The sequence below is a fragment of the Oncorhynchus mykiss genome, chromosome 12 (genome assembly GCF_057628025.1).
Source record: "Oncorhynchus mykiss isolate SJ-2025 chromosome 12, ASM5762802v1, whole genome shotgun sequence".
Classification (NCBI taxonomy): Eukaryota; Metazoa; Chordata; class Actinopteri; order Salmoniformes; family Salmonidae; genus Oncorhynchus; species Oncorhynchus mykiss.
This window is the reverse complement of record NC_143033.1, coordinates 81,411,513-81,533,024: the sequence shown is the minus strand read 5'-3', so window position 1 is coordinate 81,533,024 and position 121,512 is coordinate 81,411,513. Positions and strand designations below refer to the sequence as shown.

The window sequence follows — 121,512 nt, the reverse complement described above, 5'->3', positions numbered from 1 at the left end:
TAAAATGATGGCCAAAACATGTCCTATATAGGACATCTATATCATGTCCTATACAATCGTATTTTAAACCTTACCGTTGCGTTAACCCTAACCTTAACCACACTACTGTTATACCTTACCCTAACCTTAAAATAAGACCAAAAAGCAAATGTTTGTTTTCATGAATTTTTAAGAGATAGACAATTTTGACTTTGTGGCTGTGCTATCTTGTGGACACCCACTATGCTGTTAATTTTCTGCATCTACTTCATATGTCGTGTTGCTGGGTATAACTTTAAGGCTTCAAAGATGTTTTACAGTTTCAGTTGACCAGAAGTTGTTAATGTTATGCCATTTTTCAGACATTATAATCTGTCCGATACTTAGTTAGAAGTAGGCCTACTTAATTACTTTGACAAGCTGTCAATCTCTTGACAATATGTCAAATGAGGTAAATTAATTTGAAATGCCCTGCCCTCATACCCCCACAATGCCAACTACCTCCTCAACATGACTTTCATTCAGTTCCTGTTTAGCTACACATGCTCACTTGACTTTGAATTTGGATCATCTATTTTCGTTGGGCTGTGGCAGCACACACAGTGAAGGATGTGGTCACTGTATTCGTGTCCCTTCCACTGGTGAGCCACAGCTGGATGGAAAAAAATCGCTGGGATATAAAGCACTGCTGAATGACACATACCCTTCAGGACAGCTGCAGGTAAGATTTAACAATCTTCACCCAGTGTCTGGTCTACTGCTTTGATGAAATGTCAACAGGTCCTTTCTCCTAGAATAATTTAGACATTGTGTAAGAAGTTGATGGTGTATGTCTTGACTCAAGGAAGGAAAATAATTGAGACTCAAGTTTTGAGTTTAAGCTGCAGTTGAGTGTGTGTGCAGTGTTGCTACCCTCTGTACCCAACAACAACACTGATCTCACTTATGGTGCAAACCAAGATCAGTCGCTTAGATTTCTTAGAAAATGGGCCCATTTTGCAGAGGTGTGAAATTTCTAAAACTTCCAAAAAACGTTGCTGCAAAAGCAAAGTGTTGCTAAAGCCTTCGTTTCCTGTTCCTCTTTCAACATATCATCCACACAATCTGTCAACAACAGTCTTAACCAAGTCACAAAATGATCGTCGCGGTGTTGCTTCATGTACTCCAACACACTCAGTTATTTGTTGCTCCCAGTACAGTGTTGTTGTCCCTGTGTTATGTGGGAGTCCTCCGACCGGCACCATGGATCACAGGAACAGTGTCACAGGGTGACACCTGCTTCCTCTGCTGAGGTTGGAATTCTGGCCAGAGCCAGTACAGTAATGTCAAGTAGAAAATTGTCAGTAGAAGGACCTTATGGAAGAGCTCAGAGACTTTCAATGTGGCACCGTCAGAAGATGCCACCTTTCCAACAAGTAGGTTAGTCAAATATCTGCCCAGCTAGAGCTGCCCCGGTCAAATGTAAGTGTTGTTATTGTGAAGTGGAAACGTCTAGGCGCAACAACGGCCCAGCCGCTAAGTGGTAAGCCACACAAGCTCATAGAATGGGACCGTTGAGTGCCGAAGCGCGTAGCATGTAAAAATCATCTGTCCTCGGTTGAAACACTCACTACTGAGTTCCAAACTGCCTCTAGAAGCAATGTGTTCGTCGGGAGCTTCATGAAATGGGTTTCCATGGCCGAGCAGCCGCAAACAAGCCTAAGATCACCATGTGTAATGCCAAGCGTTGGCTGGAGTGGTGTAAAGCTCACTGCCATTGGACTCTGGAGCAGTGGAAACGCGTTCTCTGGCGTTATGAATCATGCTTCACCATCTGGCAGTCCGACGGACTAATCTGGCTTGGCGGATGGCAGGAGAACGCTACCTGCCCTAATGCACAGTGCAAACTGTAACGTTTGGTGGAGGAGGAACAATGGTCTGGGGCTGTTTTTCTTGGTTCAGGCTAGGCCCCTTAGTTCCAGTGAAGAGATATCTTAATACTACAACATATAATTACATTCTAGATTATTCTTTGCTTCCAACTTTGTGGCAACAGTTTGGGGAAGGCCCTTTCCTGTTTCAGCATGACATTTCCCTCATGCACAAAGTGAGGTCCATGCAGAAATGGTTTGTCGAGATCGGTGTGGAAGAACTTGACTGGCCTGCACAGAGCCCTGACCTCAACCCTATCAACCACCTTTGGGATGAATTGAAATTCTGGCTGCGTGCCAGGCCTAATCGCCCAATATCAGTGCCTGACCTCATTAATGCTCTTGTGGCTGAATGGAAGAAAGTCCCCGCAGCAATGTTCCAACATCTAGTGGAAAGCCTTCCCAGAAGAGTGGAGGCTGTTATAGCAGCATAGGGGGACCAACTCTATATTAATGCCCATGATTTTGGAATGAGATGTTCGATGAGCAGGTGTCCACATACTTTTGGTCATGTAGCATACGTGAAAAGCTACCATCAAGTTCACACAACAGAACTATAAATATGGTATGTGTGCACAGGAAAGGTTTCAGTGAGTAGGGCAATGTAATTTTATTATTCCATGTCATCACATTCCTGACTTAAAGATAAATTCCCAGGATCTTCAGCACAACAAATATGTAACATATTGCACAAATTGGATTTGTAACATATCACACAAATTGCTACATTTGTATAATACTGCATCATACAAATTGCACAATTCCTAACATCACACGAAATAGATGATGCCGTACACAATTGGATGACATAGTACACAAAAAACAGGGACTCGTTTTGGCTCGTGAGCATCACTTTCAAAACTACTGGCCGAAATGATATAAAGTTTCAGAGTGATCTTGAACTGCCATTACATCTAAATATCTCCTCATCTCATGTAGGGTATGAACTTTACCCTCTGAGTTCTTCCTTAGTCACGTTCCAAGTAATCATAATAGGGAGGCTCTTTTCCTGTTTGTTCTGCCACAGTTGACCCTCAGTTTCCTATTGACATCTCAGTCCCTGTTGCATGGCAACAGTGGCAGGGCTGCCTTTGGACCCCAGCTGTACTTCACAATGACATCTTCCTGTCTGCACACATGAAGCAAGAGACCCTGCAGGTTAAATATAGGGCCCCATGGGGACCCAGGTCTGTGTGGGAGGTCACAGCAGCTTTACTCTGGGCCTAAGGCTCTTATTTAATATATGCCCAATCTGATCATCAGTCTGTGGATTAACAAAGAGCCAGGGGAGTTCACACTGCTGAAACATGGTAGTGTTCTTTTCTGATAGACTTCTCCATCACCATTTATTTATTACAGCTTTTAGCCATCCACAGATCAAACACTTGTGGTTGCAAGTAATTAAGTAATTAAGAAAAAACGGCAATGTTGTTCAACCACTGAAAATCCTGTGATGCTTTTGCAGGAGATGATCTAAGATGGAGCACACCTCGTGCACAGAGGACCGTATCCACCACGCCCTGGACATGTGCCTTTATGGCCTGGGCCACAGCTCTCCCAACACACAGCCCTGGAACGGTAAGCCTCATCACTTAGATTTACTGATCTAATGTTCTTTGAAAAGCAAATCTCTTAAGAAGGAAGTTCAATCATCTCAAAATCCAAATGTAATATCCGGATATGATTAATCAGTGTGAAATTTCACCACTTTCACATCTGAATGTTAAGGAATGTGGTACATCGGTTATGCAGTCAATCATGTGTGTTTTCATTCATAAAAAATACTCCCATTGTTGTGAAACAGTGTTAAAATGTTGGGTCATCTAGTTTCGCCATGAGTCAAAGGGGAAATGAAAGAGGTGACACATGGGGGAGGAGGGGGTGAGGACATAGCTCACATGTCAAATAGGAAATTGAGATAATTTCTAGGGAATTTCTAGGGCCTAAATGACTCAAAAGAACAAATGGTATATAAAGCATCAGGCTGTAACACAGCACTCCAGAGTGACAATCAAGCAATAAGGCACAAGGGTGTGTGGTATATGGCCAAGGGCTGTTCTTACGTACGACGCATCGCAGAGTGCCTGGATACTACAATATACCTGGTATATTGGCCATATACCACAAACCCCCGAGGTGCCTTATTGCTATTATAAACTGGTTACCAACGTAATTAGAACAGTAAAAATAAGTGTTTTGTCATACCCATGGTATATGATCTCATATACCACGGCTGTCAGCCAATCAGCATTCAGGGCTGGAACCACCCAGTTTGTAATGCGATATAAGTACTTTACATTTGTCCACACCCACTTAAATAAACTCGTATTAAATATGGACAGCACAGTGTCAATTTTATGTACACAGTATGATTGTTTGGATTTGACCACCATTCCTACTGAAAGGGGAAGTAAGAAAGTATATTTGTCCTACATCGTGTGTTTGTCTGTGTGTTTAGCTGGCCTGTGCATAAACCGCTGGAGTTTAGAGGAACTAGTGAAGCGAGATCCACAAAACTTCATCATCCTACTGCAGCAGATTCTGAGGAAAACTAGGGAGGTATGGCTCTCCATGTAATGAACTGTTCTACATCTGTGTAATTTACTGTAGCTGTAATGTAGCTGTAATGTAACTGTAATGTAGCTGTAATGTAACTGTAATGTAGCTGTAATGTAGCTGTAATGTAACTGTAATGTAGCTGTAATGTAGCTGTAATGGAGCTGTAATGTAACTGTAATGTAGCTGTAATGTAACTGTAATGTAGCTGTAATGTAGCTGTAATGGAGCTGTAATGGAGCTGTAATGTATTTCTATTTTCTGTAGGTTCTAGAGCAGTCCCAGGATGAGCTGGTGGTTCCACTGGCTCTCCTGTTCTCTTCTACTCTTCTGCAGGTGAGCCCAGATACAGTAGACCGCCACACCACAGAAACTCATCATCACCAACCATGACCAGAAACCCACGTGTGGACAGTCTCAGACCAGTCCAATGTAGCGTAGTTCTCCGATGATCCAGTAAATATCTCTCCTCTGTTTCAGACCCCTCACTTCTCCCCTGACTCTGGGGTGCTGCAGGATGCCTGTGAGGTGTTCCACTGTTTCCTGTCCTGGCCGGAGCCCTGCTGCAGCGCCAGCCGACACCTGCTCTCCCTCATCCAGCAGGAGCTCAGGGCACCAGGTATTGAACCCTTGACTCTATACAGCCTCCCTGTTGGTCTGGGTCTCATCTCATCCTTCACTTGTCACTGTCCTGATTCAAGTTCCATTTTCTTCCACATGGTGGCACTATTGTTTAAACCAGGGCTCTCCAACCCTACCATCCTGTAGGTTTTTGCTCCAACCCTAATCTAGCACACCTGATTCTAACAATTAGCTGGTTGATAAACTGAATCAGGCTAGTTAAAACTGGGGTTGGATCGAAAACCTACAGGAGGATAGTTCTCCAGGTACAGAGTTGGAGAGCCCTAGTTTAAACAATACAATACAAACAATACCATCACTTATACTGTATTTCCACCAGGTATCTCATTTCAAAGACTATTGAGAGAAGAACAGGGCTTGACCACCACCACCAGCACCAATCACTCCAAAACTATGTAAGTCAACACAGACCATCCGTGATTAAGTCATTCAACATCGCTCCAACTTGAAACATTTAAACACAAACCACTGTTCTCCTCTTTGTTCTGTGTGTGTGTGTGATCATAACTTGTGTGTGTGACTGTATTAGGACAGTATTGTTAATGAGCCCAGGCGAGGATGTCCCTCCCGAGCTCCTGTCTGTCTCTGAGCAGCTGAGTGGTGTCTGTCACTCCCAGAGGGACACCTCCATCACCCTGATCAAACATGCCTTCCAGGCTGCCCTGGGGACCAAGTACCCCCTCCAGATACTGCATCATGCACTGCAGGTATGTCCTATTATATGTGATTCCTAAATGATGTGTTCACAGTTCAGTTACTTCACCTACTGTCACATAGGCATTTCTAAATGATTATCTGTACTCCAGGGTCATAAATTACATTTTTACATTCACCATTTTCTAGCTCCATAATTTAACATATTTTTGGTTGTTCATTTTGGATTTATGCATATATGCATTATGCATGGTGCACCAACACTACTGCATATAATCTGTATCATACATATACTGCTAGCAAGCAGGTTATACAATATCTGTATTTGTCAAACAGTCAAAAGGGGCAGAGGATCTGGAGCAGCTTGTGACTGCAGTAACAGAGGCCCTGGAGACAGCAGCCTCTACACAGGACCCAGACGCAGCCAGAGAGAGTCTATTGCAGAGCCTAAAGGGGCTGGTGGAGAGCATGGGCATACCCCCTCCAGACTGCCATACAAGCCCTGGTGAGAGAACTTTACGACATGCTTCATCATAGTCTCACCATCTGAGGTGTTCCTGGAACAGATAAACTGGTCTACTTTGGGCAAACAGGACGGACTGGGGATGATTAGAGATAGACAGATGAGGAAGTCAAATGAGTAATGACTCTGAGAAACTCACAGTGTCACATACAATGCTTGATCATACTTGATCTGATTAGTCTTGGATCTTTCTCTTATTATTAGGAAATGTCCATACACTGACGCTGCCCTTAGCCAAATGTCACATGTACTCCTGGGATAAGGACAACTTCGGTAATGAGCTTTTTTCCCATTGCTTCTTTCTCCATATTCAAGACAGTATATTTCAACACCATACTGTAAAATCTGTATAGCCTTTGTGTCTGTGGACTGTTAATGATGTAATTATGTGTATTCGTTCAGACATTTTAAATGACCTTCTTCAGAGTGAGCTGGACCAGCTCCCAGTCTTTAACCTTCCCACAGACAAGGGAGAGGAGGATGATGAAGATGAGGAAACAGAGGATGAAACAATAAAGAACCGATACACAGACCACCGGATCTCCACTGTGTCCATCTGCTCCAAAGACTCTATGTTCTCCAGCTACTCCCTGTCCTCCAGCTTGTCTGTGCCCTCCACCCTGTCTGAGTCTTCTGGGGTGGACAGTGACTTCAGCGAGGACTTGGAGACAGATGACGGTCAACCAGAGACCAGGAGGAGACCAAAGTCAAAAGTCCACCTCAGCCAGCGTTTCTCCATGCTCTTCAAGTCCCAACGCAGCTCGTCCCTCTGCCGACGCGCACAGAGCATGGGCTCCCGTGGTGATGTCATTAGAGACGGCCCATCTGGGGCGCTGTTCAAGCGCTCCAAGTCATTGCCTAGACAGGTCCGCCTGCCCCGCTTGCCCCGCAGTTCAGGGGTGCCTGCCCCCACCTCAGATGGACCGTTTCCCCAGAGTCACCACGTGTGTGTCCGGAAGAGGCCCATTCTGAGTTGTGAGGAGGGGGATGGGGTGGAGATGTCCACCCTGGTCAGGGTGGTAGTGTTTGGGGGGGACCGGGAGGCAGGGAGGCTGGCCAGGGCCTACACTGACCTACAGCAGAGGGAGAGCAGGTGTCCTCGCCTCACCAGGGCCTACAGGCTGCAGTTCTACTTTGTCCCTGTGAAGAGAGGGAACCTGGGAGGTCCAGGAGGAGTGTCCATAGGGCCTGAGGGGCACCTAGGGAGTCTACTGAAATGCCCAACATCTACGGTGAGAATACCCAGCTTCTTGATTCTTCCAGAAGAGGAGAAGAGCATTATCTACAGCTGACTTCATAGTTGTGTACAGAAGACTAAAACATTAGATATGACAATGAGAGCTTATAATCTCTTCCTAACTCTAACATTGTACAACTTATCTTATCTTTGCTGTCACATCCAGAAGTCAAATGCAGTTATACTTGAGGACAGCACCACTGACATCGCCCAGTTGATAGGCATGACTGACCCCTGGTACAAACAGAGCGTGCTCAGTCTCCTCAGCCTGTCCTCTGATGTCCTGTGCCAGGTACCACAATTACAACTTCACCTGGGTTCCTTTTCAAACAGACCATCATGTGCCCTTTAATTATCCTAACTGGGGATTGTATTTCTATATGAATGTAATTTCCCAGACAACTTCTAAAGTGGATTGTGACTCAGATAGCAGCTCCTCTGAGCGGGTTCTGCTCCTGGCAGACCTGGTGCTGTATTACTGTCGAAATGCAGCACAGCCTGTTCTGTTACAACTCTACCAGGCTGAGGTGAGCCCGGTCCTACTTTAACTAATACATACAGTACCAGTCAAAAGTTTGGACACCTACTCATTCAACGGTTTTTCTTTATTTTTACTATTTTCTACATTGTATTATAATAGTGAAGACATCAAAACTATGAAATAACACATATGGAATCATGTAGTAACCAAAGAAGTGTTAAACAAATCAACAAATGTTTTATATTTGAGATTCTTCAAAATAGCCACCCTTTGCCTTAATGACAGCCTTGCACACTCTTGGCATTCTCTCAATCAGCTTCATGAGGTAGTCACCTGGAATACTTTTCAATTGACAGGTGTGCCTATTTAAAACTTAATTTGTGGAATTACTTTCCTTAATGTGTTTGAGCCAATCAGTTGTGTCGTGACAAGGTAGGGGTGGTATACAGAAGATAGCCCTATTTGTTAAAATACCAAGCCCATATTATGGCAAGAGCTGAAGGTCAGTCATTGCAGAAAATGTCAAGAACTTTGAAAGTTTCTTCAAGAGCAGTCGCAAAAACCATCAAGTGCTATGATGAAACTGGCTCTCATGAGAACCACCACAGGAAATGAAGACCCAGAGTTACCTCTGCTGCAGAGGATAGAAATTGCAGCCCAAATAAATGCTTCACAGAGTAAAGTAATAGACACATCTCAACATCAACTGTTCAGAGGAGACTACGTGGATCAGGCCGTCCGACCGTGAAGCATGCATGGAGGAGGAGGTGTGATGGTGTGGGGGTGCTTTGCTGGTGACACTGTCGGTGATTTATTTAGAATTCTAAACACACTTAACCAGCATGGCTACCACAGCATTCTGCAGCGATACGCCATCCCATATGGTTTGCACTTAGTGGGAATATAATTTGTTTTTCAACAGGACAATGACTCAACACACCTCCAGGCTGTGTAAGGGCTATTTGACCAAGAAGGAGAGTGATGGATTGCTGCATCAGATGACCTGGCCTCCACAATCACCCGACCTCAACCCAGTTGAGATGGTTTGGGGTGAGTTAGACTGCAGAATATAGGAAAAGCAGCCAACAAGTGCTCAGCGTATGTGGGAACTCTTTCAAGATTGTTGGAAAAGCATTACAGGTGAAGCTGGTTGAGAGAATGCAAAGAGTGTGCAAATCTGTCATCAAGGCAAAGGGTGGGAATCTAAAACAGAATATATATTTTTATTTGTTTAATACTTTTTGTGTCACGACTTCTGCCGAAGTCAGTCCCTCTCCTTGTTTGGGCGGCGTTCGGCGGTCGACATCACCGACCTTCTAGCCATCGCCAATCATTTTACATTTGTTTTGTCTTTGTTTTACACACCTGGTTTCAATTCCCCAATTACATGTTCATTATTTAACCCTCTGTTTTCCCCATAGGTTTTGTGCGTGATTGTTTTATGTATGTTCGGTCCGTTATTGTGGGCTCGGTATTACGACATGTTATTGGAATATTTGAGTAAAGTTACTTGTGTTACTCATCTCTGCTGTCCTGCGCCTGACTCCTCTGCACCAGCTACAACCAGACCATTACATTTTGGTTACTACATGATTCAATATGTGTTATTTCATAGTTTTGATGTCTTCACTATTATTCTACAATGTATGAAATAGCAAAAATAAAAACCCTTGAATGAGTAGGTGTGTCCAAACTTTTGACTGGCACTGTATTTCAAAACTGTATTCAGATACACTGTGAAACATTGTAGGATACAAGGAAATTCTATACAGGCGTTTCTGTCTACACCAGTAAATGGATGCTTGAGTCCACATGACTGATGTTTTTCACACAAACACGTGCATGCCATTCAAAGTACTTTCAATTATGTGTGACATAGCTGACCCTGGCTGGGGGAGAGAAGAGAAGAGAGGTGTTTATCCATTCCTTGGAGCTTGGACACACAGCAGGGACACGAGCCGTCAAGGCCATGGGTGAGTTTGCCCACCTCGAACACGCACACATAGGCACACTTATGCATGCACTTGCACAAAAACACACACACCACTCGCAAAGGTTATTTAACAAAACACGCCTGTGTTTTATTCTAGAATATATATGTGTGTCTGTCCTTCTACTGTAATATCTAGTCATGACTGCCTCTGTGTTACAGGTGCAGCTAGTAAAAGGTTTGGGATTGATGGAGATCGCGAGGCCCTGCCATTAGCACTATATATTGTTTATAACAAGGTATTATTTAGCACTTTTTCAAAAACACAATTACAAAATTACTTGAGAGACATTATTTTCCAACCCTTCCATCATTCTATTTTAGGTTTTTGTAAGTGGGAGGAGTCAAAGGACAGAAACAGACATGGTTTGCACCTCAATAAACTTGAGGAAAGCCTGCAAGAGACCTCAGCAGCTAGGTATATGGCTTACCGCAAGCTTTAAAGAAGATAAATTGAGAAAGATGATTACAAAAATAGATGTAATATTTTACACATATTTAGTCATATTTTTCTCTTGACATAACTCCCATGAAATGTTATTTTAATCTTGGTAGTTCCTGTGCAATTGTTAGAAAATAAGACATGAACTACTCAAGATAATGTGTTTGTATCTAGATTCTAAAATGGAGAGTCTTCACTTGACAATGACAGAGGTGTTGAAGATACAGAGCTCCAAATCCAAGAAAAACTACAATCAGGTGAAATAGAGACACAACCGCTTAGGGCCCCGCGGCCGCCTGGGGGCCCCCAACCCACAAAAACAATATATATACAATATATATATATATATATATATATATATATATATATATATATATACACCAAATAGGGCTATATTCTATGTATATATATATATATATATATATATACATATATATATATATATATATATATACAGTACCAGTCAAACGTTTGGACACACCTACTCATTCAAGGGTTTTTCTTTGTTTTTACTATTTTCTACATTGTAGAATAATAATGAAGACATCAAAACTATGAAATAACACATGAAATCATGTAGTAACCAAAAAAGTGTTAAACAAATCAAAATATATTTCATAATTGAGATTCTTCAAAGGAGCCACCCTTTGCCTTGTTGACAGCTTTGCACACTCTTGGCAAGCTTCATGAGGTAGTCACCTGGAATGCCTTTCAATTAAAAGGTATGTCTTGTTAAAGTCATGGGTCATGGGTGCACCTCAGCCACGCTCAAGGTCCTAAACGATATCTTAACCGCCATCGATAAGAAACATTACTGTGCAGCCGTATTCATTGATTTGGCCAAGGCTTTCGACTCTGTCAATCACCACATCCTCATCGGCAGACTCAACAGCCTTGGTTTCTCAAATGATTGCCTCGCCTGGTTCACCAACTACTTCTCTGATAGAGTTCAGTGTGTCAAATCGGAGGGTCTGTTGTCCGGACCTCTGGCAGTCTCTATGGGGGTGCCACAGGGTTCAATTCTTGGACCGACTCTCTTCTCTGTATACATCAATGAGGTCGCTCTTGCTGCTGGTGAGTCTCTGATCCACCTCTACGCAGACGACACCATTCTGCATACTTCCGGTCCTTCTTTGGACACTGTGTTAACAACCCTCCAGGCAAGCTTCAATGCCATACAACTCTCCTTCCGTGGCCTCCAATTGCTCTTAAATACAAGTAAAACTAAATGCAAGCTCTTCAAACGATCGCTACCTGCACCTACCCGCCTGTCCAACATCACTACTCTAGACGGCTCTGACTTAGAATACGTGGACAACTACAAATACTTAGGTGTCTGGTTAGACTGTAAACTCTCCTTCCAGACCCATATCAAACATCTCCAATCCAAAGTTAAATCTAGAATTGGCTTCCTATTTCGCAACAAAGCATCCTTCACTCATGCTGCCAAACATACCCTTGTAAAACTGACCATCCTACCAATCCTCGACTTTGGCGATGTAATTTACAAAATAGCCTCCAATACCCTACTCAACAAATTGGATGCAGTCTATCACAGTGCAATCCGTTTTGTCACCAAAGCCCCATATACTACCCACCATTGGGACCTGTACGCTCTCGTTGGCTGGCCCTCGCTTCATACTCGTCGCCAAACCCACTGGCTCCATGTCATCTACAAGACCCTGCTAGGTAAAGTCCCCCCTTATCTCAGCTCGCTGGTCACCATAGCATCTCCCACCTGTAGCACACGCTCCAGCAGGTATATCTCTCTAGTCACCCCCAAAACCAATTCTTTCTTTGGCCGCCTCTCTTTCCAGTTCTCTGCTGCCAATGACTGGAACGAACTACAAAAATCTCTGAAGCTGGAAACACTTATCTCCCTCACTAGCTTTAAGCACCAACTGTCAGAGCAGCTCACAGATTACTGCACCTGTACATAGCCCACCTATAATTTAGCCCAAACAACTACCTCTTTCCCAACTGTATTTCATTTATTTATTTATTTTGCTCCTTTGCACCCCATTATTTTTATTTCTACTTTGCACATTCTTCCATTGCAAAACTACCATTCCAGTGTTTTACTTGCTATATTGTATTTACCATGCCACCATGGCCTTTTTTGCCTTTACCTCCCTTCTCACCTCATTTTCTCACATTGTATATAGACTTGTTCATACTGTATTATTGACTGTATGTTTGTTTTACTCCATGTGTAACTCTGTGTCGTTGTATCTGTCGAACTGCTTTGCTTTATCTTGGCCAGGTCGCAATTGTAAATGAGAACTTGTTCTCAACTTGCCTACCTGGTTAAAAAAAAGAAAAAAAAAAAAGTTCATTTGTGGAATTTCTTTCCTTCTTAATGTGTTTGAGCCAATCAGTTGTGTTGTACCAAGGTAGGGGTGGTATATGGAAGATAGCCCTATTTGGTAAAATACCAAGTCCATATTATGGCAAGAACAGCTCAAATAAGCGAAAATAAACTACAGTCCATCATTACTTTAAGGAATGAAGGTCAGTCAATGCGGAACATTTCAAGAATTTTAAACGTTTCTTAAAGTGCAGTTGCAAAACCCATCAAGTGCTATGATGAAACTGGCTCTCATGAGGATCGCCATAGGAAAGGAAGGCCCAGAGTTACCTCTGCTGCAGAGGATAAATTCATTAGAGTTACCAGCCTCAGAAAATGCAGCCCAGATAAATGCTTCAAAGAGTTCAGGTAACAGAAACATCTCTCTGAAACTGTTCAGACGAGACTGTGTGAATCAGGCCTTTATGGTCAAATTACTGCAAAGACACTACTACTAAAGGACACCAATAATAAGAAGAGACTTGCTTTGGGCCAAGAAACACGAGCAAAGAACATTAGACTGATGGAAATCTGTCCTTTGGTCTGATGAATCCAAATTTGAGATTTTTGGTTCCAACCGCCATGTCTTTGTGAGATGCAGAGTAGGCGAACGGATCATTTCTGCATGTTTGGTTCCCACCATGAAGCATGGAGGAGGAGGTGGTGCTTTGCTGGTGACACCTTCAATGATTTATTTAAAATGCAAGACACACTTAACCAGCATGGCTACCACAGCATTCTGCAGCGATACGCCATCCCATCTGGTTTGCGCTTAGTCCCACTATCATTTGTTTTTCAACAGGACAATGACCCAACACACCTTCAGGCTGTTTTAGTGCCACGCCCTGACCATAGAGGGCTGTTTATTCTCTATGGTGGTTGGGGCATGACAGTGACTAGGGTGGGTTATCTAGGGGAATTATAATTCTATGATGGCCTGATATGGTTCCCAATCAGAGGCAGCTGATTATCGTTGTCTCTGATTGGGGATCATATTTAGGCAGCCATTTTCCCCATTATGTTTGTGGGATCTTGTGTTTGTGTAGCTGCCTGTGAGCAGCCCAGAACGTCATGTTTCGTTTGTGCTTGTTTGTTTTTGTTTGGTGAGTTTCGATTTATTAAAATATGTTGAACTCTACGCACGCTGCACCTTGGTCCATTCATTAGGACGAATGTGACAGAAGATCCCACCACCAAAGGACCAAGCAGCATGGCCAGGAGGAGCAGGGATCCTGGGCCCGGGAGAAAAGGGAGTGGAGGACATCATGGACATTGGGAGGAGGTTATGGCAGGGGACAAGACCCTGCCATAGAAGCAGACGGAGGCAGCGAAGGAGGATCAACGACGACTCCGGGGTTCACAACCAAGACGCAAGCACGAGAGGCAACCCCGGTGTGGTTGGCGGAGCCAGGTTTTAGACCAGAGCCAACTCCCCCCGCACTTGCTTTAAGGAGCGTGTGACCGTTCAGACACCATGTTATGCTGTGATATGCACTGTGTCTTCACTGCACATCCACAGCCCGGTGCGCTCAGTGCCAGCTCTCTGCACTTGCCGAGCATCCAGCCAGGACAGGTTGTGCCGGCTCAGTGCTCCTGGTCTCCAGTACGCCTCCTCGGACCAGGATATCCTGCGCCGGCTCTGCCTTCACAGCCCAGTGCGTCCTGTGCGAGCGCCCCGCAATTGCCAGGCTAAAGTGAGCATCCAGCAAGGACAGGTTGTGCCAGCTCTACGCTCTAGACCTAGACAGTGCGCCGCCACAATCCAGTACGTCCTGTGCCTCCTCCCCGCACTCGCCCTGAGGTGCGTGTCATCAGCCCGGTGCCACCTGTACCGGTCCCACGCATCAGGCCTCTAATGTGGCTCCACAGGCCAGAGCTTCCGGCGACAGTTCCCAGTCCAGAGCTTCCGGCGACAGTTCCCAGTCCAGAGCTTCCGGCGACAGTTCCCAGTTCAGAGCTTCCGGCGACAGTTCCCAGTTCAGAGCTTCCGGCGACAGGTCCCAGAGCTTTCGGCGACAGGTCCCAGTCCAGAGCGTACGGCGACGTTTCACAGTCCGGAACCTCCTGAGGCGGTCCGGAACCTCCGGAGACGGTCCGCGGTCCGGAGAGTTTTCTCTTAGTACTGTTTATCAGTCACTAACAGTCACTCAATCGTCTAGCCAGCAACTTGCAGTAATCATTGTCGAATTCCGACCCTTTACCCATTGGCCACATTGATATTTGTTAGTCACTCTGACTCAGATATCATATTAACATGGCATAATTCATGGCAAGATGTGTAGAAATGCAGGAAATTTGCTTAAGAAAATTACAAAAATGTTTCCCCACCCTATGGGGAAATGTGTAGAATTACAGGAAATTAGATCTAAAACTGGCAATTTTTCTCTCCACCACATGAAACAATTTGTAGAATTGCATGAAATTACAGATATAGGATCTTAATTTGATGACTTGTTTGTTGCTGAGAATTGTCCAAACAGCACAGTTCATGGAAATTGTCATGAAAAGTAATGTGTAGTGGCTTACTTTGACTAACTCGTGTCCCTTGCATCCTTGACCTCTCCCCTCAGCAGATCTCCAGGTCAGAGGTGAAGGTGGACAAGGTCCAGGTGAGTGGTGGCAGTGGGATCACCTTCCCTGTGTGTCTGGACCAGGATGAGAAGAAGATCATCCAAAGCGTCATCAGGTACAGTATCAATTAAACCAACCACAGGCCTGATCATGTGCTGCCAATATACAGTATATTACAGAATGATTTTACATGACATGTTGCTGACCCAATAATTATTCTGTTGTGTGTAGGTGTGAGGTGTCGTTGTGCTGTAAACCAGGCAGCGGTTCTGACTGGAGGTCTCACAGGAGCCGGCCTGGTCAGGTCCAGCCACTGCACCCCTCCTTCTGCTCCCTGCTCTGCCTGCCCATCACCTCCTTCTGTGGCTCTCAACCATCATAAAACACTGGACTAGGCTACAACATCCCTCTCCTAAACCACTCAGACATAAACACCCACATGATGTTCTGATAATAATGTATTCCATTTAGCATGAAGCTTTTATCCAAAGCAACATACAGTCATGTGTACATACATTTTATGTATGGTCCCCGGAATCAAACCCACTACCCTGGTGTTACAAGTGCCATGCTCTACCAACTGAGCTACAGAGGAAGTTGTATTATTTTGCACATCTGGTGTTCTGTGTACTGTAATAGTCAACTCAGTCAAAAATATTTTGGCTGCATGATCTTTTCTCCTGTTTTATTCTTTGACAACCTTGAGTGCATGCCTTGTGATGCATTGTACTTGTGTGAGGATGTCTAGACTAGACAAAGGGGAGTTTACTGTTGTGGTGCTATGAGAAAATGTGTTTCACTCAAGATATTGTACAGTCCCCATGGGCTTCCATGGGCATTGCTAGCAGTGCACTGTACATTTTCTGTCATTCTTATCATGTCTGAATATTCATTCATTCATTGAAATGTTCTCTATGCTATAATGTCAACATTTCATTTTTCAACTATGAATGACCCTGAGTACTCCTCAGTTCTCATTGACAAGTGTATAACATGAATAAATACATATATTTATTGAAATAAAGAAAACATATTTAACAGGATTCCACACTGTTGAATTTATTTCAGCTAAGCAATAATATAAAGGAAGTGAACATTGGGTCGCACGTCAGCCTGCCTACATATTACAAAGAAGGTGTGGCCAAATATACTGTTTTAGATTCTGTAGCCTACTAGATTAGCCGGGAGGGCTGACGCGCGACTCACGTACCTAGAGAGGCTACATGATAGAATGTGGGTAATGAATTGTCTTTTTTACCAAACTTCCATCTACGAAAGCAACGGTTTACCGTGTAGCTGCAGCTGCTCATCAGTCAATTCGTCCACGTCCAGTGTCAGCGTACTGTGGCAAAATGCAAGGCAGGTGAATCTCTGTAGGATGACTACTGTATAATTATATTACAGGCTATACTGTAATAGTAAAGTGTATTTGCACCACCTGTAAAGCAGACTTTTGCGATAGTGTTGTAATATTGATTGCTGCAATGTAGAGTTTTCTGTTTTTACATCTAGAACTCTAACACATATATGTTATTTTTAATGATCTCAGTCATAGATCACTGCACATTGATATCAATTTCACTGTTGCTTATGACAATTTTTTTTGTAAATAGCCTAGGTCAGCAATAGTTTACATGTAGGCTTATGCTGAGCCAGTCAACTGGGTTCCCTAAGGAGTTTTTCACCCTAGGCTTGCACTTTTAAAGTTCACTTCAGTGACAAATTACTAAAAAGGTATATACAATTAGACTAGGATTGATTTGATTGATTGATCTGTGTAGTTAATACATATTTTCATTATTGGTCTTTCTGCCTTTCAGTTTGTCAGAGAGTACTTCTCAGTTTATAACTAGTCGTCATGCTCTCTACACCCACACATTTCTGTAGACAGGAAACAAGTTAATTCTGGCCTCAAAGTGTGATCTGAGGAGGCTTACTGTACTGTATGCTATGTGTTGATATGGAACAGCAGCATTAGACCGTTTGAGTTTGTATGAATGTAATAGGGTTTTCATGTATGTTTGTAAATGACATAAATTCTTCAATTATATTTTGTCAAAATAATTTCTCAGTTTCTCTGTATGTATCAACTTTGGTGTCTGGTAGGCTAGGTGTCTCTTATCAAGTGAATGATCAGAAAGTCTTCATGTTTTTATGAGTTGCGGAGATGTGCCCCCCACCTTCTGTTTCTTGGTTGTCTTAGAGTGCATTTGGAAGATATTCAGACCCTTTGACTTTTTCCACATTTTGGTACATTACAGCCTTATTCTAAAATGTATTAAATACATTTTCCCCTCATCAATCTACACACAATATCCCAGAATGACAAAGCTAAATAGGTTTTTAAAAACATTTGCAAAAAATAAGACTCTTTACTCAGTCATTTGTTGAAGCACCTTTGGCAGCGATGACAGTATCATGTCTCCTTGGGTGTGACACTACAAGCTTTGCAACCCTGTATTTGGGGAGTTTCTCCCATTCTTCTCTGCAGATACTCTCAAGCTCTGTCAGGTTGGATGGGAGTGTTGCTGCACAGCTATTTTCAGGTCTTTACAGAGATGCTCAATCGAGTTCAAGTCCGGGCTCTGGCTGGGCCACTCAAGACATTCAGAGACTTGTCCCGAAGCCACTCCTGCATTGACTTGGCTGTGTGCTTAGGGTCATTGTCCTGCTGGAAGGTGAACCTTCACCCCAGTCTGAGGTCCTGAGCGCTCTGGAGCAGATTTATGTCAAGGGTCTCTCTGTACTTTGCTCCGTTAATCTTTCCCTCCATCCTGACTAGTATCCCAGTCACTGCCACTGAAAAACATCCCCACAGCATGATGCTGCCACCACCATGCTTCACCGCTGGGATGGCGCTAGGTGACGCTTCGCATTCAGGCCAAAGAGTTCAATCTTGGTTTCACCAGACCAGAGAATCTTGTTTTTCATGGTCTGATAGTCTTTAGGTGCCTTTTGTTGAACTCCAAGTGGGCTGTCATGTGCCTTTTATTGAGGAGTGGCTTCCGTCTGGCGACTCTACCAAAAAGGCCTGATTGGTGGAGTGCTGCAGAGATGATTGTCTTTCTGGAAGGTTCTCCCATCTCAACAGAGGAACTCTGTAGCTCTTTCAGAGTGACCATTGGGTTCTTGGTCACCTCCCTGACCAAGGCCCTTCTCCCCCTTATTGCTCAATTTGGCCGGATGGTCAGCTCTAGGAAGCTTCTTGGTGGTTCCAAACTTCTTCCATTTAAGAATGATGGAGGCCACTGTGTTCTTAGGGACCGTCAATGCTGCAGAAATGTTTTGGTACCCTTCCCCAGATCTGTGCCTCGACACAATCCTGTCTCTGAGCTCTACGGACAATTCCTTCGACCTCATTGCTTGGTTTTTGCTCTGACATGCACTGTTAACTGTGGGACCTTATATAGACAGGCATGTTGAATTTACCACAGGTTCATTCCAATCAAGTTGTAGAAACATCTCAAGGATGATCAATGGAAACAGGAAACAGGACCTGAGCTCAATTTTGAGTCTCAAAGCAAAGGGTCTGAATACTTATGTAAATAATGTTTTATATTTTTAATAAATAAGCTTTGTCATTATGGACTATTGTGTGTAGATTGAGGGGGGGGGGGGTAAATTATGGAATCAATTTCAGAATAAGGCTGTAACATAACAAATGTGGATAAAGTCAAGGGGTCTGAATACTTTCCGAAAGCACTCTAAATCCACTATGTACAGTACATGTGGTGTCAAGCCCTGCTACTTTATCTAGGTGGGAGCCCATGATGCTAAAATGTGATGTTTGACCTTCTCTTGGGATGAATAAGGAAACAACCCCATGGAACCCTCCAGTAGGTAATCGTTCACTTACTCAGTCTTTGAACTCATACAGTATTTAAAGGATTCATATATACTTTGCTCTTTACTGTTTGTCCCTTTTAATTACTTTGGTAGACTGACATCTAGTAGTAAGAATCCCCACACATAGGACCACTGTGTTTTTAAAGAGCTGCTATCTTGTCTAAATATGACATTTGATGTTTATAACTCTATTATTGTAGCTGACAGTATGTCGTCAGCAGTGGAGGCCAGTATGTACAACAGTATTCAGGCCATCCTCAGACAGGCTGCCTCCTCATGCAACAAAGGTACATTATCAGTGCATACAACAATAAAACGTCAACGATTATCACATTCATCATTATGTGGCATAATTATCTATTTTACAATATTAATAGTATTACAAATGTAATAGACTTGAGGACATTATGTGGTCAATTCAGCAGCCTTGTATGACTTCCTGAAGGTATGCTGAGGTGGACTCTTCATAAGAAGGTGGAGACCCATCCATCTAACAGTGTCTCACTGGTCAGGGTTCTGGTCAAAGAGCTAGAGAAGGTTGGTCTGACACTACTAGAGTATTCTGTTCTTGCAGAATGACACATGGCATGCCCTTTGTCTTCAGAAGTATATGTGGCCATTTTAATTGTCAGTTTTATGATGAAAGCTTCCTTCATTTCAGGTGGAGAGGCTTGACTATAAGATGCATGTCATTCCATTGCTTCACACTCTCAACTATGTTATTATTCAGGTCAGATTAATTTACCATACCTTCATCTGAAATAACCTTGATCAGAGAGTAGAAGGTCCTGTATTACTGATGTCTAGTTTACTGTGTTATTTCCACGTATCATATTTCTTGTGTTGATTTCCTATCTTTATCCTGCTTAGAATAATTATATTGTTCCTTGTTTGTTTTAGTTTGGGATGCCCTATTCAAGCTATGTGATTGTTTTGTGTTTGTGATTGTTTTTACTTTCCAATCAGCTTGGATGTATGTATCTGATTGGGAAGGCTGCTCTTTTTATTCCGTTGTATCGGCAGCAGTCTAGCCACATTCCATGTAACCTGTTTCAGAGAGTGTATGAGTGCTTCAAACGGCTCCTAACACTTCCAGAGCCCTACTGTACTATCGCACTGAGATACATCAGAAGCATAAAGATGGAGCAGATCACACCAGGTACTCATCACTAGCACTTTACACTTTACACAGTGGCATATACTGTGGCACAAGCACATTTGAATCATATGAATACAAATATACAGTTCTCCAAACATGTATTTACCTTACTCCATTTGTTCTGCTAAAGCTCCCTCCCCGACAATAACTTCCTCCACAGGAGCTTTGTATCAGAGAAGGGTGATTGCTGAGCAGAGCCTAAGGAACAAACATTTCCCCCAGCAGGAAAGGTGAGTTTAAAACACCCACAAACACATCTGCCATCAGAAGATATTTTACACTTCACACTGAAGTCAGTTTGTAGGCACTAGCAACAGCTGACTAATTTAGTCATGGTCATTTCTCATAAGGTGAGGGTGGGGGGTTGTTTGCTATGTGTGAGCTGTCGTGTCACTTTCCCTTTCACAAACTGATGCTTGTAAATTAGGACTTTCCCGTCAGCTACTCAGAGGTTGTGCTGTATCCACAATAGCTGTGCTTACTGGCTGCCCCTCTGACTGTGTCCCCTGTAGGGTATTTGTGTTTGCAGACCCGGCTGTGTTCTCAGGGCCCCTGTGGCAGGCGGTGAGGGCAGACCTGGTGCTGGCCAGACCCCAAAGTGACACACTGGCAAGACGGGTGTTACTGCACACTCTGCAGGCTGGACTGGTGAAAGCCTGTCATGGTCCCATACTGACTCAAGCTCTGGAGGTAAGGCAGGTCAATGGGCTGTGATGATATGAGACGTTTGGATTAATTGATTTCATATCTTGGTATTTGTGTGTATCAGATGAATAATGAAATCACGTGTGTGCCTGCGTGTGTGCGGGCGTGCATGTGTGTGTGTGCCGCAGGATCTAGGAGAAGATGTGGAGCAGTACTTCCAGGAGGTGGTGTTAGCTGTAGAGCAGAGTATACAGAACGGCGAGGCAGGCCGTGACCAGTACCTAACCAGGCTACAGCACATCTACAGAGACATCCTGACCTCTGCTAACCAAGGTGTGTGTAAAGCAGGATAGGGTTGGGCGGTATCCAGATTTTCCTATTGGCATACCGTCCTTGCGGTATTACAGGTTTAGTACACAAGGGGGCACCAGAAAACCCATTGGGCATCAATTTCCATAATGCTAACTAAATTAGCACAAGTCATAGCACATTTCCATGAAGGCTGCTATCTAAATGTGCTAACAAGCGCAAACGAAAATAAACTAATTGCAAAGACAGGCAATCCAGCTCATGAAGTTATACATACAGTACCAGTCAAAAGTTTGGACACCTACTTATTCCAGGGTTTTTCTTTATTTTGACTATTTTCTACATTGTAGAATAATAGTGAAGACATCAGAACTATGAAATAACACGTGTGGAATCATGTGTTAAAAAAGTGTTTAAAAAGTGTTAAGCAAATCTAAATATATTTTCAATTTTAGATTCTTCAACGTAGCCACCCTTTGCCTTGATGACAGCTTTGCACACTTTTGGAATTCTCTCAACCAGCTTCATGAGGTCGTCACCTGGAATGCATTTCAATTAACAGGTGTGCCTTGTTAAAAGTTCATTTGTGGACTTTCTTTCCTTCTTAATGCATTTGAGCCAATAAGTTGTGTTATGGCAAGGTAGGCTTGGTTCAGAGAAATACCAAATACCAAATATGGCAAGAACAGCTCAAATAAGCAAAGACAAACGACAGTCCATCATTACTTTAAGACATGAAGGTCAGTCAATCCAGAAAATGTCAATAACTTTGAAAGTTTCTTCAAGTGCAGTTGCAAAACCCATCAAGCGCTATGATGAAACTGGCTCTCATGAGGACTGCCACAGGAAAGGAAGACCCAGAGTTACCTCTGCTGCGGAGGATAAGCCCAACAAAAATTATTCACAGAGTTCAAGTAACAGACACATCTCAACATCAACTGTTCAGAGGAGACTGCGTGGATCAGGCCTTCATGGTCAAATGCCTGCAAAGAAACCACTACTAAAGGACACCAATAATAAGAAGAGACTTGCTTGGTCCAAGAAACACAAGCAATGGACATTAGACCGGTGGAAATCTGTCCTTTGGTCTGATTAGTCTAAATTTGAGAGTTTTGGTTCCAACCGCCGTGTCTTAGTGAGACGCAGAGTAGGTGAACGGATGATCTCTGCATGTGTGGTTAACACCGTGAAGCACGGAGGAGGAGGTGTGATGGTGTGGGGGTGCTTTGCTGGTGACACTGTCAATGATTTATTTAGAATTCAAGGCACACTTAACCAGCATGGCTACCACAGCATTCTGCAGCAATACGCAATCCCATCTGGTTTGCACTTAGTGGGACTATCATTTGTTTTTCTACAGGTCAATGACCCAACTCACGTCCAAGCTGTGTAAGGCCTATTTGACTAAGAAGGAGAGTGATGGAGTGCTGCATCAGATGACCTGGCCTCCACAATCACCCAACCTCAACCCAATTGAATTGAAACCGCATAGTGAAGGAAAAGCAGCCAACAAGTGCTTAGCATAGGGTGGCTACTTCGAAGAATCTCAAATATAAAATGTATACCGATTTGTTTAACACTTCTTTGGTTACTACATGATTCCATATGTGTTATTTCATAGTTTTGATGTCTTCACTATTATAATACAATGTAGAAAATAGTAAAAATAAAGAAAAACCGTTGAATGAGTAGGTGTGTCCAAACATTTGACTGGTACTGTATATAGGTAGGAGCTACCGAATGTCATTTTCGTGAGTTTGGACATTTTACAAGTGAATGAGAGACATTGTGCAAAGGAACAAAGGTTTGGCAGGAAGAACAGTTCTGGCTCTGGAGCATGTGTACACACTGTGTCTGTGTGGAGCCTGGAGTCGCTAGGGCAATGGGCCTGCCTGCTCTGCTTGGAGAAGAGGGACGGAGTAGTAGACAGCCAAGAACGTAGAGGAGAAAAAAACGCAAGGAAATCAAGATAGCATTGGCAGCTGTACAGGTCTGTCAAACACGGCAGAAAGCTAACACCATATGATGCCATGTTATCTATTTATTTCAGCCACTTACTTAGATAACTAGCAAGTTAAACTTAGGGGTTGTGTTAACAAAGAATTCTGCGTTTTTCACAAAGAAAAGACAAAACGCATAAGAAATACCTTGATGTGTTTTATAAACGCTGATCTAAAATGTTTCTTCATGTAATTTCTGCCCGGCATCAGACTAATTTTGTGCTTCAGTTGCACTTCTCCACTTGGATGAGAATTCACAAAAGGGCATTCTATCAGCAGACAGCCTAATGTGTAGCTACATTTCTTTGGTAATTTTCATTTTTAGCCTACTTTTCTCCTGTAAAATGCTAGATTAACTTTAAGCAAAACATTAGGAAATGTAGTTGGCTACATTCTTTCTATGATAGACATTAGAAATATGTTTTAAAAGACCTTGATTTTTCATTTAGTTGTATGGCTGCCAGCCAAATGGTGTTGCACTTCCTTTGTCATTTGATAAAAATGCACCTATTTTCTTACACTAATGTATTTTCTGTGAAGGAAAACTATAGTTGCACACCCCTGCTCACTCTTTTGAAGCAAAACACTGTTGCCTTTCAAAGTGAAATATAATACCCTTGTCAATACACAGATGGACTCACCTCTTTCACCCGTTGTGCTATTTACAAACAACCACGTGACTGGCTTAACTGTTCTGGGGAACTACTTTAAGCTTCATAATGTAAAATAGTGTGACAAATGAAATGAAGAACGCGATCTGCTTTATCTCCTAAGGTATTGCAGAAGTTTACTGCAGGTATTTACTTAAAGAGTAGCTACAAATACTAAAATGTATTGAAAAACTTCAAAGAAATCATTTCAACAGTATTGACGGTATTGAAAAACCATCCCGTGGCCATTTCTAAATACCCCGGCATACGGTGTTTATTGTATACCACCAGGCTAAAGGAGAATAATGAAAGAGATTTGCTGACTGTGACAAACAAGATATTCACTGTTAATTGTGTTATGTTCACTCTCTCTCTGTTCAGACCCAAAGGCCCGTGGCTCTCTTTCTAACACTCCATTGCCCTCGCCAGAGATTCACTTCCACCTGTGGACAAACGAAGAGGAGCTGTGTGAGTCAACATAAGAGAACCTTAGTTTCTAGGCCATTATAAAGACTTGAAAATTCTGTCAAATCAGACTAATAGTGTGGCAATCTTGAATCTTTCATATTTTTCTATAGGGAATGAGCTGGTAAACTTCACCCTAAATGTTTCCACCTCTGAGCGGAACTCTATGTACCAGGAGGAGGAAGAGGAGGATGTTTCTAAGAGGGTTTCCCACCTGTCTGTTGATAGTGGAATAGAGAAGGACCTGTCTGACATGGGGGAGCGGGAACAAATGAATCCATTCACTCGGTCACGGTCACCGTGTTTCAGAGGGAGAATGAAGCCAGAAGACAAAATGGCTCTGGTACAGGAAAACATCAAGGGGCCCACCAGTAGCACCCCTCTCCCTAAAGAGGAGGGGAACCATACCGCACGCATAGTGATGATGGGAGACAACAGGGTGCTGGGGAGACTGGCCAAGGTGTATCACTCCATCCGGTAGGATGTACTTCTACTTTCCCTTAATGTCCCTTAATACCTAGTTCCATCCTCATACATTCAGTTTTTATCCAAAGTGACTTACAGTCATGCGTGCATACATTTTTATGTATAGGTAGTGCTGGAAGTTGAACCCATTATCCTGGCGTTGCAAACACCATGCTCTACCAACTGAGAGACAGAGGACTACTGTACACTGTAATTACACTGTAATTCTGTCATTTAGAAATGTGTGTGAACTATTTTACAAATTGCATTACTTTTGTGTGCAGAAAACGGGAGGCAAAACATCTCATCTTGACCAAAAGAGTGAACCTACAGATATACTACATCCCTGTCACTGATGAGCCTATTGTCAACTCACCTGTGAGCAATAATCCAGTTCCAAAATCCAATGATCAAATCAAAGTTTATTTGTCACGTGGCCGAATACAACAGGTATTACAGTGAAATGCTTACTTACAGGCTCTAACCAATAGTGCAAAAAAGGTATTAGGTGAACAATAGGTAAGTAAAGAAATAAAACAACAGTAAAAAGACAGGCTATATACAGTAGCGAGGCTATAAAAGTAGCGAGGTTATAAAAGTAGCGAGGCTATAAAAGTAGCGAGACTATAAAAGTAGCGAGGTTATAAAAGTAGCGAGGTTATAAAAGTAGCGAGGCTATAAAAGTAGCGAGGCTATAAAAGTAGCGAGGTTATAAAAGTAGCGAGGTTATAAAAGTAGCGAGGTTATAAAAGTAGCGAGGCTATAAAAGTCGCAAGGTTATAAAAGTAGCGAGGCTATAAAAGTAGCGAGGTTATAAAAGTAGCGAGGTTATAAAAGTAGCGAGGCTATAAAAGTAGCAAGGCTATAAAAGTAGCGAGGTTACATACAGACACCGGTTAGTCAGGCTGATTGAGGTAGTATGTACATGTAGATATGGTTAAAGTGACTATGCATATATGATGAACAGAGAATAGCAGTAGCGTAAAATAAGGGTTGGCGGGTGGCGGGACACAATGCAGATAGCCCGGTTAGCCAATGTGTGGGAGCACTGGTTGGTCGGGCCAATTGAGGTAGTATGTACATGAATGTATACTTAGAGTGATTATGCATATATGATCAACAGAGAATAGCATCAGCAATGTAAAAGAGGAGGTGGGGTTGGGGGGGGCACACAGTGGAAATAGTCCGGGTAGCCATTTGATTACCTGTTCAGGAGTCTATGGCTTTGGGGTAAAAACTGTTGTGAAGCATTTTTGTCCTAGACTTGGCACTCCGGTACAGCTTGCCATGAGGTAGTAGAGAGAACAGTCTATGACTGGGGTGGCTGGGGTCTTTGACAATTTTTAGGGCCTTCCTCTGACACTGCCTGGTGTAGAGGTCCTGGATTGCAGGCAGGTTAGCCCCAGTGATGTACTGGGCCATACGCACTACCCTCTGTAGTGCCTTGCGGTCGGAGGCCGAGCAATTGCCGTACCAGGCAGTGATGCAACCAGTCAGGATGCTCTCGATGTTGCAGCTGTAGAACATTTTGAGGATCTCAGGACCCATGCCAAATCTTTTTAGTTTCCTGAGGGAAAACAACAATAATACCAATAATGTAAAATAAACATCCATCTCATGCTGCATATGTACAGTAACCGGTATGATTTGCTAGGTTATGGAACCAGTCTTTTCTCTTTTTCAGGAAAGCACATCACAAGTTGGAGACAGGTTGTCTCTAGCCTCGTTCTTAGGAAGGGTCGATCCCTGGTACGAAAGCAACATTATCAGTTTGGGAGCCATGATTCCAAAGCTGGCAGGAACGGTAATGAGTCCTAATACATGCATTGTTTTATAAAGTAATCTAATTCTGATCATGATTGCCCAGAAAGATCCATCAAATGGGTTCAAGGCTACCTAAATGGAAAGGATTTTTAAAGATAGAAATAGACATCCAGTCATGTCACAGTGAGACCTAATACTGTGTCTACTATATGCCATTGCAGCAGTCCAGTCACAGCAGGTCATCAGAACCCAACCACTTCCTTGTGGACGTCCTCTCCTACTACCTTCGCTGTGGCCTACAGCCTGTCCACTTCACACTCTACTCTGTCAAGGTCAGCTCCCTGAGATACATCCACATGTCATAGTCACCTGTGTGCATGTGTGTTATCAGCAGGATGTAACACCAACCAATGGCAGCCCATGAATAGTTCATACATAGTTCATAGCTCAGTTTAACATAATGATTACAGTTATCATCCGGGGTTAAATTGGGAATTTGGAGGTTGGAAAGCCCTATTTGGAGGGGGGGGGGCTAGGATTGGAGTTGTAGTTAGGGTTAGGGCAGGAGCTAGGGATAAGTTTGTGATTGGGGCCAGGGTTAGGGTTGAACCAGATTGTGGATGTAAAGCTAGGCTTAGGGTTGTCGTTGAGTCTAGGTTTAGGGTTGAACCGGGATGTGGACATGAAGCTAGCATTTTGGTTAGAGTTGAGGCTAGGTTTAGGGTTGAACTGGGATGTGGGCATGGGGCTAGGAATAAGGTTGTGGTTGAGGTTAAGGGTTAAACTGGGATGTAGACATGAATCTAGGGTTAGGGTTGTAGATGATGGTTAGGGTTTAATAAGGATGTGGACATGAAGCTAGATTTATGGTTGCTCTCAGCCTAGGGTACCGTAGCCTTAATCTTAACCTTGGTTTATCATATGTTTTATCCTTCTTTCTTCTTTGGACCCGTAGATTGCTGGAGCTTGGCTTTCCCTTTGACCCAAGGTGCAGGAGCCCTGCTTTGAGTAGCTCCGGCTCAATTTAACCACTTGTTATCATGAAGAGAAAAAAAAACACAATTTGTCCCTAATTTGAGCATGTTCTTGTTGCCCTGTTGTGTTTTTAGATCTCTGTCTCTGGCCAGACTGGCAGCCCTGTGGATGATGTGTTTGTGTCCCACCTGGATGCTGAGTTCCCGGAGTCTAAAACACTCAGAGAAAATCTGAGACAAGGTACTGTTGTCACAACTGTGAATGCAGCATGAACCGTGTTGTCAGGACAGGGACAGAAACTAGATCGTCCTGTTACTGCCTCTGTTGGTGATTGCATAATGTCTCTATGCAGAGAGATCTAGTAGGCGACGAACAAGGAAGACACTTGGAACCTGTGGAGTGGTGGTTTCTGTGAATTACAGTAAGGTACTTTCTGAAGGCTTTCTTCCCTATTTGTGTTATAGAGTATTTGATTAGTGGTTAGTGGATGTGTTCATGCTTGGTTAGTGTAGTACAGTATCATTGTAATAATTTAGGAACAAGTAGTACACTTTTAAATGAAAAGTAACAACTAAGGAAATATCTAGATATCCTTTTAATCCATATGGCATAATGTCTTAACTACAGTACCAAATGTGTGTGTGTCTCAAATGCTTTCTGCAGGTCTCCTTGAGCAAACAAGAGGTTGTCCAGGGAATGTCAGTCATGACATGTGGAGTGGGCATTAGTGCAATATCACCCAATGAAACAGAAGGTTTGCATTAAAACATATACATGTAGTAACTACCTAGCGGTTCTCAATGTCAACTTGGTTTCATTACCTCAAATCAACAATTTGTCATCCCTACTTTCCCTAGGTCTTGATTTCCTCACTGTCAATTTTGACAGTACAAATCCAAGATGCTGCACGGTAAGGATATTTCGGAATGTGTGATAATAAATCATTGAGACCCCAGTAACACCATATTAAAAAGTACTAAAACTGTCAGTTAGGCAACACAGTGCCAGATGTGGTTTCTTGATTGTATCCTCATGTCTCACCTCCAAAGTAGATTATTGATTAAGGCAATTATATATAATGGTAGAGGTTTGATTTGAGCCCATAAATGCAAAGAGGGTAGGCATACAGTACTGCAGTTTGGAGTCACATCCCACAATGATTTTTGCTCCTAACCTATCAGGATATTTAATTTGACCATGCTGTGTTGACAGGAGATCAGAACCCAAAACATTAAAATCAGAATCCTGGAGGATAAGACCTTCACTGTCTGTCTGGACAAAGACTGTCGCAGGAAATACACACATGTGCAAAGGTCAGAGATCATACTCATCAGCAATAGAATGCCACAATGCTCTACCATCTCTATTGATGAATACTATACAGTAGTTATTTGGTTGTCTTTTACAGAGAATTTCCCTGGGCTCAAACTGAAATAACTAAGTAACTAACACTATTTTACAGCATTGAGATCTCTCCATGTTTGGATCCAGGGTATTGCCTCCAGACAAGTTCCAAGTCCAAGTTTAGTGTGGGAGAGGAGAGGGAGTCGGGGCTGAGCAAATACATGTGCAAGATCCTGCCTCTGCCAATCAATACCTTCACTGGCATCAACCACTGAAGGGATTTGATTATTTGGCCCGGGCTCCATCCCAGGCGTGAGCCAGGTGCCCCGCTCTGGCCAACGGCGAAGTAAGCTAAAAACAAAAGTGACATTGGTTATGCACATGGAGTAATGAGTAAGATTATGTGTTTTCACATGCAAAAGGGATTTATTTTGATAACAAAAAGTGTTTTATCTGCCTTCCCAATGAAATCTAGTTTTAAAATCCTAACATATGTTTTATGAAAAAGATGCATAAGGAAAAAAAACATACAAGAGATGTTGTATGTATTTTTATTTTATTAGGATCCCCATTAGCTGTTGAGAAAGCAGCAGCTGCTTTTCCTGGGTTCCACACAAAACATGAAACATGACATAATACAGAACATTAATAGACAAGAACAGCTCAAGCACAGAACCACATCAAATTATGTATTTTTTAACGCACATGTAGCCTACATATCAATACATACACGCAAACTATCTAGGCCAAATAGGGGAGAGGTGTTGTTTTATCTGTTTTCTTAAACCAGGTTTGCTGTTCATTTGAGCAATATAAGATAAGGGCTCTATATAATACTTTATGCTTTCTTAAATTTGTTTTGGATTTGGGGACTGTGAAAAGACTGGTGGCATGTCTGGTGGGGTACGTGTGTGTGTAAGTTGACTATGCATACAATTTGGGATTTTCAACACGTTAATGTTTCTTATAAACAGAAGAAGTGATGCAGTCGGTCTCTTTTATATCAGCCCTGTGAGTCACGCCTGCTCCCGCTCTTCCTCCCTGGTGCTCGAGGGCGCCAGGCTTCCCAGTATTGAGCACTCCTGCCATCATCATTACACACACCTGCCCCGTCACACGCATCAGTGATTATTGGACTCACCTGGACTCAATCACCTCTGTCATTACCTTCCCTATATCTATCTGGTTCCCCGCTCTGTTCCCTGCTTCTGCATTCATTTTTGTTTGTCTTTGTTTACCTGTTCCTGTTCTGTTACCTGTCTGTTCCTGTTTAAATGTTTGACTCCCCGTACCTGCTTCTCATCTCCAGCGTCGATCATTACACTCTGACTACAATGAAGAGGAAGACATGTCGCTCTGTTCTGGCATATGTTTTGACCATGACAGTTTACAACCAAAGTAACTCCAAGTAATTTAGTCTCCTCAACGTGTTCAAAAGCCACACCATTCATTACCAGATTCAGCTGAGGTTTAGAACTTAGGGAATGATATGTACCAAATACAATGCTCTTAGTTTTAGAGATGTTCAGGACCAGTTTATTACTGGCCACTCAAGACTGCAATTCTTTGTTTAGGGTTTCAGTGACTTCATTAGCTGTGGTTGCTAATGTGTATATGGTTGAATCAACTTTGTTTAATGCCAGTGGCAGGTTAATGGTAAAAATAGTAAAGAGTGGAGGCCCTAGAGAGCTGTCCTGCGGTACAACACACTTTACATATTTGACATTAGAGAAGCTTCCATTAAAGAAACCTCTTTTAGTTATATTAGATAGATAGCTCTGAATTCACAATATGGCAGAGGTTGAAAAGCCATAACACATTTTTTCAACAACAGGTTATGGTCAATTATATCAAAGGATACACTGAAATCTAACAGTACAGCTCCCACAATCTTCTTATTATCAATTTCTTTCAACCAATCATCTGTAATTTGTGTTAGTGTAGTACATGTTGAGTGCCCTTCTCTATAAGCATGCTGAAAGTCTATTGTTAATTTGTTTACAGAGAAATAGCATTGTATTTGGTCAAACACATATTTTCCCCAACAGTTTGCTAAGAGCTGGCAGCAAGTTTATAAGTCTGCTGTTAGAACCAGTAAAGGCCGCTTTACCACTCTTTGGTAGCTGAATTACCTTGGCTTCCCTCCAAGCTTGAGGACAAAGACTTTCCTCTAGGCTCAGATTAAAGATATGAAAGATTGGAGACACTATAGAGTCTGCTACCATCCTCAGTAGCTTTCAATCTAAGTTGTCATTGCCAGGAGGTTTGTCATTATTGATCGATAACAATAATTTTTCCACCTCTCCCACACTAACTTTACAAAATTCAAACTTCCAATGCTTTTCTTTCATTATTTTTTATGCATGAATATGATGGCTCACTGTTCATTGTTGACATTTCCTGCCTAAGTTTGCCCACTTTGCCAATGAAGTAATCATTAAAATAATTGCCAACATCGAATGGTATTGTGCTGAATAAGCCATCTGATTTGATGAAAGATGGAGTTGAATTTGTCTTTCTGCCCATAACTTCATTTAAAGTACTCCAGTGTTTTATATAATTTATCTTGGCTTCATAATACAGTTTCTTCTCCTTTTTGTTGCATTTAGTCACATCATTTCTCAGTTTGCTTTAAGTCAGCCAGTCAGATGTGCAGCCAGACTTATTAGCCACTCCTTTTGCCTCATCTCTTTCAACCATACTGTTTTTCAATTCCTCATCAATCCATGGAGCCTTGACAGTTCTTACAGTCAGTTTCTTAACAGGTACATGTTAATCAATAATTGGAAGAAGCAATTTCATAAATTAATTAAGTGCAGCGTCATTAATCATGTAAGACCAACATGTTTTTTTTTTTTTTACATCATCCACACAATATTTTGCCGTGACTTTTATATCATCTCTTGTACACTATTTTAGGCCCAGCTTTTGGAACTTTGGCTTTCCTGGATATAGCCACTATATTGTGATCACTACATCCAATGGGTACGGATATAGCTTTAGAACAAAGTTCTACAGTATTAGTAGAAATGTGATCAATACATGTGGATGATCTTGTGTCTGTAAACACCCTGGTTATTTGTTTCTGAGTGATGCAACATGTGCCTAGTAGACAACATGACGGAGCATGACGGACTCCCTTTCGGCACCGACAGAGATGGCCGCCTCGCTTCGCGTTCCTAGGAAATTATGCACCCGATGTCACAGGAAGGCCATAAAGATCATCAAGGACAACAACCACCCGAGCCTGTTCACCCCGCTATCATCCAGAAGGCGAGGTCAGTACAGGTGCATCAAAGCAGGGACTGAGAGACTGAAAAACAGCTTCTATCTCAAGGCCATCAGACTGTTAAACAGCCACCACTAACATTGAGTGGCTGCTGCCATACATGTAAAAAATGTATCACTAGCCACTTTAAACAATGCCACTTAATATAATGTTTAATATAATTACTCATCTCATATGTATATACTGTACTCGATACCATCTACTGCATCTTGCCTATGCCGTTCTGTACCATCACTCATTCATATATCTTCATGTAAATATTCTTCATCCCTTTACACTTGTGTGTACAAGGTAGCTGTTGTGAAATTGTTAGGTTAGATTACTCATTGGTTATTACTGCATTGTCGGAACTAGAAGCACAAGCATTTTACTACACTCGCATTAACATCTGCTAACCATGTGTATGTGACAAATACAATTTGATTTGATTTGATTTACTGTTCAATTTGAGAATTGCTCTCATTCCCTCACCACATTTGCCCATTCACGTCATGGGCCATAGACAGGTGCACTGTGGTTCAGCTTAATCGATGCCAATGCCTAGTAGTGTGGGTGGGGTTCAACAGGCACAGTACATTTTTTAGAGCTGTCACTCCTGTCCACAAAAGTGCAGAGATATTCATGAAACACAACAAACTTTTGTAATCTTCTGTAACACAGCATACTGACTGTATAAAGACATATATATCAGTTGTATATTTCCATGCAAATTCCTGATGGACAGTCCAGTGAATTGTTGATGTTTTGAATGTATTTAATTTGGATCGCTTTCTACAGTGCTTGTTTGCAATAAATGTTCTGTTTACACTATGCTATTAAAGGAAGGCACAGTGTTAGTAAACACAGAGGAAATTACTTCTTATATCTTACCCGATTTAAATGTTTTGAATGAATATCATAGTTTGACTGTGTGGATATTTTGTATGAATAAACTGAGTTAATTTAATCATGTAGGGCTGGACAAACTCACTACCTGAACTGTTTTTTTTATTTTACCTGTCTCGCGTAGTTGTCATCCTCGCGCCCTGAGGGCGCTGCAGACAAACAGCTTAATGTGTGCAAGGTGTACAACTGCTTTTTCAACTACAGAGAGGTGATATCAAGTGGTATGCGCTCGTGACAACTGCCAAGAACGAAATAAGAGACGTAAAAAGTCAGAGACAAAATCACCGAGCACAAAGAATAACCATACGCTAATTAAAGTACTTTCAAAAAGCATATGTTGTGTTAAACAGTTTACCGTAAAAGATGACGTGGACATGGACGGAGTGGACATGCTTCGGTTGAAACAGGTGCATTGACTAGCCTCAAACACACCAGCTGCGCTGAAAAATGTATTCATCGTTTTGACGGTAAGCCATTGTATCCTACTGATGTTAGTGGTTGTTTTTGGCTCTATTGAATTAGCTTACAGTTTTTTTTATTGAAGGTTTGATTAGGGACATATGGCCCATTATCTTTATTTTCAGTGATTTTAGTAATTCTTCTAATAGGCATTCGTTAAATAAAGTTAAATAAAAACATGATTACATTCTCAATGTTAAATATGATTGCTATGTACCTATACTTGATTTTAAGCTATATTGCATTATTAAATAGTTAGCTACTGTTTTGAAAAATGTTTATGGGTTTCTATACATATTATTTGTGTTTATTCACAGTGCGTGCTCTGTATGAAGATAGTCTGTGAGACAGCGAGTTCACTTGGCTGGCAGCCATGAAGAGGAACAAGCAAATCGACATTAAGGGTGCTCTAGTCCTCTCCAGCACCTTCCACTTCCTGTATTCTTGTGCCAGAGCCTGCATCCTCCCCTTCCTCACCCTGTACCTCAGATACCTGGGCCTCACTCCCTCCATGACGGGCCTTCTCATGAGCACCAAACATCTCATCTCCCTGGTCTGGAGCCCTCTGGCTAGCTTTCTGTCCAAACACTACGACAAGAGGAGGGCAGTGATTACAGGGTCTCTGGTCTGTTCAGCAGGGGCAGCCCTCATCCTCCTGCTCATCCCATCCACAGGCGTTGAGACGCTGACCAGTCACTGCAACATCTCTCACCTCAATGTGAGCCCCACTGAAGAGCTGATTGACTATGTGCGTGTTGTTGGCAGTGTAATGCCTACCACCCACACTACCATTGTGTCCCAGTCAGCAGCACATGAATCTTCACCTACAGAGACAACCAGTGACACTGTGTCTTCCGCTGTTTCAATGAGCAAAGCCACAACCTACACACTCCAGCTGCAACATTCCAACAATGTGACTACTCAATGGACACAAGTGAATGTATCTGTGGCCAACCACAGTATAGGAGGGGAGAGAAATAGCTCAGAGTCCCACCACGGCGCCTCCAACAATTCCCCCACAGTGTGGAGGGTTAGCAGGTCAGCAGAAAAGGAGAAGCAGCAGCAGAGGGAGAAGGATGAGGCCCGCTTAGAGTTCCTGGGCAACCTCAAAGTTATGGACGTCCAGCACCAGCTCTTCTTCATGCTCCTCATCGTGGTGTCGATATGGGAGCTGATGGCCGCCCCTCTGGAATGGACAGTGGACGATGGGCTGTATGAGTATTTGGATTTTGTGGATGCCTCTGATCGCTATGGTAGCACAGGAGTGTGGGGGCTGCTTGGGGCAGTGTGTGGGGTGAGTGGTGCAGGACTGCTGGTGAGCCACCTGGACTGCCTCATTGGCTCACACGCACCCAGGAGCGCTGTCCACTTCTACTCCTATGCAGCTGTGACAACCCTGGCTGTGCCTGTGGTGGCCTTCCTGCCCCTCTACCTAAACAAGAAGCGTAGTCGCTCCACTGGGCTCTTCAAAGCTTTACAGCTAGTGCGAGGGGACCTCCGTGCCCTGCTGTGTGCAGCTACTGCCTTCCTAATGGGGCTGGCGGGGTCTGCAGTGGATGACTTCCTGCTGTGGCAGATGCAGGACCATGGGAGCAGCGAGCTGCACATGGGCCTCTCTTTAGCCGTAGCGTTGCTCTCCCGGGCCGCCTTCCCTCTGCTGAGTGGCCGGGTGTCGAAGCTCCTGAGCCCAGGCAGGGTGCTGCTGGTGGGGACGGCCTGCCTGGCCCTGCAGTGCCTCTACTACTCCTTCCTGTGGGGCCCCTGGGCTGCAATACCTGTCCAGGTGCTGAGCTGCTTCAGCAGTGGCGCCCTCTGGTGGGCAGTGCAGGTGCAGTGCGAGGACGTGGCCACGCCGGGCACGGAGAGGAGCGTGAGGAGGGTCTACCAGGCCCTCTCTCTGGACCTGGGGGCTGGGCTGGGCAGCATGGCCGGGGGGTTTGTTGTCCACAGGTTTGGGGTATCTGTGCTTTTCAGAGGTGTGGCGGTGATTCTGCTCCTGTGGTGCCTGTTTCTACCCCTGCTCCAGTGGAAAGCCCCACGCCAACGCAGGATCAACTACTCCCGCCTCCTCGCTGCTGACACCAGTGAAGTGAGCGAATCAGAGTCGGAGCAGGAGACCGACTGGCTGGAGAAAGCCATGGAGGATGACGAGCAATAATGACATGGGCAGGAGTATAAATCATTAGACCTAAGGAACAATATGCAACACAATGGAAGGATGACAGTATCAATTCTGCTCCTGGAGGATTCCACCACCACTTACAGACATGCCACTCTTAATTTAGTCTGCCTTCTTGCTGCTCCACAAACTGCTAAGTGAATCCGTCCCTGGCTGGTTTAATTGAAAACCACGTATTGCTTTTTAATTCTCCATTACTGCAGCTTTATTCATTTAGTGCTAATGCTCTAGCATTCCCCACCTGCCCAGAAGGCGTTTAGCATTCTTCAGTTAATCTAAACACAAACTAAACACAATAGTGAGGACTGCAAGCCTCACTATTGCACTGGAGGTGGATCCATTGTGAATGCAGAGTGATGATAAACTGTCATTTGCATAAGTTATCAAGAAACTCTGGATAGCAAATAACGGAGAAGAATTAAGTGTGAGCAGGTGACTGTGCGAGTGCTTATGAGTGTTAGTACAGTCCACGTTAGGCAGCTTTACTGTCTAACATAAGGCCACTTGAGTGCAGGTGTGGTCTTTGGGCGAGACAAAACCCTGGACTAACAGACTCATCCTGTATATGTGGTTTAGCCTGCTCACATGACAGATGACTCTCTTGAGTCCACTGTGAAAATGTTATGTATTGTTCAACTGTAGTAGAAATCACCCCTTGGGTCAATTTCCTAACTAAACATTAAGTGCCTCTTGTGTGGGGGAAGTATTAGAAGCTATCTGTGGTTGGTTGCTGTACTTGTAGGTTATATGGTGTTTGCTAAACCTGTATTTCAAAGGATGTTTGCCAAACTTGCCACAGTTTGGCACATTTTGACCTGTCTGTTATTTCAGCATATCCGCCAGAGACACTAATATAGTTTAGCACCTCTCCCTGAAACCTTTGTCTACTTTACAGTGCTTGGAGTGGATATAACAGTACATTACATACAGTGGTTGATATACATGTCCAATGACTAGTAGTAAATCAATAAAAATATTAGTATTATTGTGCCTTGAAGACATTCTCAAATATTGATGACTGGCATTACAATACATTTTGTTTATCTGATGTTTATAGTATATTTATTGATACATTGTAAGTCAATGCAGTGGACAGTATATGTCAATACCTCACAACAGTGTAGTGTCAAATGTCTTGTAGTGTTTTTAAAGAACACAAGCGGGAAACCCAATGCTTCTTGTGTCAATACGCCTCAATACGCCTCTTAATGTAACAAAGCAAAGGTCAGCAGTATGTGGAACTCCTCTTGAATCTTTGTATTTGGCCTTGTCTGTCATGACTCATGCCTGTAGAAAACAGTCAGTTGAGTGATAAGGCGCTATCAGCCTGAGCAGGCGCCACAAGTAAAATATTTGTTTTCCAACCGGACCAGTCGGTCTCAGACGGGGGTCCTTCTGTTTACGTCCACCTCATACTGTTGACTTATTCACGCACTATCCTGACCTGAGATTATTTTTTTTTTAAATTGGGTGGGGGGGGTGAATTGTCACCTCATGAAATTGACTGAACTCTTTTATATTTGTATCTGTCTGTGTACTGTAGGCCTATAGGATACTGCTCTTTACTGAGGACTTTAGTCTGAAGTCCCTGTGTGCACACAGTTGCTGGATCAGTTTATATGGTAAGTGACTCTGCCCTGGGTTTGGAGTGCTTCCACCTACTGGCCAGAGGCAGCACCTGCTGCCAGCCCAGTCTAGCCAGACCAGACAGAGCTGGCTGGCAGCCCCATTCAGTGAACACAGATGATGCTTCCTATACAGCAGCACCATCTGCTCCCTCAGCAGTCAGTCCTCAAAGGCCCTGCAGGATGAAATCATGTCAGCTCCTGCATTAACTCAATCAGGCATGATGGAAAATGAATGGTGGAAGTTGATATCACATGTGAATGTTATTCATTCTTAAAAAATGTTGAGGTGGTAGAATATTAATCCCCCTCCAAACATTACCTTTGCAAGTCACACGGTGGCGCTTCACGTTATACTTCAGTCATTTGACTCGAGTTGTGTCCGTGGTGCTGAAATCACACTATTCTGCAATTACACAGCCGACGTTCAACATGTATTCTCCACGTGGTGATGGTGTTTCGTTGTGGCCACGTAAATAAATAGGCTGCGCCGTGTAATTTCATTTTCAAATAGCCTAAAGTAGGCTAAGGGTATTTATCTGCTACTGATTTATCATTATCAAGCCTGAAGTCGTTCAAACCGAAGAAATGGAAAAGGAGCGAAAATCCTCCAAACAATATGGGTCTTTGGAACGAACAAAATTGGATCGAAAAGCCGATAAGAAGGGTGAGCCTTTGCAAAATGCTTAATTATATACAGTACATGGCATAGAAAGTTGTATATATGCGGGCTGCCTTTTTATCTATTCTACTGTGAGTTTGTTTTGCATGAGGAAAAATTGAGTTTGATAGAACGTGGTGCTGAAATCCTAACGTTTTAGTCTATTTTCTTTACAAAAATCCAATATGTTTTGTGATTTGGAGACTTTATGGAGATTTATATGATACTCAAACTGAGCTCCACCTATACATTGAATACTTGCAGTAATTCAGATTACATCAAAGTGTTGTCATATTCTTCATGGCTATAAGGCTCGATGTTACTCTGGTCCATGTGCTGATCATAAAATGAACAACACTTGACTGGGTTAAGGACACTCATTGGTGAGTGGAATGGAGTAGTGATCTGATATTCTTGTGTAATATCTGTTTTCTTCTTCTGTACTAGTAGAATCATTACATGAACATGGATAATGTTACTGTATTTAGGAGTAAAAGCCAGGACGGGAAGACTCGTGATGAAAGATAGATAGATTAGATCTGAGAGTGAGAATTATTTTCTGAAAAGAGAACTTGGTGCAACAAGGCATAGAACAGAGCGAACGTTCACAGGATCTTTACGTAATCCGGTAGTGGGTGTGCACTGCAGAAGGCAGGGGAGTACACTTTAAAATGACATCTGAAGGCTGGGGGCGGCAAGGCGACCTTGCTTGGAATTAGTAGGACAAATTATGAAAATCGAGGGTGTTTGAGCTGAGGTTGAAGAAGTCGTTTTTTTTTTAAACTTCTTCGTTTTTTTTTGGTATGCAGAGGGGCTCAGTATAGTGGACTGGTATCCTAAAAGAAAAAACTAGCAGGAGCTGCTAAAACGCTAATGATGATGTGTGTGTTTTTTGATTGCATTAGCCTTGTTATCCCTAGTGATTTGGCCTCTGTTTTTACCTAATGTTGTCTTTTCTGACAAGGTGAAGTAATTAAGAGCCAATTGCAGCACTGTTGGAGGAGTCATAGCTGGTTTGTGAGGAGGCTGCAGGATTAACAGCAGTGGTGCATTACTGGGCTTTCTGTGGGCTGCAGGATTACACAGTGGTAAGGAGTCTAACTGGGCGGCTGGTGGTCAGAGTGAGTTGTTGACTCGTCAGGGCAGTTCACTATGGGAGGTGTCTTGAGTTGCCTCATTAAACTGTTAACTAAGAACACAATAACATTGGATCAGAAAAGCACCTCTGTAACAATAGATTAAAGAAGGCCATTCAGCCTTTAATCCAAAACTGAGATCCGAGTCATTTGTCATCAAGCTGCCTCAAATTCCCCTCGCCATCATATTCAATTCTTTCACTCATCCCCAGCCAGTGTAGCGCAAGTCTGTAGAGCGTTACACTGAGCAATGGATGGTTTATTCCAATTATCCAACCCATCGTCTGTTGTAGGATGGAACATTTCTAGACCAAATGAAGAGGAATCTACATGATTATCAGTTATTGTAAACTAGTCCTAATTCCAAATGATATATTGTTGTAGTTGCCCAGTATACATTCATGCACCAGTTGGTTATGCGTTGTTTACATATGTATAGTGTTTGACAGTGTATGCGTTGTTTACGTATGTATAGTGTTTGACAGTGTATGCGTTGTTTACATATGTATAGTGTTTGACAGTGTATGCGTTGTTTACGTATGTATAGTGTTTGACAGTGTATGCGTTGTTTACGTATGTATAGTGTTTGACAGTGTATGCGTTGTTTACGTATGTATAGTGTTTGACAGTGTATGCGTTGTTTACATATGTATAGTGTTTGACAGTGTATGCGTTGTTTACGTATGTATAGTGTTTGACAGTGTATGCGTTGTTTACGTATGTATAGTGTTTGACAGTGTATGCGTTGTTTACGTATGTATAGTGTTTGACAGTGTATGCGTTGTTTACGTATGTATAGTGTTTGACAGTGTATGCGTTGTTTACGTATGTATAGTGTTTGACAGTGTATGCGTTGTTTACATATGTATAGTGTTTGACAGTGTATGCGTTGTTTACGTATGTATAGTGTTTGACAGTGTATGCGTTGTTTACGTATGTATAGTGTTTGACAGTTCTATGCCACTGCAGGTTGAGATGACTATAATGGAGATGATTATATTCAGTGTGTCATATCATCTTGGGAAACTAGGATCTCCTCACGGTAGCAATCACAGCGCTTCACAGACTATGACCAATGAAACAGACCGGCCCCCTCCGAGGCACCACTGCCAAATTAGGAAATGTTAATGAGTGCACCAGTCTACTCATGAACCTTAACCAGTTCATTATAGATTCTAGAAATGTACTAGTTCATGGGTGCTCAGCATCTCTTTCCTACTTTAATTGTCACTGATTCTGTCTTCTTTCTCATTGTCTGAGATTATTTCTCATTGTTCATGAAACTCAGGCATGTATCAATATCCTGAAGTCAACTGTTCAGCGAGAGCTGCCGTCATGCCATGCCAGTCTTCGCACCACTGAGTCTCTGCCCAGCCTGGCAGTGTGCCACTCAGAAAGGCACGTTCCCTCCATGCTGTCCCACTGGGGGAGGAAACCCAGGAGGCGTGCTGCATACATGCTATAATTAAGGCAGGCTGAAGACACACACCCACCACTTATGTTGCTGCCATACTGTTTAATATTGTTGTTATTGTTTATTATTATTTATCCAGGTACCAGTTACTTTTCCTAATCCCTGCCTACATGTACATATCTACCTCAATACTCCAGTATCCCTGTACATTTGGTGCTGACCCTGTATATAGCTCATTTATTTTTTCTCATGTTTAATTTTTTTCTTAGTTATACTATTTTGATGTTGAATACTTCACTGTTGGGTAGGGCTTGCAAGTTAAGCATTTCACTGTACTTGTGAATGTGACAAATTAAACTTAACTTGAAAAGACAGGAGTTCTGTTCTGGCCTCTCATCTATGACACGATCATGTTGTGCTGGGATAGGTGGCGTGAGCAGAATAAGCAGTCATTTGTTCCCATTTTTGTGCTGATGCACAGTACTATGTCAATGTAGCAGTGGAATAACTTGCTAATACACTACATGGCCAAAAGTATGTGGACACCTGCTGGTCGAACATCTCATTCCAAAACCATGGGCATTAATATGGAGTTGGTCCCCCCTTTGCTGCTATAATAGCTTCAACTCTTCTGGGAAGGCTTTCCACTAGATGTTGGAACACTGCTGCAGGGACTTGCTTCCATTCAGCCACATGAGCATAGTTCTACCCTTAAATATGACTGGGAGAAGTGTCAAGAATAAGAAAGCAATATATTCCATAGTACACTAGAACAACAAAACATGAACAACAACAGTCTAACCATAGCTGAGGGCAAATTAAGCAAAAGGTCCACTGGATGACAGCAAATGGACCCATCACAACCCTACAGGAAGGGTGAGAAATCCATATCTTCATTTAAACCAGGGTATTTAGTGGCCTGTAGTTTGTAAATCCAAAAACTTTCCCTTTGGTTTAACTGTTTAAGATGGTACCCTTTTCTAATAGAGTCCGGAATATGATCAATACCCGTAGCTTGTAGGGAGGCAGGGTTGCCATGATGTAAGGACTTGTAGTGCCTTGCCATGGGGTAGTCTTCATTGCCTACCCGTATGGCATACTTGTGTTCCACTAAGCGGTCTTGAAGGCGTCTCTTTGTCCGTCCAATGTAGAACACCTTTCACTGTGGACATTCCAATCAATAGATGACATGAGTGGTTTTACAGTTAATGAAGTGCTTGACGTAATACTCCATTTAGGAAGCTGTGTCAACAAAATACTTCTTCTGTGCAATATCACTGCAATGGTTGCAAAGGTTACATTTAAAGGAGCCCTTGGGTTTGTGGTCAAGACACGTTTTTTGAGAGTCACCCGGAAGATAACTGTGGACTAATTTGTAATTTAGGGTAGGACATCTCTTAAAGCTTATGACTGACTGGTGGCTCAAGAAAGACTTGGCGTAGTAGCGTATCACTTTGGATGATTCCCCAATTATTGTTTATGATTCTTTTAATGTTCTCTGCTTCAGTGCTGTATTTTGTAACAAAATACTCTCTCTCTGATGTATCACAAGGCTCTCCCCTTCGTAACAAGTTCTCTCTGTCAAGTAATCCAGCCCTTATACCGGCATCTTTCAGAACCTGAACGCTGTAGCCCTGATTCAAGAAGCGATTCTCCAATTCAGCAGATTTGACACTGTAGTCTGTTTCCTGATCGCAAATGGACTCTTTGGAATTGCCCATATGGAATATTCTCTTTTAGCCTTCTGGGGTGAAAGCTGTCTGCCCTCAGAATGGTATGCCCATCTGTAGGCTTCCTAAAGATTGATGTGTGCAAACAACCTTTGTCATTTTTACTAATGTCGAGGTCCAAAAAATGAATTATCCTTGCTGTACTCCACAGTTTCTGATACTTCTAGCTTGGAGTTGTATTTTTTTTTAACTTAGCTACAGTATTTCACCTTTTAATGTGTATAGTATTGCTTACTAGGTGTTGTCCAATCAATTTTGTAACCACTCCCTCTTCCAATTAGGGCTAATTGGAAAAGCTGTTCAAAAGAGGACATTCTATTCCTTTTTTGTACTCCCTGACGAAGGCCATGCTGCCCAAACGCTTCGGTTAAAAAATAAAAAAGGTGTTTCTATTGAACATGCCAAAAAAAATAAAGGCATTTTAATTAATTATATGAAGAGTGCCTTTGTCCTCCTTTCTTTTTGATTACCAATTTACATCTTTTACCAAAGAGCACCTTCTATCTACCAAAATGTACTATTGTGTACCTTAGTAGCGCTTCCCTTCCTCCTCTTTCTACTAATGAAAAACAGCCCCAGACAATTATTCCTCCTCCACCAAAATTTACAGTTGGCACTATGAATTGGGGCAGGTAGCGTTCTCCTGGCATCTGCCAAACCCAGATTTGTCCGTCAGACTGCCAGATGGTGAAGCGTGATTCATCACTTCAGAGAACTCGTTTCCGCTGCTCCAGATTCCAATGGCGGCGAGCTTTACACCACTCCAGCCGATGCATGGCATTGCACATGGTGATCTTAGGCTTGTGTGCGGATGCTCACGAACTGACTTGTTGGAAAAGTGGCATCCTATGACGGTGCCACGTGGTAAGTCACTGAGCTCTTCGGTACAGTTCATTCTACTGCCAATGTTTGTCTATGGAGATTGTATGGCTGTGTGCTCGATTTTATACACCTGTCAGCAGTGGGTGTGGCTGAAATATCTGAATCCACTAATTTGAAGGGGTGTCCACATACTTTTGTATATATAGTGTATCTTTGTTTTTTTGTTTCCCTTCCAGCAGAGGAAGACATTGTCTCAATGGCGGACTCCACCATCACAATAGATCACATTGAAGGGGAGCTTTTCAGAATCGAGCGGATACGTGATGTTCTAGTACGGAGGGAATCAGAACTAAGATACATGTGAGCATTTTTTAAAATAACTATCCAATCACACCAACACTCAGTTTCTGACATCTTTTGGTGATTTATCAAAGCCCTCTAGTATGAGGTAGAAGAACAGGATACACATGTTGGGCCTTTTCAGTCTCGCATAACATCCATGCCCTGGCTCCTTGTGGAATGGGTTGTGGTTGAACTGTAGCAGATTTTCACAGGGCTCATTAGAGTTGATCCCCTCGGACTTGGTGACTCTCCACATATGACAGCATCTAGCGATTGTTAATGAAGGCGAAGACTGTGTAGAGGACAGCAGCGCTTGGCCTGCTGTCCTATTAGTCTACCAGCTCAGCCCGCACACTTGTCTCAACACTGCACATGGACTTTGTTCTAAAAACAAACCGTTTTATACTCCTCTCTGTCCGATCCCCTTGGCTGTAATGTTTCTTCTTCATTATTGTGACATGTGCAGGGGAAAGAGGGGAGAGACTCAGAGAAAAGATAATGATGGTCCAGTTTCTGGGGAGATGTGCACCGATGCGTACAGTAGGCTACATTCTCACTATTGCTCCTCAAGACCTTTCTGGGTTGGAGTTTACATATAAGAATCCCTTTAATCAAAGTAAAACATCCTATGGGATTTCTGTGAGAATCAGTATGATTACTGAACACTAACCCTGCTCTACACTAACAATAATCACTATTGGCCTGGTAAACAACCGCACTTCCGCTCACCATTAAGTAGATGAGCACAGCGGCACAGAGAGCTTTTCTCACTTCTTACTGTATCTGTGATTCCTCGTCTTTCATCTCCAGGGACAGGAGCATATTGACGCCAGTCGCTGCAGAGCTCAAGGCCTTTTCAAGGCTGACCACAGCTGTAACGGAGAGAAACTGAACAGTGATAGCATAATAACAAGCAATGTACCTTTGTTCATGTGGAAAAGTAATTACTGTTAGGTTTCTGATGTGTAAAGTAGCTTGTTTCCTTATCTACCTAGGTGGAAGTGAAATTAAAAACAAACATGACATGGTTTACATATGGAATTAAATGAGAACTCTCACTTGCATGCAGTGCATTAGGTGTATGCAGTTCAGTGTGTATTCTTTAATGCTGTAGGCACCACGAGGTGCTTTATTGTGAACGTGTAATGTCGGGATGCAGCTTCAGACACAATGACAGGGCAACACAAAGGGAATCCATATTAAAGCACGTACACCATTTCCACCCAAATAAGCTGTGATGCAGGTACTGTATTGGTCACTCCTATGAAGTGGCTTGAAAATAATAACACATTTCCTGTGTTTAAAGGGCTTGGGGCATGTTTATCTAGGAGTTAATTTTCCTCTTATTGTCTGACGGAAAAGCCCAGTTATCCAGAGCCTCAGTGTCTGACCAGTATTGTTTACTTAAACCTCCCTACCTGAGTCAATTAGTGAAATGAGATATGATGCAGCTGCAGCTCCGATAGATGGGGAGTGACTCATTCTCAGAGGCCCTGTGGTATCAGAGTTAATTCAGCTAATAAACCCTCAGCCAACAATAATTTCAGTCCACCTGAGAAGAGGAGAAAGCTAATTTAGTTCGCCATTTCCACTCAAGTGGTTTCTGTCTGTAGGATAGGCTAATATGGTTATTGTTATCATATCTATGTTTACCAAGCTGAAATGGGAAATCGCTTATATTCTATAAATCGCTTATATTACATTCTACTATGTATTTGGCCATGTAAATGTACTGTGTTCGAAATGCTTGTGAAGTCACCAAATGTTATTTTTTAAATAGAAGTCATTATCTTTACACTCATGTAGAGTAGCCCTGCCTGCCTGCCTGCCTGCCTGCCTGCCTGCCTGCCTGCCTGCCAGCCAGCCAGCCAGCCAGCCACTTTTTAAAAAAAAAAATTTTAAACTCGGCAGCAATTATTTTTTAAATTGCTATAATTCGCTGTCGTTATATTGACCACGTTCTAATAGGGGAGTTATTGCAGAAGCTGAGAGCTTTAGGAAAGTTATGCCTCAGTAGACCGGACACCTGCAGGGTTCTCTGGCTCATTGTGGTCCCAGGGGAAGGGTGATCACATCAGAAGGTCCTCTATGTCACAACCCTTATTACTGCCCAGCAGGTTCTGTCTGACTGTAGTGACTGTCTGTATAACCCTAGCGTGGGGCTATACATGCAAGCCACAGTGTCTTCAGAGAGACCACTCAACACTGGAGCCAGCATGATTGTATCTTTAAGACCACAATCTCTCCGTCCTCTGTATGGAAGCATTCTGTATGGGATTCAGTTGTTCTGTCAATAAAAGCAATTAGGATTGATTCCTGAGTGTCAGACTTAAGTGTGGTACAGGGAGAAGAACAGCCCCTGTACTGACAGTCGATACGTGACAGGATCCGATTCTCACCTCGTCCTGGGTTCTCTTCCCCTGGGTCATACTAAACGCCTGTGAAGAGAGATTGCCTTTCAAGTATATCAATGTGGTTTATGATTGAGAATGAAATAGATTCCTCTATTTTTTTTCCCTCAGGATGGACGACATTCAGCTTTGCAAGGAAATCACACGGCTGAAAAAAGAACTTCAGAAGCTGGTGTCTGTTTCAGGTAGGCTACCATACACTCTTAGGAAAAAAAGGGTTCCAAAAGGGTTCTTCGGCTGTCTTCATAGGAGATCCCTTTTTGGTTCCAAGGAGATCCCTTTTTGGTTCCAAGGAGAGCCCTTTTTGGTTCCAAGAAGAACCCCTTATGGTTCCAGGTAGATCCGTTTTGAGTTCCATGTAGAACCCTCTGTGGAAAGGGTTCTACATGGAACCCAAAAGGGTTCTATCTGGAACCAAAGGGTTCTCCTATGGGGACAGCCAAAGAACCCTTTTGGTTTCTAGATGGCATCTTTTTTTTGTGTGAGGTGTTCAATTCACATTATAGAGAGCACACACTCGCTGTGCCAGAAAATGAGGGAATATCTGCATCAAAAGGGCTTATGGTCCGGGTAGTGCTCTATGAAAGCCAATAATAAAAGATTTGCAGGACAAACAAGCGGAAGATTTGGAGCAGAACGTCCTCATTATCTCAGCTTATCATTTCAATGTTTCAGCCCCAGCCTCTCTCTGGTTTATCTCACATTTGGTAGGTTAGATCCAGTGGGAATGCTATCCACGCCACTTTCTCAGTATTATAACAGGAACACCATACACAGTCATCTGGTGGTTATTGATCCATCAGCCTAAGATTAATTTGCCTGGTTCTTAATCTTGAACTGGAGCTGTATGAGTGCTTAATGATTCCTAACATCTATGATTACTATATGAACTGTCTGTGACTGCTGTATGACCACTCCATGTATACTGTCTGTATGACTCCAGACACAGACAAATCCAACGAGGACCGGCAGAGGGAGGAGGAGTTGCTGCAGCAGATCCACAAGCTGGTGGAGACCAGGGACTTCCTGGTGGATGACGTGGAGTTTGAGAGGCTCAGGTGAGTGCGGTCATGTTCCTAAAGGCAAGGAGGGTTGGGCCATGTTCTTAAAGGCAAGGGCTACCGTAACTATCCATGTTGCCGAAGTAGCATCTATTGACCATTACTATTCGTGACTCAGTTGTTGTCACCTCTGAGTCATACTGTATCTGAGCCAGTTGGGGAACATTCTTCCATGTCAATGGGAATTAAACCCATGCGATCGATCTGTTGAGGTGAATTTAAAAGGGTATTTTTCACTTCTGTAGTTTATTGGGTATTGTATTCTCTCTAGAGGCTGGGCTGAGTGTTGTGTTGTTCAGTGTATATTTAGTGTAAATGACAGAGGAAGCAAGCCCCTTCCACATTGCATTTGTTTACAGTGCTAAATTATCTATCTTGCATGTCAGGCATCCCTGCTTCTCTGACTACAAGTCTGAGTGACACTTTTGACAGCTCTCGGAAAGGTGGGGGATACGTGGGAAGCAGATACTTAATAATTTACAGTAAAGTGATGTTGACAGTAGAAAATCACGAAGAGAAAATGAGATATTGTTAAAGTGAATTCACACCATCCACACATAACAACAAATGCCGGAGCTGTTCGTGTATGCCTCTTTGTCTCTAACCAGTTGGTTATTTATTTATTTTGTGTGTGCGTGCTTGTGTATGACTGTGTTTGTTGGCAACAGTGGCTATGAAAGATATAGGAAGATTTTACCTTTTTGTTAACTGTGCTCATACCACTAAATCTCCTTCAACAGGGAGAGAGAGGAGGACAAAGAAATGGCAGATTTATTGCAGTCTAAATTCCCCAAGACCTTGAAGAAAAAAGGTATGTGCAAATGTGTTACCATAGTGCTGTGTAGTCAAGGTTCAAATATGAAGATTCCTTTTGTGCAGTTAGTCCAAGACACATTGAATGAACCAAGTTAAAATATGATAACAACATTAACAATGCTGATGATAATGATGTCTCTTTTTTCCCCAGATGTCACAGAGGACCGAAGGATGACCTCCAAAGCCCAGCAAACTTCGTCCACTCCCTTCGTCACCAAAACCGGTCTCACCCTTCTGAAGGAGTGCTGCGGCTTCACATGCTCTGTCATGTAGACTCCCTGCCCTGAGGAGAGACTGAGACACGTTGTTGATTTCTGGATGGGGTCATTGTGGGCAGACAGAGCTCTCATACTTCGACTATAACCCTAAACATATGTACAGTGACGGTTGGGACTGTGTTCCCATCAATTAATCTATTGCTGGGTCATTGCACCAATTTAGTGCATTTTGAGAAGTGTAACTTGGTAAAAAAACAACAACTTTAGATTTCAAATTTTTTTTGCATTCTGTCATAAAGAGCACATGTACAACTTCATATTGAAACGAGAGTTGAGTTCACGTAACAGGGTTGACCTTAAAATGAGGGACAGACGTAAATTAATCACTAATAAATAACAATCTTCAGAAATTACTTTGTCAAAGCAACAAAATAACTAGGGCTTTACAATGATGGTGAATTTTTTATTTTTTTTTGTCTTTTTAATTTAACCTTTTATTTAACTAGGCAAGTCAGTTAAGAACAAAATCTAATTTACAATGATGGCCTATACTAGTGGATTAACTGCCTTGTTCAGGGGCAGAATGACAGCTTTTTACCTTGTAAACTCTGGGATTCGATCTAGCAACCTTTCGGTTACTGCCCCAACGCTCTAACCACTAGGCTACCTGCCGCCCCATGAAAATCTTCAAATAAGTCACAGATTGTGCACGGAGGGACATGTCTAAGTGCTGATTTTTTTTGCACTTTTCTAAGTCTTTATTTATATAAAAAATCATAATTTTAGAATTTTGATATAACAGGCTTTTAAAATTCAACATTGGTGAACAATTTCTACTTATAATATCAAAGGGATGCAAAAGGCACTCTTTTTGTGGAACGACCCTGCTGATCATTTCCTGATAAAGGCCAACTTGACTCAGCCAAGTCCATAAATCTACACATATCTTCTTCACCATGGTCAAAATAAGTATTCTGGTCTGTAACCAATTAACTATCCTTTCTAAAAATGTTAACCCCTTTTTTCTCCCCAATTTCATGGTATCCAATTGTTAGTAGCTACTATCTTGTCTCATCGCTACAACTCCCGTACGGGCTCGGGAGAGACGAAGGTTGAAAGTCATGCATCCTCCGATACACAACCCAACCGCACTGCTTCTTAACAGAGTGCGAATACAACCCGGAAGCCAGCCGCACCAATGTGTCGGAGGAAACACTGTGCAACCTTGGTTAGCGCACACTGCGCCCAGCCCGCCACAGGAGTCGCTGGTGCCCGATGAGACAAGGATATCCCTACCGGCCAAACCCTCCCTAACCCGGACAACGCTAGGCCAATTGTGCGTCGCCCCACGGACCTCCCGGTCACGACAGAGTCTGGGCAGAGCTGGCGCTGCAGTACCTGAGGTACTATCCTTTGGACAGAGTGAAAAGGACAACAGAACGTTTCCATTTTGATATATTCTTTTTATCTGTAGTCATTTCCAGGAGCTGACCCAAATTTGCTATCTGGCCACCCTTGGATGGTTGGTGTATATTTGCGGATCTACAAATGAGGAAAGCTGTCTGTAAAACCTGTAGTGTGATTTGAAACAGTGAGTAACAACGTTTAAAAGCTCTGCAGCGGGAGAGTCATTGAGTACCAGTTTAATAGCATTTATCTTATTCAAATGGACCCTGTCCAATTAAAGTAATTAGACAGTTATGTGTTGCTATGACTACAATTATCCTTTAATGCATTAGAGCTTGACACTCCATTCCCATGGGCATTGTCTACACAGCTATGACTAGCAAACCTCACTCTGTCTCTTGGTGACATTTTACATGGTCACGGATAACTATGACACTGCTTAACCTTGCTAAAGGCCACTGCTTGCTAGGCTTCCATGCCAGGTGAAAAAAGGAGCCAAAATAGATCCTCCTCTCTGTCATTTGGCTCCTTGGTCTCTCCCCTCTGGACTAGCTGCTTTACTGTGGTACCTACCCTGTCATTAGCTGTGTCTGATTCCTGGGGAAGTCACCAGAATGACATTCAGCTCTCTGCTTTCACAATTCTAATATTGTTTCAATTTCAGTTTCAAATGCTATGTTTTGCTTTTTTTTGTTCCCCATTACCTTCTATTACGCTGATTGGTCTGATGGGAATTGCTGTTGCCAATTTGCGATACTTGTAATTATTTGTGACAGAGGTAAATGTGTGATAGTGAAACCATGTACTGTGAACGTGGCTTTGACAAATATCTCAAGAGTATCAAGGACAACTTTCCAAGCATAATGGAACTCAGAATTTCTCCCCTTTTGAATGAGATAATATGCCTTGAAATACACTGTCTGCTGCTTATTCTATTACAAAACACTCTTTAACCTGACATCTATCAATGAGCGCAGTCTGCTCAATGTATCAGCTCACACACAATGCTCTGTATGTTTATGTTTAATTCTCTACAAAGGTTTAATCCAAACTGACTGGCACATTATCTGGGTGGAAAATGGAACATGTATTTTCACATTTATGATCCTAATGGCCATGGGAGTTGATTGTGATTAGGCTACTTGTTATTGTGTTTTGTTGCTTAGAATGTCAGAACTTCTGTTTGTACATATTGTATCGGTTTTAGCGTGCTTGTCTAATTAAAGAGTTGCAATGTAGGTTTATTCTCCATTCTTAAACCATTTTTATTAAATAACTGTTTAAATCTGGACTGTTTTACCACCAAGCCAGGTAAAAGCTTGTGCAAGGATATTGTAAGCTGGTTATAAGGAGCTAAATTGATTTATTTCTAGATCATGTACATCTTTACCTTAATTGAATCTTGTGCTTTCCGTACTCTCATCTCTATGAATCACTGCGCTAACAAATGCTTTGTGTTATCAAGTGAGTGTGATAATCAGGCAGTTTTCTTCCTTCTCTTCCACGCTCACATCTCAGAGACATGGGTGGGTGTCGAGAGCATGGGAAACAAAGACACAGGAGCCAGTGGAGGCTGCTGAGGGGAGAACGGCTCATAATAATGGCCGGAACGGAGCAAATGGAAACCATGTGTTTGATATATTTGATACGATTCCACTGATCCAGCTCCAGTTAGTACCACGAGCCCGTTCTCCCCCGTTAAGGTGCCACCAACCTCCTGTGACAGGAGCGTTATTAAACTGTCACCACAAAGCAAATGTAATGCGTGGGGTTTTGGCTTTAACATCTAACCTGTTACAAAGAGCATTCTGCCACATGCGTGTGCAACTGTCATGACAACAGCCAATGATGGGAGCGATGGTGTTGCTCTACACTAGTGAGAACCAACTGTTTGTATTTTCGCCCCAGAGCACGTTCCTCCTCACCTCAGCCCCCCTGCGCTGCGCACACAGATGACTCATCCAAGGGACTCAGGGGGAGATGGATTGTGATCCACTGGCTTTTTCTTTCTCTGAAATCCTTCACTCCATAGCAAGTCCACCACTGGGGACCATCTGCAAAGGAAAGTTGATCCTAACAAATAGTAATACACACAGCTTCAGAATGGAAAACTGTCAATTGACAATACAGTAGCTGTTCAAGAGTTTGGTTTACTGGACCTAATGATATGGGTGTTTTAGATGTAATTATTGTTTTTGCGAGATATTGTTGTGGATTGAAGATACTTGAAGACTCCATAATTTCTGTGGCATTTACCTGACAGCTGAGAGAGAGGCACAGCCGGTTGCAAATTACCAGACTCTGCGTCAGTGAAGACACCTCACTGCATTTCATTTGCAGGCCAAAAAAGCATACAATCAAGCAGCTGCACAGAGAGAATTCAGACACATTACTTCCAACCCACCCTAATTGGAAGCTGCTGATTCTCAGCTAGCTCGTTCTCATATGCGGCGTGGGCCGAGACATTAAACAATCCCTGCACAGAAGATAACACGCCTCACCAATTAGGGACAAACACATTTTTCTTTTTCTTTCTTCCTCCTGCCCTCCTCTCCCCACCTGGACTTCCCCTCTGGTTTTGAGTTGTTATGACCGAAAAGCTCAAAGCAGGTTCAGACAAATCAATTCCTTGTAAATACAACCCCATAGTCAGGGCTGTATGCTCCCCTGCTGTATGTATTTAGTTCCCTTGACAAATTATTTTGACATTTACAGCAGTGAAACTAAAGAAGAGATCTCAGTGTGCATGTCAGATATGAAGAGAGTTGGCACATTGGGAGGGATCAGGAGGCTGCCCACTGGAAGCTGTTGGTGGAGTGGAGGAATATCTCAGGCCTCTCACAGAGGGCCAGAAGAATAACCCAGCATGCCTTAATAACATGCGTCCTGCTCCAACTGGATGCAGTCACTCTTCACAGGTGTGTTCCCTAGCAACATGTCACCTTGCCTTTCAATGTAATGTTGTTGTTATTGACAAATGTAGAAATGAAGGCTGTGAGATTATTATTTTTTATAATTGAAAGCATGGTGTCAGAGAGAGCATGCTGAGGTGAGGTGGTTTCAGTTAACACTAGAGGTGTTAGAATGTAAGTCAACATCATATCAAATTCATATGCTTTACAACATTAATCCAGTAATAACTTAAGTACTGTGCATTTAGTGACATTAAATTAAATTAAGTATAGGTTCATAATGGCATCTCAATTATATATGAAGGGCATTTGAATCATGTGGTTTCACAAATTTGCCTAGGAAGCATAGGTGAACACAAGTTGCAAGAGATGGCCTTTCCAACCATGCATGTTGCTGCCTGTCTTTCGACTGCATCTCCATTGACCTGTGCCCTGTGACTGTGGCTGGTTTCATTTAATTCATTAGTGGAGGATTAGAAAACTGTTGAAGTGTGACAATGGGAGATTGAATCAGTACTGGTTGATAGAGCTGTAAAAGAAAACTTCTGTGTAATTGTGTTATCTGACTCAGGGTTGAGGAAGAGTTGATGAGAGTTGAGACCCTTTCCTCCATCACATATTCCATGCATTTCTGCAACCTTTTCTTGATCAATTTGAACAGTATTTATATTCTGAAAAGAATCTCACACCTGGATGATCTAGTGTTCAACAGCTAAATAATGATCTTCAATGTATCAAGTTACTGTTGATTATGTCTCAGTTCCCAGTTCCCAGGTCAATATGTGATGTGCAAGATCTTGTAAACAATTGGCTCAATAACCGGAGATAGGAGAAATTACAGTACATTGGCCAGACATTGACTTGCTTCCAAATTGCATGGAATCTGTTTATATTTTCTATTCATCTTTATCACATTGATGATCAGACAGTGATGATGCGACATCATTTTATGTGACATTTCTGTCTATTGACTCAGAGTTGGGCTCAATCTTGGTGACCACTGGCATTTTGCAGTCCCTGTATTGAACCCATGAGCTTCCTCTGAGAGAAGAAATCACGCTGTGCCAGCGACTGTCTTTCAGCTGTGGATTGGACAGGACCATGTAGGCTGGCTATTGGTTCACTACAGTGGTCACCAAGACTTTGCATTGGAACACACTGGTACCCTTCCTTACCAGAAAGACCATTTCTCACACCCATTGTTCAACATCAGATAGCATGGGCCACCATGGTTCAAGGGATTATCACTCCCTAAACATTTTTATACCAACATGTCCTAATAAGAAATCCCCATTGCATTAGGATTATGGTATACATAGGCCATAATGGTTAATCAGATTGTTTTTGTTAGCGTTCATTTCATGGGTACAGATCAGTGGAGGCTGCTGAGGGGAGGATGACTCATAATAATGGCTGGACAGCAAATGGAATGGCATCAAACACATGGAAACCACCTATTTAATATACTTGATACCATTCCACTCGAGTCCTTAACACGAGCCTGTGCCCCAATTAAGGTGACACCAACCTCCTTTGGTACAGTTGAAAAACACTTGGAATCAGATGGACAATTGAATGCCATTGAAATACACATACTGTATGTGGAGCAAAATGTCACAGTGAATGGCCAGTGCCTTTTCAGTCTCTGTGCTGTGGAACCCAGTTGTCAGAAAGCCCCTGGGTGTGACAGGCCAGCAGCAGAGAAGAGCACAGTGATGGTTACCCTGATTCACTCTTTACTCCCAGACTCATGAGACCATTAATGAACAAAACAACTATTCCAGGTGCAACACAGCAACTCAGATCTGATGACCACAGACAGTGACCATCTCTCAAACACTATCTGCTGCACGTTCAATATTCACACTCACACATGCAATTACCGGCTCTGAAACACTCTCGCTACCTCAAAGCACCTGAAACCAAATCAGAAACACACAGGAAGATATGATCTTTTTATTAGTGATATAATTGAATCATATCTGTGAGGTACAGAACAGCAAAGGTAGAGACGGTGAGAGTAACACCTCTAAAGTGTTTTCATTTTCGTTTCACATGAGTCATTCTGAGTCACTCAACTTTGTGGCATAACAAGTCAATTATTGGGCTTTTCTCCTGCATATCTCAGCCTCTTTGAGGAAGAATACAACATTTAAGGAATGTAATTTACAGGTTATTTACTTTAAATGCACAAACTATTCAATATTTTAGGAATTTTGCAATAAATACATGCTATTACAATGTCATAGCATCCACAGTACATATAATTTGTTTTTTTGTTGCACATATTCTCATTACTATCTAAAAATACTGTAATAAATAATATAGACGTGTCTATAACTCCTTATAGTGCACAGTAAATAAAGTGAAATAGCCTATGTGAAATAGAAACCATACCATAACATAACTAGTGACAGACTGACTAGTAAATCTAACATCTCTGCCATAACCCTAACATGTACATGATCTATAATGAAACAGTGCGACCTGGTGGCAGAAAACTGAATTAGTTGAAATTGCCGTGAAGCACAGAGCTGACAATATTGTTACTTTAAAGTTTACATGACTCAAGGAAACAATGACACAATTAATGGATTCGGATATTTCAGCCACACCCGTTGCTGACAGGTGTATAAAATTGAGCACACAGCCATGCAATCTCCATACACAAACATTGGCAATAGAATGGCCTTACTGAAGAGCTCAGTGATTTTCGACATGGCACTGTCAACGGATGCCACCTTTCCAACAAGTCAGTTTGTTAAAATTCTGCCCTGCTAGAGCTGCCCAGGTCAACTGTAAGTGCTGTTATTGTGAAGTGGAAATGTCTAGGAGCAACAACGGCTCAGCCGCGAAGTGGTAGGCCACACAAGCTCACAGAATGGGACCACAGAGTGTTGAAGCGCGTAACGTGTAAAAATGGTCTGTTCTCGGTTGCAACACTCACTACATCGTTCCAAACTGCCTCTGGAAACAATGTCAGCAAAAGAACTGGAGCTTCATGAAAATGGTTTACATGGCCAAGCAGCAGCACATAAGCCTAAAATCCTCATGCCAAGCGTTTGCCGCCAATGGACTCAGGAGAAGTCAAAACACATTCACCGTCTGGCAGTCCGACGGACGAATCTGGGTTTGACGGATGCCAGGAGAACGTTACCTGCCCCAATGCATAGTGCCAATTGTAAAGTTTGGTGGTGGAGGAATAATGGTCTGGGGCTGTTTTTCATGGTTCAGGCTAGGCCCCTTAGTTCCAGTGAAGGGAAATCTTAACGCTACAGGATACAATGACATCCTGGACTATTCTGTGCTTCCAACTTTGTGGCAACAATTTGAGGAAGGCCCTTTCCTGTTTCAGCATGACAATGCCCCGTGCACAAAGCGAGGTCCATACAGAAATGGTTTGTCAAGGTCAGTGTGGAAGAACTTGACTGGCCTGCACAGAGCCCTGACCTCAACCCCATCAAATACCTTTGGAATGAATTGGAACACCGACTGTGAGCCAGTTCTAATTGCCCAACATCAGTGCCTGACGTTACTAATGCTCTTGTGCCTGAATGGAAGCAAGTTCCAGCAGCAATGATCCATCATCTAGTGGAAAGCCTTCCCAGAAGAGTGGAGGCTGTTATAGCAGCAAAGGGGGGACCAACTCCATATTAATGCCTGTGATTTTGGAATGAAATGTTCGACGAGCAGGTGTCCACATACTTTTGGTCATGTACTGTAGCTTCATAGTCCACGTATTTTGATGGGGTAGAATGTGAAGATGGTTTATCGTTTAGCCTTTAGCTAAATAGTGTTTATTTTGTTCCTCTCTGTGCAACTGTTCTGGCGGCTCTATTGTAGGCTACCCTATTAATCTGCATATATTAATATGGTCTCATTTTCTGCAATTCCCAATTAGTACACAATAATGTTCAGTGAATGTAACGTTCACTTTAACAGATGACGTAACCTAATTTAATTCAATGTGTGCTGCTTCAATTCTTTGCGGTAACTCCTCTGCTGTGGAAACGACGGAAGCGCAGTTTGGGATTTTGGTTTGACTGGCAGAAAGAAAGAAGGATGGAGTTTCTGACAGGAAACCCGTTTACTACACCGGTGGGCCAGCGAATAGGTAATTGTTACATTTTAACTAATAAAGTAGGTTTATAGTGGTTTGGCGCGTGAGTTTGTAGATAGTTTACATGGTAGCATCGGGCATGACAGGCTACAAGACATTGGTAGGCTATTGTTGGAAAACAGACAATATCACTCCATAAAACGACACTAGATAATCCGTAGGCTATGGAAAAGGAAATTGGCGTTATTGGTTATGTATTTAATAAGAAACGAAACTGTGATAATTGCTTGCTTATAGTTAGTTAATTGATCAAGATTGACAGTGCAAAAAGATATTTAGATTACGCTATGACTTGACTGACACTTGCACCGCACAATAATACCCTAGAGGCGGGTCTACAGTGTTTTAATCCTCAATTTAATTGGCCAGTTTGGGTATTGTTGTTGGTCTATAGACCAATCGTTTGGCAAGCTCTGGGTGGGGTGGTGAAAAGTTGTTCCCTTCCTTCGTGACCTAATTTTAAGAAAGGGGAATTTATTAAAGTTCCAATCCCTAAAATCTCACTAGAAGGAACAGGTTGATGGTTTCAGCCATGGTATTCTCATTGTCCTTATGTTGTTTACCTAACAAGCATCAGGTGACTATTTTTCAGGAATACTCAGGTATTTAAATGTATTAGTTTGTTCTTGTATGACCAGAAGACCTATTTTGTTTACAAATGTACGAAGAAGATTGAAAGCTGTATTTTTTATTTTATTTATACAGTAAGTAAGATACTGTTTTAAAGGGCATACATGTCTGCTCTGACTTTACACGGATATTGTTCTATTTAGTTATTAATACTTATTTCCAAAAAGGTCTTAGGAACGTTTATATGTAATATTTTTTATTCAATTATTTTATTATCAGTTTTCATATGCACTTAAAATAGTAGGTACCCTTTTTAAATTATTATTTGTTATTTTATTTCTCAGAATAGTTCCTGATTACACTAAAGCGGGTTTTTAGTCTCTCTTACTACAAGAACCCTTGGTTTGGTCTTGAACATAATTTTCAGTTGAGTTGAATTTCAAAGCCAGATAACGTCTAGGTTATGGAATAAGCTATTTTCACTTTAAATTGACTTAAATGGTGCAGATCTCGGTTCCTTGTCGTTTATGTTCACTGCTCCTACGTCTTTGACTCATCCTACTACAGTTTATACTTTTATATCATCTTTGTTGTTTCGTCTTTGTCTATAGTTTCTCTTAATGCTAGGGGGTTGCGAAACAATGTGAAGCTCAAGGTCTTATTTTTATTTGCTAAACAATTTTGAACAGATTTTTGCTTTTTTCGAGAGTCTCACTCATGCCAACTTCTGGAGGTTACAGTGGGGCAACGATATTTGGCCTTCCCATGGATCTGAACACTCCGCTGGTGTCACTACAATGAAAAATACCTTTGGTGGTAATATTCTACACTCGGAATGTGACCCCTTTGGTCACTTTATTTGTCTTGTGATCAGTTACAATGACATTACACTCATTACTGTACACTTCTACTGGCACAACACCAAACATGAGAATGATCAGTTACAATGACATTACACTCATTACTGTAAACTTCTACGGGTACAACACCAAACATGAGAATGATGAGTTGCTTGAATCTATAGAGAAACATATACTTCATTGGTTATCTAAATTTCCCAATTTGTTATTATTGATAGGAGGGGACTTTAACATTACAATAGATAATTCAACTGATAGATGGCCCCCAGGTAGGCGAACCAATCAGAATTTTGGTTTAATACTTTTTATGGAAAAGTTTGATCTTACTGATGATGTATGGAGAGAGACGTTTCCGGCTGACAGATCATTCACTTGGAGTAACAAAACAGGTTCAAGACAATCCAAATAGATTTTTGGCTTATATCCAAATGTATTGATAGTGAGTGTGTTACTACAAATATTTGTACTACTCCCCTCACAGACCATAGGGCTATTTACATTGATATCAAAATATTTACCCCTGATACTAACCTTGGTAGAGCATTCTACTGGAAGCTAAATAGCTCATTATTAAATTAAGATATAGTTACATTTGAGGTTAAAGATCTGCTCTCACACTTTTGGGAAAGGGCTTGTGAAGAAAAATCGTATTGCAAGAACTGGGAGCTCTTTAAATTTGAGGTGTCCAAATACCTTAGAATATATGGTAGTAATCTTGCTAAGACCAGAAGAGCTGAGGAGGAAAAGGTGATCATTAAGATAACTTCCCCTTCTCAGAGGTCCCCAGCCGACCTCTCGGAGGAGGAGAAGATGGAACTAATTGAGTTACAAAATAAACTGGATAATATATATATATAAATTAAAAGCAGAAGGAGCCTTTATTAGATCTAGGAAAAAATGGATTAAGGAGGGAGAACAGAATTCATCCTATTTCTTTAGACTTGAGAAATTTCACTCTAAAAATAACACTATCCATAAGTTAAACACTGATGGTATTATTACAGATGACCAAAAATTAATCGCTAAATACTGGAGCAATTTTTACAGAAAATTGTATAGCTCTATATATTGTCAGGGATCCACAGATATGTTTTTTAACTCACTGAATAATGTTCATTCTATCAGTGATATAGAATCTAAACAGTGTGATGAACCCATCAAAGTTGAAGAGATTAGAGTCTATCAAACATCTAAAGAACAATAAATCACAAGGTGTTGATGGAATTACAATGTCAGACTAGTATTAGACATACTTGACTACTGAGACCTAATAACTGAGGATAGCTTCATTCTTTTTTTATTTTTATAAAGCATTTGACACAGTAGAGCATCAGTTTCTCTTCCACTCCCTTGAGAGACTTGGCTTTGGGGATGTTTTTATGTAAGGCTATTAAGACTCTCTATGCAAATGGTAACAGCTCTATCAAATTGAAATATGGCACCTCACCTAGATTTGAGTTAAAGAGAGGAATTAGGCAAGGTTGTCCTATCTCTCCGTACCTCTTTTTATTAATCACCCAACTTCTTGCAAATTCTTTAAATAATAGTCCTGTACAAGGTATTTCCATAGCTGGTAAAGAAATTATTATAAGCCTGGTGCTGATGCTGATGATACTACACTTTTTCTGAAAGACGCTAACCAAATTCCCATATCGATCAATGTGATACAATCCTTTTCCAAAGTGTCTGGTCTATATCTTAACATTATTAAATGTGAACTCATAGCTGTCAAAGATTGTGACACTTTCATATTATGGTATTCCAGTAAAAGAATAACTTACATATTTAGGCATAACCATTACAAAGGATCAGAAGTCTAGAGGCTTACTAAATTTTAACCCTCTTATTAAAAAAAACCAGAAGAAGCTAAATCAATGGCTACAGAGGGACTTATCTTTAAAAGGTAGAGACCTTCAGCCTTGGTTATTAGGAATCTCTAGACTAACATATGGTGCTCTATCTTTATATCTTGACAGTAAAATAAGCAAGGAGATAGACCTGATGCTTTTCAACTTTCTTTGGAGAAACCGTACCCATTACATTAGGAAAACTGTTGTAATGAACACTTGTGAGAATGGTGGACTGAATTTTCTGGACTTTACTACTTTAAATAATACTTTTAAGATCAATTGGATAAAACAATTCCTAAGAAGACCCACTTCTATCTGGAATGTTATTCCTCATCATGTCTTCTCTACTTTTGGTGGCCTTAACTTCATGTTGTTTTGCAATTATAATATTGACAAAGTTCCAGTGAAACGTTCTGCTTTTCATCGGCATGTTTTCTTGTCATGGTCTTGTCATTGACTTTAATTTATAAACACCATTTTTCTCCACACAGATATTATATTTGGAATAATTGGGATATATTGTAGAAAAATACTTTTGTTTTTAGAATATTGGTTCTGATATAATATCCTATTGGTGAGCCAACTGGTAAATGCAGAGGGTTTTTTACTCAGAATTCTTATCACTTTACAAGGTCCCTGTAACACCTAAAGATTTTGCAATTGTTTTAGATGCCATTCCCTCAGGTGTTGCTATGTTATTCAGGAACGTGTCAAGACCTGACCCTCAGAGCCTACCTTCTGTTGACCCTGTTGACTCATCAGTAGGAAAGATTTGTTTCTCTTTTGGTCCATTCAACAACGATAGAGCGATACGAACCTTGTTTCAGCAGGATGTTGTATCTATACTTTATGTCATGCCTTATTGGAATGGATTTATTGATCATATCTGTTGGAAAAAAGTTTGGATGTTGCCACATACATTATTGTGTGTTGTTAACAAAATTAAGGAAGTTTCCGTTAAAATTATTCATAAATATTATCCTGCCAACCACTATATGAAGAAGTTTAAGGAAAACATCAACTCAAATTGCTTCTTTTGTAATGACCACCCAGAAACAGTATTGCATCTTTTTTGGCATTGTATGCATGTAAGAAAACTGTGGCAAGACATCAGTAGGTTTATAATTGAACACATTTATGAAGATTTTACACTATTGTGGAGAGATGTACTGTTTGGATTCTTTACATACAATAGAAATAAGCTGAAACATTTTTATGTAATTAATTTCATTATTCTTTTGGCCAAATTTCATATACACAAATGTAAATTTACAAACAGAAAACCACATTTTCGTACCCTACAAAAAGAAATTGAACTGTATTTTAAGACGGTTAAATGCTCTACTAACAAAAAATAATTGTAAGTATATGTATGTCCCTTAGGTCCTTGTATAATTGTAATGTGATATTGTACCCCCTAGCTTGATTTTCCATTTGTAATCTATGTATGCTTGTGTTCCCTCATGTGCTTTATGTATTGATTTGTTGTTAATTAAAATAAATACAATTAAAACAATTATTTAAAAGTTCCAATGCAGCCATTTTTATCTCGATATCAAACCATTTAAGTACCTTACTGTGAATGTTTTAAATTCAAATGGTCAAAAATAAACAATGTACTTCTTAGCAAAGAGCAATTTCTCAAGCAATAATTTTGCTAGGACTGTGAGTGGGAGATGAAAACTAGCTGTTATTTGCAGAGGTTTGGTACTCTTTCTTATTAATATATTAACACATTTACAAGGTAGGCCAAAATCCACCTAAACAGGCAACAATTTCAGGTCTCTTACACTAAAAGAACATTATCGTTTTCACAATTTCACAGTATTATTTCCACCTAATAGTGTGAAAATATTTATCAAACACAGGAAAATCACATTTTTTGACTGCACTGGGCCTTTAAGAAATAACATATATACTGTAGATGTTTGAGTGAGTAACGTTGATGATTAATAATTCATCTGCTTGCCAACATGTTTTTATGTAGATTAAACTCCCCCTGTGACATAATTATAGATGGAAAAACAATCTGCCTATTTTAATGTATATGACCACAATGAGACAGTACATGTAGGAGAGGTTGTTCTACTTTCTAAACTGAGCTAAGTCCTGTTTCTATCCCCTCCCTTTCAGAGGAATGAAGACAGAACATTTAATCTGTTTAAATAAACGTCTGCCTAGGAACATAATGCTGGTCACATGAACCAGTCAGTTAGATGGAGAAAGAATGAGTTTGACAAACAAATAGGGATTTAACTGGCATGGATGAGTAGAGGCATCATAACACAACTATTGAGAGTTGTGTTATGAGGCAGAGACCGTTTCACAGTGATTATGTCTTCCAGATAATTTTATGCAAAATAAAGTGCAATGTCTCAATTGTTTTTGTTCTCAGAATATGCAACCAGCTCCAGTCTCCAGTCGGAGGACTGGGCTCTCAACATGGACATCTGTGACATCATCAACGAGACAGAGGAGGGGTGTGTATCTTCTGACATAATGGACTGTTTTTTTCCTTTGACAGCTTACTGTATTCTGCTTTTGTTGTCTGAAGTTGATTGTTTACCTACAATGATTACAGGCCTAGAGATTCATACAAAGCAATAAAGAAGAGGATTGTTGGAAACAAGAACTTCAGAGAGGTCATGCTGGCATTGACTGTGAGTGTTACATTTACCTCTCTCATTCACCATACTTTTTCCTTTTCTTCATGAACTTGTAACCTAACTTTCTTTCTCTCTCCATCTCTCTTATGTCATGTTGGTTCTCAGGTACTGGAAGCGTGTGTGAAGAACTGTGGCCACAGGTTCCATGTGCTAGTCTCGACCAGGGAGTTTGTTGAGGGGGTTCTTGTCAGGTCCATCTTACCCAAGAACAATCCCCCTCTGGTCCTGCATGACCGGGTGCTCAGCCTTATACAGGTGAGAGATGGCATTGGTACTCATACCTTCAGTAAGTCACAAAGCTGTGTTGGAATTGACAGCTAGCTATTGTCGGGTGTGTGCTGTTTATGATGTGTGTTTGTCTATTGTTCAGGCATGGGCAGACGCATTCCGCAGCTCGCCAGCTCTGACGGGCGTGGTCTCTGTGTACGAGGACCTGAGACGGAAAGGGCTGGAGTTTCCCATGACTGAACTGGACGGATACTCCCCCATTCACACTCCAAATAGGGTATACCTTCAAACAATGACTGGTGAAAATGCATGCATTTCCTCACTGACAAATACAGATCACAACTTTCTGCTAAACCTCTCTAAAGCTGTTTTAACTCCCTAACACTAGTCTCTAACTCAATTGGTCCCTGTGCTCTGTCCACCAGACTGTGCCTGATAACGGGCCTATTGTCACTGTATCTGCTGCACCCTCATCCCCCAGGCCTGTCCCCATATCACCACAGCTTCCTGCATCCCAACAGAGCGAGCAGAGACCCCTCACCTTCACACCTTATCAGGTGATTGGAATGCTCCCGTCATACAGGGGCCTCTAAAATGGCATGGCTTTTATTTTAGTAACACAATCTTTTGCATGCAGGCTGAATTCACTCCAGGGCATTACTTTAAAATCCAATTACCTTGTGCACTGTGGATGTTTCAGTTACTTGTTTCACATTCAGAATGTATAATAAAAGTTGATACTTTACAGTATTATGCCAACCCCACCCCACACAATTTAGCATATGAGTGCTGATGCCATTGACTCCTATTCCAGGTTAAAAAGTTGAAGACCGACCTTGGAGTGGTTCGAGGTAACCTTTCAGTGATGTCAGATATGATGTCTCAACTGGATCCAGCAACAGCTAAGCATTCAGACACAGAGCTGCTTCAGGTTAGTTGGTTCACTCGCTGGGCTCTCTCTATGACTGTCCAACCATGGCTGTGACACATGTCATCTGTTTGTATCCATCTCTCTTTTGTCCATTGCTGTCTTTTTGCTGACTCTCTGTATCTCCTGCTCTCTCTCTCTCTGTCAGTAGGAGTTGTATGCAGCATGTAAAGACATGCAGGATAAGATAATGGAGCTGGTCCCAAGACTCAGTGAGGAGAAACTGACCGAGGAGCTGCTGGTTGCCAATGATGAAATCAATGCCACATTCACTCGCTACCAGAGGTATTGTCCTAAATGATCACAACATCAGATACAGTCAATAATTCCTGCTGTGATAGCAGTATGATTTTCATTATTTCCTTTCCAGGTTTCAGAGACAAAGAGCTACACTGCAGGTAAGTGTTTTTTCTTAAGGATCTGTGGTCCTTTACCCTTATCACAAATGCATGTTTGGATGAGGTATGTACTGTTCAACTTCACAATTTTCTCAATCACCTAGAGCCCGACCTACGTCAACCTTATTGACCTCAGTGCAGCAATCAAGCCTGGTGTTACAGCTCCCACCCACAGCCAGCTCAGCCGATCAACAGTTGACACGGTGTCTAGTCAGATGACAGGACTCCGTAAGTAACTACAGTGTTCCTCGATCTGATAGAGGTTCTCAATGTGTCCCTATAGTACAATTCATTCTCTTAACCCTGTTTTCCACATAGGTATGAGGGAATTCGATGAATTTGCACAGAACAGGAGCATCTCACAGACACAACCGAGACCGAGGTAATAGACAGCTCCAACAAAAGTCCAGGTTTTGCTTTCATGGTAGAATGGATTGTTCAGACTCATAGCAAGAGTGAGAGGGAGCTTACTAAAGCAGGTCTCTAAAGCAGGTGTCAAGACTTTCACATGGCTTAGTACTGTATAACAAATGGACTAGTCCTGTGGTTGTCTTGTCAATCCCTGGCTTGTTTAGGTTACAAGTCCTGCTCCAGCTAAGCTGGTGCACTAGTCAAGACTGGAAGTGAACCTGGCTGGCTCAAGATATTTGTGCCATTCATTCTGTCAATAAGGATTATGAATGGAGTCTGACATGAACTGCAAGCTTACATGGCAGTGAGAAAACTGTGCAAACATTTGCAATACAAATGTTGAAGGAACATTTCTCCTCTGTATTTGGTTTTCTAATAAAGTTGTTCGTACTTTGGCCAATGGTTACTTGTGGAGATGGCTATTATTCTACTACTGTATGTACACTGTAAACTGCATCATTTTCTAAGCAGTGAAATGTGTGTTTTAGTGAGCGGAATGAAGGTGTTGCCGACAGTCTGGCTCAAGCACAAAACACCAGATTACAGAACACTGGAACGGTCAGTAACCCCAGAATTATTTAACCCAGGACAGATTTGAAAGGATGTTTGTTTAGGAAGGGCAATGCTTGTGTCCATGGAGTCCTTATGCCCTGTGGAGTATTACTAAGTGTCACTAATATGTACAATAACCCTTTGTCTTAGTTCATGTGTAGGTCTACCCTGCCTTTATATGTTTAAGCAATGTTCTCTGTGTCCTGCCACAATTTCATGTGCAAAATTGGCACTTTTGTTAGTGCTATAAGGTTGTCTGTCTGTGTCTCTGTTTTGTCTCCTTGTTCATAACCCAATGGTTTTGTGTTATGGCATGCATGTCTACCGGTATCTTTGTTCATATATAAATGTCTATCTGTGTATAGGGTGACAGCCCAGACTCCACCCCCCTCAGCTCCACTGCACAGTTTGATTGGATGATGGAAAAGGGAATGGTGGGTCTGATTGGCTGGCACAGTGCCATTCCTTTTGCATTCTACCCCTGGGGCTTATGCTGGGATGTTTTGCATTCAAGCATGTTTAGTGTGTATTTAATGAATGATTGTTTCCTTTCCGTTTTGTACTGAGATGGTTCTATGATCTTTTTTCTGGTGTGCCTGATCTGATTATTTTTTTTCTTACTTTGATTTTTGCATTCATGTTTTATAAGTGTTCATTTCTGAAACTGATAGATGGTGTGTATTGGCACATCTTAAAGGGATACTTCTGGATTTTGGCAATGAATTTTGGCAATGAGGCCCTTTATCTATCAGATGAACTCGTTAACACCATTTGTGTCCAAAATGGCCTCATTGCAAAAATCCCCAAGTATCCCTTTTAAATCATGACTCTAAATTATTACTATGTTTGCTAATTACTCCCACTCTGTTCTCCCTGTTTTCCCTGCCATAACTTTGGTGGTGGATGGATCCCTTGTTTCCCCGTCTAAAATAAACTGGTTTCAATCAGAATACTAGGGGTCAGCATGCTTGAATGGTGGTTATTTGTAGATTGCCCAAGAAAATCTAAAGGTAATGGTACTTTAGAGTCTGGCGGTCACAGGAAAACAGTGGCTTACAGTACAACCTGACAGTAACCTCTTCCCTAACTCCCCCAGATCCCTGTGAGTCAGACGTCTGTGATGGATGACATTGAGAAGTGGCTGGATGTGGACGAGGTGGGTCACTGTTAGCATTCACTCAATGTCATGGTATACAAGCAGAATCCAACTTGGTTCCATGTTATACCAGTGCCAGTCCTTGTACCCCCTCTCTAATTTGGTTTTATGGACTATGCATAGTATACAGTAATTGAAAATGCCTGCATGGTGCTTTACCCCAGCAAATGTAACATTCCTGAATTTTTGAACATATTCCATTTTGTTTGGACATTTGACTGTTGACGTGACCATAACAGTCATGGCTTTCATGTGTGTCACAGGAGGACGACATGGCTGATTCAGAGGGTGTGACAAGTGAGGGTGAGCTTCTATTTCTTAATTCCTCATCCACTCCCTGGGTATCGCTATGTAGATCCAACAACAGTTTAGTTTGCTTCCTTTTACTATTACAAAGTCCTGAGTAATCCTTTTTGAGACCAAAAAAGCCTGCCTAAGGCTCCTTCTCCCTCCTTTTAGAGTTTGACAGGTTTCTGGCAGAAAGAGCGAAAGCAGCGGAGCGACTCCCGTCCCCGAAAGCTTCTTCTCGTGACGACAACAACTACCCCGAGTCATAGACCAAGCCGCAACCTGTCACATAACCAATGCTATTTTCCCAAATAGTGTGAGAGGACTGAACTGGATGAATGTATGATTGGCACATACAGTGAGTAAATGACTGGTGGGAACAACAACTCCTGACAATAGGGTTGTGCTACTGACACTCAGGTACACTACAGCACTACTTTATGTTCAACTCTCCTGGGTTAAGGTCTTTATCTAGTACGTTTAATGTATATTTTTATGTTAAGGCTAAATTAACTTGGACCAAGTGTTTTTAACTTACACTAAAAGAGTGCTTTATGATAAGAACTTAAGTCGTCCCGTGCCACTGTATATGGATATCCAGCAGAGGAGGCTGGTGGGAGGAGCTATAGGAGGATTGGCTTATTATAATGGCTGGAATGGAATTCAGTGGAATGGAGTCAAACATGTGGTTTCCTTATGTTTGGTACAGTTTCAATATTCCATTCTAGACATTATAATGAGCCCATCCTCCTATAGCTCCTACCACCAGCCTCCTCTGGTATGGCTGCGGATACAAACAGTTGCACAATGATTGAGTTTAATTCCTGTTACATTTCTTAGAAGAGAATGGAATATACCCAATATTTTCAGATAAACATTGAATGGTGTGCATTCCAGAAAATCCAGGCATGATAAATACAATGTTAGTAGATTGCAATAAGCTATAATTAGGGGAAATGAATTATGTGATGCTCATGATGAATCCCATTTGTAATACAGGACACTTTTTTAGGAAGAGCAATACAAACGTAATTGTTTCTGGAGTACTTGAAGTTTATCAAATGTTACACAATGTCATGATGAATTACTGTAACATTAAACACAGGTGAAGTCTTAAAGATAGTTTGTTTTTATTCACTCTGAGAGATGAGTGCTCAGCGTGTGGGCTGATTTCATGGTTCTGCAAATATGACTGATTTCTTTGATTGAATAACACAAAGGTTTTGCAATTTCCAATGTCATTTAAAAAAGCATGTTGAATCTGTCAAGTACTTACAGGAGTGTTAATGATTTTGTCATATCAACTTTAAAAGTTGTCTGAAGAAACTGGGATGCCATAACTTTTACACGGAACAGTGAAGGGCTGAGAGGAGCTCCAAACAGCTGTGGCAAGGGGAAGTTGAACTGTGTTTTTTCCTAATACAAGAAATTGATATCCCAAGTTCAACATTTTAAAAACGAACGTGCCTAAAACCAAAGTATGGAAGAGGCAATTTAGAAATGTGTTGTGAAGCATAAACTAGGCCAATGTTTGGTTCTCTAAAATACTGCATTTTGATCTGTAAATCTATTCTGCATGGTATCTAAACTATACTGAACTAAAACATAATTGACCATTTCAATAATTTTACTGAGTTACAATTCATGAAATAAATGTAATTAGGCTCTAATCTATGGATATCACATGACTGGGCAGGGGCGCAACCATGGTTGGGCCTGGGAGGGCAAAGGTCCGCTTGGGAGCTAGGCCCAATGATTATCTGGCAAGAGCTCTGGTGGACCTTCTTGCATGCTGGTTGCATGTTCCCTCAAATGGAGAACTCTGTGGCATTGTGTTGTTTGACAAAACTACACATGTTTGTGTCCTTTTGTCCCCAGCAAATGAGAAATGCTTACTAATCCAGATGTGAACCAATTTGTGCACAAAATTTGAGACGTGTTACGTGTTGTTTATATTTTTGTTCAGTATAAATCAAGATTGCTGTCTTGGTCTTTTTCAGAATAAGCTGTTTACCTCCATTTCTGTATACTGTGTACAAGTGGAAGGACTTTTATGTATTTAACCTTTATTTAACTAGGCAAGTCAATTAAGAACAAATTCTTATTTACAATGACTGCCAAACCTGGACGACACTGGGCAAATTGTGCGCTGCCCTATGGAACTCCCAATCACGGACTTAGAGACTGCTTTGTTTATTTGGTTGCTAATCTTTTTTTTGCTTGCTAATCTTTTTTATCATTGGTTTCGGTTTTCTACGGGTTTAATTGGAAATGTAAATGTTTTATTTGAAGTAGGCGACTTTCTGTTACTTGCAAATTAAATGTGCGAACCCCACTTACCGGACAATTGGCCATGGAGAGACCTGAAAATAGCTGTGCAGCGATGCTCCCCTTCCAACCTGACAGAGCTTGAGAGTATCTGCAGAGAAGAATGGGAGAAACTCCCCAAATACAGGTGTGCCAAGCTTAGATTGTAGCGTCATACCCAAGAAGAATCAATGCTGTTATCGCTGCCAAATATGCTTCAACAGAGTACTGAGTAAAGGGTCTGAATACTTATGTAAATGTGATATTTCATCATATATTTTTGTTGTTGTTGGGGGGGGGGGTCTGTAATGTAACAAAATGTGGAAAAAGTCAAGGGGCCTGAATACTTTCCAAATGCACTGTATAAGGTGGATATGGGTTTTCTGTTTTCTCTCAGGTGGGGTACACAGTGGGTCCTAAACCTCTGATTGACCTGCTGAGGCAGCGCTCTCGTCCGTACCTCTTCCAACTCCCTACCCCCTCCTGTCGTGGGCTGCGCTACCCGGGCTGTCGAGCTGCTCCTCGCTTCCAATGAGATTGCTCAGAGTGTCGGGGACCATACCATGAGGTGGGAATCGGGGAGGGGACCAGGGCCTCTGTTTTGGTGAATGTGGTAGAAACCATCTAAGCTTATGGAACGGTTTAACATAGGAGCACGGACTAAAACGAGCCTTTTTGTGTTGGTCTTTGTGAAAAACACGTATGAGCAAAATCATGAATAGTGAATATGACATGTTTGAATAGAGCAATTGAGGCCCAGTGGTTAAGGGCGCTGTACTGCAGCGCCCAGGCTCTGTCGTAACCGGCCGCGACCGGGAGGTCCGTGGGGCGATGCACGTCCGGGTTAGGCTGTCCGGGTTAGGGAGGGCTTGGTCTGTAGGGATGTACTTCTCTCATCGCGCACCAGCGACTCCTGTGGCGGGCCGGGCGCAGTGCGTGCTAACCAAGGTTGCCAGGTGCACCAGTGTAGCCTCCGACACATTGGTGCGGCTGGCTTCCGGGTTGGATGCGCGCTGTGTTAAGAAGCAGTGCGGCTGGTTCGGTTGTGTATCGGAGGACGCATGACTTTCAACCTTCGTCTCTCCCGAGCCCGTACGGGAGTTGTAGCGATGAGACAAGATAGTAGCTACTACAACAATTGGATACCACGAAATTGGGGAGAAAAAGGGGTAAAAAAAAAAAAATTTTTAAAAAGAGCAATTGAATCAATCAAATTTATTTATAAAGCCCTTCTTACATCAACTGATGTCACAAAGTGCTGTACAGAAACCCAGCCTAAAACCCCAAACAGCAAGCAATGCAGGTGTAGAAGCACGGTGGCTAGGAAAAACTCCCTAGAAGTGCCAAGAAAAAGGAAGAAACCTAGAGCCAGGCTATGAGGGGTGGCCAGTCCTCTTCTGGCTGGGCCGGGTGGAGATTACAACAGAACATGGCCAAGAGCAGGGTCAAATAATAATAATCACAGTGGTTGTCGAGGGTGCAGGTCAGCACCTCGGGAGTAAATGTCAGTTGGCTTTTCATAGCTGATCATTCAGAGCATCTCTACCGCTCCTGCTGTCTCTAGAGAGTTGAAAACAGCAGGTCTGGGACAGGTAGTACGTCCGGTGAACAGGTCAGTGTTCCAAAGCTGCAGGCAGAACAGTTGAAACTGGAGCAGCAGCACAGCAAGGTGGACTCGGGACAGCAAGGAGTCATCATGCCAGGTAGTCCTGAGGCATGGTCCTAGGGCTTAGGTCCTCTGAGAGAGAATTAGAGAGAGCATACTTAAATTCACATAGGACACCGGATAAGACAGGAGAAATACTCCAGATATAACAGACTGACCCATGCCCCCCGACATACACATTTCTGCTGCATAAATACTGGAGGTTGAGATTGGAGGGGTCGGGAGACACTGGCCCCATCTGATGATACCCCCGGATAGGGCCAAACAGGCAACCCGGACAGGCAGATCACGTCAGTGACTCAACCCACTCAAATGACACACCACTCCTAGGGACGGCATGGAAGAGCACCAGTAAGCCAGTGACTCAGCCCCTGTAATAGGGTTAGAGGCAGAGAATCCCAGTGGAGAGAGGGGAACCGGCCAGGCAGAGACAGCAAGGGCGGTTTGTTGCTCCAGTGCCTTTCTGTTCACCTTCACACTCCTGGGTCAGACTACACTCAATCATAGAACCCACTGAAGAGATGAGTCTTCAATAAAGATCAAAAGGTTGAGACCGACTGTGTCTCTCACATGGGTAGGCAGACCATTCCATAAAAATGGAGCGCTATAGGAAAAAGCCCTGCCTCCAGCTATTTGCTTAGAAATTCTAGGGACAGTAAGGAGGCCTGCGTCTTGTGACCATATCGTACGTGTAGGTATGTATGGCAGGACCAAATCGGAAAGATAGGTAGGAGCAAGCCTGTGTAATGCTTTGAAGGTTAGCAGTAAAACCTTGAAATCAGCCCTTGCCTTAACAGGAAGCCAGTCTAGAGAGGCTAGCACTGGAGTAATATGATTAAAAAAATTGGTTCTAGTCAGGATTCTAGCAGCCGTATTTAGCACTAACTGAAGTTTATTTAGTGCTTTATCTGGGTAGCAGGAAAGTAGAGCATTGCAGTAGTTTAACCTAGAAGTGACAAAAGCATGGATGAATTTTTCTGCATCATTTTTGGACAGAAACAATGACCTTGAGATTGACGAATCCCTTGTGCTGAAAAAGTGACAAGATTTGTGTTTATTCTGCATGAAACACTTTTGCTTGTTTCATCTCTTATCTGTAATGTGTCCTTCATAGGAGGTTGGTGGCACCTTAATTGGGGAGGATGGGCTTGTGGTAATGGCTGGAGCGGTATTAGTGAGCAGTAGGTTAGACTACTGCTCCGTTCCAGACATTATTATGAGCTGTCCTCTGCTTAGCAGCCTCCACTGGTGTCCTTCCACACGTTTACAGTTTCAAGAGCACTACCTGTTTCCCAGAGAACCCAGTTGGCAACCATGACAGTTGAAGGCATTGATACTGTATAAGTAACGATGGCTATTTCTGTAATGTCTTTATTCACTCCCCCTCTCGTAGGTTCAGAAACAAAATGACCGAGGCTGGGTTCACCATTTCAGGCTCTGACCACCCCATCTGTCCTGTGATGCTTGGGGATGCCAGACTAGCCTCTCTGATGGCTGATTTACATGCTGAAACTAGGTGAGGCAACTGTTCAGGCTGAATATGAATGGAGCACAAGCACATTTCAAGCATTATCAAGAATTACAACAGTCTCTATATTGGTTTGAAATACTCTAAAGATTTTTTTGTCCACTCATTTTATAGAACTGAACTATTTTTGAAAACCTTGATCAAAAAGATTTCTGTGGGATTACAAATGAGTGGACACATCAACCTGTAGAGGGAGACAGAGATATTCATGATATTTTGTATTCAACAATCAGAGACCTAATAGGTTATTAGCTGCAAACTACACTGCTTGAATACAAGGGCTGGAAAAAAATATTAATTTGAATCAGGCCTCCAATCTGCCCTTTCTTGAAGAACTGTAGTATTCAGTGTTATGTCTATCTACTACAAGTACCCATTATTCTGTCTCCCACAGGAGTGTATGTGATTGGGTTCTCCTACCCAGTGGTACCAAAGGGCAAAGCCAGAATCCGGGTTCAGATCTCAGCGGCCCACACTGACCAGGACATTGACCACGCTGTGGATGCTTTCATACAGACAGGCAGGAAGCATGGAGTTCTGCCTTAAATAGAAGAACTCGTGGATCATTTTGCTGCCAATAAGCAAGTTAAAAAGACAAGGAGCTTGCAGAGTTTGGACTGCTGTTACAGGTTACACAGGAGGCCTATGAATGACAGTGCGACAATGGTAATTTATTACACACAGGGTAATGTATTACAGATGAAGCTCAATTGTGGTCAATACTATTTGTGTTTTTTTGTGTTTTGTGTTGCAATTGAATGAATAAAATACTTTTGTTAACAAACGTTGGTATTTTCCAATGGAGCTAGCTAGATATGGTTGTAATACTGGGTAAGCTAGAAGATATTTTAAAGTATTGTTTTTATTTCGAACAATAAACGTGTGCTTGCATCAACAGTAACTTTGTAAACGCAACGAACAGGGTTGTTGTTTCAGTTTGTTGTAGAGCCACCACAATGTAATGTCCCTGGCTTGGTCGTATGTTTTTATTTTATTTTTTATCCCCGTTCTTTTCCCGCCACAAACTCTTGCAAGTCCCACCCTTCTACAATCAGGATACGCCTCCTGCAATGTATTCAGCCAATCATTATCACTAGTCGATCATATCTCCCAATGGCAAAGCGTCACTGCTCGACCTCGCGGGTAAGTGACGATATTTTTTGCCGCGAAAGAGTTTGCTTGGAATTCGTTGTCCACAGAAGATCATTGGCGTCAATCGCCAAAAACTGTTTTGCTTTTAGGATTATTGCACTTTGCGCACGCATACTTAATTTTTAGCACTTTGTAGATATAATCGGTGCATTATGTCTGGTTTCGACGACCCGGGAGTTTATTACAGTGACAGCTTCGGCGGTGGAGATGGACTAGGGGATGAAGGTGGAGTGAAACGGAGCCAGATCAAGAAACGATTCCGTGAATTTCTTCGGCAGTTCAGAGTTGGGACCGATCGCACCGGTTTCACCTATAAATACAGGTAAGATCGAGATTGTATTAAGTGCCACGAAGTCATTTTCGATGGCTACCGCCGGTTGGTGTGATGTTCCACAGATACCCAACGTTAAGTTAGCTAGCCAGTTAGTTAGCTAACAGTTAGCCAGTTACTGTAACGTTAGCTAACTAACTACCACTGATCACCACAATGGTCTTGAAGGAATAAAGTTTGACTCTTCAAGGGCCTGTGATTGAGTTCGTTTTTATTTGCCTTATGATTATATTCGCATTCTGTTTTAAGATATTTATCTTATTGTTCATATTGGATTGTTGACATGTGTTCTGCTGTGTAGAGATGACCTTAAGAGACACTACACCCTGGGGGAGTACTGGGTGGAGGTGGAGATGGAAGACCTGGCCAGCTTTGACGAGGACTTGTCAGACTGCCTGTACAAGCTGCCCTCTGAGAACCTGCCGCTGGTGAGAAGATTGAATAGACTAATAACAGACAAATAATTTGAGGAGTTTTAATTGCAGAAATTGCAGGCTGAATAATTAATGGATTAGATGGATTCCTATATTTTCTGTTGCTGATCGTATCATACTGATCTTATATTCTATTTGGCAAATAATTATATCTGACAATTATCCCTTTAAACTGAGCCCTGACATTATGATTGGCAGCTGGAGGAGGCTGCCCAGGAGGTGGCTGACGAGGTGACCCGTCCCAGGCCCCTGGGAGAGGAGACAGTGCAGGAAATCCAGGTCATGCTGAAGAGTGACGCCCATCCTGCCTCCATCCGCAACCTCAAGGTAAGAGACTCTCTGAGGATACAATGCTGGGCCTTTCAGCTTTCAGTTGGTTCATGTAGAAGGTGGCGTGAAAGATTCCCTCAATTCTCCATCCATGTAACATGCCATGACTCTGAACTCTCCATCTCTTTCTCTCTGGTAGTCGGAGCAGGTGTCCAGGCTGGTGAAGGTCCCTGGGATCGTCATCTCTGCCACGGCTGTGAGGGCCAAGGCCACCAGAGTGTGTTTGCAGTGTCGTGGCTGTCGCTCTGTCATCAGTAACATCTCCCTGCCCCCAGGCCTGCAGGGCTACGCTCTTCCCCGAAAGTGCAACACGTGAGTGCAACCCTCTGAGTTGTTGAGTGTTTGTGTGCACACTCCAGTGCATGGACAAAATGCATAAAGTCATTGTGTGTTAAATCATCTGCTTTATCATTGTGTGTGATTTCATTCTTAAACATCTCTCTCTCAGTGAGCAGGCAGGCAGGGTGAGGTGTCCTATAGACCCCTACTTCATAATTCCAGACCGTTGTGTCTGTGTGGACTTCCAGACCCTCCGTTTGCAGGAGTCTCCAGATGCTGTGCCACACGGAGAGATGCCCCGCCACCTGCAGCTCTACTGTGACAGGTAACACACACACACAGCATTGTCTGTGTGCCTCAATATTCTCAATTAAATACAATTAACACATGCCGATATATACACACAGTGCAAAGTGAGACCGACGAGTACATACCACATTACAGCTCATGTTCTGCCTCCCCTCAGGTACCTGTGTGACCGTGTGGTCCCTGGGAACAGAGTGACCATCATGGGGATCTACTCAATCAAGAAGGTGGCCCAAGCTAAGGGCAAGGGCAGAGATAAAAGTGCAGGCGTGGGCATCCGCTCCTCCTACCTCCGTGTGGTGGGCATTCAGCAGGACACAGAGGGAGCAGGTAGGCACAATAAGGCTACTAGAGGTTAGATTACTTATCCAACATTATGTCCTATGTGGGATAGTGTTATAGATATAATGCTATCTTTTTATCTCAGGTCGCGGGGCCACGGGGTCAGTCTCCCCACAGGAAGAAGAGGAGCTGAGAGCGTTGGCCTCCTCCCCCGACGTCTACGGCTCCCTCGCCCGTTCCCTCGCTCCTTCCATCTACGGCAGTGATGACCTGAAAAGGGCCATCGCCTGCCTGCTGTTCGGCGGCTCCAGGAAGAGGTAAGTCATAAACATTGGAAATGGCATGTAGAATTGTAATAGATTTTTGATGTGCGTACATTTCTCTCCAGTGTGTATGTGTAATGACCTTTCCTGTCTCAGGCTGCCTGACGGGCTGACCCGTAGAGGAGACATCAACTTGCTAATGCTGGGAGACCCCGGTACTGCTAAGTCTCAGCTGCTCAAGTTTGTGGAGAGGTGCTCTCCCATTGGGGTAAGGATGGGCTTGATGAATGAATATATTATTTAATATATGTGTGTGTGTATATTCCAAGATTAATTGAATAAATGTTTTATTTATTTATTTATTTCAGCACAATCATGACACTCCCTCAACATAGATTTAGACCAGAATTACAAGGACGGATTCCAGAAGTTTCATTTGCTGACAATTTAATTTATCAGCATGCTAGTGACCCCTATCGAAAGCGCTAACCCGTATCTTCCCTCTCTCTCTCTCTCTCTCTCTCTCTCTTTCTTCCTCTGTCAGGTGTATACCTCAGGTAAAGGCAGCAGTGCTGCTGGTCTGACGGCCTCTGTCCTGAGGGACCCCGTCACCCGTGGCTTCATCATGGAGGGAGGAGCCATGGTGCTGGCTGACGGTGGGGTGGTGTGCATCGATGAGTTTGACAAGGTAAGGAAACATGGACAAGAGAGTACATCAATTGCTGAATACTTGACTGGTTTGTTTGCAGACGTTTAACTGTGTCTCTTTCTTTTCAGATGAGAGAGGATGACCGAGTAGCCATCCATGAAGCCATGGAGCAACAGACCATCTCCATTGCCAAGGCTGGCATCACCACCACCCTGAACTCCCGCTGCTCGGTGCTGGCCGCTGCTAACTCTGTGTTTGGCCGTTGGGACGACACCAAAGGAGAGGACAACATCGACTTCATGCCTACCATCTTGTCCCGTTTTGACATGATCTTTATCATCAAGGACATCCACGACCATCAGAGAGACATGGTGAGGGAACACACTTTAGTCTGTTCTCTCTGTGTGTGGGGGGGGGGGGGGGGGGGTTTATGCACAGGGATACTGAACACTGCCCAGGCTAGTGCGGTGTTAACACTATTGACCTTCTTTTCTCTCTCAGACTCTGGCCCGCCACGTGATGAACGTCCATCTCAGTGCTCATACTCAGACTGAGGGTGTGGAGGGAGAGATCACACTGGCCACACTGAAGAAGTACATTGCCTATGCCAGAACGTGAGTCTTGAAAAATCCTTTATTTCTGCAGATTTCTTCTGTGTATGTTAGATTCTGTTTAGATTGAGTTCATGAACTCTACTCGCAGAGAAACAATACTATACGCTAGTATGTACACATTGAGGGATTTGGTTTGTAACGGTCAAATGTGCCCTGACAGGAAATGCGGCCCACGTCTCTCTGCGGCGGCAGCTGAAAAGCTGAAGAACAGATATGTGGTGATGAGGAGTGGAGCGAGGGAACATGAGAGGGAGAGCGACAGGAGAGCCTCCATCCCCATCACTGTCCGGTACCTATATGATACTTCACCTGCCAACATCATTACCAGTCAGGATACTGTCCATCTTCGGTGTCATAATTCTTGGTTCTCGTGGTCCCCTGCAGGCAGCTGGAGGCGGTGGTGCGCATCTCTGAGTCCCTGGCCAAGATGAAGCTGCAGGCCGTGGCTGGAGAGGAGGAGGTGGACGAGGCCCTGCGGCTCTTCCAGGTGTCCACACTGGACGCTGCGCTGTCCGGCAGCCTCTCGGGTGTGGAGGGCTTCACCACTCAGGAGGACCAGGAGATGATTTCCCGTGTTGAGAAGCAGCTGAAGAGACGCTTTGCCATTGGCTCCCAGGTGTCCGAGCACAGCATCGTCCAGGATTTCACCAAGCAGGTCAGTTACACTAGTCTACTTTGAACGTATACTGTGTTGGAACAGAGACGGAACCACTTGGTCAAATACATAAAAGTACTTTGGGCATTGGAATGTTTGGCCCTTTGTCTATATGATTCAGTGCTGTCTTCAGTTGGCCTACGTGTTGCCCTGTAGCCTGTTTACCTGTCCACTGACCAGAATCTCTCTCTACCCTCTCCCATATACAGAAGTATCCAGAGCAGGCCATCTACAAGGTCCTTCACCTGATGATGAGGAGGGGAGAGCTGCAGCACCGCATGCAGAGGAAGGTGCTCTACAGAGTCAAGTAGTCTCACAAAAAGATGTATACGCACTAAGATTAAGTCACGTTGGGCTTTGTAAATAGTAGAAGGGACAGGCGTCTCCTCAATTCACTCTTCCTCACAAGCCAGTGGACGTCTTCATGAAGTCACGTCGATACGTCTTCATCTTAGACCACAGAGCCACTACAGAGCCACTGACGTCTACCTTTTCATGTGTTGCTTTGCCAAGTTATTTACTGTTCTATTGCTCTCATAAGTATTTTGGTGTCTATTCTTTTTAGACTAAACAAATTATGTTATGGAGGCAATTTGGATGAACTGTATTGTTGTTGAATTGTTTGGGGTAAGAAAATTGATGTGAGAATGCCCTAAAGATTGTTAACGTAAAATCATTGTGTAAGGTATTTTGTTTTGAAAATAAATAGCAAACTTCTTTATTTAGACATTTCTTATGTTGAAATGGTGTGCATAATCTTTAATGATACATACTATATACAAAGATATTGCAATTAATACATGTCAATTTTCATTTTAAGAGTGATATCGGTAGATATGCATAGGGATATATGATAAAACAGTAGCAGCAGTGTGTATGATGATAGTATGTGAGTGTGTCTGTGTAGAGTCAGTATAAATGTATGTGCATATTTGTGTGTGAGCAAATTATGGAGTGAGTGTTTGTGTCTTGGAGTGTGCATACAGACAGTGCAAAAATAAAATACAAGGGTCAACTCTGTAGCTATTTAGTTAGCTATTTAGCAGTCTTATAGCTTGGGGATAGAACCTGTTCAGGAGCCTGTTGATGGCAGACTTGATGCACCGGTACCGCTTGCAGTGCAGAAGCAGAGAGAACTGTAAATGACTTGGGAGGCTGGAGTCTTCAACGATTTTCCAGGCCCTCCTTTGTCACCGCCTGATATAGAGGTCCTGAATGGCAGGGAACTCGGCCTCAGTGACGTACTGGGCTGTCCGCACCAACTTCTGTAGCGCCATGCGATCAAGGGCAGTGCAGTTGCCATACCAAGCAGTGATGCAGCCAGTCAAGATGCTCTCAATGGTACAGCTGTAGAACTTTTCATAGTGACTTTTCATTACTGTATTAGTTCCCTTAACCTATATTCTTACCCAGTTTGCTTCCACCCTCTTCTCTTTCACTCACCTGGATGTTGAGGTCGAAGGCCATTACAGCCTCCTCCAGCACCTCCTCCCTCTCCTCCTTGGTCAGCTCGATGCTGTTCATTCTGCTCCTGTACAGCTGCTTGAAGCGGTTAGGGCTTGACACTCCGGGGAAGGAGAAAAACGACAGTCCCTCTCCGCTGCTTAACCCAATTGACTTCTGGGTAATCTTCCCCAAAACTTGCCCTCCTGACAGGTCACCTAGGTAACGGGTATAGGCGAGGCCACCAGCAATTTAGGATTGCCTTCAGCAATCTGAAGAGGGAAACAAATAAATTGTTATTACTAAGCAGGTACACAATTAAGATAGTGTGCCTACCCTGCATGTTGGTATGTCTATAGCCTGTACCTTGCGAAGTCTCTGTGTATATCTGTGTGTTGCAGCAGGAATGATGACTCTCTTTTGCCACTCCTGTCCAAAGAAGTGTTCCAGATCTTTCTCTAGTGTCTCCAGTCGGGCCAGTTCCTGGGGGAAGTATATTGGTGTGACACCTGGGTGGGAAGCATTTCTGTCCATCTCCTCTTCCAGTGCTTTGTAGATCTCATAGAGGGAACACAGAAGAAGCTGCCATGGAAAAGAGGGGTTACAGATTAATACTTAGTACACAGTGAGTGCTCATTTTCCATGACTATGTAGAAAGTTAAAAGGCATTCTAGGCCGTTCATAATATGAAAACCACTGTAAATTATTTTGGCAAGTGGTTTTTAATATACTCTCAGATGGGCTTTTCTCACCTTGTACTGCGGAAGAGTTATCTGTCCCTTCTGATAGCTCAGCATCAGTTGGGTGTTTTCTGCCCTGACATGGATCTCTTTAGTCGCTGCTTTTATCTGTTCTGACAAATCCCTGAGGAGAGATGGAGGACATCCTGATTTACCTGAGTACAGTCAATGTGAGCACAGTTTGCAGTTAGTAATTGTGTTCTGTATGTTCAATACCTTTACTTTACCATATATTAGCCCTGACCTGGTCTGAAATGCAATAATCTAGTAAACATATCGACCATTCATTACAAAATGACTGTACCTGCCAGGATTCTGCATATCAACTTTCCGTGCCGAGTTGACTGTCTCCATGTCTGTAATCCAGAATTTTTTACATGGTGGTAATAACATTATTACCCAAATCTGACCAACTGTTACAGTTTATTAAAAAACAAGTCAGTGAAAGAGTTGATCATTTACCTGTGGGGTATTTCCTTGTTGATGTCTTGTTATACAGCTGGTAAACAAAAGCTGCCTCCTTCTCAAACGAGTTTGGCGTTGCTGTGTCCTCTTTGAGCTGTGTCCCTGTCTTTATATTTGACTCCCTCACCCTCTCTCCCAATGCTTGTCAGCTAAATCAAATGGGAAGTGAGTGTTGACTCATTTCCCTTATCCTGAAGCTTAACATGACAGGGCAGATTTACCAGTGAGGGGAGAGCATGAGTGAGCAGATGGGATAGTAGAAATCATTAAACACAGTCACATGAACTACAGGAAGTGAATGTGTTCCTTCTGCTATTGAGGGAGAGTATGTTGACTACAGGTGAGAACAAAGGCATAAACACTGAGTGTTCAAAATATTAGGAACACCTTCCTAATATTGAGTTGCACCCCCTTTCGCCCTCAGAACAGCCTCAATTCTACAAAGGTGTTGAAAGCGTTCCACAGGGATTCTGGCCCATGTTGATTACAATGCTTTCCACATTTGTGTCAAGTTGGCTGGATGTCCTTTGGGTGGAGGACCCTTCTTGATACACACAGGAAACTGTTGAGTGTGAAAAACCCAGCAGCGTTGCAGTTCTTGACACACTCAAACCAGTGCGCCTGGCACTTACTACCATAACCTGTTCAAAGGCACTTAAAACTTTTATCTTGCCCATTCACCCTCTGAATGGCATACAGAAACAATTAATGTCTCAATTGTCTCAAGGCTTGAAAATCCTTCTTTAACCTGTCTCCTCCCCTTCATCTACATGGACTGAAGTGGATTTAACAGGTAATATCAATAAGCGATCATAGCTTTCACCTGGAATGTTATGTTTCTAATGTTTTGTGCTCTCAGTGTATGTACCTTCTAGTTTTCTGAAGATTCATCAAATCAAATCAAAGTTTATTTGTCACGTGCACCGAATACAATAGGTGTAGTAGACCTTACAGTGAAATGCTTACTAACAGGCTCTAACCAACAGTGCAATTTCTAAAAAATTCAAATTAAGGTATTAGGTGAACAATAGGTTAGTAAAAAATAAAAAATAACAGTAAAAAGACAGTGAAAAATAACAGTAGCGAGGCTATATACAGTAGCGAGGCTATATACAGGCACCAGTTAGTCGGGCTGATTGAGGTAGTATGTACATGCGGATATGGTTAAAGTTACTATGCAAATATGATGAACAGAGAGTAGCAGTAGCGTAAAAGAGGGGTTGGCGGGACACAATGCAGATAGCCCGGTTCGCCAATGTGCTGGGGCACTGGTTGGTCGGGCTAATTGAGATAGTATGTACATGAATGTATAGTTAAAGTGACTATGCTTATACAGTGCCTTGCGAAAGTATTCGGCCCCCTTGAACTTTGCGACCTTTTGTCACATTTCAGGCTTCAAACATAAAGATATAAAACTGTATTTTTTGTGAAGAATCAACAACAAGTGGGACACAATCATGAAATGGAACGACATTTATTGGATATTTCAAACTTTTTTAACAAATCAAAAACTGAAAAATTGGGCGTGCAAAATTATTCAGCCCCCTTAAGTTAATACTTTGTAGCGCCACCTTTTGCTGCGATTACAGCTGTAAGTCGCTTGGGGTATGTCTCTATCAGTTTTGCACATCGAGAGACTGACATTTTTTCCCATTCCTCCTTGCAAAACAGCTCGAGCTCAGTGAGGTTGGATGGAGAGCATTTGTGAACAGCAGTTTTCAGTTCTTTCCACAGATTCTCGATTGGATTCAGGTCTGGACTTTGACTTGGCCATTCTAACACCTGGATATGTTTATTTTTGAACCATTCCATTGTAGATTTTGCTTTATGTTTTGGATCATTGTCTTGTTGGAAGACAAATCTCCGTCCCAGTCTCAGGTCTTTTACAGACTCCATCAGGTTTTCTGCCAGAATGGTCCTGTATTTGGCTCCATCCATCTTCCCATCAATTTTAACCATCTTCCCTGTCCCTGCTGAAGAAAAGCAGGCCCAAACCATGATGCTGCCACCACCATGTTTGACAGTGGGGATGGTGTGTTCAGCTGTGTTGCTTTTACGCCAAACATAACGTTTTGCATTGTTGCCAAAAAGTTCCATTTTTGTTTCATCTGACCAGAGCACCTTCTTCCACATGTTTGGTGTGTCTCCCAGGTGGCTTGTGGCAAACTTTAAACAACACTTTTTATGGATATCTTTAAGAAATGGCTTTCTTCTTGCCACTCTTCCATAAAGGCCAGATTTGTGCAATATACGACTGATTGTTGTCCTATGGACAGAGTCTCCCACCTCAGCTGTAGATCTCTGCAGTTCATCCAGAGTGATCATGGGCCTCTTGGCTGCATCTCTGATCAGTCTTCTCCTTGTATGAGCTGAAAGTTTAGAGGGACGGCCAGGTCTTGGTAGATTTGCAGTGGTCTGATACTCCTTCCATTTCAATATTATCGCTTGCACAGTGCTCCTTGGGATGTTTAAAGCTTGGGAAATCTTTTTGTATCCAAATCCGGCTTTAAACTTCTTCACAACAGTATCTCGGACCTGCCTGGTGTGTTCCTTGTTCTTCATGATGCTCTCTGCGCTTTTAACGGACCTCTGAGACTATCACAGTGCAGGTGCATTTATACGGAGACTTGATTACACACAGGTGGATTGTATTTATCATCATTAGTCATTTAGGTCAACATTGGATCATTCAGAGATCCTCACTGAACTTCTGGAGAGAGTTTGCTGCACTGAAAGTAAAAGGGGCTGAATAATTTTGCACGCCCAATTTTTCAGTTTTTGATTTGTTAAAAAAGTTTGAAATATCCAATAAATGTCGTCCCACTTCATGATTATGTCCCACTTGTTGTTGATTCTTCACAAAAAAATACAGTTTTATATCTTTATGTTTGAAGCCTGAAATGTGGCAAAAGGTCGCAAAGTTCAAGGGGGCCGAATACTTTCGCAAGGCACTGTATATGATGAACAGAGAGTAGCAGCAATGTAAAAGAGTAGTTGGGGTGGGCACACAATGCAAATAGTCTGGGTAGCCATGTGATTACCTGTTCAAAAGTCTTATGGCTTGGGGGTAAAAACTGTTGCGAAGCCTTTTTGTCCTAGACTTCGGGTGGCTTGGGGTCTTTGACAATTTTTAGGGCCTTCCTCTGACACCGCCTGGTGTAAAGGTCCTGGATGGCAGACAGCTTAGCCCCAGTGATGTACAGGGCCGTACGCACTACCCTCTGTAATGCCTTGCGGTTGTAGGCCGAGCAGTTACCATACCAGGCAGTGATGCAACCAGTGTTGCAGCTGTAGAACCTTTTGAGGATCTGAGGACCCATGCCAAATCTTTTTAGTTTCCTGAGGGGGAATAGGCTTTGTTGTGCCCTCTTCACGACTGAATAACTTTTTAGTTACTAAACTAATTTTTTCTAAGCATGAGAATGTTATGAATAGTTAATTGTGTTTATGATATTATAATAATATGCATGCTATGTTTCACTTAATTAACATTTGATGATGATTAGTATGTCTTTCACTAACAAAATATTAAACTACTACAATTATCGCAAAATCGCAAAAATTGCAACATTACAAAGTGTATAACATTGTAATAAAGAAGGTCAAATGTGTTACTTTTGCTACTTGATACTTTTGTATCAAAAGTATGGAACATTTCTTGTCCATCACTTTAAATTTGATCACGCCCTCTATTTTACACACAAGCTCTTATTGGCCAGAATAGAGCAGCGTTTATTGGTCAGAATACTGTGGTATGCTGGAGTGTCGTATCAAGGGATGTTGCTCCGTTATGAAATCCCGACTATAGGTTGTTGGAGAGTTTTATTTACAGACCAAATGCAAAATTATATGGGATTAGATGAGAGGGAACCACTGCAGTGAAAGGTAAAACATCCTACTTTAATAGATATGCTGTGTATTTTGTGCTCGTGGAGCGCTTCTCAACCAGTACAGCTGCATCCCCTCATGTCGAGTTATGATGTCGGGCCAGAGTTTCAAGGCAAGCACGGGGATACACCCCATGAAGGCCCGCTATGGTCGTACTTTCTCTGTTCTACCACTCACTTGAACAATGCTATCTGATATTTCCTTTCAATTGACCTTCTTATGTTGGTAAAGCCATGGAAAAGAGTTGCATGACTTTGCCAAAAATATGGTTGCTGCTCTCAGTGGATATTTTCAGATTGCAGCTTTCAAAACTTACATTTGCCGTTGATTATTGTCACCAGGGTATTGCAATGACCTTCACTAAACTCACTCTCCCACTAATAAATGCCTTCATTGCCTTTTACTCGTTCATAGGTAATGGATTCCCCTATCCTTCTTCTCCTAGCCCTCCTGGTCGCCCTGGTCCAATGTTTTTCTGATGACTACCACAGTCACAACAGCACCCGTCACCATGACTACTGTGTGCTTGGTGCCGGGCCTGCTGGCCTTCAGATGGGTCACTTTCTCTCCAAGAGTCAGAGAGATTACATCATCTTGGAGAGGAACTCGGGGCCAGGGAGCTTTTTCAATATGTGAGTGCCTCTGTAGTAATGGGTGTCGACTATATCGGGTATTGCACTTGCTGAATCAATTTTCCAACTCAGCAAAGTATTTTGTAACAGTGCAACAATGATGCAACTTTCTCTATTGCCCTGCTCATAGCAATATGTCCTGATCTACACCATGTACATGAACATATGTTGTGTCTCATGGATGTTTTTTTTCTCCCTTTAAAGATACCCTCGACACAGGAAACTCATCAGCATCAACAAGATCTACACAGGAAGGCGGAACCGCGAGTTCAACCTTCGTCACGATTGGAACTCCCTCCTGAGTGACAGGCCCGACCTGCTGCTTCAGCGAGTCAGCCGGGAGCTCTACCCAGACGCAGACTCATTCCCCCGCTACCTCTCCATGTATGTGAAGGAGCTGGGGCTGAAGGTCCAGTATGGGGTGGACATCGGGAAGATCAGGGCCTCGGAGTCTGAATCACCTAGAGGCAGGGGATACATACTGACTGACCAGCGTGGACTGGACTATACATGCAGGTACTATACACATATCTAATGTAAAAGGATGGAAATACGGAAACATTCTCCACTATTGCATACCATTAAAGAGATGATTCACTCTCTTTCTCTCTGACCCACAGAGTCCTTCTGGTGTCCACAGGACTGTGGGATCCTCAGAAGGTCCAGTTTGAGGGCTCAGACCTGGTGGAGGGCTATGAGTCCATCCCTGTGGACCCAGAGGAGTATAAGGACCAGGCCGTGCTGATCCTGGGTAAGGGGAACTCAGCATTTGAAACAGCTCAGAGCATCCTGGGTCGGGCCAGCCGGATCCATCTCTACAGCCCGAGCCCGGTCCGCCTAGCCTGGCAGACACACTACGTCGGAGACCTCAGGTACTGAGAGGCATCATCAGGTTTTGACTCCCATATTGTCCTCTCCTACCAATTGTTCTTTCTTTTGTTTCACTGATTTAGCACTCCTGCATTAGTGTTTTAGATCAGAGTATGTTGCTATTCCCTTAGCATAATCTGTTCATATCAAAGTGACCTATTTTCTCTCTTCCACAGAGCTGTGAACAATGAGCTCCTAGACACGTACCAGCTAAAGTCCCTTGATGGGCTGGTGGAGGGAGGCCTTGAGGACATTGCTATCGTCAGAAATGGAGAGGATGAAAAGAAGCGCTCAGGCAGAAAGAAGAAGTGCAGATCCAGTGGGAAGGAAAAGCGTGGCAAGCTGTTCCTTACTCTATCTGAGCTTCTGGACAGTTCGGATGGGAAGAACAGTTCAAAGGTCACAGCGACAAACCTGCCTGTGTACCACAATGACAACTTCTCTCTCCGCCAGCCATATGATCGTGTGATCCGCTGCCTGGGGTTCCGGTTCAACTTCAGCATCTTTGATGGGTATGTAAATGAATACTTTACAGTGGCATGTCTTTACATAATGCAAAAAGAGTTCTGTTAAAGTTATTGTTTTCTATGGAAGTGGTGGATCTTCTGTTTTATCATTTTCATTGGAAAAGCCATGCTATTTCAGTCAGATAATGTCAGCCTGTCCTAATGATACCGTTAATCTCTCCAGCTCGGCCCGCCCACCAAGCAGTGAGGGTGCCAGGGGGCGGTTGCCAGGGGTGACAGCCTGGTACGAGGGGCGGGGAACCCCAGACCTTTTTGTTCTGGGGACGGCTGCCCACTCAAGAGACTATCGCTCTTCTGCAGGGGGGTTCGTCCATGGCTTCCGATACACAGGTAACCATTCAAACTGCTGGTATTACAACGTAGACAGAGTAAATTTGACTTAGTTAGTAACTGCCTGTAAAGGGGGGAAAAACTTTGAAATGACAAATTTGTCAATAAAGTAATGTTTTTATAGACAAAATGTGTGTTTTTTGACTATTTATTGTTGTAACTTTGTTATGTGTTCCACCCTAGTGCGTGCTGTACATAGAGTCCTTGAGCTGCGTTACCATAGCAACTCCTGGCCATCAATCAAACTGTCAATCAGTCAGCTGCAGTCCTGGCTGTTGAGGAGGGTCAATGAGGCCTCCGGACCATACCAAATGTTTGGGGTACTTGGAGACATCATTTTACTAAGAGGGTAAGTAGTGCTGAACCACTGTGCACATTTTTCGTCATGATTATTGTCCCTCATGGCAATGTACCTTTCTCTACCAATGAATCTCACATTGATTGATTGCCTATAGATATCCCAATTTATGTTCACTAAGGCTGTGTTTACACAGGCAGACAAATTCTGATATTTTTATATCTGTATTTTGACCAATCTGAGCAGCCCTGAAAATGATCTGATGTGAAAAGATCTAATGTGATTGGTAAAAATACCAATTAGTGTACAAAAAGGTCAGAATTGGGATGCCTGTGTAAACGCATCCTAAATTCATCCATTTGTGAACCATTTTAATTTTGAATAATCTTCTCCTTTCCTGTCAGCTCTCACTGTGAGTACCTGGAGGAGTTTCCCCTCCAGGCCCTGCCCCAGTTCTCTTCTCTGTCTGGCCACCAGCTCTCCAAGCATGGGCTGCTGGTTCTGGTTTTACAGTACGGGCTCAACCGCACAGACTCACTGGGCCCTGGCAGGGCAGAGTCAGAGTGGACCCGTGCTTGGAGGTCCAACTTCCTCCACCCTGTTCTATATTACTACGACAAACTTCCCACTGGTGAGTCTGAGAATGTTAGAATCTTTATGAAGAGTACAAAACAGTTTTACCTTATGGTTGTGTTGAAGACTAAGTTAAGTAATGACATTCAAATGAAGAGTATATCTGTGTATAGTACAAGGCATCTTTATGGTATGACGTCAGCACTCAAACCTACGCATGTATGTAAAAACAAATACATGTTATTCTTTCATTTGTCTGCCATCCTAAACAGAGAGGGACATGAGACACCGTCCTGTTGGCTGGCCACTGCCACGGCCCAAGGCAGTGCATCACATGATCGAGGACTTCTTGACTGAGTGGGATGGGCCCATCTCCCACAGCCAGCCACTGCGGCGCTTCCTGGAACACTGTCTCCACACTGACCTCAGGGCCTTCTATGCAGGTAGAGCATGTCCTTACCTGATCCCTCATTACAACAACTTATTATACTAGGGTAGATATGCCCTTAGGATGTGTCCTTTATATTTCCATAAACAGTACCTCCTACTCATCTATTTATATCACACACGATTTGTTTGTTCACTTGTGACATACTTTCATACAGGATCTGTGTTATTACTGTTTTATTACGGTTCTGCCCACTCAGTTGAGACATTTTATTACTTGATTACTGTTTTACCATGTGTAAAACTGAACTTGTTTCTTTTCCCCACAGAGTCATGTTTCCGCTTTTCCCTTACCAATCGAAAGCCACCCCTGTTTTGTCGTCAGGGATACCTGAGGAAGCATGGGGTTGTTAGGAATCGTCAGCTGTGGCAGCATGCCCATGAAGCTGGGCTAATGCTTGGAGGACAGGACTCTGCATCCCCAGACACAGACCCAGCGTTCCCTGATTACCTTACACAAGCTGGAGCCTCAGTGTCCTCTGCAATAAACCTCGACTTCTGATTGTTTACCCAAGGATCCCAAAACTAAGCCTATGACAGTTTTGATGTCCCAAGACATTCTCTACCTCTCATTATAATGTCCATGAATATATACAGTATATACAGAGTCTACAAAACATTAAGAACACCTTCCTAATATTGAGTTGCACCCCCCCACCCCCCCTCCCTCTTTTGCCCCCAGGGCAACCTCAATTTTTCGGGTCATGGACTCTACAAGGTGTCGAAAGCGTTCCACAGGGATGCTGGCCCATGTTAACTCCAATGCTTCCCGCAGTTGTGTCAAGCTGGCTAGATATATTTTGGGTGGTGGACCATTCTTGAAACACGCAGGAAACTGTTTAGTGTGAAAAACCCAGCAGTGTTGCAGTTATTGACACAAACTGGTGTGTCTGGCACCTACTACCATACCCTGTTCAAAGGCACTTAAATATTTTGTCTTGCCCATTCACCCTCTGAATGGCACACATACACAATCCTTGTCACAATGCTTAAAAATCCTCCTCCCCTTCATCTACACTGATTAAAGTGGGTTTAACAAGTGACACCAATAAGTGTGTCAATGAAAGAGCAGGTGTTCTTAAAGTTGTGTACACTCAGTTTGTATATACAGTACCAGTCAAAAGTTTGGACACACCTACTCATTTTTTCTTTATTTTTACTATTTTCTAAATTGTAGAATAATAGTGGAGACATCAAAACTATGAAATAACACATGGAATCATGTAATAACCAAAATGTTTTAAACAAATCTAAATATATTCTAAATTTGAGATTCTTCAACGTAGCCACCCTTTGCCTTGATGACAGCTTTGCACACTCTTGGCATTCTCTCAACCAGCTTCATGAGGTAGTCACCGGTATGCATTTCAATTAACAGGTGTGCCTTGTTAAAAGTTAATTTGAGGAATTTCTTTGCTTCTTAATGCGTTTGAGCCAATCAGTTATGTTGTGACAGGGTAGGGTTGGTATAGAAGATATCCCGATTTGGTCAAAGACCAAGTCCATATTATGGCAAGAACAAGTCAAATAAGCAAATGACAGTCCATCATTACTTTAAGACATGAAGGTCAGTCAATGTGGAACATTTCAAGAACTTTGAAAGTTTCTTCAAGTGCAGTTGCAAAACCCAAGAGCTATAATGAAACTGGCTCTCAAGAGGACTGCCACAGGAAAGGAAGACCCAGAGTTGCCTCTGCTGCAGAGGATAAGTTAATTAGAGTTACCATCCTCAGAAATCGCAATTAACTGCACCTCAGATTCCAGCCGAAATAAATGCTTCACAGAGTTCAAGTAACAGACACATCTCAACATCAACTGTTCAGAGGAGACTGTGTGAATCAGGCCATTGTCGAATTGATGCAAAGAAACTACTACTAAAGGACACCAATAAGAAGAAGAGACTTGCTTGGACCAAGAAACATGAGCAATGGACATTAGACCAGTGGAAATCTGTCCTTTGGTCTGATGAGTCCAAATTTGAGATTTTTGGTTCCAACTGCCGTGTCTTAGTGAGACGCAGAGTAGGTGAACGGATGATCCCCGCATGTGTGGTTCCCACCATGGAGGAGGAGGTGTGATGGTGTGGGGGTGCTTTGCTGGTGACACTGTCTGTGATTTATTTTGAATTCAAGAATTCAATTCACTTACCAGCATGGCTACCACAGCATTCTGCAGCGATACACCATCCCATCTGGTTTGCACTTAGTGGGACCATCATTTGTTTTTCAACAGGACAATGACCAAAAACACACCTCCAGGCTGTGTAAGGGCTAATTGACCAAGAAGGAGAGTGATGGAGTAATGCATCAGATGACTTGGCCTCCACAATCACACAACCTCAATCCAATTGAGATGGTTTGGGATGAGTAAGACCGCAGAGTGAAGGAAAAGCAGCCAGCAAGTGCTCAGCATATGTGGGAACTCCTTCAAGACTGTTGGAAAAGCATTCCAGGTGGCTACCTCGGGAAGCTGGTTGAGAGAATGCCAAGAGTGTGCAAGCTGTCATCAAGGCAAAGGGTGGCTACTTTGAAGAATCTAAAATCTATTTTTATATTTGAAACACTTTTTTGGTTACTACATGACTCCATATGTGTTATTTCATAGTTTTGATGTCTTCAATATTATTCTACAATGTAGAAAATAGTAAAATAAAGAAAAACCCTTCAATGAGTAGGTGTGTCCACACTTTGACTGTATATTCCAAATATTTTGGTTGAACAACCATCCTGATTCCTCTGAGTTGACTGCTTATTCCATTTTATTCCTTAAATCATATTTATATATTACACTAAATTGTGGAATGTTTTATATTATGAAACTTTAGATTTTGATGTGTGTACAAACAGTATGGGTGATGTTGGGTTTTCATTACATGGTGATCTGTGAATTATGCATTATTTATTTTTTATACTATTTGTGTAGGCCTACTACTGTTATTTATCTGCTTACTTTATTTTCTGTTGCAACAGATGTAAGACATTAAAGAGAGATAACATAAAGCTCAGATGTTTCCATGTTTGGTTAAGGTTATGGTCCCAAGGAGTTCACGTAGAACTAACCCGAAATTGAATACTGCATCACACATCCCGCGTGTCCCGCTTGCTCATTGGCTTCTTTTGCACGGGGGTGGGTGCTTTGTTTCGAGGGAACGAACAACGTAGGCTCTGATTGGTAATAGTCCTTGTCAACGTTCCTCTTTACAATAGGAGCGCCTTTTACTGCTTGTTCTCGTGAGAATTTAAATAATGAAACAGGAGACATTTTGGTTCTTGTAACAGGGACGCATCTTGAATTGAAAGCATGAACATATGAGCCACAATGGTAAAAATGCGTAGAATAGATTCTGTATTGATGTTCTAGAGCCAGCGATGTCAACGGAGTAAATAAACGACGTATTCAAAGTTGCAAGTCAGTTCATCAACATAAATGACTATTTTCGTAGCTCCTAGTACTGGCTTGCGAACGAGGATCATTTTGAAGAGAGAAACGCCAAAATAAATATTCCACATGAGTCGGTGAACATGGACGGGTGGAGTCCAATTGTTGCAACAGCTTCTGACGAGGAACGTTCAAGCTCCGAGGGTGAATGCACGGTGGGAACTGGACCAAAAGAAGCGGATGAGAAAGAGGGTGAACTAAAGATAAATGATGAGAGGATGGATGGAGGTGCTGCTGAGGGATTTGGGATAACTGGCTTTGGAGAGGGCACCGTGAGATTGAGTCGTACGGGACAGACCGCTGAACAAGAACTTCGGTACCTCCACTTGCTATGGGAACCCAGTCGAGTTGGGTCAGGGGCGGGTGTGGCGAGCAGCAAACCCGGGAAGGTGACAGGGTGTAGAGCGAGGCGACAAGGGAGAGCCCGGCGAAATGTGGGGCCCATTGGGAAAGATATTTATGGTACAGAAACTCCACACACTCAACATTGGAGAAAAATATTGTGTTGATGGAGAGAGCCGTGAATTCCACACCCAGTCATGAGGTGTAAAGCTGTGTGAATAGTGTAAAGCTGTATGAATAGTGTAAAGCTGTATGAATGCTGTGGAGGGACGGGATGTCATGCAAGGCATCTGCCTATGGCTCCTGAACTTTGACAAAAGTATCATCAGTATGCATTATACTAGCCTAATACATCAGATGGTGATAGGCATGTCAACACTCAAAGCACAGAGTTTAGCATTCTACCAGATGTTTACCTAAACTTTGGCTTGTTTGTTCATTCTCTCTAGCGGTGAAGAGGTTTCGAGACGCTGCCAATGGCAACGACATTGATACGGGTAGGCACTGAAGAGAACTATTGGAACATCAACTATTGTGAGACTCAAGAAGACCAAGTAATATATGGTATCCCTTTCAGGTGTTTAACGTTTCTGTCTTTTTTTTTATCCAGTGCGCAGGCTTCTTCTAGAAGACGTAGACCCTTGTGCAGCAGATGACAAAGGAAGAACAGCCCTCCACTTCTCCTCCTGTAATGGCAACGAGAGCATCGGTAAGTCAAATTGAGAAGTGCAAGGGGCTCCTGATTCATTACTCAACAGTAATGACATTGTTATGAACTGATAATAATCACAGCAGCATTACTGTGAACAAATTATTAACTTGTCCCCTTCCTTCCAGTGCAACTTCTTCTGAGCTACGGCGCTGACCCTAACCAGCGGGATGGCCTTGGGAACACCCCTCTCCATCTGGGTAAGAACAACACATGGTACTGAAAGTATAGCATTCAGTTCATGGGTGTACAACATTGCTACTTTAGGTCCCAATGGCAGAAAAGTAAAAGATTAACAATTTATTTTGATTGAACTTTTCCATATCTGACAAATGTATATTTTCCACATTCTTTCCACTTCTGCACCTGTCTATGTCTATGCAGCGGCCTGTACCAACCACGTGCCTGTAATCACCACATTGCTGAGAGGAGGTGAGAAGCCATACTGTATGGACACACATGGACATATATACTGTACACCTGCTAATGATAACGTGTTAATGTTGTGTTTCTGTTCAGGAGCACGTGTGGATGCCCTAGACCGAGCAGGAAGGACCCCCCTGCACCTAGCACGCTCCAAACTCAACATCCTGCAGGAAGGAGACTCAAGGAGTATAGAAACTCTTAGAGGGGAGGTCACACAGGTAGTAAGGGGTTATTACAACAGCACTATGTAAACATTAGTATACCAACATTTATTTGTGCAGTCTGAAATGCTCTCTCTCCATGGCTCTGTAGATCATTCAGATGCTGAGGGAGTACCTGAATGTGATGGGACAGAGTGAGGCCAGAGAGAGACTGGATCATATCTCAACACAGCTGCAGCACACACGCACCAAAGAACAGGTAAGACACATTTGTGTTTAACTCACTCTCTCTCACACACACACACACATGTTTTTTGGTATCATTCTGATTACTTGTTACAGGACTGAATGAGCCTTCATAGGTGACAATTATGGCTTCTCTTCTATTTCAGGTTGATGAGGTAACTGACTTGCTGGCCAGCTTCACATCACTCAGTCTACAGAAGCAGAATTTGGGGGATATGTAGAGGGGGCTCTCTTTGTGGATACATTCTTCTGTTTACGGCGGGGTAATGTTAATACTATTGTGATAAAGTAAATAATAAAAATCTTTATGAACTCATTACCCTTGATTGTTGTGTTGGTCTTCCTCTCAACATCTTTGTGTACGGGCCTTTTTATCTGTTGCCTTGCATGTGTTGTACATGAATGTTTACTGTAAAAATGAATCTTGGTCATTGTTGTAAATGGTTGTAACAATCTGAGTTAATGGATTAATAAAATATTTGGAAATATTTGTTGCCTCTGCTTTATAAGAAAAAGATGGTGTAACATCAATATGCATTGTCAGTTAATGCAGTTATCATTATCCATTCATAGAATTAGTAAATGAAAAGTAATTGTTACATGTTGGCTACAATATCTTGAAATTAATAGACGCAATGCATATTTCCAGCCAATTGACATTGTGCACTACAATAACGTACACGATTTCATTGTTGTGATTCGCTACATCCCAGTCAAGTCCCTCCCCCTATCGACACGCATCGTTGTTGACTGATATCAAAGATGGCGACTGGAACCGCGTAAATTGGTGAATCCGGAGAGGTAGTAAAATTACATATAATTGTACATTTCTTCTCTCTTTGCGACAGTAAAATTCACATATTCTCACCTCAGCATGCTAAAACAGAATTTATGAACCAAATGCATGAACATTTATTTATTTGTCCGTTTAGACTGACATAGGCCTAGATCCACCAAAAGCCACGGACTGCTATTGCAGTACCTTCCGGATAACCCAGCACATAATCAGCAATACGAGTTAGAAGAGGTTGCAAATGTTGGGAGTTAGGGACTCTCAGCTAATGAAAGGGGGTGTGTTTGTGTGTTTTTTCGAAAGTAGGCGGGAATTTATCCTTCAATTGCCTAAACACACTTCAGTTTTGTAATGTATCTATTATTACTATAGGCTCAAGCATGCTATTTATCAGTGTAGACGGTTATCCAAAGTTTAAGGAGAGACAGCAATTGAATGTCCTCTCTCATCACCCATATGTGGTGGCGAGTTGTAACAAGGCAGATCTTGCTTTTTGAAGGGGCTTACTCAGTTTGATCAATTTGGTGTTAAAATACTTCTTTATTGTTGTCTGTCTCTTATTTTTGACATCCTTCAGTTCACAGTGAAATGTAAATAACCTGTATTTTGCAGTAAAACTGCTCCAAGTCACAAGTTGCATGTATGTGTTATATTGGCTGAGTCAGTGGCTGATGTTTCCTCCATATCCCTATGACTGTGTTCTAATATCTTGCTTTTGTTAGTGACACAGAGAGACGAGCAACCCTGTTGAGGAGAAAAGAGAGATCATGGCTTTTGAGGAGATCAAGAAGAAAGGAGTAGTTGGTAATTTGTGCCAGTTCTTTCCTCTTGTGCCTCTTATGTTATTTTGAAGAAATCTGTCAATAATTGAGTTATTAAAAGCCATCATCATCATTCCAATTGTCATGCAATGCCTGATGTTCCCAGTGTGCATTACAACTCTCTCTTTCTCAGAGGTAGGGATGGAAGGGGAAGTGGGCCTTGTGGCTGGTCGCAGTCAGAGAGAGAAGAGGAGATCATACAAGGACCTGCTTAGAGAGGAGGAGGAGATTGCTGCACAGGTCCGCAAGTCCTCCAAGAAACGGCCCAAGGTAACAGCAGAACACTGGTTTCACAATGTAATGCCTTGTAGTTTCTATTGGTTGTAAATTTAGTCAAATTCTGACTTTTTCATTTAGGACTCAGAACTTTTCTTATTGGGAGGGGACTCCCACAAGAAGAAGAAAAAGCACAGTGAAGACTACTATTACAGAGGTAAGAGAGGAAGGAATTCTGCTCTGTCAATAAAAAATACTGAATTATTTGCATGAATTTTATGCTGAACTGATTTATTATGTTCTCACTCTCCCTTCACGATGTTCTTTACCAGACCAGCAAGGCTCAGGCCCACCTCCCCACAAGAAGAAGCGAAAGTCGTCAGACCACTCCCCTTCCCTGTCCTCCTCGTCTTCCTCCCATCCCACAGACACAGCCATGGGGCTCCTACAGGCCATCACCTCCCCTATGGCCACCGGCTCAGACCCGAGCCCACACCTGCACAAGAAGCCGTCCTATCCCTCCTTCTCTTCCTCCCACTCCTCCAAAGACCGCAAACGTGATGGGAGCACCGGAGGAAGCAAAGGCAGCCACTCCTCTCATTCCCGCCCTATGTCCTCATCCTCCTCTTCCAAAAAGCACTCCTCCAAGTCGTCGTCTCTGTTCCATGGTGGTACCGGTACCCCTAAAGGAGATCTCCTGAACATACGTGAGCCGGATGGGCTGAGGATGAAGCTCATGGTCTCGCCTAAGGAGAAGGCCGAAGGAGAGGGCTTTCCCTTCCCTCCCCACTCCTCCTCATCCTCAAAAGGGGGGATAAAAAAGGACAAGGACAGAGACCGGAAACAGCTCTCTAAAGTCCCCAAGAAGATGCAGCAGAGCCGAGATCCACTGCCTGTTGTGGGGAAAGAAGTGGAGGTGGAGGGTAAGAGGGCCTTTGGCTAGATTTATCGCTATGAGAGACTTTATTAGAAACTCATTTGTATGTGCCCTTAACCACTTTTCCTGTATTTGTGTTGATTCCTGCATGAACCCTATGTCCTCTCTCTTTTGTGTGTCAGGGCACTACGGTGGGGGTATGGGGGGAGACAGCTCCTCCTCGGGGGGCGAACTGGAGGCAGGAGAGCTGGTGATAGACGACTCGTACAAGCATCTGTCAAAGAAAAAGAAGAAGAGCAAGAAAAGCAAGAAGAAAAAGGAGAAAGAGAAGGACAGAGAGAAAGACAAAGGCGGGAGAGAGAAGAAGCACAGCAAAGGATCAGGAGGTGATTAGAAACTTTTGGAACGCTGCCTCTAGTCTGCCTTAGTCCTATTGCAGAAAGATGTTTAACATTGGTTACTTCAACAGTTACTTTTATTATGCATTCTAATATGTGCTCCTTGTATGCTTTCTCCAGGGGACCCATCGAGAGGCCACACCCATACCCATGGAACAGCCAATCACTCTGCAGCTGGTGGAATGTATGCCATGGGGGCCCCCATCCCTACTCCCATCCTTACTCACCATCATCAAAGTAATGAAGTAGCAATGATGGAGAAGAAGAAAAAGAAGGAGGAGAGGGAAAGGGAAAAGCACGAGAAGGAGAAAGATAAGGTAAGAACCAAAATAGATTGGTAGTTTAGGCTTTTAGACAGTGTTTCCTGCATTTTGTACAGTAGATATATGTACAGTAAATATCAAATTTGATTGGTCACATACACAGATTTAGCAGATGTTATTGCGGGTGTAGTGAAATGCTTTATATATAGATACTCTGCTCATCTCCTGCTGCTCCTTTTTCTCAGCCCAAGAAGAAGAACACAACAGCGTACCAGGTGTTCTGTAAAGAGTACAGGGTCAACATCAATGCAGAGCAGCCGGGACTAGGTGGGCAGAGTTATCCCTTTTTATAATTACATTGTAACTATTAATGATTGTGGTACATATGCTATACAAAACCTAAAGAAAGACTTTGCTGTTTGCAGTGTTTGGGGAGCTGAGCAAAAAGTTGGCAGAGGTGTGGAAACAGCTCCCAGAAAAAGACAAACTGGTAAGTTTCACTTGAAATGAACAATTTAAAAAGAGATTTGATTGATAATTCTGATAAACTTTTGAAATCAATTTAAGAATGGCCCGCCAGCACTATTCTATGAGCCATGGTCCATGGCCTAAATTGCTTCTATATACACATAGGTGTGGAAGCAGAAAGCTCAGTACCTGCAGCACAAGCAGAACAAAGCTGAGGCCACCACAGTCAAACGCAAGAGCTCCACAGATGGCGTCAAAAGCAAAGGTAAGAGCTAGGGATGCACAATAAATCGGTGAGCATATCGGAATCGAGCGATATTAGCTAAAAATGCCAACATCGGCATTGGCCTGATGTCTAGTTTAATGCCGATGTGCAAAACCGATGTCAAAGCTGACGTGCATACATATATAAGTAGATGACTTAATGACGCCACAAAAAATACAGTGCTACACAGAACAAAAGCAGAAAAATACTAAGCACACACTTCCAACAACTAAACAAGTTCAAGTTGAGCAGTCATTTGAAAGAGTAATAACATTTCAGCGAGACAACTCAAAGGCGAAATCCATTAACACCAAGATAATGGAATTCATTATGCTACTTGCTATCACGACTGACATTTGGACCAGCGATGTCAGCCCCATCCATGAGCATGCTGAGTCTGACAGCACAGTCTGTCAACGAGGATTTCCTACTGAGGAAAGCGATATTGCATGCTCAAGAATGTGCTTGTTCTCATACCGCTGCTGCCATTTCAATGGCACTTGAGAACATGTTTGAAACTTGAAAACATGAACACACTCCTAGTGCCATTCAAACAACTGACTGTAGAAATAAGCTAATCACCTGCGTCTGCAGCAGATACCCTCTGTCATGGCATTGAATCATCTGCTCAACAAAACTGCCCACACCGACCGTGGGGTTATAACTTAGGCTGTGAACAAGCGATTCGGTGGCATTCTCTCTGAGCCTCTTTACTGTGTCACCACCATGCTTAATGCTAGGTACAAGGACTGCTACTTCGATGCAGACAAACAGGGTTTACGTGAAATGTAACAACGCTGGGCCAATTGTGTGCTGCCCTATGGGACTCCCAATCACGGCCGGATGTGATACAGCCTGGATTCGAACCAGGGACTGTAGTGATGCCTCTTGCACTGAGATGCAGTGCCTTAGACCGCTGCATCCATGTGTGTGCGTTAACTATTTAACTGTACTAGAATGCTTAAAAGGCCGCTAAAATGTTAAATATTGCTATTGGGTTTTTTTGTCATGGGAAATATCCGATATCTGTATCGGCCAAAAATGTCATATCGGTGCATCCCTAGTAAGAGCCCATCTGCAGCCACATTGGCCTTGCAGCTCTATCAGCTTAGACAGGGATACCAAGTCAATCAGTAGTCCTGTCCTTTCTCTATGCTGCTTTATCTCTCTCTGAGTAGCCCACAGGACATGGTCAGTTGGTCACTGCGTGTGTTGTATTTGTATGCGTCTCAGGCTCTATGAAGGGCATGGGGCTGGCAGCAGGACTGGTGTCCCCCAACCGGGTGTCTGTGGGTGTGTCCCTGTCACCAGCACGGGTCCCTGATGTCGACCCCATCGATGCGGCCGCCCACCTGCAACTACTGGGAGAGTCCCTGTCCCTCATCGGCCACCGATTACAGGAGACAGAGGTACACACACACCAACCACCTATTTCTTGTATCTTTTAACTTAGCTGTTGTGTCCAAATGTACTCTCTTCACCTACCACAGAAATGTCTCATTATCACGTTCATATGAGTAAAGACTGAACAAAGATTTGTGTGTGTGACCACTAGACTAACTGCCTCTGCTCTCACCTCACTCAGGGGATGGTGGCAGTGTCAGGCAGTCTCTCTGTACTGCTGGACTCCATCTTGTGTGCCCTGGGACCCCTGACCTGCCTCACAGCACAGATCCCCCAGCTCAACGGATGTCCCCGCCAAGTCTTGGTAAATCACGCACACCTTGCCATCTATTTGAAATGTTGTTCTGAAAGGTTTCATCTCCCACTTGGGCTGTAAAGTAAAAATATGTGGCTGTAGTGACAGCACATTGTGTGATAGCAAGTGTGTTGCATAAGGCCAGCCTGAAACATTTCTCTCCTTCTTTTATCTCTCTTTCAGTCCAACACATTGGACAACATTGCCTACATCATGCCAGGGCTGTGAAGCCAACAGAAACATTCCTTTCCCGTCTACTGAGTGTCCTCGCCATGAAGTAAAACGTTTGGAGTGAGAGTGCCCATTATAGAAGCGTGGCTTGGGATGCAGACTATGATTTATGCAGCAAGACATTGGAAAACGTAGATATTAATAGTTTCAACAAGTTTTTAAAATGTATTTTAAAATTAGTTAATTTCTTCTTTTTTTTTACTGAACCCTATTTTAATGCACACTCTTTTTGTTTACCTCTGGCATATCTGTTAGCATCTTCAGATTTAACTGTATGTTCTTGTGGGTGTGGGAATGTGTGCGGGCGTGTGTGTTTTCTGTGTGTATACAGTATCTCCAGAGGCTAGTTTTTACCCAAAAGGACAAACCAGGGCCCAAGTCCACCATAGTTCCTCTTCCATCAACGTACCATGAAAATAATATATTTTGACAATTATTCATGTTTGTTTTACCACTTAATTGCATAATGACTTGCTCTTTTGTATATATGCTATTTTACTGAGTATTAAGGTTTAGATTTTGACTGTAGAATGAAATTTGTATACGGTAGAAACATTTTGAGGCAACTGCAATCAAACTACTGTTGTGGTATTTGTAGCTTTTGAAGCACAAAGCTGTAAGCCACATTTTCATGAATACATCTCTTCCTATGAGTATACAGTATGGAAATGTTGACAATAAAAATGACAGTGTCAACATGCAGACTGAGCATAGCAGACTTATATGACTGGTATGTACCACTACCACCTTCTTTCAACTACAGACTCCTAAACACAAACCAATGAATGAATAAGGCTTGTATTTATTGTAACAAACCATTGTAGTGTATCAAGATAATTTACATTTTAAGGCCAGTTATACCTACAACTGAAATTGCTATTTTTAAGTGAGAAAAGGGAATTGTACATGAACTGCAGCAGCTGTGAATCCTCAGGATCCTTGTCAGATTGAGGATGATGTGCTCTTTTCTACAGAGTAGAACTAGAACACTATGTCTGTCTGTGCTTCCACATGCCTCTATGCCCCAGCCAGGGAGGAATGAAAAACCTTCCCTAATGAAGTGCTTTGGATTCTCTGTTAACCAAGAAGTAAAATCTAGCATAATTTGGTCGACTGTATAATTAACTTTGTGTTCATACGTTTTAGAAATTGAGAGAATGTTTGGTGATACTGATGATTTGTCGCCACAGATGGTTTGTTTACATAGCAAGGTAAGCAAACTAACATGGCTGGTTAGGATAATTAACGTGTCAGGTTAGGAGAACCAACGTAGCAGGTTGGGTGAAATGATGAAGCAGTTTAGAAGAACGAGGTCAGGGTTACGCCTCGATCACACTGACAGTTCCGGAATTGTGGTACATCAGAAGTACATTTCCGATGGAACGCTGCGTTTTACATTGCGTTGCAGAGACAGTTGCAGTGCATTCTGTGTGGTGCATACGTTGGATTTATCGAACTATAGGCATGTACGACTTGACAGAAATGGTAGCAGAAGGTGAATGTTGAACTTTTGTTGCACACATCCTATATGATGCTGTTAGTGTTTAAATACTGGAGAGTTGAGACCAAATCACGGACGCTGGACAGAGTGGATTTCAGTTGTAACAAAAGACAGTTTTAATGAGTCAAAGATATCTTGTCCCGCAGTTTTACGTGCACGGATCTAGTTCATATAACTCGGCAAGGAGTCAGGTGAAAAAGAGGCCTTATACAACTGTTACATTCATTTTTATACATAGAATAAAGTAGGTGGAGTCTTGTCGTTTTGGTCTTCTGACTGGTCACAAAGGGTTGGAGGCGGGCCTTGCTCTAGCCAGAGCGGGCCCCATTGGTGCACAGCAAAAGTCCTTTGCTCTTGGCACCCGACCAGTAGGGGGGATGAGATGTGTTTATACTAGGAGATGTTTGTGTCAGGGGTTCGTGAGGTAGAGGGGCAGTTTTTATGTCTGGGTGTATGTGTTCATGCGATGGAATGTCTTTGTTTCCTGGGGTCGGGAGACAACAAAGCTGAGGGGATAGTGTTAGGGGGGTAGTTTTATTCCTGGCTGTGTGAGCTAGTTCCTGTTTTAGCAAGGGTACGTAAGATGACTTGTGTCAGGCGGTTTGGCTTGGCGCTGTATAATATATGAGCTATGTGTATGAATGTTTACATATATATATATATATATATATATGACAATGCGCGTACCATTTTGCGTTACAACTGTTGGTATGATCGAGGCGTTCGGAAAAGGGCTCAGTTACAACGCTACGTTGTCAACAACTGTTGCCCCGACGCGACCACTAGATGGCGGTGTAGGTCTACTTCATCTAGCTACAACGGTAGAAATGTAAACAAACCATTTGTGGCGACCAATCACGGTATGTGTATACGAAAGTGGCGACAAATAATCAGCATCGACATAACACAAGACTTCATTTACACAGAACATTTTACAAAAACACATTGACTGGAAGAACTGTGCAGATGCAAAGTTTGTTAACAGAATTTCTGGTCTTCAACATGTTCTTGCCCAGGGACCCCTCCCAGTCAAACCGATTTTCCAGGGACTCCCATTCTACATTAGCCCCCGAAAAATATCACGTTTTGTCTTATCATTAGGTGAATTAAGTCATCATAATTTTAAAATTAATAGATTTGATCATTCGTTTTTCATTATTTTGACCTCCCCACATAAACTCTAGCATAGCCTATTATGTAGAAAGGTAACACATTTTCTCTAAGAGCAGCTGTTTAACTAGTTAAACAATGGTTAGTCATGTGTTGTCAAACATGTATGTCTCCAGTGAGTGTTTTTTATTTATTTTTATTTCACCTTTAATTAACCGGTTAGGCAAGTTGAGAACAAGTTCTCATTTACAATTGCGACCTGGCCAAGATAAAGCAAAGCAGTTCGACACATACAACAACACAGAGTTACACATGGAGTAAAACAAACAGTCAATAATACAGTAGAAAAATTAGTATATATACAATGTGAGCAAATGAGGTGAGATACGGGAGGTAAAGGCAAAAAAAGGCCATGGTGGCGAAGTAAATACAATATAGCAAGTAAAACACTGGAATGGTAGATTTGCAGTGGAAGAATGTGCAAAGTAGAGATAGAAATAATGGGGTGCAAAGGAGCAAAATAAATAAATACAGTAGGGGGAGAGGTAGTTGTTTGGGCTAAATTATCAATGGGCTATGTACAGGTGCAATAATCTGTGAGCTGCTCTGACAGCTTGTGCTTAAAGCTAGTGAGGGAGATAAATGTTTCCAGTTTCAGAGATTTTTGTAGTTCGTTCCAGCCATTGGCAGCAGAGAACTGGAAGGAGAGGCGGCCAAAGGAAGAATTGGTTTTGGGGGAAGAAGGTTTGTCTGGAGGGTTGTTAACACAGTGTCCAAAGAAGGGCCAGAAGTATACAGAATGGTGTTGTCTGCGTAGAGGTGGATCAGAGACTCACCAGCAGCAAGAGCGACATCATTGATGTATACAGAGAAGAGAGTCGGTCCAAGAATTTAACCCTGTGGCACCCACATAGAGACTGCCAGAGGCCCGGACAACAGACCCTCCGATTTGACACACTGAACTCTATCAGAGAAGTAGTTGGTGAACCAGGCGAGGCAATCATTTGAGAAACCAAGGCTATCCAGTCTGCCGATGAGGATGTGGTGATTGACAGAGTCGAAAGCCTTGGCCAGGTCAATGAATACGGCTGCACAGTATTGTTTCTTATCGATGGCGGTTAAGATATCGTTTAGGACTTTGAGCGTGGCTGAGGTGCACCCATGACCAGCTCTGAAACCAGAATGCATAGCGGAGAAGGTATGGTGGGATTCGAAATGGTCGGTAATCTGTTTGTTGACTTGGCTTTCGAAGACCTTAGAAAGGCAGGGTAGGATAGATATAGGTCTGTAGCAGTTTGGGTCAAGAGTGTCCCCCCCCTTTGAAGTGGGGGATGACCGCAGCTGCTTTCCAATCTTTGGGAATCTCAGACGACACGAAAGAGAGGTTGAACAGGCTAGTAATAGGGGTTGCAAAAATTTCGGCAGATAATTTTAGAAAGAAAGGGTCCAGATTGTCTAGCCCGGCTGATTTGTAGGGGGCCAGATTTTGCAGCTCTTTCAGAACATGAGCTGACTGGATCTGGGAGAAGGAGAAATGGGAAAGGCTTGGGCGAGTTGCTGTGGGGGGTGCAGTGCTGTTGACCGGGGTAGGGGTAGCCAGGTGGAAAGCATGGCCAGCCGTAGAAAAATGCTTATTGAAATTCTCAATTATAGTGGATTTATCGGTGGTGACAGTGTTTCCTATCCTCAGTGCAGTGGGCTGCTGGGAGGAGGTGTTCTTATTCTCCATGGACTTTACAGTGTCCCAGAACTTTTTTGAGTTTGTGTTGCAGGAAGCAAATTTCTGCTTGAAAAAGCTAGCCTTGGTTTTCTAACTGCCTGTGTATATTGGTTTCTAGCTTCCCTGAAAAGTTGCATATCACGGGGGCTGTTCGATGCTAATGCAGAACGCCATAGGATGTTTTCGTGTTGGTTAAGGGCAGTCAGGTCTGGAGAGAACCAAGGGCTATATCTGTTGCTGGTTCTACATTTATTGAATGGGGCATGCTTATTTAAGATGGTGAGGAAGGCATTTAAAAAAAATAACCAGGCATCCTCTACTGACGGGATGAGATCAATATCCTTCCAGGATACCCCGGCCAGGTCGACTAGAAAGGCCTGCTCGCTGAAGTGTTTCAGGGAGCGTTTGACAGTGATGAGTGGAGGTCGTTTGACCCTGACCCATTACAGATGCAGGCAATGAGGCAGTGATCGCTGAGATCTTGGTTGAAAACAGCAGATGTGTATTTAGAGGGCAAGTTGGTTAGGATGATATCTATGAGGGTGCCCGTGTTTACAGCTTTGGGATGGTGCCTGGTAGGTTCATTGATCATTTGTGTGAGATTGAGGGCATTAAGCTTAGATTGTAGGATGGCTGGGGTGTTTTGCATAATAATACCAAAGACAGTGTAATTTTGTATATTTTTGACCTTCACTGTTGGATGGTGAAGCTTAAGAATTTCACTGTACCCTGAAATTACATCTGAGACCCTGTCATTGTGATTAATAAACGAATCTAATCGAATTAGCTAAATATTATTGCTAAATATTGGGAGTTGATAAATAAAGTGTTCTCCTTTCTACTGCAGGTGCCATTCAAAATTCGTTTATTCTGTTGTTGCTAGAAATATTCATAAAAACATTGAAATACAAATATTTATATTTTCTTGGACCCCTGCAGTACCGCGGTTGAATACCCCTGACATAATATATTGCACATCCTTTTAAATTCTGGCAGATTATCGGCCTACACAGATTCGATTTTTGGAAGTTTGGGCAAGTATGCCATGAACATATTGGTTATAATGATGTTGCATAATTTGTATTTGAAGAAGTCAGCCTACATTACTTTTTTTGTCACTGCGTCAAAATACCCTACAAAAACGTAGCATGCTAAAACAGGCTGTTCTTGAAGTGCAATGACTACGGCTACGCCCTGAAGACTGCAGAAGCACACGGCACAGACCGATCCCTCTTCTAGTGAGTCAAGACGTAGGAACGAGGAAGTTGACTAGAGTGCATACTAAATACGGCAAGAATATCTGGCAATATCCCACAAGCAAGATATGGCATCAGGTCCCCCACAAACAGGTACGTGTAGCCTGCCAGTTATTCACGCAGGTTTCAGGAAGTGTTGACTTCGCGTTTGTTTATGACTGCTTCATACTCGCTTGTGCACTGTAAACTTGCCACAAACGCACTTCACGGCCTGTCAGTTTTTAGAATGTGAGGGAGGCTATCTCCGCACTGCGATTGAGCTGATGTCTGTATTTTGAAATTCGATTAAACGTGTTTATCGTATTCTACATTTCATAGCCCAGGGTTTCCCACACTCGGTCCTGGGGCACGTTTTGGGGTTTTTCACTAACACTATACAGACGATTCAAATAATAAAAGCTTGATGATGAGTTGGTTATTTGAATCAGCTGTGTAGTGTTAGGACAAAAAAACAAAACGTGCACCCAGGGTTGGGGGCAGGACCAAGTGTGGGAAACACTGGTATATTCTATGAGATGTTTTGTGATTTGAGTTATTTTTTGTCTCACAGGAAAAATATGTACAATGTCTTCATTGTTACAATACATATTCTGGCAGAACTTTCAGAGATACCAAAGTATTTTCTTATTGAACAGTACTAATGTAAACGGAAAATGAAAGCAGAGATCAGATGACGAAGCTTGTGATGTGTGCGGCTACTGAATCCTCCCTTTCTAAGAACACTCCATCTCCTCGTCTTGTCCCAATGCAGAGCTGAGGCTGGTTCTGCTCGGCGGGACAAGAGCAGGACAGAGTGCAGCTGGAAACGCCATACTGGGCCGCCAGGCTTTCCTTACCCAGACTGCCAGTGAGCCAGCTGTCACTCAGGAATGTGAGAAGCACAGAGGAACCATAGCAGGGAGATGGGTAAGATACTTTGTTGATTCTTTACAAGGACAGTAGCCTACACACTGATCAAATGACTTAAATGACAACCAGAGGATCTAACATTACACACTGTTTTTGCCTGCAGGTATCAGTGGTAGTCGCCCAAGACTGGTTCTGCTCAGAGCGCCCCCCAGAGGAGGTGAGGCACCATGTCTCCTCTTGTGTGGCCCTGTCGGCCCCGGGGCCTCATGCCTTCCTGCTGTGTGTCCCTGTGGACCGGCCGGCCGACATGGAGCTGCGGGCCCTGGAGGCCCTGGAGAAGGTTTTTGGCCCCACTGCAGTCAGTGGACACACCCTGGTCCTCTTCACCCACACAGACCAGATGGTTCTGGGACAACAGCTGGACGAGTACATCGCCACCAGACGCAAAGACCTACTGGAGCTGGTGGTAATGTGTGGAGACCGCTATCACTCTCTGGAGAGGAGGAGTAGAGGAGAGAAGGATGAGAGGAAGAGTGTGGAAGAGCTGCTGGAGAAGGTTGAACAGACTGTAAAAGAGAGCGGGGTGGAGTTCTACAGCTGCCCCCTCTACCAGGAGGCTGAGGCCAGGGTGAGAGAGAAGCAGGCAGAGATAGTGTGGCAGGGAAGAGGGGGAGAGGAGCTAAATAAAGAGGTGCCCTCCTCAGCCTCACCTCCAGAGGAAGAGCTAGATGAGGAAGAGATGGCAAGAGTTAGGGAGGAGGCAGAGAGGAGTGTGCACAACCTGAACATAGACACCGAGGGTATTACCTCTCTTTCTCCTGCCTCCTCCTCTCCCTCATTTCTCTCGTCCCTGTGGCAGGGGTTGACAGGGTGGCTGAGGAGGCTGCCCAAGATGCTGAGGATGGAGTCTCTGTTGGGGGCTTTCGTTGGCCTGTTTGTAGGTGGGCCCGTTGGGCGGATGCTGGGGGCCACTGTGGGCTCAGTAGCCACTGAAGTGGGGAGAAGGAAGACACCGAAGACAGAGAAAAATAAATAATGGCAATGGGATCCATATCTCCAGTTATTAACCTTAAAGGGACATTTCACAATTCTTCAACTTCATATTCATCATCTCCAGCACCACCTCAACATCAACATATGTGAAAATGATGCATTTCTATGTTTTGTAGTAAAACATATTGAGAAAGATAAGTGTTTTCCAATGATGACGTCAACCATTTGCTATTTTTAATAATGCCTACTCACAATTAGTCATAATCATCTTCCTCTTTATTTTTTACTACAAAACATAGGAACGCACCATTTTCACATATGTTGATGTTGGGGTGGTGCTGGAAATGGTGAATATAAAGTAGAACAATTTTAGTTTCTCTTTGTCATTTCACTGCACTTGTTTTATTGAGCATTAACACAATTGGCTTGTATTTGACCAACGTACAGTCCTCACAATACTTGTTCTAAAATTGGTTGTTTCACTGCTGGCATGCCTATTTTGACTGGTCATATTTTCTAAACCAGTTATTATAGAAGGTATGGTAGGGTCTACTAAAGACTACAAATAAAGGGGAAGTTACATACATGATCCACTTGGTGGCGACGTTGACCAAAACATTGACGTTATACATCAAATATGATCAACTGAAAATGAATACCTTACTGCTAACTTAAGGAAATAAAAATACAATCATCTCTAAGGCAATTTGTTGTGTCCTGTATATGTCACATAGTTGATACTTTTAAAGCATACAATTACACATTTCCCTCAGACTGAATATAGCCATTTATTGGCCCAAATTTTCAAGCACTATATTTAGGAGTTGAGTATAGGCTACATCTCGAAAATAAGACTTTCACATGATGCATGATAGATAACGGAGACCTCCGTTATAGACGGACCATCTGCAGCTGTGTGTGTTAGCTGAGGACAATTGCTGCAGCGTATAGAGGGCATTAATAATAGTGGTGTGGAGTCCTAAGTGAAAGTGCCTCTGACTTTGGAAAACACTGAAGCACTGCTCTCAAAGCTTCCTCATTTCTCTTTGTGCAAGGGTAGGTTACGGGTTTGACATTGATGTAATTGATACTCTGTTAAAACCATCAGTCAAACCCATCTTTACATCTCTCTCTTTAAGTTTCTCTCCCTCTCTCTCTAAGCTGACAGAGACCCTGCCTGTGGAACAGCTAGGCGTTTCCGAATGTGGGTGGTCCGCCGGGGGAGGGAGGGAGAGAATTAGTCCAGCTCTCATGTTTCCCGAAAAGAGAGGGAGGAAAGGAACAAGAAAGAGAGAGTGGGGAGAGAGCGAGAAAGAGGAGAGAGTGAATATGTGTGCGCAAGCGAGAGAAAGAGAGCGAGAAAGAGAGAGAGAACATGCTCAGGGATTACATCTGTCTTCCAGATGTGGCCTCCACAGTTGTCTGAAACGGGGAAAAAAAGAAAGTTAAAAAAGTAAAGGAAAATTGGTGCTAAACAGTTTTTTATTGTTAAGAATTACGCATACAGTACAGTGCGGACTACAGTATGGCGGTCTACAGTGAACCAGGGTATGATGCCAGTTCATTCCTTATGAAACTGCAATGAAATGACGTGGTGCACCCGTCCAGTAGACCCCTTAAAGATAATGCATATAAAAAGGAACACCTGTCCAAATATTGTTCTGTCTTATTGGATAAGCATCAGCGAGAGGACAGTGAGTAATGAAAGAGGGAGATAAGAAGAAAGAATAAGAAGGGATGAGAGAAGGGTGGAAAGTAGGGAGATGGATTTCCACACGCAGACAATGTGAGTAGAGGCAACCATGCTGTTAGGCCTAAATCAGAGTGAGGCTGTATCTCGTCTGTGTAGACAGTTGTGGCCCAGGGTTGGTCCTCAGACGCTGAAGCCCCATCAGGACAGCAAAGGATGCAGAGTTGATTTATGCCTTTATGCATAACCAAAATCCAAAAATCTGAACAAACAGCTCATGGAATCACTAGTGACCCATCATTAACACAATGGCTGTAACTTCTGAAGCTCTCCCTCTGAGCAAAAATGTTGTTCTAAAGACTTTGTGGTCCCTCATTGAAGTGGGGGCAGCTCGCTGTGATTCGTGGACACCGCAATATTTTTTTGTTATCATCGCGCAAACCAAAATGAAAATAAACAGGATGACACACTTCTTCCTCCACCGCAGACAAGGCCTCTCCCTTTGCTAGCTCACACAGCACTCACCGTAAACTGCTCAAAATATCAACAGGACAGGACTGATTACAACCACAGCATACCCTCTAATACACATCAAATACTGTATGGTCTTTGTGGTTTGTTGAGAGGAACATCTGAATAAAAATACAGCAGGCTACAAAGACATTGGCTGAATGAATCTGGACCACATGAAAATAGACTGTTTCATCCCTGGAGGTAATCAGAGGAAATAACAAATATTACACGAGCCAACCAGAATTAACAAAAAATAGGTTTTGAGAAAGGTAGACAGAAACTTTTATTAAAAATATGGGCTAATAATGTGGTGATATGGTGTGTCTGGATATTAGAAAGGCCTTTTGATGGTGGCTAGCCTACTGGATGAGTAGCAAGTGATATGCCAACTTGGAAATTCAAGGTTGATAGTTACTTTGCGTCATATATTCTTTTGCTTTGCATATAGTGAGGCATACTGTAATAATTATATCACAGCCCATGCTGTTCCCCTTCCAACAGAGCAAGGCCTAAAAAGTTAGGTCCAGCGGCCTGCCTGCCTGCTCTCCTCTCTCCTCACCAAATGTTCTCCATGGCACAGGCTCTAAGTCCACTCATCTTTTTCCTATTAGTGCTGTTTTCATGTTCCTCCCTGTAGCGTGAGCGTGTGTGTGTCTGCAATTGTTTATGGAGCACTGTGAGGAGCTAACATTTGCCCTGTCCGTGTGGTGGGTTGGTGGGACAATTCATAAAGCCAAGATGGAAGCTTCGGCCAAGTTAGCAAATAATAATGCAAGGAAGATGTGTCCATTGTAACGGCACATTGAAGGGTTTGAAGATGTTTATAGCTGGCTGGCAATATTAAAGTAGTTGACGTTGAATGGTAGTGTCAGTTTATTGCTTCATGAGGTGATATGTCATGTCAAACACATGATTTACTATGGCTTTTGACATGTTTTACCTTAGAAGGGGTAAGCCTACCTCTGTCAATAATCACATAGAACAGTCAACATAGAACTTCCAAATGAATCAGTTTAATTCAGTTATCCAGACCATTTGACATTGCTTTGATTGGTAAAGCATGTAATACATATTCTGTAGTTACTAACAACATGTATTATAATGCACAATTGAAAGCAAGGACAGCACTAATTTCCTTAGAGGAGTACAATTAGTGCATGCTTTCACTCAAATCAATGTAAGTGTCAGGACGAAGAAGAGACCACAGCCAACATGACTGTAGGCCTACAATCACGCACATCTGCCGAGGTTAGGGGGAGCTAGCACGATGCAGTAGGACACACACACATGCACACACCAACAGCTGGGCTGATGTTTAGGATGGGAGAAGCATGACTGGGTGGAAGTGGACTGGTGCAGCCAGCCAATATGAGAGTCACCCTTTCATCCCCTCACACATCGCTGGCCTGCCTTGGACCCGAGCCAGATGTGGAGAGAGATGGAGATGGAGACAGAAGAGGGGGAGAGTTTTTGTTTATTATCACTTTAGTTTATTATCTATTTCACTTGCTTCGGCAATGTAAACATGTTTCCCAATAAAGCCCCTTGAATTGAGAGAGAGAGAGAGAGAGATGGTCTACATCTCTGTCAGGAGGAGTGTACAGTACTTGGTAATACTATGAGATGTTTTATGTGTGTGAGAGCGGTACCACAGGAGGGGAAGAGGGGAGAGAGAGAGAGAGAGAGAGAGAGAGATGGTCTGCATCTCTGTCAGGAGGAGTGTACAGTACTTGGTAATACTATGAGATGTTTTATGTGTGTGAGAGCGGTACCACAGGAGGGAAGAGGGGTGTGGATGGACAAGAGGCAATTACATAAGAAGGAGGAGCAGGAGGCAAAAATGAGCCATCTTAAAAAGACACACGTCCAGGCCAAATTTTCCAACAGCTTTGGAAAGAGTTTTAAAAAGAGTTATCTGTGTTGCGGTGAACGTTTTAGAACGTGGGATAAAGGGCTGGGAGGGCTGGGTTGTTGTTGGTGTGACAGTTCTTAAGGGTTTGTGGTTTTACACCACACCTCCTACAAAATCCAGTGCGTGAGAATTTTCCGGAGGGGAGGGGCCTGACTCTGGACTAATGACGACTCACTATGGGCTGTGGGTGCTGGATGGCCCCAGAGCTGGCCATAACTGATGAATAGTGTGGTCCACACTAACTGACATGCGCCGTTGGCTATAAGTGGGTGCGGTGAGCAGAGCCTTTTGAAGCTGGAGCCGTGGGCTGTGTTTGAACCATCAGCAGAGACCCTGCTCTCTGTAATGGACACCAACCTGTGGCTTGATCAGGGGCTCCGGCAGGCCAACACAAGCACACACTTTCCTCCAATTGTATTACTGGGCTTGGGGGAGGTGATGGAATTATTTCTGCTACAACACTGGTTTAATTCAAGGCAGATTTGACCCCAGCCTCACTTCTCCAGTTCAACTCATTGGATCAAGTCATAATCCTGCCTCAACCACATGAATAAGACACAGAGGGGCGATGCACTCGTTCTTACCGCATACGTCAAATGTCACTCTGGTCCACATTCAAGTCATGTGGCTCATGATGATACCATTTCATCCGAAAGTTGAGGGAGCTTAACTGAGATCTACAGAGAAGAGAGGAGAAGACAGACAAGTAGGACGAATGGTGCCACGCCACATTGACACAGAATCAACTTGGAGCTCTGTGGCTCTGCTGTTTGCACAGATCCACAACCCAGCCCAAGATTCAGTAGATTACACTCTGTCCATGCCTTTTTACAATGCTGAAGTTACTTGGTGGCAATTTGATGTATTAACATGGCAAGTACTTGTCCACCAGAGGCAATGTGAGAGCCTGTTAACATCTAGTAAACCATGAGCTATGGTTTGACATGTCGTACTTGGTTTGACAGGGGTATTCATATTTGACTGTTGAGAAACGGGGGACCATCATTCTGGAGAAATTCTGAAGGTTGCGTTGCCACAACCACACATAGGCCCACTGTAGGCCTACACTGCACCAGATAAACTAGTGGCTGACCCATCACACCTCTTCACAGGAATAATGTGCCAAACCGTCCCTAAACAGCAGAGCCTTATGAGACGTTCACTGTGAGCTATGACTAAACTAAGGCATCTTCGAGTGCTCTGCGAAACATCCAAATTCCATCCCAGAAATACAGGCCTTTCTCCAAAACACATAATAACTCCTGTTCAAAGGCCCTATCTTGTATTATCATTTCAAAGGGGCCAAACACAAAACATACTCACACTCAACCTTGAGCTAGCTAACGAGGACGGGGCCCGGGCGAGGCCTGCTTTTCCAGTCACTGTGCAGCGGATAGCGACGGTTGCGGTTGGTTGCCGTTTGGTGTGTGACTGGGTCCGGCTCCCACACAGTTGAAACCAGGGGTCCCGGAGCGGAGGGTGCTACTGAGGCCCCTGATCCTCGTGAAGTGGGGAGTGGGCTTTAATCTGAGTTTGAAATGAGAGACAGGGTCGTCCCTGAGTGCCGACGGCCTCTGATTTGGTCTGTGGTTCCTTTGATAGCATGCATCCTACAGAAGTGAGGGAAACAATAAAAGATGACAGAGACAGTTATTGGGGAAAACAGGTTTTAATCCATGGAGCTTCAATTGCTGCACTTCGGTCACAGCCTCCCCAGAGAGGGCAAGGGAGTCAAGCTGAGAGTGAAAAGCTGATATAACGTACAGTTAAAACACAATAACGTACAGTTTCTGATAGCAATTAGAATAGTCTTCTCTTTAAAGAGATTGAAGGGGATCTTAAGCACTTACGAATTTGTAACATATTGTACGAATTGGAATTCAAATTCCATTTGTATCAGAATCTTTCCAACTGACAGTCCAACCTTCAGAATTAACCAACAGACCACTTATTGTTTAGTTCAATGCACGTACCTCGCTCAGGATAATAGCGTCTGCTGAATGACCAAAATTGAAATGCAAAAACAAACAGTTGCAAAGAATGCTTGGTATTATTCTAATGAGCTCCACCCCCAAAACAAGTACACATTTGGATGGTGCTGACCAGATTCAAATCTGAACAAATCATAGACGTCTAGGCTATATTTCACAAGTTTGAACAGTACAGTACAGTATGGCACAGTTAATACAGCAGAGTAGAGTAGAGAGTATAGAACAGTACGGTCCCAAACAGTACAGTTTAGTTCAGTAGAGTACAGTACAGTACGGTCCCAAACAGTACAGTTTAGTTCAGTAGAGTACATTACAGTAAAGTTTAGTTTAATTCAGTGCAGTACAGTACAGTTCAGTAGAGTAGAGTAGCCTACATTAGAGTAAAGTACAGTAGGGTACAACACAGTACACCACACTTTACTGTACTCTAGTGTGCTCTACTCTATTGTACTCTACTGTACTCTACTGTACAATACTATACTTTTATTTAATGTACTGTGTACTGTAATGTACTGTAGGTACTCTGCTGTGCTCTAATGTATTGTATTGCGCTATGCTGTCCAAACTTGTGAAACATAGATGTCTATGTTTTGGCCAAATAAAGGCAGGTCTGGACCGGATCAAAAATCAACGTCCCTGGACGTTGAAATCAAAGTCGGTCGGGACTGCACCAAAACAAGTGCTGAGTGGGAACCATCATACGAAATGGATGAAGTTGTACACAAAATGTACAGCTTTTATTGGTAGCACTGGTGCTCCTAACTTCTAAAAGATAGTAGCAAAACACAAAATGAAGGAATACCAGAAAATATTTTGACATCAATTGAGATATAGCCTATATTGGGCCTAGTGCTTTTTACACAATGTAGAAACCAAATATTCCACAAATGACTTTCAATGACAGAGATTTGTATCAACATTATAGCTGTTTATAATAACCATATTAGCCCATCACTGTCTATAGTGAATGATAATTCTTCACATTTTACAGATGAAACGTCCAAGCTGCAACTGCATGCCATCCATTTTATCTCAGTCAAATGGGAATATGCATTTAGATTTTCTCAAATGATGAACGGATTTTGAGGAGCATCTGCGACCAAAATGGCTGACTTTAGAGTCCTGGTTGTACACCAATTTTGCACAATTTTCGGGGACCCGCTTTGGCTCGTGACCTCTACTTTCAAATCTACTGGCTGAAATTATACAAACCTCTGTAGCATCACTTTAAGGCAACATTCTAAAGACATTATTGTTGATAGTCAATGATCTATATGGTAGTAATCTGTCCTTCCTGATTTTGTCAAATAGAATTTTACCCTGATGTCCATCATGCTTTGGCACGTTCATTTTGGTCACATTTAAATCAATGTGTCAGTCTGAGATAAAGCGTTTGCAAGACTGAAATTAAAATATGAAAATATAATCAAAACATGATGTAAAGAAAATGTTTAATCCCTCACATAGCATATTCTTACACAAAGGTGTTTGAGTTTGTGCATGGTTTGTTTAAAGGCGTGGGCTTGAGAGAGAAATCAGAGTGTGAGAGACAAACCGTGTGAGAAACAGACAGATCGGGGCTACTTTGATGTGCTTCGGTGCTGGGTGCTGCTGGGAATAGATGCTAGATAGAAAAAAGCACACATCGCATACGAAATGGACAAATGTCTGTCTACAGACCACTACAGTAGAACTGTGTGTGTGTCGCACAATAACTCACAAGTGACTCACACTCATCCATGTGTGCAGACTCAAGTTGTCAATCACGTGAACTGAAAAAAGAAAAGAAGAAAAACCTTTTCCCCCAAATATCCTCAAGCGAGGCAGACAACCGACACGCCTTTAAAGGGAATCAAAACAGCCTCCACCACATTTCAATCTTTGTTGTATTATGTTCCCTCCAGAAGGAGAAGGAAAAGTAGTATTTGTGTGATCAGAAATCTGCGACCAATATGCTCCCCATATGTCTGACTTCAGCGTTGTGTCTTTCAACTCCGGTCTTGTTTTTGTTTTGGAGGAATTTGGCTTTTCTGCACATATCTATTTATCTATTCTTTGCTCTTATATACCCAGTGTATTAAGTGAAGCCTGTCATTGTGTGGATGCTGACAGCCCATCACTTAGCAGTGACTGTATGGTTTGCTTTATCAATAGCACATACAGCACTATTAGGAAAATGGGCCTAAATGGGGCCATAGGCCTACATTAGACACAGACAGAGTCCTGTAAACAGATCATGTAGAACTGCCGTTCAGATATGAAGCACATCAAGAAATGTCAATGTTTTTTCAATCTACATTCCAAGATTACTTCATTTCCATCACACCACCAGACTAGAGTTGCAGCCAACATCTGAACACTTCATCATTCATTGAAATATTACAGACACTAAGCTCAGTAACTCACAGCCATAGTTTGAAATATTCACCTGTGTATTCACGTCTATTGCCATGACTCAACGTGGTTCAACATGGCCTCTGTACAACAGTAATTATCTATGGAAGCTGTCATATTTATTTTCCTAGTCATTTTAGACTGCTGAAGTCGGTTGGCCGGTGCGCTCACTGCGTCGTGTAGATTTTTAGATTGTGTCAGATTGAAGAAGTAACAGATTGTGTCGACTTTTCCTTATTTGAGGCAGGGTGGTCCCTCTACAGCCTAGTGTCTGGGACTGTCACAACAACGTGACCACCTGAACATTTCCAACACACACTCACCCCTGTCTCATCTGTAGGGCGAGGGAGCAATCCTCCCCAATAACAAAGCCGCCATTGACACTGACCTTAACCTCCTCATCACCCTCCCACGTTGCCCACCCGGGCCCAGTGCTGGGCTGGCCATAGGGCCCCGGAATGCGGTTCAGGTGGAGAGCTGTGCTGTTTCCAATTAGCAGGGTATAAATTAGCATTGCTCTCTCCTGTCTCCTCTCCAAACATTGCTGTCTCCCCATTCTTTTTGACCCCTCCACACTTCACTCTTGCTCTGACCTCCCCTCTGCCACTCCGTCACATAAATGTCCTCTGTTTATGGCTCTTGTCTGCAGCCACTGCACTACCTACTCTCATGCTGTGTGGTTAACGTGCAGTGCATTTGGTATAAAGTTTGTCGTCGGTCAATGAGTGTATAAATCCAGTGTTTTATATTTGAGTCTGAAAGGATATATACCTCCCAAGTTTACTGTAACTCTGCTCAAATCCTGTACAGAGGACAAGGACAAAGACAGACTCATATATTGTTTCTGTCTGCAATCCAGTATACTGTATGTTGGGTCATATTAATATTCAATTACAAAAGTAGAATGTGCAAAATGTGAAACTGAGCGAATGTAGTCTTTTATTTCTGGACATGCTACAACGTGTTTGCGAGCTCTTTTTCCACAGGTCAGTCTGTTAAATGGAGTGTTATTTTTCCAGGGCAAATAGATCAGGCTCAGTGTAGCCAAGTAGGACCTGAGGTCAACCTGGCACTGAGGGTTCACATCTGTTTAAATAAATCCTTCACGGTGCCATCAGCAGTATAAACACACACACACACACACACACACACACACACACACACAAAACACACACAGAGAGAAACACACACAGTGATAGTTTTTCATCATTAACTTTTTTCACATTCCCGCTTTTGGCACCTGTCATCCCTATATTTTTTTGTCTTGTTCTTTACGAGCGCGGGCTGCCGTTACTGAGAACACTGCACATGGGAGGGAAATTTACAGAGCGTGTCTTCCCCAGACCGCGCACGTTCACAGGGATCAAATGCTCCCAAGGTGTCCTACGTATAACTCTATATTTTCCCTCTGCCAGACCCCCCCCCCCCCCCCCCATGCACTCTTTTACAGAGCCTGAGACCTCCGCTTGCCCTCTGAGCTCCCATTTTATGAGCCCCAGCTCATCCCTTGACTTGTAGAGAAAACAAGACCAGGGCAGCGTTTTATAGGGCTGCTGGGGAAAAGACAGGAGAAAGGCCCAAAAAAAGAGAAAAGTATGGTTTAGTCTCCTGCTCCCTGAGCATCAGAGAGAGACATGGGGAGGGTGATAGAGGGAGGGAAAGAGGGAACGAAGAGGGAAGAACTGTGGAGAAGAGAGGAGCAGTTTGCTGAGGAAGTGGTCATGCTGTGTTTTGCAGCGGCCTGCCACCAGTGTCTGCACCAGAGACCAGACCAGCATCCCCTCTTCGACTGGCATTCCCTCCATTCAGCTGACCAGGAGGGTGAGGGGGATGAGGATGCAGAGAAAAAGAGAAAGAAAAGGGACGAGGGCGTGAACTCTCCTCCCTGACACAGGCTCACTCGTGGTTTCCCTCCTCCGCAGGAGTCCCGTGCCTCTTTAGATAAACACAGCCGATCAGTTAACAGCTTTCACCTCCCTCTCTCCCTCCTTCCCTCCTTCCCTCTCCAGATGTTTGGCCCATGCAGCCAAGAGCACCCAGGACTGAGGAGTGGAGATCTCCAGCATCGATTGGAATGCTGCTCCTCCATCCATCTCCATCAGTGGAGACGCCATTTGTTTGACTTGAGATATGATTGTGTTTTCCCTTCCCCACACCTGCAGCTTCCTCTGGATCTACCCTGGGACCTATGATCAATCGCATTGACTTGGGAAAATAGTAGCAGAGCAGCTGCAGCCACATGCTTTATGAGTTCTGCCTGTGGTTCCAGGCAACCTGTGGATGAACAACAGTCTGAGCACAGTTTAATTATCAAAGTGTTATTCCCATCAAACTAAACCCAGGAACACATTTTATGTTCCTCTTATATTCTTGCAATGGAGTAATCAGGCTCTACCTACCCCATCTGTTTTAAGTTGTTGCTCCCTCTTCCCTTTCTGCACTGCTGTGACTTTGTGTCCTTCAACAGCCTGTGTTTTCTATGGATTAAATGCTCCTCTAACACTGTCTTATCATGCACCAGGCCCAACCTCATTAGTCAATAGCGCTCAGCAACTGGTAGTGGGGAGTTCTGAAGAGACGGCCCAAAGTTAGCAGTGCTCATTTCAACACGGTGGGCTACCCTGTTGTTCAAATCCTCTCAAGCTGTTCCAGACATCTGACAACCGCTACTTTTATTTATTGACTTCATTTTGCTCAGAGGGCAGGTTTTTACTTCTCCCCTGAGTGATGCAGAGTTAATGTAGAGCTGTGCACTGCAAGTGCTTTTCCTCTCCCCTTCAAACCGTACTTAAGTGTTTAAACACTCTGGGTAATGACGTGCTGTTGTGGAAGTGAAAAACCATGCCGGATAAAAAAAAAAGACAAACATCCCTGCAGGCTTTCCCTGAGGAGAGAGGAAGCCATCGAGGAGAGGATGAGAGAGAGGAGGACCCTGTTAATCAAAATGAATGAGCACCTCTTAGGGCCCTTGTGTCGACTGAGCTAGGAGCGCTCCGAAACCCCTGGGCTGAGTCACTGCTTGCTCAGAGTGTGAAGAGAGATCCAGATTCTCTCCCACACACAGACAAGATATCACCCCAACCAATTGTAGGTTTCTGTTGTATTAATTGTTTTCTCTTCTTTGCTTACTTTTCCAACATGTTGAACATTTATATTGACGTCATATTTTGTCAGTGTATCCCTCTAGAAAAGATGAAATAGTCTTTTTATGATGAAGAACTGTTTTCTCCCATTTGTCAGCACAATGAGGGAGGACTTCCGTTGGCATCTGATAGATCCTCCCGGAAATTGGAACGATCACATATCAAATGTATCTTAACCAGAATTTTTACGTTTCGCCAGTTGGTTTTAAATTCTACAAACTCTACTGCTGCTCTACTGACAAAGGAAAGAGTCTGCTATGAAAATGAAAGTAACAGACATACAATGGTGATTCCATACTGCATTTCAAAGACAATGTTTGTGTATGCAATTTAAAAACAAGAGTTATTTGGAGTGAGCACATATCACAATGATCAATGAATTAAAAGAGCTCCGATTGTTGGCAGAAGCTCAGAAGGAAGGATTTCAGTTTCCCCAAGTTATTGTTACATACATGCCTTTTGAGTATGGAGATCATCATGAGTATGGAGATCATCATGAGTATGGAGATCATCATGAGTATGGAGATCATCATGAGTATGGAGATCATCATGAGTATGGAGATCATCATGTTTAGCTGTGTCTGTTTTCCTTTGGATGCATTGAAGTGATTCTCCCTACTGTAGCTCTACTGCCTTATAGAATGCCTTCCCCAGAGCAGCTTTTTCAAATTTGGGGCTTGCGACACTCAGCCAAAAGCCGCAAATTACCCCCCTCTAGCAGCAGTGAATTAGGAACCATTTTGTGTTTGCTATTAAAAAAAAACAGGGGAGAGAGAAGCAAGGGGAAAATGTAGCTTACACCAGGGACCACCAACGGAGGCAACACGGCTCGCTGGCCGACAGATTGGGTGGCAGGGCGGTGCTTTTACGCTTACTCTCTAATCTCTGAACTTCACAGCAATCAGCTTTATCACATCACTGCTACATAGTATAACACAACATTCATTACATACAGTAAGAATTACTGGACTTATGTTACTGTTCCATTGTTTACAAGCCTTTGAATTAGCTTTGTAATTTCCCCAACTCAGACCTGCAGCACTGATAAAATAAGGTTTTTGCTCCAACACCAGCACCCTCAGGGATGCAGTGACTTTGTTGACATTGTGTAGCAAAGGGTGAGAGATATGAGGTGCCAATTCAATGGATGTACTCTCTTTATGTCATTGATGCCATTCTTTTCAGTAGAGGGAGAGGGCTAGGTTTGGCTTCCCTGCTATGCGGTTGGTCTGAGCACCAACCTAAAAAGTATTTTTTTCGTATTTTTTACAAAGCGTGAGGTTTGGCTCGCCTGCCTAATCTGCTTCGATTGAGCCAGTTCATGTTTTTCCCATTCTGGCAACATTTTCAATGCCCCTTTAAAATCCACTTCCAAGTTGTAATATGCCACTGCAGACGTTATTGAGAGAAGGAAGAAAACCAAAACTGGAGAGAGAGGGGGTTGTAGGAGGGACCTATCCCCTACTGTTACTCTTTAACTTCAGAGTTTCCAAACTTCATCACGTCTCCATGGTGATGCCTGGTGGAGCAGGCAGGTCACTCTGTCTTGCTCAGAGATCAGTTGGCCAGCAGATCATGGCCAGGTTGGGGTTAGAGTTATTCTCGTTAAGCCATAGGCCTACTACAACTGTAATCAGAGCCCGGTTAGCCTGACCCCACTCTGACACGTCTTGGACCAGATGTTAATTGTGCTTCCTGCTTCTTTTTGATTAAATGACATCAGGTTTTAGTCTTGTTTGTATGGCTAATGACGCTCATTTGGTGCAATAGGCGGTTAAGGGGCTGCTGTGGGTGACATCACCCCTCAGTGCCTTTGATCTGAGCTCTCTGAGGATATGCTAGCTAGCGTTTCTTGTTGGCCACGGTTGTGCTAGGGTTAGAGCTGTTGGTCCATACCTGTGGGTCTGGACTTGATGACGACAAGAATGTAGCGTACATGATATTGCCCGATTCTTGTTGCCCAACCATTGGGCACATTGGGTAGAGCTCTCTTCACCCACCAGCCCTAAGAGGTGCCAGGCTGCAGGAAAATGGTGAGGGCATGAGGTCGCCAGCTGGGACGCAGCAGGGTACCAGTAAGATTGAAGGGGGGCATTGGGAAGCGTAGGGGGGTCATGACCAAATGCCACCCATTGAACTGCATAAAGGCTGCATTAGAGGGCCTGTGTTTTTGTCTCACAGATGTTATAATGAGGCTGATTCGATTAACAATAAAACCCAGAGCGCAACTGCGGATATTTTGATGTTGTTTGCGAGAATATTTTTGATCTTGGTGTTTCGTGAGAGAAGTTGGGTGTTTCTTCTGAAATATATAGGGAGTCAGTGGGTTTTAGGGTGTGGTTAGTCAATTCATGGGTATAGAGGCGAAGTCCATTAGGGTTCTATGATTAACACCAGGAAATCTAAGTCTCGACACCAACTCAGAGAACTTCACCCTTGTCTTATCAGGCACCTAATCAGACCCCATGCCTACTTGCCTTTTGCTACCTTGCAATCTCTTTATCTCCATCTCTATAAAACCTTCTCGCTCCCTCTCTCTACCCCTCTCTCCATATTTTTCTCCCTCCCTCTCTCTACCCCTCTCCCTCTTTTTCTCCCTCCCTCTCTCTACCCCTCTCCCTCTTTTTCTCCCTCCCTCTCTCTACCCAGATCTCCCTCTTTTTCTCCCTCCCTCTCTCTACCCAGATCTCCCTCTTTTTCTCCCTCCATCTCTCTACCCCTCTCCCTCTTTTTCTCCCTCCCTCTCTCTACCCAGATCTCCCTCTTTTTCTCCCTTCCTCTCTCTACCCAGATCTCCCTCTTTTTCTCCCTCCCTCTCTCTACCCCTCTCCCTCTTTTTCTCCCTCCCTCTCTCTACCCAGATCTCCCTCTTTTTCTTCCTCCCTCCTCTCTCAGCACGTGGCTGAGGTGTGAGATCATTCTCCTTCTGGGTGGCTTTCCTGCTATATGTCATTGTCATCTGCTGGCACTGAGGGTTGAAGGGGTCCCTTTTCCAAAAACACACTGCACTGCCCTCCACCGCCCCACACACATAAATTCTTGGGCACGAGACTGGAGAACGGTGCACCAACGCAGCACCCTTTTTTACTGGTCCTGGCAGGGTGAAGCACAGACCGGTGAAGCAGGGGAGAGAGGGAGACGCGGAGGGTGGAGGATATATAATTGAATAACTCTCAAAAGCGGGGCAGCAGGGATCAGCCCTGCCAGGAAAAGCAAACGCCAACAAGCCGGGCCTGTGGAAGTCAGCCATTAAAGTGAGAGGAGAAAACCTCTGCTCTGATCAGCCGTAGCACAGGGCTAGCTTTTCAAAGGCTAACTCAAAATGCCACCTACTTACTGTAGCTTCCCCCTCTATACATTGATACTACCACCCCCTCAATTCTGATCACTGTAGCCAACAGATAATCCCTTTGAAATTGTGCTGCACTTAAGTGCTTGTTTTGTCTTTGGTCTCTTTCAATCAATTTAAATTCAATCAGTTTAAATAACTTACAAACCACTCTCAACAGTTCAGGAAAATAAAAACATTCAAGGGAACTCATTCCAAATGATGCATTTCAAATGTAGGAATAACATGTAGGAATAACATTGAACCGTTGTTTTTCATCTAATGACTGAATTAGCTAAGGCTATCCCACAATGCACCACTCTCTGCACTGTGATCTGGCTGTGGAAAGGAAGAAAGGGGAGGGTGGGTGTTGGAGGAATGAGTTTACCTTGCCTGTTTGGC

The 121,512-nt window shown here is 42.9% G+C and overlaps 10 protein-coding genes and 1 pseudogene across 38 annotated transcripts; 10 read left to right on the top strand and 1 right to left on the bottom strand.

Annotated features, from left to right (window-relative positions):
• The first annotated feature begins 491 nt into the window (after positions 1 to 491).
• LOC110538505 (phosphoinositide 3-kinase regulatory subunit 5) lies at positions 492 to 16,375 on the top strand. 3 transcript variants are annotated; one of them, XM_021625365.3, is made up of 18 exons: positions 492 to 700; positions 3,355 to 3,467; positions 4,348 to 4,448; positions 4,713 to 4,781; positions 4,926 to 5,064; positions 5,407 to 5,482; positions 5,617 to 5,794; positions 6,078 to 6,246; positions 6,469 to 6,537; positions 6,667 to 7,496; positions 7,668 to 7,793; positions 7,900 to 8,028; positions 9,862 to 9,955; positions 10,135 to 10,211; positions 10,297 to 10,390; positions 10,589 to 10,671; positions 15,335 to 15,447; positions 15,564 to 16,375. In XM_021625365.3, the coding sequence occupies exons 2-18, from the start codon at positions 3,368 to 3,370 to the stop codon at positions 15,712 to 15,714; spliced, it is 2,598 nt and encodes an 865-aa protein (XP_021481040.3). In that variant the 5' UTR covers positions 492 to 700; positions 3,355 to 3,367; the 3' UTR covers positions 15,715 to 16,375. The 3 variants fall into 3 exon arrangements, with proteins under 3 accessions (XP_021481040.3, XP_021481041.3, XP_036794486.2); XM_021625366.3 differs by having other exon boundaries at positions 15,332 to 15,447; XM_036938591.2 differs by having other exon boundaries at positions 520 to 700; positions 5,622 to 5,794; positions 15,332 to 15,447.
• Positions 16,376 to 16,479: 104 nt separating this feature from the next.
• On the top strand, positions 16,480 to 33,189 carry LOC110538504 (phosphoinositide 3-kinase regulatory subunit 6). 19 transcript variants are annotated; one of them, XR_016485338.1, is made up of 22 exons: positions 16,485 to 16,691; positions 19,090 to 19,168; positions 19,379 to 19,465; positions 19,624 to 19,715; positions 19,840 to 19,908; positions 20,202 to 20,337; positions 20,498 to 20,567; positions 20,850 to 21,027; positions 21,171 to 21,315; positions 24,323 to 24,409; positions 24,520 to 24,883; positions 25,156 to 25,249; positions 26,556 to 26,675; positions 26,857 to 26,967; positions 27,745 to 27,850; positions 27,963 to 28,036; positions 28,274 to 28,364; positions 28,468 to 28,520; positions 28,823 to 28,923; positions 29,073 to 29,300; positions 31,874 to 31,939; positions 32,067 to 33,189. XR_016485338.1 is itself a non-coding variant. In XM_090193662.1 (20 exons), exons 2-20 carry the CDS (start codon positions 19,156 to 19,158, stop codon positions 29,227 to 29,229), a joined length of 2,145 nt encoding a protein of 714 aa, XP_090049788.1. In that variant the 5' UTR covers positions 16,480 to 16,691; positions 19,090 to 19,155; the 3' UTR covers positions 29,230 to 31,414. The 19 variants fall into 19 exon arrangements, 8 of the variants coding, with proteins under 8 accessions (XP_090049788.1, XP_021481038.3, XP_090049787.1 ...); XR_016485342.1 differs by having other exon boundaries at positions 19,090 to 19,172; positions 27,963 to 28,031; XR_016485337.1 differs by having other exon boundaries at positions 19,090 to 19,172.
• Positions 33,080 to 36,751, top strand: LOC110538502 (major facilitator superfamily domain containing 6-like). The gene is made up of 2 exons (XM_021625356.3): positions 33,080 to 33,595; positions 33,905 to 36,751. Exon 2 carries the CDS (start codon positions 33,961 to 33,963, stop codon positions 35,743 to 35,745), a length of 1,785 nt encoding a protein of 594 aa, XP_021481031.1. The 5' UTR covers positions 33,080 to 33,595; positions 33,905 to 33,960; the 3' UTR covers positions 35,746 to 36,751.
• A 942-nt stretch (positions 36,752 to 37,693) lies between these two features.
• On the top strand, positions 37,694 to 50,647 carry LOC110538503 (bMERB domain-containing protein 1-like). 2 transcript variants are annotated; one of them, XM_021625357.3, is made up of 6 exons: positions 37,694 to 38,058; positions 43,391 to 43,514; positions 46,019 to 46,092; positions 46,851 to 46,965; positions 47,709 to 47,779; positions 47,936 to 50,647. In XM_021625357.3, the coding sequence occupies exons 1-6, from the start codon at positions 37,980 to 37,982 to the stop codon at positions 48,055 to 48,057; spliced, it is 585 nt and encodes a 194-aa protein (XP_021481032.1). In that variant the 5' UTR covers positions 37,694 to 37,979; the 3' UTR covers positions 48,058 to 50,647. The 2 variants fall into 2 exon arrangements, with proteins under 2 accessions (XP_021481032.1, XP_036794484.2); XM_036938589.2 differs by lacking the exon at positions 37,694 to 38,058 and adding an exon at positions 40,106 to 43,196.
• Positions 50,648 to 56,287: 5,640 nt separating this feature from the next.
• Positions 56,288 to 67,466, top strand: LOC110538501 (target of Myb1 membrane trafficking protein). Of its 4 annotated transcripts, XM_021625352.3 has the most exons (16): positions 56,292 to 56,435; positions 62,117 to 62,201; positions 62,303 to 62,381; positions 62,493 to 62,642; positions 62,758 to 62,892; positions 63,041 to 63,172; positions 63,430 to 63,546; positions 63,695 to 63,828; positions 63,914 to 63,941; positions 64,046 to 64,169; positions 64,260 to 64,323; positions 64,841 to 64,910; positions 65,270 to 65,338; positions 66,001 to 66,060; positions 66,324 to 66,363; positions 66,520 to 67,466. In XM_021625352.3, the coding sequence occupies exons 1-16, from the start codon at positions 56,384 to 56,386 to the stop codon at positions 66,615 to 66,617; spliced, it is 1,437 nt and encodes a 478-aa protein (XP_021481027.3). In that variant the 5' UTR covers positions 56,292 to 56,383; the 3' UTR covers positions 66,618 to 67,466. The 4 variants fall into 4 exon arrangements, with proteins under 4 accessions (XP_021481029.3, XP_021481027.3, XP_021481030.3 ...); XM_021625354.3 differs by lacking the exon at positions 65,270 to 65,338 and having other exon boundaries at positions 56,288 to 56,435; XM_021625355.3 differs by lacking the exon at positions 63,041 to 63,172 and having other exon boundaries at positions 56,298 to 56,435.
• A 4,614-nt stretch (positions 67,467 to 72,080) lies between these two features.
• mcm5 (minichromosome maintenance complex component 5) lies at positions 72,081 to 77,869 on the top strand. The gene is made up of 14 exons (XM_021625350.3): positions 72,081 to 73,323; positions 73,634 to 73,760; positions 73,965 to 74,093; positions 74,236 to 74,408; positions 74,545 to 74,700; positions 74,842 to 75,011; positions 75,109 to 75,280; positions 75,383 to 75,494; positions 75,771 to 75,914; positions 76,004 to 76,246; positions 76,377 to 76,489; positions 76,650 to 76,778; positions 76,874 to 77,144; positions 77,354 to 77,869. Exons 1-14 carry the CDS (start codon positions 73,154 to 73,156, stop codon positions 77,453 to 77,455), a joined length of 2,211 nt encoding a protein of 736 aa, XP_021481025.2. The 5' UTR covers positions 72,081 to 73,153; the 3' UTR covers positions 77,456 to 77,869.
• LOC110538500 (heme oxygenase-like) lies at positions 77,862 to 79,912 on the bottom strand (annotated as a pseudogene). Its single transcript, XR_016485335.1, has 5 exons — positions 79,790 to 79,912; positions 79,632 to 79,683; positions 79,340 to 79,451; positions 78,954 to 79,169; positions 77,862 to 78,859 (listed from the first exon to the last, which is right to left on the bottom strand). The product of XR_016485335.1 is annotated as a heme oxygenase-like (transcript).
• A 3,607-nt stretch (positions 79,913 to 83,519) lies between these two features.
• foxred2 (FAD-dependent oxidoreductase domain containing 2) lies at positions 83,520 to 90,356 on the top strand. The gene is made up of 10 exons (XM_021625349.3): positions 83,520 to 83,677; positions 84,095 to 84,312; positions 84,517 to 84,828; positions 84,933 to 85,184; positions 85,359 to 85,694; positions 85,873 to 86,039; positions 86,223 to 86,388; positions 86,742 to 86,968; positions 87,183 to 87,353; positions 87,627 to 90,356. The coding sequence occupies exons 2-10, from the start codon at positions 84,098 to 84,100 to the stop codon at positions 87,857 to 87,859; spliced, it is 2,079 nt and encodes a 692-aa protein (XP_021481024.3). The 5' UTR covers positions 83,520 to 83,677; positions 84,095 to 84,097; the 3' UTR covers positions 87,860 to 90,356.
• A 225-nt stretch (positions 90,357 to 90,581) lies between these two features.
• Positions 90,582 to 93,167, top strand: LOC110538496 (ankyrin repeat domain-containing protein 54). Its single transcript, XM_021625348.3, has 8 exons — positions 90,582 to 91,257; positions 91,587 to 91,634; positions 91,748 to 91,846; positions 91,975 to 92,046; positions 92,231 to 92,278; positions 92,366 to 92,490; positions 92,585 to 92,692; positions 92,826 to 93,167. The coding sequence occupies exons 1-8, from the start codon at positions 90,879 to 90,881 to the stop codon at positions 92,898 to 92,900; spliced, it is 954 nt and encodes a 317-aa protein (XP_021481023.1). The 5' UTR covers positions 90,582 to 90,878; the 3' UTR covers positions 92,901 to 93,167.
• A 223-nt stretch (positions 93,168 to 93,390) lies between these two features.
• Positions 93,391 to 99,418, top strand: hmgxb4a (HMG box domain containing 4a). Of its 2 annotated transcripts, none has more exons than XM_021625347.3 (13): positions 93,391 to 93,480; positions 94,195 to 94,276; positions 94,427 to 94,563; positions 94,651 to 94,726; positions 94,842 to 95,432; positions 95,569 to 95,772; positions 95,905 to 96,101; positions 96,293 to 96,374; positions 96,473 to 96,537; positions 96,681 to 96,780; positions 98,014 to 98,189; positions 98,366 to 98,488; positions 98,663 to 99,418. In XM_021625347.3, the coding sequence occupies exons 2-13, from the start codon at positions 94,240 to 94,242 to the stop codon at positions 98,705 to 98,707; spliced, it is 1,833 nt and encodes a 610-aa protein (XP_021481022.1). In that variant the 5' UTR covers positions 93,391 to 93,480; positions 94,195 to 94,239; the 3' UTR covers positions 98,708 to 99,418. The 2 variants fall into 2 exon arrangements, with proteins under 2 accessions (XP_021481022.1, XP_036794481.1); XM_036938586.2 differs by lacking the exon at positions 93,391 to 93,480 and adding an exon at positions 93,796 to 94,062.
• Positions 99,419 to 100,567: 1,149 nt separating this feature from the next.
• Positions 100,568 to 106,840, top strand: LOC110538494 (GTPase IMAP family member 6). Of its 3 annotated transcripts, none has more exons than XM_021625346.3 (3): positions 100,568 to 104,390; positions 105,049 to 105,203; positions 105,310 to 106,840. In XM_021625346.3, the coding sequence occupies exons 1-3, from the start codon at positions 104,366 to 104,368 to the stop codon at positions 106,180 to 106,182; spliced, it is 1,053 nt and encodes a 350-aa protein (XP_021481021.1). In that variant the 5' UTR covers positions 100,568 to 104,365; the 3' UTR covers positions 106,183 to 106,840. The 3 variants fall into 3 exon arrangements, with proteins under 3 accessions (XP_021481021.1, XP_021481020.1, XP_090049780.1); XM_021625345.3 differs by having other exon boundaries at positions 103,151 to 104,390; positions 105,016 to 105,203; XM_090193654.1 differs by having other exon boundaries at positions 104,247 to 104,390; positions 104,933 to 105,203.
• The last annotated feature ends 14,672 nt before the right edge of the window (positions 106,841 to 121,512 follow it).

Bases quoted from the DNA above. Each gene is read 5' to 3' on its own strand.
- LOC110538504 (XM_090193656.1), top strand. From the start codon at position 19,136: ATGAATAAGGAAACAACCCCATGGAACCCTCCAGTAG. The intron at 25,250-26,555 runs GTGAGCAATAAT...TCTCTTTTTCAG, and splicing joins AGCCTATTGTCAACTCACCT to GAAAGCACATCACAAGTTGG. The intron at 27,851-27,962 runs GTACTGTTGTCA...GTCTCTATGCAG, and splicing joins CAGAGAAAATCTGAGACAAG to AGAGATCTAGTAGGCGACGA.
- LOC110538503 (XM_036938589.2), top strand. From the start codon at position 43,073: ATGGCGGCGAGCTTTACACCACTCCAGCCGATGCATGGCATTGCACAT. The intron at 43,515-46,018 runs GTGAGCATTTTT...TTTTTCCCTCAG, and splicing joins GAATCAGAACTAAGATACAT to GATGGACGACATTCAGCTTT. The intron at 46,093-46,850 runs GTAGGCTACCAT...GTATGACTCCAG, and splicing joins GAAGCTGGTGTCTGTTTCAG to ACACAGACAAATCCAACGAG.
- LOC110538505 (XM_021625366.3), top strand. From the start codon at position 3,368: ATGGAGCACACCTCGTGCACAGAGGACCGTATCCACCACGCCCTGGAC. The intron at 8,029-9,861 runs GTGAGCCCGGTC...TGTGTGACATAG, and splicing joins TACAACTCTACCAGGCTGAG to CTGACCCTGGCTGGGGGAGA. The intron at 10,672-15,331 runs GTGAAATAGAGA...CTCTCCCCTCAG, and splicing joins CCAAGAAAAACTACAATCAG to CAGATCTCCAGGTCAGAGGT.
- mcm5 (XM_021625350.3), top strand. From the start codon at position 73,154: ATGTCTGGTTTCGACGACCCGGGAGTTTATTACAGTGACAGCTTCGGC. The intron at 74,094-74,235 runs GTAAGAGACTCT...TCTCTCTGGTAG, and splicing joins CCTCCATCCGCAACCTCAAG to TCGGAGCAGGTGTCCAGGCT. The intron at 75,915-76,003 runs GTAAGGAAACAT...CTTTCTTTTCAG, and splicing joins GCATCGATGAGTTTGACAAG to ATGAGAGAGGATGACCGAGT.
- LOC110538494 (XM_021625345.3), top strand. From the start codon at position 104,366: ATGGCATCAGGTCCCCCACAAACAG. The intron at 104,391-105,015 runs GTACGTGTAGCC...TCCCTTTCTAAG, and splicing joins ATCAGGTCCCCCACAAACAG to AACACTCCATCTCCTCGTCT. The intron at 105,204-105,309 runs GTAAGATACTTT...TTTTGCCTGCAG, and splicing joins GAACCATAGCAGGGAGATGG to GTATCAGTGGTAGTCGCCCA.
- foxred2 (XM_021625349.3), top strand. From the start codon at position 84,098: ATGGATTCCCCTATCCTTCTTCTCCTAGCCCTCCTGGTCGCCCTGGTC. The intron at 85,695-85,872 runs GTATGTAAATGA...TAATCTCTCCAG, and splicing joins AACTTCAGCATCTTTGATGG to CTCGGCCCGCCCACCAAGCA. The intron at 87,354-87,626 runs GTAGAGCATGTC...TTTTCCCCACAG, and splicing joins CCTCAGGGCCTTCTATGCAG to AGTCATGTTTCCGCTTTTCC.
- hmgxb4a (XM_021625347.3), top strand. From the start codon at position 94,240: ATGGCTTTTGAGGAGATCAAGAAGAAAGGAGTAGTTG. The intron at 95,433-95,568 runs GTAAGAGGGCCT...TTTGTGTGTCAG, and splicing joins GAAAGAAGTGGAGGTGGAGG to GGCACTACGGTGGGGGTATG. The intron at 96,102-96,292 runs GTAAGAACCAAA...CCTTTTTCTCAG, and splicing joins ACGAGAAGGAGAAAGATAAG to CCCAAGAAGAAGAACACAAC.
- LOC110538502 (XM_021625356.3), top strand. From the start codon at position 33,961: ATGAAGAGGAACAAGCAAATCGACATTAAGGGTGCTCTAGTCCTCTCC.
- LOC110538501 (XM_021625352.3), top strand. From the start codon at position 56,384: ATGGAGTTTCTGACAGGAAACCCGTTTACTACACCGGTGGGCCAGCGA. The intron at 62,202-62,302 runs GTGTGTATCTTC...CAATGATTACAG, and splicing joins ATCAACGAGACAGAGGAGGG to GCCTAGAGATTCATACAAAG. The intron at 62,643-62,757 runs GTGAGAGATGGC...TCTATTGTTCAG, and splicing joins GGGTGCTCAGCCTTATACAG to GCATGGGCAGACGCATTCCG.
- LOC110538496 (XM_021625348.3), top strand. From the start codon at position 90,879: ATGGACGGGTGGAGTCCAATTGTTGCAACAGCTTCTGACGAGGAACGT. The intron at 92,279-92,365 runs GTGAGAAGCCAT...GTTTCTGTTCAG, and splicing joins CACCACATTGCTGAGAGGAG to GAGCACGTGTGGATGCCCTA. The intron at 92,491-92,584 runs GTAGTAAGGGGT...ATGGCTCTGTAG, and splicing joins TTAGAGGGGAGGTCACACAG to ATCATTCAGATGCTGAGGGA.